This window comes from Scatophagus argus, chromosome 18, assembly GCF_020382885.2.
Source record: "Scatophagus argus isolate fScaArg1 chromosome 18, fScaArg1.pri, whole genome shotgun sequence".
Lineage (NCBI taxonomy): Eukaryota > Metazoa > Chordata > Actinopteri > Scatophagidae > Scatophagus > Scatophagus argus.
Window position 1 is genome coordinate 3,218,050 of NC_058510.1, and position 121,896 is coordinate 3,339,945.

At 43.1% G+C, this 121,896-nt stretch overlaps 1 protein-coding gene across 2 annotated transcripts; it reads left to right on the forward strand.

Moving 5' to 3' along the window:
- Window positions 1-40,746: 40,746 nt before the first annotated feature.
- On the forward strand, window positions 40,747-121,067 carry zfhx4 (zinc finger homeobox 4). 2 transcript variants are annotated; one of them, XM_046370698.1, is made up of 12 exons: window positions 40,747-41,130; window positions 61,336-63,880; window positions 64,279-64,491; window positions 64,983-65,277; window positions 67,011-67,552; window positions 82,218-82,452; window positions 101,893-101,991; window positions 108,222-108,355; window positions 109,543-109,743; window positions 110,292-110,412; window positions 110,604-115,991; window positions 116,507-121,067. In XM_046370698.1, exons 2-12 carry the CDS (start codon window positions 61,382-61,384, stop codon window positions 118,084-118,086), a joined length of 11,307 nt encoding a protein of 3,768 aa, XP_046226654.1. In that variant the 5' UTR covers window positions 40,747-41,130; window positions 61,336-61,381; the 3' UTR covers window positions 118,087-121,067. The 2 variants fall into 2 exon arrangements, with proteins under 2 accessions (XP_046226654.1, XP_046226655.1); XM_046370699.1 differs by lacking the exon at window positions 40,747-41,130 and adding an exon at window positions 49,935-50,673.
- Window positions 121,068-121,896: the final 829 nt, after the last annotated feature.

The window sequence follows — 121,896 nt, forward strand, 5'->3', positions numbered from 1 at the left end:
CAGGAGTTATATTTTAGAGAGTGGGGCATAGATGAGATATTCAGCCTTGCTGTGGGATTTTGACATATTTACAAAAAAAAAGGCGACATCCCCTGAAATACACACATAGACCCACACTTGAGGAAATGAAAGAAACAGAGGCTCAAGCTGGGGCCTCACAAGGCCTTTAGATATGTCGCCAGATCTGGTTTAGCTGAAATCTTAAGTACACGGTCTTTTCAGTACATTGCAATTCATGTATTGATATTTGAACACGTACACTTCTTCTGATCCTTTGTGTCCAAACAGATCAAATCTATCTGAAAGCAACAAATCACCTTGGTTTTCTGACAAAGACAATCTCTTTTTCTGGTATATGAGAAGTTATTTCTAGTGAGCAGTCAACACATTCAGAAATTTGGTCCAATATCATTTACCATAATTGCAAGCCCTGTATTAATATTGCCCTTATAGCTGTGTAGTTATTTGTTTGATGCAAGTGCAATATTTTACTAGCTTTAGCCTTTGCATTATTCTCAAGATTACCATTCAGAATCTGGCAAGATCCTACCATTGATTACCTTCAAGTGGCACCTCAATACAAATCGTTAACAAGGGACTTGGGCTTCTTCTGAGCAGGATTAATTGATCTTATAAGAATGTTTAGAGAAACAATGATGTGTGATTGGGTGGGTGCACAGCAAAGTTCTAAAACAATGCACTTTCTTTACCTTTCCAGGCATCTTTGAAGATCTATACTCCTGCGATAAGCGTAACGGTGACGTTAAGAGACGTCATTACACTTAGCATTTATAATCAGATAGTTGATGACATTGCCCTGGTTTTGACTGTCAGGATGGTAGTTACTTGACCTGGCCTGTGTGAAAATGTCACCTGAAAAAAGGAAACAAAAACCGCTTCAATACAATGACAAAAAAGAGTGATGAGACCTTCTTCTGATTATTATAGGAATTTCACATTTTGACTGGAGTAGATATGGTGAATATATATATATATATATATATATATATATATTACAGAAATACAGGAAAACTAACTGCTGTACAGTTGTTTGTCAGGCTGGTAATAGATCTGGAAAATGTTAGAGAACAGCTTCACACCACATCTTGTGAGCTGTGGGGTTGAAAGGTTCACCGCTGTTGAAGCGGCCGCACTGCGTTTTAATGTGGGACTGATGGAACACATTTGTATTTCACACACATGTGCATTTAGATCTGCGAGGATTGATTCATGTAACTTTTCAGCATCATGTGTACTTTATTACAGACAAACCTTAAAAATATCATTGATGAAGGCGAAAAACTAAATAGTAAATGTAAGCATTTTAGAGATGCATTTAATTCCATGGCTAATATAACATACAGTAGATATGAAAGTTTGCCCTGTCAGTCCATGTGGACACCAAATGCCATTAGCTTGAACTCAAACTATGCATGGACGGTCCCAGAGCAAAGTATACAATTTTAATAACATCCTCTAACCTTGAACCACAGCCCACTGGTTTCATAATGAGAATCCATAAATTGCTATTTTGTTTCTTTGTGGGGTTTTTTTTTAATTTCTCTTAATATATCTTTGTACATTTATTTACAATACTGAATTAACTTTCTGGTTTATTTATTCACTTTTACCTCTCTCTGTGTGTGTTGCTGGTACGCTCTGCTGCTGATCTCTGATCATCTGCCAGTCCATCTGTTTCACCGTCATGTGAAGAACCTAAGCTCAGATCCGCATGTCTAGTTGGTGAGGGCCACTGTCTCTGTGGAGATATCAGCAGTGTAATCTGCAGGAGGTACATGTACCTCATCCTAGTTACCATCATCAGGCCCAGCAGGATATGACACGGGCCCAGCAGGAAGGAATATAGTGATTAGAGTTGGGCAGGGTTCTAAAAAGGCCATTACACTGGGAAATGATTAGGAATGTTTCATTAGCTAATTCTATCTTAATTGTATCTATCTATCTATCCGTCTATCTATCTGTCTGTCTATCTATTGCAAAATAGTATTCCTTCTCTAATGCACACATTTTCACAAATAATTCATTCCATCTCTGTATTGGTTGAGAATATTTACACTGGAAATCAAATTCTGTTGTTGTTTGTGGCACAGGCATGAATAAAAACATGAGGGTGATTTTCCGAGGCAGAATAATGTGCCATTGGCGCCTTTTCCTCTGGAGTTGCATTGCCCTAAAATGAGGCCGGTCAGATGGGGAGTGATGGCGTTCCATGATGGTATTATACGATTGCTACCTACCCGCACGCTTCCTTCACCCTCTCCCGCGCTCCCTCTCTCTTTCCCTGTATCCCTCCTGCCTCGTTTCAGCTTCACCCCACTGTCCAAATGCTAAAACCGGCCATTTTGGATCCGCATCGCTGTCACTCCATTATGATGGGAGCAGGGAAGCGTGCATGCACATGTGCAAAGATCACAAATGTGTATGGGGTAAATGCATACGTGGCCACACACTGACATTGTTTCACAATGGCAAAATCCCCCGAAAAAATATCTAACATTGTGAAATCAGTTTGAGATTGAAAGATATTGTAGCTTCTATATACAGAAAGGCCTTTGGGCTTATAGCCGTTTTAAATGTCAGTATACAGCACAGCTGGAAGGGAACATGGTATACCGTGAATCCACAGATCTATTTATGTAATCATGCTGGTAGTCTACATAGAAGAAATACATATGAGAGCACTATAAATAAATCCTTTGACTAGACTACTGGCACCATAGCTGTAATAAATACATAATTTAAGCAGTGTTCACTATCCAAATTATGTGTTGCACTCTCCCTTTGCATGGTTTGCAGTTGGTTCTGTTGTCCTTGAAACGTGTCAGAATGACTTTCATTAGTCTGTAAGCCATCAGCGTGTCTCACCGAGCTTTCAGCATTCCTCCAACCCGCACTTTGGCCATTATAGTGATTCTAATTCTTATTCTGTCTTTGAATAGGCAGCACATCTGAGCCAGACTGTTCATTTATCCGAGCTGAAGATTTCTATTGAATGCAACAACGAGCCTAAGCAAAGTAATGTTCATAGCAGGAACTTGATCCTCAGATGATGGCTGTGTTAAGATGGCAGATAGGGAGAGAAATCCTCCCCAGCGGTGCCTTCATGTTTGATATGCGGTCCCTCCTCACATATGACTCCATCTATGAATATTTCACACGTTTGTTTATATTTACACACACATTTTTATTAGAGGGAATTATGTCTTGGAAATGTCAAGGTTAATTTCCTGGTAAGGATAGAGAGTAAGACAGGGGACCAAGGCCTGCAACAAGGAGGGGAATGTGGAGGATTTGAAACCGTGTGTGTGTGTGAGAGAGAGCGAGAGAGTGAGTCACTTGGTGGGTGCTGTGTTAAACAAAAAGAAAGAGAAGGACAGTAGCCCATGTAGGAAGAATAGAAATACTTTTATTATTCACATATCTGTGTCATAACAAGCAGTATAGGGGAGAAGAGAAGCAGTGAAAGATGCAGGAAAAGGATGTGCAGCCAGAGTGCACTCTGTGGATAGTTTCATCCATTTCAGCTCAGGCTACATACCTGTCAGAAAAACAAGAGGAGCAACAGTAAAGACAGAAGGCAAAAATATATATTATTATTGCCAAGCCTGATTTTCATCTGCTGTTGAGACACAGATTATTAACATGCAGGATGTGTAAAAGATAATGCAGTCATTTCAGTGAAATCATGAATGAACAAAACTGTATGCAGTTGTCACGATAAACACCCCCGTCAGACAAGTTTTACCATACAGTCATGACAGTGAAAGTTTAGTCACCTCAGAACTGAAAAATGAGAAAAAGGTGAGCGGTATAAAATAGCTGGTATTCAGTCAAAAACAAAATATCACTGTACCTTGACGTGCACAAACAAAACAATAAAGTGCATGTCACTGTTTCATTCTGCGCCCCTGCCTTCTCTCTTCCTTCCATCCAATTTACCCTTTTTCTTTCTGTTTGGTGAGACATTTTCCCCTCTGCTACAAAGCCAACGTCATGTTCAGAGCTTTTCTACATAAGTGTTTCATGTCACTCCTTTTCCCCTAAAACACACTTGCCTATTCTGTGTGTTCTTTGTCTTATATTTGGGTTTGAGAGTGGATAGGTAACATTAAAGAGCTATCACTTTCTCTCTCTGTCATTCCCTTCCTTCATACACCATTTGATCTGAAGCCAGATATGGCTTTTAGATGTAGATGCGGACACACACATGGAATACGTGCACGCAGACACATGCACCAGCACAAACAATTTGCACACACTATCCGACTGACAGATAAACAGTTTGAGGGAACACACGTACACGCACATTCAAACATGTGCAAAAACACACCTTTATCTCGCAAGGCTTTTATTTTGTGTATTTCCTCATAGCCAAACATCAAAAGGCGAATGCCATCTCACATCACAGAGGCAAACAACAATATTACAATCCGTGGTACTCCTCGGTGCCATTTTCTAATGCCCCACCCTTGACAACTTGTGGAATGGGCTGAAGGAACGGAGGATTCAAACAAACAGACATGAATACACAACAAATACCACCTACAGCCAATAAAATATGCATGGCAGAGGACGACTACCTTTAAACTGACTACTGTCAGAATTAATAACATGCACAAAAACACAACGACTGTCTTCCACAGGTGTTTGTCTCTGTGTCTTCATATTCTGCTCTACCCATGTTCTATTTTTGCACTTACTTGTGCGTGCGTGTTTGAGCTCTCAGATGTAGCACTGCTCAGTGTCAGAACGCATGAGGAGCTCAGACTATTAGACGAATTGCACAAAAAAAAAATCTGTATTTTGTTTTCCATATTCTTCTTTGTTTTTACAGTTTTTAACAACCTTGCACAATATCTTAAACTACAGCAACTTCTTCACATGACATAAATCATTTCAACAGCTGAACAGAATTAAGGCCACTCCACGGATTTCTCCCGACGTTCAAGTACAAAATGTTCTGAAAGTCAAAATTAATGTGCTCGGATTTTAAGAATGTGCCCGTCAGGAAAAACCTTGATATGTTAGATCCCAATAACTCATCTTTTCTTTTACTCCTGCCTTTTGTTCACTCTCTTTCTGATCTGTAATTGAAAAAGCATTCCATTTTTATTTTTCACTGCTATCCAAAGGCTAAATCCAAAACACCAGCCAAGAGGTTAGCCTGGTCACCTGGCACCCACAGGCACTCTCCTTCTCTGTTTAACACACACACACACACACACACACACACACACACACACACACACACACACACTCACATGCACTCACACACTCACACACACCTTGCTGCTGTGCTTCAATAAACTGTAAATTCCTCCTCTGCGCCCACCGTACCCAAGCTAACCCTTTAAAAGTCACCCGCCTCCACCTTGTAATGCATGAACACACACACACACACACACACACACACACACACACACACACAAATACATACATACTTATCCACAGTCGCACACAACAGACAAGCCCAAACACACAAAAAAACAATGTGGCTTAGTGGATGGTATCAAATTTAGTGGCCACGGGGATCTGGCTGGGGTCGTAAATCTATATCTAACATGTGAGAAAATCTCTACATGAATATCTGGAGACACAGAGGGAGAGAGAGAGAGAGAGAGAGACGGAGAGACAGACAGCAGGATACAGAGAGAGAGGGAGACAAAGAAAAAGGAGGCAAAGTAAGAGTGTTGTAGAAGGAAGGGGAGCCACAGACAAATAGCATCAGTGGGAGACAGGAAGCTGAGCGAGGTATAGAAAGGCATAAACAAAAAAAATGCAAAGACTGTAGAAAAACTGAGAGGGAGAGTGGGCGACAAAGCACAGCGGAGGAGAGAATAGATAAGTAAGAGAGATAAAGATAACCCGGCAGAGGGAGAAATAGAAAGACAGACGGAGCAAGAGAGTCACAGACAGAGAATATGACAGTGTGAGATATTTGGGCGGAGAGACCAAGCGAGGAAGAGAAGGAGGGCTGAGTGAGAGCCAGAGACAGACAAACAGACAGACAGACAGACAGAGTGAGAGAGATACATGACCCCTCTCTCTCTAACAATGGCTCTTCATGTGGTGCCCAGCTTAGCAGGCGAGCCGCTGGAATCAGGAATGTGGAATGTGGGATTTCAGGCTTGGAAGTGATAGCTACTGTCTGTGTGTAATATTTAGGGCCGACACAGGGAGCCTCTGGCACGCCATGAAACACATGGACGGCACTGCTTTTTCTGCTGCAAGTCGCCTTATGTCTCGCATGCGTGTGTGTGTACGTATGCATGTGCAAAAAAGTGCTGAAACATTTGAGCAAAGAGGTCGACATATGTACAACACTGAGAATAATTTCCATGTTCAAAAAAAAACCCAACAAAAAACCCCTCGCTACGCTTTTCTTCTCACTGAATTGTCTCTAATGTCGTTTTATTTGTATCAGTTAAAAGATAGTTTTTACTGAAGTAAAAGTAGCAACACCGCAATGTAAAAATACGCAAATACACAAGTGAAGTCAAATCCTGCGTTCAAAATTTTGCTAAAGTAAAAACATTAATAAGAATATTAAAAATTAAAGCACTAATTATGCATCACAGCCCTTTTTAGAGTGTTATATTATTATATATCATTTTAAATGTATTTTTTAATAAGAATTATGGAAGTTTTACATGAAACAGCATTTTAATGAGTCTGGTTTGTCTGTTATTGCTGCTAATTAATAATAAAGGTTTATTCATTCGTCATATGTTTTCTATACAATGTAACAGTAGCCATGAAATATATGAAAGTATATTTGGATCAGTATTATTGAGTAAATATACTCTTTGCGCTGGTGTTCTTTGAAGATGTCCCAACTCAGTTCCACAAATAAGAAGTCGAGCAACACGTTGTTCAGGTAGAGAAAGTTGCAGGTATACACACACGTACTGTATGTTGTTATTCTTTGTCTCACACTTTCTGTCTCTCTCACACACAGAGCACACACACACACACACACACACACACACACACTGGTCCTAACACAGGAGACAGTTGTTGCTGGCCGCCCCAATGCCTGTCATGGCTGTTAGGCCAAATCCCATGAATTATGGCTCTTCCAGATGTAAGAGATTTCTAAGCTGCCTCCAACGGCCTGCGGTCTGTGGTGAGAGAGAGAGAGAGAGACAGGAAAACAGGGAGAGAGAGAGAGAGACAGGAAAACAGAAAGAGAAAGAGAGAGAGAGATTTGGGTTTATGCAGTGTCATCCAAAAATCCATTTTCCTTTCTCTATCCCTCATCTTTATTATCTGTATTCTATCAGCAGAAAAACTGAAGTCATTACTTCCAATTACCTTCGGACAAAAATATTATTTTACTCATCACACATTTGAAATTTCTCTTGAATATGTGACTTGCGTCGGCAAGAAAGAGTGACTACCTGGCACCCAGCTCATATTCTTTAAGAGAGGGCTGGAAATTGAATATTTTTGGAGGAATATTTATTTTCCAGTTGAACGGTGGTGTTGGTATGAAATCATGACACATTCTACATTTTCCCATTTTTCATTTATGACCTGTTGGTGATTTTATCTTTATTTCTGCATGTAAAATCATTTCACATATACAGTACTACAGCAGTGCAACCACGGCATTTGCATTTGTATAATCATTATTAGTTGTCACATTGATTATCAGAAAATATTTAATGGTCATCGTGTATATCTTGAAAACTACTAGTTGCTGCAGGATTCCTGACACATTGATCATTTTGTCTGACTGGTGCATTAGAGTAATTTTCCTACACGCATGTCAACACTTAAAATTCAACCCCCATCCTTCTCGTACTTCGTTTGGTCTCCTCTCACTCTTTCTCTCATTAGTACTTCGTAACCAGACAGTTTATTTGAAATTATGAAAGCATTACACTCTCTGATGTAGCAGTTTAAAAATCAATAGCTGAAACCCTAGCCGCCTCACTTAAGCCCTCTCCTATGGCAAAGGGGATGTCTCTTTCTCCCTCTCTCTTAAATGGTAATTTCATTTGCAGTCACTAAGACCTCACCGATAATTACCAATGCCCTGAGAGAGAAAGGAGAGTGAAAGAGAGAGGGGAGAGATGGGAGACAGGAGAGGGTAAAGAGGAGAGATGGATTAAGAAAGGAGAGTGAATGCCAGTCATTAGAAAAGCTTTCCTCTCTCCTTCCTTTGATCAGAGTTAAGAACACATTGCCTTCGCTCTATCGCTCCCTGACACCAACCTCTGAAAAGAAAAGATGGAGCACAGGAGGGGGAGAAGAGGAGGTGAGTGAAGAGAAGACCGACAAAAAAATGATCCCTGAAGTCTTAAATAGCAGGCCTTAATTTTGACATTGAACCCTCTCTGTTCTTGGGTTACACCGGGGCCGTCCATTTTCAGAGGGCTCCACCATCCATTTTTTCCCCCTCTCGTCTTCATCTCTCAAATGAACTAATCAGAAAGAGGAATATGAAGTGTCCTGCAGGATCCATTTCTCTAGAAGCATATGGCAATGATTGATGGGGGACAACTTTGACTTTCTCAGGTCATCCTCCTTGCACACATCTGGGAGCATGCAATAATTCTCTTAATTTTAGAGCCCGTCTCGTCCTTCTGCTCCTTCTTTTTTTATCCCACTTTTTTTTCAAAGAACTTCTATTTCACTTTGGCAAAAAAATAAAAAGATTCTCCTCTCAGCCTGTCCCTTCTCCTTCTATCTCACTCTCTCAAGGCTAACACCACCAGTCATTTTGGCTGAAATAAAGGTACTGTAGAGGTTGCCAGATGTTTGTAAGGACTGTTGGGGCAATCCCTTTGTTTTTTCTGTTTTTTTTATGGCTCCCATGATTTTTCCTTCTTGCTTAAAAAAAGCCTTAAGAACCACTTATGTCATATAGCTATGGTAACTGGATTTACCATGTGTGTAATGCTAGTTGATATTTCATCATGACAAATACTGTAAAAGAGCCACAAGGAATATGAGTTACCTATGTTTATTGCTTTTGAATGGATTTCAGTCTGACAGCAGCTTCTTTTACAAAAACAAAAAAGCAGCACATGTTGAGATTTATGCACATCCAGTTCAGACGGAGGAGAATCAAAAGGATATTTGTTCTGTTTCAGTTTTGTTTGGTTGCTCCATTATTTCAAAGATAAATGAAAAGGAATGAAACTAAAGTGACTTATTATTCAAAGCCATTTGAAATTCCAACAAGCTTTAACTTTTCAGTGTGTTATGAGAGACAGAGGAGGGAGAGAGACAACCATCTCAAACCTCCCCGACAGCAACTGGGCTTGTTAGCTGTGCATTGAAATCATCTTTGACTTCTGGTTTACAATAACACGAAGGAACTTCAACCACTAAATGCTTTCGGGAAACCCACCCGTCCTCCTCCTGCCATGTGATGATCCCACCTCTGAAATATTCAGCACCATTAACATTCCGATGGGTATCATCCCCTTTCAGACGCAATTCGCTCTGCTCTTCAGACCTGTGGGCCAAGGCAGGGAGAGGCCTGGAGCAGATGCTATCTGCTCTCATTCTTCACCAGATCTGTCCTTCTCAAAACGCACACTTAGGAGGTTATATTTTGTGAGGAGGAAATGATACACTGACTTGTGACAGGATCTTTGGGAAAAAAAAAAAATATAATTACCTTAAATATCAACATGTTTGTTATAGAACATGATTTTCTTTAAATGTAGGTGTTAGAATATTTGAATTTAGTTCCAGTAATAACCCAGTCAAGGAGATTTACATTTAATTTAATTGCAGGTAGTTTTAATTGTATTTTCACTTAAGTATGTTTAAGCTTGCTTTAATTTTGCTGTTCAGATAGTGTTCTGTTATCTTTAAATACGCAGCCATTAAAAACTTCCGTCAGTGTTATTGGCCAATGAAGCTGAAATGTGTTTGATCTTAATTGCTAATGATGTGACGATGTGGGTAAATTGTTTTGCCAATCAGACCTCATGTTCTCGCCTATACTTACAGCTGCTTTTATGTTATATCTGTCTTGGTGTGTGTGTGTGTGTGTGTGTGTGTGATGCCTCTAATCATGTGCGATCATGTGTGAGACAGAGCACTACACTTTGAGCACAATTAGCCAGGCATTTAGGCATCTTAATTGGTGACATTCGATCTCAGGCCCTCGCTGATGAACCACTTAGCAGCAGACTTATGGATTAGCACCCGGCGCAGCTCTTTCTTCACAGATGTAACTAACAGCTCAGGAATTAGTGCTCTTAACTCTGCCTTACAAATGAAGACAGCTGTATTGACTAGCATGGAAAACTACTTTCTCTTCCAGTTTGCTTTTGCAAGTCTCCTCCTCCTCCTCAAGTCTTAACCCAGCCCTCTCTTCATCATCTCACATCATGTGTTTTCTCTTCTTATCAACTCAAGCAAGCTTTTGTTTAGATTTTGCTCTCCCCTGGACGATTACCACCGCCGTGCTGGCAGCGGGCCCCTCAGATTTGGCCATGACAGTATTTGGCGTTTTGTTGTCATGGTGCTGAAGCTGTCTCAGTTGTCTGGGCAACATGTGCCGGGGCTCATGGGAGCCTCATAAATGTCATGTATCGATGGAACCGCTCGGAAGAGCAGGAAGTCCTTGCCAAAAAGAAGATAGATAGAGCGCCACTGGTGTTGCGGATGCCATGTTGCATTAAATCATGTCTGTGCACACTAAAGCAGACATACATGTGCACATTTGTACAGATGTGCATGCAACCATGCATACAAATATGCTGGCACTTGCCAACATTTATGCTTGTAAACAGGGAGGGGCGCATGCAGCGATCGCCAACAAAAAACACAGATATTACAGATGTGTGGACAACGTTTATTCTTGTGCTCCCCTTTTGTAATGTTGAAGGATCCGATTCAGCAGCAGCCACCCCACCCTCTGTAGGTGTGTCACATTTTTGCCACACGTTCTCCTCCTCAGGTCACTGCCATGTGCCTGGACCTACTGAGCACAGAAGGTTTAAACAGGAGAGACAGCACTTGTCTGTTAGATTAGTGTGTCCCCGACGTCACATGCCTTCGCCTGCACACGTCACGGCTTGTCTGGAGGTGCCTGTCGAGGTTCATTAGAAAATACCAAGATTTAAGGAACAGAGAAATTTTGTCAAAAGGTGGACAAAAACCTCAGAGTTGCATGCAATGTGTTTTCACTGAATGTGGGAACATATATTTGATTTGACATTGCATGCTGTATATATTCTGGTATGAAAATAGGTTAGGTTTTTTTCCTCTCCTTTATCAATAAAAACGCCTCTTGAATTTTCCTGTCAGATCAGAAATAAATATTCCTGACCCCACATCATTATTATTCAACACAAAACACATATTCTAACCAACAAAGCAACTCCAGGCCGAGGCGAGGGCCAGCCGGCATTTCAAACGCCCCTGAGATTCCAGATATTCTAATACCGTGGGACCTCCTCTCATATTTATTGTGGGAATCAGAATTTATGATGAGTAAATTGGGCTTCTTCATCTGTGTGCTGGGGGGGTTGCAACATGCGGCCGAGATGGCTTGACTTATTGATTACAGGGAGCAGTATGCCCCATTTCAAAGGGAAGGAGAGCCCCCGCCACGCAACTTCTGAGAATTAATTTGCCCGGCATGGGCCTTCATGAGAAACACATGTCCATACACACACAGGAACGCAAGCACAGACACAAACAGGCACACAAAACCAAGGCCTGCAGGTAAAAGAATCACACTCAAATAAAAAGAAAAAAAAAAACAGCTGCATGCAACCCTCTCCAACACTCACCCCCAAAACACACACACATACGCACACATATGAGACCAGTTTTTGCAGTGCTCCAGGTGACAAGACAAGGCCATTCTGTTGTAACCAAAGACTGTGATCATACTTGCTGGTATTGGCATACACACACTCAGGCATCTGAAACATTCTCCCAATGTCTGACAAAAATAAAAATAAAAAGAAACCTGGAAAGTTACACATTTTAGAATTTTTTTTTTTTCAGTTCGATCTCATTTGTAGCTTTGTATGGTATACACCTTAAAAGCTTCACTAAGTCTGTCTTTCAAATGAGAAATCTTTGAAACCTCTTTTATTATTATTATCATTATCCATATTTTAAATTCAGAGTATTTTTCGGGGAATTGATGAATTATATAAAAAAAACAAAAACGAATGAAACAAACTGTGTGAGTGAAAAGTATTTTGAAAGTCTATTTCGGCCTTTCAGCTTTTCACATAAAACAACATTCACTGACAGTGTAACTGTATGACTCTGTCACGGCTCCATCCAAAGTGTTTCTCCAGATCGAGCCACAGCTGAACCATCAGTGGTTCATCCCTGGCATTGTCCACTGGATCACCCTCTGCACTCAGACACCAGCTCCTATTTCACCAGCAGCACCCGCGCTAATTTATCATCATGGTCATGACAGACAACACATCTGTGTGTGAATGGATTGAGTCAGGAAAGAGGGAAGTGAAGGAGGGACAAGAGTGAGAGCAGAGAGGGGGGCAAAAAGAGGGTAGGAGGAAATATGGTAGCAAGGAGGATTCAGATAGCGCAATCGGCGTGGCTTTTTAAGGGTCATATTTTGTTTGAAGGGCCCCATCCTACCCTTCGCTCGACCTCTCTCTATCCCTCCTGCCTCCTCCCTCATAACACACTGTCAGCTAACCCCCTCGGCAACTGGACAGCTCATTGTCTCAGGCTATCTTATATTACAGCCCATATACTGCAGGTATGATATGGAAAAGCATTAAAGAGCTTAAGGAGTGAATTGACTGTCGACCTGAAGAGGTTTACGTTGCCATATAAAACCGTAGCTTCACAGCCTACGAAAGGGCAAGCTTGTGTTGACCACGTTCTCAACGTAGGTTCTGGACAAAAGCCATGAGCATTTTGTTTTAAACAAAATGCTCATTTATTTATGTTATAAATACTGCTTGAATGAAGAGGGCGTGTTTGTCAGTGTGGCCAACCCGAGCAGGCGTTCTGGTGATGGGCTTGACAGACAGATAGGTGGAAATACGGACGCGTATCTTGTGTTCACATATGCGTGTTCATATTCATGCAGTATTTGTGTGTGTTTGTGCGTACATGCATGCATACATGTCCAGGGAGCAGGTGTGCGCGTACATGTGTTCTCATGTGTGTGTTCAAGCAAGCATATCTGTTTACTTTTGCTCTCCAAAACCCACTCACATTTGAATGCAGGAGACAGGACACATCTCCCTGCTCTGTGAGCCGCTAGACAGCTCAGTCAGAATATTTTAGTGTACACACACACACACACACACACACACACACGCCTCCCTGGGGTACCCCATATGCTGCGCCTGGGGAGTGCAAAATGGAACTTTTTAAAAGCCAAAAACACTTCTCCCGAACAAACTAGTCTGCTTAATAATACCACACCCGTGTTTCTCTCTCCTCTGTCATGACAGGCCGTCATTATCTACAAGGGGTGGGTGTTTGGGTTGCTTTTTAGGGAAAGGTCGTGGTTGTTGTTTTGGTGTCTGAAAGCCTTACTACATGACGGATGGCAAATAGACTATAAACTATTTGGAATCTATGCATCAACAAATACATTCTGGTATGGAAATGAAAAAAAGAAGGAGTTTGGGAATTGTGGATTTAGCGAGAGGGTACTGGGACTCGCAAACTCCTGAGACGTTCCATTGACTGAATTGCTTATTTTGGACCTACAGCACATGCTGCAATATTTTGATGTGCATTACACTGAGAAATCAAAAAAACATGTTGTTGAGCTTTTTTTATATACTGCATGAGAGCAGCTAAAGCAGCTAAGGTCTTTTTTTTTGGCAGTTGAGGTAAATGAACTTATGTACACACACACACACACACACACACACACAAAAACAAACACACAGACTCCTGGCACACAACCAGTGTGTATACAGACAAACACACATGCACCTTCTGCTCTTATGAAGATAAATATGGCAAGGGGTAGATTTTCACCCGCACCCGCTGAAAGGGACACACACATTCATCTTTGCTGTATTTGGTGTTTTGGGGTGTGAATGTGTGTGTGTGTGTTTGTTGGTGGGGGGGGGCATATTGGGGATACAGCAGCAAGGGTGTGTGCACCTCACTGCCTTTTCAATGTATGGAAATGTATGTGCATTTTTAAAGTAGGGGGGCTAAATTTATTTCTCCTCCCCCCGTGTACCCTTCGCCCCTTCCTCTCTCTCCACACCTCATTCCCGAAGCTGATAGACCTATGGATGCATGATAGATGGGGAGGGAGAGAGAGATGGAGGGGGTCTCTGCATGGACGCATACATGCATGCATGGATGTATATACACCCCACTCCCCCTGTCCTCTCAAACACACGCTATAAAGACACACGGCACATACACACACACATGCAAACACACACCTTTGAATGCAGGATTCATGCGCATACCAAACGTAATCCATAGTTTTACATAATGGGGAGGAGGAAAGGGGGGAGGCGAACCAGCTTCTGTAGCTGGGTGATAAAGATAATATGAATCATCTGACTCTTTCTCTTTCTCTGTGTATGTATACACATCCACCTAGGGAGATGCTGATATGCTATAGGGGAATATAATGAGATATGGAGAAGGTCCCCCCTGATCGTCAAGAACACATGTGGGTCATATGTGTGCTTTGTGCAATTTTCACATTGTATAAGGATTATGGTTCACGGTATGCAGAGATTTAAGGAAATTGCTCCAAGTGCAAGTCATATGTGTGTGTGGAAAGGCAAAGCTATTGCACTATTTGCATGTATTGCATAAAAGCATTGGCACTGGGAATGCACAATTGAGTGCACTGTTTTGATATGCAGTTGATGGATTTTCTTTGAATAATAGTATGTATATACTGGGAAGAAGGAGTTTGTTTGTCGCTGGAATAAATTAAGCAAAAAGTATGCAACACACTCCATCCAAACAAAAAGAGAAAGTCACTGTTAATTATTCAGAGAAAGTTAATTTTTCTGAATATAATTAAAGGCATTTAACCATCAGGGACAGAGTGAGATCAAAGATGTATATTTGATGTCATGCAGATAGCATTTTTAAATTAGCAAACCCTCTTAACTTTATAATTATCTTTGGTGTGAGAACTGAGGCAGGAAGTTCTTTTGTGTTAATTCTGGGGCTGAAATAGTCTCCGAAGAATTAGATGAAAATTAATTAGAAATAATTGCAGATAGACTGCAGATTGCATTTACAATGCAAATAAATCTTAGCAGAGCAGAACTTAAGTTTCCTTTTTGCCAGTATTATTCTGTAATAAGAGTAAAAAAGGAGACTATTTTTTTTTTTCAAAAACATAAACTTTACATGATATTTTAAAGCTATTTTTAGAACATGCTATCCTAATTGGATAAATCCTAATTAAACAGTTTATTTCTCTACCTTTATTTCAGTGTACAATATGACAATATTTCTCTTTATTATTTTTTGTTTTTTTGTTTGTTGGATGTGTGTGTCACTTGTTCCCTCCTCTCCTCATGTTTCTGCTGAAGCTGACAAACACAGTAATGTCCAGATATATCAAGAAAGAGAAATAGAAAGAAGGATAGTGTGTGTGTGTGTGCGCGTGTGTGACAGAGAGAGAGAAAGGTTGAATTCTATCTCCAGGTATCAGTGGCCCCATGAAAAAAAATAGAATTGTTTCCTCCATATTAGGAATCAAAGCTAAGCCCCATGTTATTGTGTCCACCATTTTGGTTGCAGCCGACAGACCTTGAGGGAGCAGGTGCACCGGGATGAGTGTGTAGATGTCCCTACATTTTATTTATTAATTTTCTTTTTTCTTTTTTTTTTTACCTTGTCATTGAACGTGTGTGTATTTGTGTGACATTCACATACACGTGTTTAGTTTTATCATGTAGTGAATATGCGTGAGTGTGTCCATGTGTGCGGCTGGTGCACAAGCATGTACGCCTGCAGGTGTCCGTGCCTTGTGCATTTATAGTCCCAGGGAACTGTTGACCTCAACCTCCACCCCCCGCACAACCACACTGTGTGTTTCTAGAGGAGCCTTGAACTTGACCGCAGAGGGAGAGGGGTGACGGGACTTCAGCTGAGGCTTAAAACAAACCACTCTGATGGACAACAAAGACAAGAAGGGGAGGGACGGGAGGGAGGTGAGGGCGGCTCAAGTCGGGGGATGCATAAAGGTTGAGATTCAAGGGGGAAGGTCCCCAGGGTGCACGTGTGTTTGAGCTGGTGTGTCCATATGTAGTTTATCTGGTCTCAGTCCTCCCTGCTCTTTTTCGTTACTTTTTTATTAATATCCAACTTCATCAGACAGATGAAAGTTACATTTTATGCTAAATTTTCTTTGTAATTGCTGCTTCTTTTTTTCTACAAGGGTTTTTATAGTAGGTCAAACAGCAATAAAACAGGTTCACATCAGCAACATGTGTGTGCTAAGATATGCATACTTAATGTGCTGGGTGTCCATGCATATGAAATGTGTTTAAATGTCTGTGTGCAAAATATGAGCTAAAATAAGAACTAACACTTCCAAAATTGTGTGAGCACAGTGTAAAGAAAACACACACTAGAGTACTGCTGAATGAAAAAAGTGAAGTGACACTAGCAGTCCAAATAGATGTGGTAAAGATGAGTTTAAATAAGAAGCTGCAGGAGAAGATGAAAGGAGTCGGACAAATGGGCTGGAGGAAGATGGAGAGGAGGAAGAGAGGAGAAAGTTGGAAAGGAAGAGGAGAATGAAGAGGAGGAGGGTATTAGGAAGGATGAGGGTTGATGCAGAGGAAGGGAGGCAGGAGAGTGGGAGGAGGAGAAAAGGTGTGGGAGGAGGTGAAGAACAGCAAGAGTAGAGGATGAGGCTGAAGGGAGAACAGGTGGGGGTGATGGTGGGGTTGGGAGTGGGGGGGTTGAAAGAGGTCAGGGTGCATAGCGTCTTTTGGCGAGGAAAATGAAGGCACGCGCGTGTGTGTGCAAGTGTGTGTGTCTTCCTAATTGTGAGGAGAAGGTGAGGGGTGAGGTCTGGGCACGCTCCTCGCGAAAACAGAAGATAGAGATGGACAGTGAGAAGCAGCACTGGACTGCACGTGTGTGTACGTGAGCACATGTGCATGCATCTGTGTCTGCGTACTTGCTCTGTGTGTGTGTGTGTGTGCCCGCAACCACGAGTGTGTGTTTTAATAGCCACAGTCAGAGAGCCTCTGTCAGACGGTCAGCTAATTGGCCATCTTACAAGTACAGAGGAGGCTGCTCGCAAATTGGCAAAAAGGGCAACTGGCTTCAATCTGATACCAAACTCCTTTCTGTCACGATGCTGTCCATTAAACAACAGCTTAAGTCAGGGAAATGGAACAAAAATAAAGAAAAACAGAATACAAAACAGGGGGAAAATAGTGGCGTAATTGTGCTTTGGAGACTCGTGTTGTTGCGCTTGACCCGTGTGTAGCGAGACAACGGGGATCATACCAGATTTAGTGTAAATAAAAATTTGGGGGAAATGTTGGTAACTCATTGAATTGGTGTGTTTTTATAGTTGTGTGTGTGTGTGTTTCTCTGTTGCAGAAGCCTCATGTATTTTAATCCATGTAAAGTCCCAACTGGGTTCCAATTAGGAACAGGTTTCCTAACGCCCTGAGGGGAATCTGATAATTATGCTGTTGACTGTGGTTGTGATTTAGGGAGTTTGTGAATGTGTGTGTCTGTGTGTGTGTGTGTGTGTGTTTTCAGGGGGACTAACAAAGTGTATGATATTCTTTTTTATCTTTCTGTAATGTCTACAATGCTGACGTTGTTAGCTGTATCAAATGATTCCTCATAATTAGACACGATACAGAGATTCAGATCCTCTTATCTCAGATGTTTATCATGAGTAGTGAGCCCAACACACACACACACACACACACACACAAACACTTGTATATGAGCTCAAAGGCACAACAGGCCAATGTAGTTGAGTGTAGTTGTTTCTGAACATTTTTGGGCCTTGTCTATTAAACGTGTATTCAAGTGCTTGTGTGTGTGTGGTTATAGAGGGACTGTATGGTGGGTGGTAGTCTGCTCCTTTTTTATCTTTCCGTGATGTTTACTCTGCTGATGGGGTTGGCTGTACCAACTGATTCTCAGTAATTGGGCTTGATGCAGAGATTCCAGTCTTCTTATCTCAGTTGTTTACATACTGCTTTAGGTGTGAAATATAAGCACGAAGGAACAGCAGTCACATTCATACAGTTTATAAATATAGATGTACAGTATCTGAGAATCCAGCTCTGTCTAATAATACATGTGTGCAATAAGTATTGTGAGTGTGACAGGTAAGCTGTGCCCTAATGCTCTAAGACTCCACCGCCCGCCGTCTAACCTTGAAGCGAGAGAGTGACGCTGATGTAGTGGACAGTGCACCCCTCACATCTAAACCTAAATGTTGAAAAATGTCCCCTCAGATAAAATGGATGACCCGACTGTAGAACCCATCAGTATAAATGCATTGTTTTGCAAGGCTGAGCTGACAAGAAAATCCAAGGAATTGTTGAGAGTTCTCTGTACGGCTTTCTGCAATTTGAAAAGACTGCCGTAGCGGCAAAAAGCCATGTTTATTTTCAGCACTGCAGTGTTTTGGGGATGCGAGGGCCCTCCTCACTGTGTATTCATGAACTCTTATTGTGGTTGCCACAATTTCCATATCGTGTTGGAGTGAAAAAGAAAAAGGAAAAAAGAAAAAAAAACTCACAGAGGGGAACTGAAAACCAGACATTTACAGCGTTTTTCTTAATCCGTACAGATGGACATGCTGGGGTGTGTACATATCGCAGTAAACTGTTGTAGACTTATTCATATCAGAGGAGTTTCTGGGAGGGGGCATGGGGGTTAAAATCCAACTCCAATTTACAAATCTGAGATAATTTTCACACTCGCCTCTGAAGATTTTTACATAGAAATGAAGGGTTGAGGGGGGCACAAGGAATCTTTTGAGACTGCAAAACAGCATAATTGTTTTGCTATCCAATCGGGTGTTATACTACACATAATATATGGTTATTTCATACAGCCTCCAGACTGCCAAGATGTTTTCAATTTGGCACAGCCCTGCGATCATGATATCACAGAGAAAAGAGAGAGAGAGAGAGAGAGAGAGCTTCCAGTCTGGGATGGCCAGAGCAGTAAGAGGGCGATCATTTTGCCAAACTCAAAGGCTTTTTTTCCTCCCTCTCCCTCTCCCTCTCTCTCTCTCTGGGACGAATAATTCCACAGTTGCTGAGGCACTGAAAAAGCAATCTGCGGAATACCCCAGGGTCATGTCTGTGGCCGGATGATTTGTGTGAAATGTCATACATTAAATATAAGTTTAACATTCAGCACGGTGCACTGTAAAACTGCCCTGTCGTTGCCACAGTCCGCCATTTCCCTCAGTGCAGGGAGGGTTCAGGTTCAGGCAAGCGGTCACAAAGGAGTTGGACACACAAATACACGCACAGTCATGGACCTACACACACACACACACACACACACATACACACATGCATACACACCACCCCCTGTGTCTGCCCAATCTTAGGAGTGGGGGGCGGTAGACGACGGGGAGCTGTGAGGCCATTCGATCCACAGCTGCATTTCATTTACGAATGCGAGAGCACTAACTTTTTTCTTCAAAAATATATCTATATAATTTTTTTTTTTTTTTTTTCAATTTCATCTTGTATTTTTTTTCCCCAAGAAGATTTTGGGGCTGGACAGGCATTGAGAATAAAGAAAGAAGCGGGGAGAGAGGTAGACAGACAGATGGACAGAGAGACGGACAGTTTGTCTAGAGGCAGGTGTTGAATTCACGCCCAGGCAGAGAGATGAGAAAGTACGAGAGGAGGTGAGGAAAGAAAAAAGGGTTGTAACTAATTCATAAAGTTTCAGGAAAAATAGCAGCCACTGAGAGAGGAAGAGAGAGAGGAGAAGTGAGAGAGACAGAGGAAAAAGGTGTCTCCAGGGACTTCAGTGAAGCAGTCATCCCAGAGAGAGAGAGACAGAGAGGAGATTCTGTCCATCCTAGCAGATGAGAAAGAAATGACAGAGAGGCTACAAAGGATGTCATCCGCCAGATGGACAACTGATGAGTTTTCTCCCTTTTCTGAGGATTTTTTTTTCCTCGTGGCTTGTTTGTTTGTGCTCAGCCTGTGCCTCTGGAAAGTTTCTGTCTGAATGACTACAATAAGATCATGTGTTTGATATGTAGAGGAAAAATGTGGATATTTCAGAAATGTGAAATTCATTGAAGATGACCAACTCTGGGGATGATCAAAGGGCAAAACATTGGGTGTTTTGAGTGCAGAAAGTATAAAACGCTATATCAGGCCTGATTAAGTTGTGCCAGCCTCATTTGATATTGTTCATGAATATAATTATGTACCTCTGTGCTTTTCAAAATATTCTTATCTACTTGGTCAGTTCAATTTAGTTTTTCGCCTGGTGGTGTTTGACAACATTTGCATCTAAAAAAATCCATGCACCCTTTCTACAAATTCTGCTTATTATTGCCATGAAAGAGCTTACCACCAGATTTATCAATTTCACCTTGAAGGTGTTGTACTCGCCAGTGCATTTGTAAGCAAGTCGGAACTCTTTGAAGACAAACACAGTATCATACAATCTGTGGCCCCCCTTTCCTGCGCTTCTCCTCCCTTTCCATTCCCCACTTCAAAGCAGAAAGGCTTAGATGAAGGTTTGGAAAGAAATGGAAAACAAATTGTTCATTTGTATCTGGGAGGAGACCAGACAAATTCTCTCTGCAGTCTCTCTTTAAAGGCGCTGCGGTAAAGTTATCGTAAGGTGCAGGAGTGCCAGAAAGAAGCGAGGCCCTGGCAATTGCTGTTTTAAAATCTCAGACAGGCAATCAAATGTGTAAATGAGAGCGAAGCTCAACTCAATGATCACCTTCAGGATGAATCTGCAGAGATATTAAATGCATACACCTGACTGAGAGAGAGAGAATGTTTTGCACTGCTCTGTAGAAGAAGGGCTGAATTGTGTTATTTACACTGCAGTAGGTAAGACCTTTATCAGTTACTGGGATTTTTACTTTTTATATATTAAAGCATCATTTATTAGAAAGGCTGAAGTGCTGCATCACTGAAGGTAGAGGAGAAGTACACTTGAGAATAATTTTAGGTCATGAATTAGTTAGTAATAATTAATTAGTTGGTCTTTTCTTGGTGTTCGTATGAGTCTAATTAAATAAAATCTGAAATAATAATAAACTGAAAACAGAAATGTGCCCAAGTGCTTACACAACCACAAGATGATGAATCCATGTCAAAAGAGACAAATGATACAAGGTGTGGGCTGACATGACTAATTAGACTTACCTGCTAAGCAGCAACAACAACAAACAAACTCTGCTTGACTTCAAGGAAACAGGCCACATGTGGTTCAATAGATTTGTTATATTAAAGAATGTAGGAAGACAGCATGCATGTCAGTCTGCCTTAAGGTGACACTAACCCCAAATTCAAACAATCTAAAAGATGAAAAAGAAAATGCTGCATGCTTAAAGTCACCTCTGCACCAATTTATCATGTCAGTGTTTGACTGATGAGGTGAAGGACTGTGCAGTGCAACAGAATGGTAACTCGCACTCCTTGGTATTACTGGCCTCCATCCCAGCACCAATGCAGGGTATCTGGGGAATTTACACCCTTAGGTTTGGTGTAAACTGGGACTGAATACCAGAGTCAGTGCTGCACTGTAGGCTGAAGTGTAGTTTGTATGACTGTATCTCTACATACAATGCATCCCAGTCCACCCATAGGGCTGAGGATGAGGCACTCCATACCATAAAGGTATATCACAGTAATTCATATATGTTTTGAGCTTCAGACCTATGATAAGGAGAATAAGTTGATGGGAGAAGCCCAGACTGTGGCTCCTTGGCCATTATCCACAGGCAGGCAAATCAAGCCAGCAAATCAGGAACAATGGAGCCCTCAAAGAGCAGAGTGGGGATCAAAGCAGCACTAACTGGCCATTGCAATCCAATTGAAATGTTCACTTTGCATCTCTCCAAAGGTAATGGATGTGGAGAGTGGGAGGTGAGAAGAAAGGGCTGCCCGCTCGCGTTTGACGTAAAATTATGGAAGGTAAGAAGAGAGAAAAGGAGAAAAAAAATGCTCGTGACAGGCCTGGCCTTCTCAAGTCATCTACTGTAGAAGCTTCATAATGTCCCTTGGTTATTTTGACTTTGAATTTGCGAAGACCAATTTTTTCACCCCCTTTTTTTCTTCCTTTGAACCTTCCAATGGTAACATTATGATGATATATGAGATGCTACACTAAGGCCCTTGTGCATGAGGAGCAGGATTGAGGAAGGCTATTTCTTAAAGTGTCCTCTCTCTCTCTCTCTCTCTCTCTCTCTCTCTCTCTCTCTCTCTGTCTCTCCCTCTCTTTGTCTCCCCCATCACTTCCTCTCTCCATCTTTCCATCTCTCCATTTGAATGTGTTGATCACCTGGGGAGATGCTGCATTAATGCTGACGCCCAGTAAAAAGCAGAATCTTCTCTTTATTTATCTGCACTAAAATTCCTCCCAATCTTTCCAGCACATTTCACTCAATCACGCAACTCAGGCCGTTCCATTAGCCACACAGGGGCGTTTTACCTCATTGAGCACAACACGCCCGGCACTTCTATGAATATAGATTCCCCTAAATTATGTATAATGGGAGTGCTCAGATTTTTAGCATTTTTACTAAGAGGGTTTGAGGCTGTATGAGTTGTTTCTGCTGCTTTTTGAGTGCATCTTGAAATCTGCAGTGCATGTAAAAGACCAGGGATGTTGTAGTTGCTTCCTTTGAGTATGTACATTGCAAATGGAGCAACGTGGATGTGCATGATCATCTGAAGTTGCCAGCAGGTCAGAACAGAGTTCACTGAAGGTATGTTTCTGTCTGATGGATGAAAGGTTAAATATAAATACATAGATCCTATCAGAGAAGTCTTCTTCACGGTTTATTCCTTGCATTTTCTGACAAATTTGAATTTTCTAAACAATTCCTCTAAGGTATTAAATCACATGTAGATGGTGATATGACTTATGCTTAGACTAATTATATATTTATGCAGTGTCTCAGTAGCCCCAAGTTGGACCTACCTCAACGGATATTGCAAGGCCTAGAAAGTGAATCTGATTTCTTGTTGTGCAAAACATTTTCTGATCTGAGTGTGAGCAGTGTGACTAATTGGATGGTAAGTAATTTTAATTCACATGTTGGCAGTTGGTGTCCATGTTGCTCAGCGGGAGGGAGGGACACAGCTGAGGAGTATCAACAAACAGGCCAGCAATTCTATAATCAGAACAAAATCAACATCCTCATTACTGACTCCAAGCTGCTGCCTACATCAAAAAAAAGGGGGGGGGGGGCTTCAAAACTCTCCTGTTTTCAGCGAGTGATTATGTTTAGTGTCAGGCCAGACATATCAACTTTTTTGTTTCTGTCCAGCATACTCAGAATACTAACGACCTAGCAGGGGGATAAAGTTAGAGATATTTTAATCTGTTTCATATTTTGGCTGTTTATTTTATGTAGCTCTGTAATAATGTCAACATCCCTCAGAAGATTTTTTTCAGTAAGTAAAAACATTCCAATTAAAATATGTGGTAATTGTTTTCATGGTGCAGGATGTGGAACCGTAGATACATAATACAATATTTTTAAACAAGTCTGACATGTTTTCCTTCTATGCTCATGAGCATGGCTACGCAATTTATCACTGTGTTCAAAACGTCTTCCTGCACTCTTTTCATCGCTTGTTTTCAATTGCTTCGTTGCATCCCCTCCAAAGTGAGCGAAGGAGGATGTGGACGCAGGCATTCTTGGATGGCTAACATTGAGACATATTCCTGTCTTAGCCATCACTGTTTTTAGACAGAGGAAAAGTTAGCAGTAGTTTGAGTAATGGACATACAGTTTCCATGTGCGGAGCATACAGCTCGGTCACATTCTGCAGTTTAAAATAGCCTTTGTCCTCATCCTCACAAACAGCCAGAGCAATGGCTGCTTTTCCATTGTCCATTTTTATTGGCTGCAACATTGTTTAAGTTTTTTACTTTAGGTTACTGTGATTACATAGCTTAGCACCAATAGCAATTACGCAGAGTTCACTGTGCCCTCTGACCTCTTACCACTGAGCTACATGTGGTTGGAACCTTGTAAATGCTGACAAATTGTTGACTTTTTTCTAGATGTGGATTTATTCCGTTCATGTTTAAAATGTCGAGATTCTTAATTATATGCGTAGTCCAGCAGAAACAGAGCCATTCTGGTCCAGCTCTTGTTCCACTGCTGCAAATGCAACCACGCTGCCATTTGTCATCAGATCTGACCAACCAGCAGAGATGGATCAGAGCTGGACCTCACGCAGCTCGGCCATACTAGCAGCACTCACACAGCTGCTGATCACAGTGCACGCATGCCGTAATATATTCTATAATATCACATGACTGTGCATTTTATTTGCCTGCGGGCTCGGCAGCATCGAGCTGAAAAGTAAAGGCCAATAGGTTGAAGGTTTCCAGGGCCTTCTGCATGTTTCATGAACATCGCACCCACGACACCTATTGGAATTAGGCTGTGAGAATTCAGACATATGTTGGAAATCTTTTTAGAAATGATTCTCAGCAGACGAGTGGCAGAGAGGCTGTCAGGTCGAACTGGGCCTCTGACGTCGGCTGTCCCTGTTTTTAGAGTGTAATGGACATGTCGCCCCTGAGGAAAGGCTGGCTGCTTGGGTCATTGTGCCCTTGAGCACATGACACACACATCTCCGATGTGACAGAGCATGCAAAAACATACAGACGCCATGGCAACTGAAGCTGTGTGTGTGCGTATTGATCCGATGTGTTTTCTAAACTGTATTATTGACCTAAATGTTGTTTCTAACATCTAATATGTTCTTGCTGAGATGTAATTTTATAAAGAATTTAGAAACACTTGTTAGTTTCACTTACGAAATTGTCGGCTGATCGAAATTTATTGCCACGATTCAGATGGATTGTTCTCATAAAACCTGATGTTGCATTGAGGGAGCCAAATATAGTAAATGTTCCAGTAACTGTACGACGCCTCAGCACACACATATGCACACCCACACCCACACCCGCCCGCCCACACGCGCATATAAACATACGACAAACACTTTCACGTATACAGACACACACGCACTAACACTTGTTATTGATCCACAGTTTAGCTCATGCCAGCAGGTAGTCCAACTCACCGGTTATTCTGAGGAATTGCTTTTAGTAGCTTCACACACACACACACACACTACATGATTGTTTCCAGTGGTTAAATCTACACAATTTGTGCACAACCAACTCTTAAGACACCATCACCTCCTCTTCACAGATCAAGGGCTTTGTTTGTCGATACCACGCACACACACACACTTGCAGCCTCATAACTGAACCGTGTTTTAAACCGTGAGAGTATCAAGTTGAATACTCTTGCATAGTTAGAATAAAATCCTTTATCCTGTCCTCTCATCCCCCCCATCCTCCTCTAAATACCGCTTTCTCTCCTTCTCTGTCATAGTCATGCTTTTTGAATTCTCTTTACAGGAGATAACACAGTTTGGAGTGTAAAGGATAAGGGATTAAAGCATTGTGTGTGAGTCTGTATGAATGATTTGGGCGTGCTCGTGTGCATGTGTATGATATGTTTGTTGTGATCCCAAACGGCCGGGGCCCTGCCTCTACCGCTGTGTCACTTTTTTGAATCTAATTTGAAAACAAGTAAAAGGAACACAAAGTTCAGTTCGTAAAAGCCAACGTTTGGTACAATGGAATGTTTCTCATTAAAGTCAATCAGCCAGTAGACAACAAAAGGACCTTTCATTGAAGAATATGAAGTGAAAATAAAAAACAGGTCACTGCTTTAGCTGGCACTGCTCCTCTTGTAATATGTTATGTGTGCAGCCTCCTCCTCCTCTCCCAAAATCGGCCTCTCTTGTTTGAAACGGATCGAATTAAGATGTTCAAGGATATTTTTCCTTTTTTCCTCCTTTCTTGTTTTTTTTTTTTTTTTTTTTTTGCTCCTTCCCGCTCTTCTGAAAGGTCATAAGTCTAATGTAATTATAGCACATAACTGCGGTAAGGGAAACACATGCCAGGAGATGATATGAACATACAAGCTGTAAACTGCAACTTTCTCTTCGCTAAGCAGAATGTTGCTTTTTTATGACTGAATCAATAGCTTTAACTAAGGCTTGTAAAGCAGCCCAGTTAGAGACTTTATTTAGGCTTACCTCTGCCTGACCCCCTTAAACTCCGCCTTGACTTTCCCTGCATGAGAACAGCAGGAAACCTTGCATAAGAACCAGGAAGCATTACATACTGTATATATAAAACTGGCCTAATGTGCTGCATTTTCAAATGCACATTTATTGAATTTATCTTGATGTATATACTGTTTCTTGATATGATTATGCTCCAAACTAGGAGTGGATGCTCTTTTCCACTTCCACATTTTAAAACTATTCAAACTGTATGTGATGTGTCATTTAAAATTTTATTAACAAGATAGGCATTTAAGATTTCCTAAGTGTTAAATGCAAAGTAATACAAAACTGATTAAAACTAGTTTTGCACACAAGTTTCATTATAATCTGATGGGTTGTAAGGCAGTTTTGCAGCCCTATTATGTATTAAAACATTCCAAAGTCAATGGAATAGTGGAGCAAACTGAGGGGGGGAAGTAAAGATATGTAGTTAGACAAAAGAAAAGTTAGAAAAGATGCAGAAGAACGCCAGAGAGCACAGGAATGAGGAGACAGCTGAGAGCCCACAGTAGGTTGTGGGAAAGTTCTCACCCTACAGAATGAAATTATTTTCAAATTTACTCGATGCGTTTCACATGGGTTGAATCCGAGCCAACCCTGCCTCTCTGTGGGAGGCTCTCTGTGGGCCACGATGGCTGAGCTAGCATTACCACTAGCAAGCTAATCTACTAGCATGTTTGCTGCCTACTGCCTCCTACTGACAACGCAAGACATGGCTGCAAAATCATCAAATAGACCACACTTGTGTCTGTGTGTGTGTGGCTGAGTGACTTTTTAATCTCAAAAGATGTCACAGTGGATTTGTGTTTGTTGGGCAACAGAGGAATTTGATGGAAAATTTGGTGAAAGAAAAAAAATTATAAATACATTTTGTATTTTTGAAAACCCAAATAGCTAATGTTTAATTTGTTTTCATGAATATTCATGATGGATAGGATGTATTTTAGTGGGAGGCTGAATTGCCACAAGGACTTAAGTTAATTTCTCTCATAATGTCAATTATTATTATATTTTTGTATCTTTTGAATCAGAATTTGTCATGACTTAATATTTAAAAAAATTAACTTGAAAATTAACTTCCTACAAATTTTTCAAAAGCTTTTGTCATTTCACTGCAGTACAAGCAGACAAGCTCGAAGGACACCTACCTGCTGCTGGCTCTTTTGTCATGTGGCCCTCACCCTGCAGGTCGTAATGGTCCATCAAGACCCTGAGGCTCTGCTCATACAGCAGAGCTCCACAGTGTCGGCAAGACTGACAGACCTCCCGGACGTCCACGCTGTATATCTGCTAAAAGTTAACTACACCACTTTGCTCTTCTTTCTCTTTCCCTCATCCTATCCTTCACTCTGTCACAGCTTTCCATCTGCGCTTCTGTCCTCATCCGTCACTCCGTTCTGCCCAACAACACTGACAAACAAAGCATCGTACTGTGTAGTGTTTTCTTCAGAAGTCTGAGGAAGGCTTAAAATTAGGTAATGGCTTTCATCAAAACACATCAATAATCATTTTGGGTGAACACCCCTTTAGCCTCCCATCCCCAACCCTTGACTTCAGTATCACCTGTCTGACTGAGTAATTTCATGTCTTGAGATCTTATTTGGATCTCTTGTGCTTGCTGAGGTTGGCTGTAATTATTTCCACAGCCAAGACAAAAATCAGGGAAAAAGAAAAGCTAAACTTGTGATGATTATAATATTCAGCATATTGACTAAACAACAAAGAAACAGGTGTGTGTGTGTGTGTGTCTGTGTGTCTGTGTGTAGGAGGATGGAGGTGGCGGTGTGAGCATGCTCTCTCTGCTATTTGCTCGACTGGTAATCAGCCAAACACGCTACAAGTCTCCTGCTATGATTTGCCCCCCGGTGTGTCTCCAGTCTGTGAGTAAGTTAGTGTTTTCTCTATGCCAATGTGTGCATGTATTTATGTGGTATATATACAGTATATAAGTCTACTGCTGTCAGTGTGTGTGCATGGGACTATATCTGGATATTAGTGTACTGTATGTCCACATGTGTGTGTGTGTGTGTGTGTGTGTGTGTGTGTGAATCTCAGAATTTATATTTGTTTCCTGTGCCTTCCCCCTGCTGAGGGCTATACCCTGACTGAGGTTTACAGCTTGTGTGTGCGCATGTGTGTGTGTGTGTGTGTGTGTGTGTGCGTAGTCCTACGTGCTCAAAGATGTGTGTATGTGTCGGATGGGAATACAACTCCGAGGACATTTAATCTAGGGAGAATTTCACGCTAGTTAGTGGTTGTCATCAAACGTTTCTAGCGTAAAATACTGCAGCGATCTTTTATTGGCGGATGTTCGGGACAAATTCACTGTCAGACCCCTGAGTGCCCCGCTGTCCTCCAAAGTGTGTATGTGTGTGAGAGAGAGGGAGGAAGAAAGAAGACAACACTAATGATAGAAAAAGTTTGTTGTCTCAATCAGATGCTTTTCTGCTCTCACACACAGATCTGAACCCGAGCTTAGGGGAAAACCGATCCAGGATATCTACAGTCGTATGTGTTCACTTAGCAAGCCACAGCTGCTAGCACCATTACGATGATTTCCTGTGTGTCTATCTGCCCCCTCAACACACACACACACACACATCTAAGGGTCCTGTCCAAATGGGCTTTAGCAGGACACATATTTTACACCCGCTTGAGTCTCTCTAATGTTCAGGTGCTTCTCTGTAAAATGTAACCCAGGCTTTCTTCTAATGCGTATCACAGAGAGAAAAATCCCTGCACGACGAAAACAAGGGAAGAAACTCATAACCTTAGCTTTAAACGTGTGAGTAATAGCTTTTGTTGTATCTCTTTATTAAAAGCTTTCGGTATTTAAGCGGGCAGAGAAAAACAAAGGACACATTTGTTGAGTGGAATAATCCTCCCTGTTTTTAAGACGACTCCAAAGCCTTCAAATTTGAGCCTTAATGTTTCGACAAGCTGTTCAATCAGTTGTTTTTTGAGGACATCGCAAATGGCAGGCTGTCTCTGAAATACGTTTGCTTGTTTTACCTGACCCACTTTCCCTTCACTGTGTGTGTGTGTGTGTGTGTGTATGTGCGTGCGTGCGTGTGTGTGTGTGTGCGTGTTTGTCTGCGTGAGCGCTGTCCCTCTTTGCTCAGAAGGTTGTAAATGTAATCTTAGACACATGTTACTTCGGCTGATGTTTTTCAGATTGATGTCAGTTGCGATTAGCATATCTCCTGCCAAGACACAGGAGTGCTCTTTAGAGCCTGGCCTCATACACACTCGCTCACACACACACGTATGCAAACCATTGGGTAAACATAGCTCAGCTGCCATTTTGAATGATTGCACAATGATTATTTGATGCACTGATTTATTTTGAACGCAGCCTGTAAGTAAACTGAGGCAGGAAAAGATGAGAAATCTGACTGACAAGCTCTAAAATAAAATTCTACTCAAAGACCGTCTCATGACACCCATTTCCCAGCAACATGTTATTACATCCTGGCCCCCAAAAAACACATTTTAACATTCCCGGCCTCCAACTTTAATGTCACCCTGTGTGTTTCTTTAAATGCCATCTGGCGAGTGCAGCCATGTAAATGCAGCTGTGACCAACGCGCTCCGAAACTGTTTCATTTACATTCATCTTGTGCTTGGGAATGGAGAATTCCTCCTCCAATGTAAGACAGCGGGGGAACGGCGCAAAACGAATTTCTCGCCATCTCTGGAGAGCAAACGATATGGGGATTCAGAACACACTCTTCAGACAATGGAACGGGTGGGGGCGTGGGGGGTCTTATTTTCCTTCTCTCACCCCTCTTTCCCCGTCTCTCTCCACACCTCCCTGACCCTGCTTCCCCTCAACCTGCCCAGCAGAGTTTGAGAGTCGTACGTGTAGCACCAACAGCGGTTGGGGGAGGATTGGAGAGAGAGAGAGAAAGAGAGGCACAGAAAGAAAGTCAGATAAAAGTAGTGAAAAGAAAGGGGAAGGCAGAGAGCGGGTGTGAAGAAACAACAACTGAGTGACTGACCAAATACCCAGCGACAGAACGAGTGAGGAAGACAGACGCAGAGAGGGAAAGAGAAGGGGGGCAGAGAGAAGATGAGAATATATATGCGGTGGCCAGTGTTGTGAGACAAGGCAGGTTGCTGTCACTTTAAAAATGACTGTAATAAAAGTGACCGTCGGAAGATGGATCTGGTGATTTTGGCTTGCTAATCAGTCATCTGTGAAGAGGACCACAGCCCAGATTCAGCGGCCGCCTGACACCTTTTGATTGATGCCTGCGCCCGATAAAAAAGGCCCATTAACTGTCCTCCTATTAAACTGGGTGAAATGGCAAAAAAATACTCCTCTCTCCCATTCTGTTCCTCTAATATCGCTCTTTCTTTTAAACCCCCTATCCTTTTATATTTTCTGCCCTTTTTTTGTTTTCTCACTTGCCTCTTTATGCTGTTAAGGTGGTCTGTTCTTCTTATAACTGAGATAGTAGGAGAGATGTTATTCAGCGAGGCCTGCTTGTGTTTGCGTGTGTATACTTGTTCACATTTGCACCGGATGTCACACACTGTACTCGAGTATAGTCCTCACACTCAAATCAATAGATCAATAGATGGTGAGAACCCACCAGCCAAGCTTCAGCTGGTGCCACCTGTGTCACAGATTCTTGTTAAGCATGTAAATGAGCCTGAATAATCAAAGTGCGTGACTCCAAGCCTTCTTTTAGCCTCGTGACATGCGTCAGAAGAAAATAATGACCCCGCAGCTGAATCTCATATCTCCTCATCTCTCCCTCACTCTCTTAGACACACACTCTCTCTCTCTCTCACACACACACACACACACACACACAAAGATTGCCTGCAATAATAATAACCCCACAGACGACAGCTTCAGCCCCCTCCCTCCCATCCCCTCATCCCCACCTCACCCCCCCCACATACAATCAAACAAAGCCTCTCTCTTACCTTGCGCATGACCAATCCTTCCATCTCTCCCTTTTTTCCTCCACCATCCTATCTATGCATGCTCTTCCCTTTCTGTAAACCCAACCACACCTAACAGCAACACCTTGCACTCTCCCGACCATCCCACAGCCTGCAGCGCGGCACTCACACCCCCAATAAATACAGCCCTGGTCTGCCGTTTTCCCATCTATCCCTTTTTCTCTGCCCCAGTCTCTTTCCCCTCTCTCTCCCTCTCTCTCTCCCTTTCTCTCTCCCTCTGTCTTTCCCCTCTCCCCTCGCTCCTGGCTGGTGCTGGTGAAATATCAGGGCAAACGGATTCCAGCTTTTTTCTCTGGCTCAGAGGGGTTGTTCTGTGCGATTTGGCCCTGGGGTGCATTTCAGCGCTTCTGATGTGAGAGAAGGGGGCGAGGGGGGGGGGGGGGGGCGATGGAGAGAAAGAGAAAGGAAGCGAGAAAGAGAGAGAGGGAGAGAAGACACTGCCAGGGTTTATCTTTCCTTTCCAAGGGGCAGTCCGCGGTTTTAGAAAGACGGACTTTTGACCGGCATTGAACCAGCAACTCGAGGTGTGCATGCTCTTCGTAGCTTGCAAGAGGCCTTGAGGTGATCTCCATACATAATCAGGACAATCCACCTCCATGACAGGTGCGCGGCCATCTTGGAATCTCTCTGAGGCAGTGGACTTGAGCAGAGTGTCCGTGCGCTGGTGTATGTACGGAAAAGATGAGAAACGACTGCAGCGCAGCAGTGTTATTGCTTTAAGTAAACTGACAGGTGTTCAAATCAAATGTTTCCATTTTGCACTGTATATTTTTTCATCAGAAAACCAGACTACCTGCTATTTTGATTTAATTTTATTTTTCCACTGAGTTGCAACAGGACACCTGTGTAAAGAAAATAACATATGCTTGAAAAATTTGCCTGTATTTTTCATTTAGGTCTCTGAAATTTCTGAAACTGAAAGATTTCATTATTTCCTTTGGTGGAGCACAAAAATTGAATATTCGTCAGAACGAACTGGACGGATTTTAGGGTCCTTTAGATTATTCTTTCAATATTTATCCACTTGAACAATGAAGTAAAAATGTGTCTGGTATTTTTAGTTTTCAGACCAGTCGTCCTCATAATTCATTTTTTCAAAGCACATAATTTTGCAGAAGAAATTCATTTTGGAATTTCCACAGCTGATTGTGTTCCACCTTCTCTTTTGTGTGCCCATGCACAAGTGTAGTTTGCACAACTTCATGCATGTGTGTGTGTACGTGTGTACGTGTGTGCGTGTGTGTGTGTGTGTTTATGTTTCCTAATCTCACATCTCACTGTGGGGCGTTCTAAAAGGATTTGTCATTCTCAGCTCAGTTGGGCTGATTGTGAATTAAATGTATTTTTAGGCACCTTTTTTCCGTCCCTTTGTGAACCCAGTTAGAATTGAGGTCAGGACACACAAACAGACACACACACACACAAATGCATGCACCATCTCAGAGAAAGACACATAGCTTTCAGAACAAATCACTGTTGAACTACCCTGTGTGGAATGATTCTGACATTTTGTTTGGGAGAAATAGCATTTAATTGAAGGGGGAGGGCGATACGGATGGCAGTTATGCAACCAAGGGAAAATGTCTACATTTTAACCCAAATTGAAAACATAACAGAGTTTGTATTTGTGTGTGTGTGTGTGTGTGTGTGTGTATTGAGAGGCTGCTTACACTGTTTGACTGTTGTCCACAGTTTGTGTGCTTGTTTGATTTGTTTGATTATGAATTAGTTCAAGTTGCGGGGTTCATTCCACACAAACAACATTTACTTTGCGTTAAAAGACAAAGTATTTGTGTATCTGTCTGTCTTGGCTGTAATTTGAAGGAATGAAATTCACGTGTGATGACGAAGTGCAAAGCTCTCACATTTCCACATATTCACGTAGCTTTCTTTTTTTATCATTTCATTTTGTACATTTTCTTTCCTCAAAACTTAACAAGCCATTAATAACAGACATTGTAAATTAATTTATTTATTTTTTAATATCCAATTTTACTCATTCAGTGAAGTTTCACGAGCTTTTAACATAATTACTGGCCTCTTCATTTTTATTTCTAAAAAATATATATATAGTTAAAAATCATGTTAAATCTCCACGGGGAAAGGCATCTGTCTTCTGCCTCTAACACAGCAAGGTCAGAGGTCAGGCTCACTAACAGAACGGGCATCTAGAGCTGGAGGGAACTCGGTATTTTGCTCAATGACACTTCGGCACGGTAGTTTTTGCCGCAATAACTGCTTGAACCCCGGTCATCCGGCTTAATGATGGTCACAAGGAAAGGAGATTGAAGGGCCCTCATAAGGACTCCTCTAATGCAGTGAAGAAGCCAACAAGCATCTTTCAGGGTCACTGCACACCTCAAAAAATGACGCCTCTCTCTTTCTCCCTCCTTCTCTTTCTTTCTTTATTCTCTCTTTCGCTCCAAGCGTTGCCAATTTGTCTGAGCTGCATCCGCTAATCCGTGCGCATTTGCGCATTGGTCATTGCGCCTCCGGTTGACTTGGTTGGCTTGATAGATGATGGCGTCCAGGCAGGAGACTGACTGGCTGTACAAGCTCACAGCTGACAGCAGTGTGGGGTGGTAACGCTTTGCTTTGTGACGCGCTGCAGCACGAACGAGCGGTGAAAAGAATGTCCGCACAAACATCTTTTATGCCCAAATATGACAATTATTAATTAAGACAATTACTAAGACATTTTATTAGCATGTGGAATTAAATAATTTGTAATTATGTTATAGCCTCACATTAAGTAGAAGATTTATTAGAAATAAGGATTAAAATAAGATTATTAAAATATATTTCTTTTCGGAAAACGCTTATTTACAGGAAGAAATTTTTGTAGCAGCAACGTCACAAATACAGGCCTGCAGCCCAGCAGTAGTGAGCTACAGTAATGTTACTGTTAAGTCATGGATACATTACTTTCTGGGTAGAGCAGCAGTGGCCACGAGACGCGCCTGACGTTTCCCCCCGGTTGTGGAGATGTCAATCTGTTGCCATAGAACTGACTTCTCGGTACTGACCGGGTTATTTGCCGTGTTAGGATGGCCCACTGAGCGTCAGAGGAAAGTAAGGGGGGAAGGGGGCAATGGATGGATGGGTGGATGGACGGTGGGGTGGGCAGGTGGAGGGGTGACAGTCCCCAAGAGAGAGGAAGAGGGGCGGGGAGGGGTCTCCTGGAGAGGACCTCTCTGACCACTAAATTGACATGTTCAAGCTCCCGGGCTGTCATGAAGAAAGCGCTTTAATAAGACATGTGACAACATACAGTACAGCAGTCTTACTTTCATGAGGCCAATTAAATAGCAGGCCTTCTGTTAGACTTCACATTGCATTTTTATTGCTCTAATTTGATTTATATTTTATTGTAATTAATTTATTTTACCGCCATATGTTATTGTCATCATCATTATTATTTATTCCCTCCGATTTTGCATTTTTTTTCTTTTATCAGTGTGTCATATTTGTTTTTGTTTGTATTCTTGCAATAAATATGCACATTTTAGCTAAACCGCTGACAGTTTTTTCCCGTTATTCCGATGAACATTTCTGACTCTGTCAATGAATTCCCTCTTCGTCAGTCCTGAGCGTGCAGGTGCTGTTGTCCCCAGCTTTACACGCCCAAAAGTGTGTGTGTGGATCTGAGTGATAATCGATAGAATTTGGCGTCGCACGGGGCTGGACGCTGGTAGGTGTGTGATGTGCGCCGGGACATCACGAACAGGCCGTTTTGGGGGACTTTTTATTCTTTTGTCCATATATGGAGGACACTCACCGGACGCGTGTCTATTAAAGAGGGATCAACAATGAAAAAGATCGGAGGACCAAAGGGCCAAGTGGGAGGAGGGCAGCGGGGCGAGGTGAGACTGAATGGAAACAGCAGTGCTATTGGTGGTGTGTGTTGTGTGAGTGCGATGCACATGGAGAGTGGAGAGGGTGTGTGTGTGTGTGTTCGTGTGTGCGCGCGCACTTTTACAGTGTTGATTTCCTGTCGCGAGCGACCGAAATGCGGGCGACGACGTCTGCCAAGTCACCCTTCTCCTCCCTCTCCTCCTCTCTTCTGTCTGTTCTTCTTCTACTCCTCCTTCTTGCTTGCCACAACACTTGTTCCTCCTCGGGAGGAATATCACGGCAGCCCCTGCCCCGCCTGCATCTGGGTAAAGACTTTACAGTCAGAGGCCATCGATTGCTCTTATCAAATAAACAGAGTGGCACCAGCGGCTGCACGGACCCACCACCCTGCACCTTCACCCCATCCTCCTTCCCCTGTCTCCTAATCTTATGTCCCCAGCACCACCACCACCCCCTTTTCCACCCCACCTCTTCCCCTGCTCGAGAGCCCTGGCAGCTGTGGTCCCGTGTAAATTTTGCATGATTGGCATCTCCTTATTTTACCCCCCTCCCTCCCGTCTTCCCCCCATCTCCCCTCTGCCTGCCCCCATCCCCCTGTTTCTTACCCCCCTTCATATCATGTTGCATATTAATGCACAGTTTATGCAATAGCTCATCTGACAGTGCGCTATCATGTCCAAGCCTTTCCCTGGGAATTTGCATACCTGATTATAGTGCCTGAAGTGCTTGATTGTTCCCGGGGCAGGTTATGTGATGCTGAAATGTGATAGTTGACGTGGAGACAGGGGGGTGCTGGTGGGGGAGGTGCTGAAACGGTTCCCCTTGACCCTTGAAATGCTACGTAATCCCGTGTGGCCCCGTTTGATTAGGGCATTTTTCTGTCTAATTGTTGTCATCAGGACTTGCACTATCATTGCGCATCTGGAAGCACTTTGACATCTAAGTCAGTGGTGCCCAAAAGCGGGGTTCAAGAATCCTCAAAGGTCTGCGAAGGCCACGCAGGGGTTCCTCCCCCGGCAGGACGGAGAATTGTTTAATTTCACTGTGATTTCATTAACCTGAAATTATTCCAATTAGAGAACATATGTCTGAACAAAGGGTTCAGTTGTATCGCCATTAGCGCCACACTTGCAGCAAGTTCACAATTTATTTCGAGATCAATAACAACAAAAAACCCTTATTGGCAGTCTCAGGGACAAAATCCAATTAATTTGGGACCCTTGGCATAAGGTGTGTCCATCTGGGGGTCCTTGACATGAAAATGTTGGAGAATCCCTGATCTAAGTAACTGAGGCAAAGGTCTGCATTGACAGTCTTTGTTCCTTTTTTTCCTCTTCTCTGCTTTTTTCTCCCTCTCTCGGTGTCTCTCTATCCTCTCTCCCCCTCTCTCTCTCTTTCTCCCTCGGTCTCTCTCTCTTTAAAAGGGAGCGGAAGAGAGGGCTGATACCGGTCTCATGTTGCGTATGGATTTTCGTTTATATAATCGATTGAAATGTCCCAATACATTGATTTTGGGTTCAGTGTTTTACAAACAAGCGTTTATGGGTCTCGATTTTATGTTAGGGATGATTCCAGTGTGACACCGACACGCAAGGAAGTCGGAGTTGTGGATTTTTAAATAAACGATCTAAATACAAACGAATAAATATCTATTGTTTCATGTATAAAAAATATAAAAACTGACACGGGATGGGGAAGGCAAGAAGGGAAACATGGTGGAAAAGACACAATATTGTGCTGCCTTTCTCCTTAATCAAATAAAGTGGTGTAAAACACACACATACACACACACTCACACACACATACAAAAGCATTTCCTTCCCTCTGAATTTCTCCTTGAATTATATGCCATCACTAGTGTGTGTGATTGCGGAATATTAAATTAAAGTGGGATAAGTCCGCACCGAGGCGGGCTGCGTCCAATCCGCAACTCATTTCCCCTGTTGTAGCACCGCATCACTGCGCTCCTCTCTTTTCAATGACAATGTGCCAAATCTGGGCATTTTGAAAACACTTTCCATATGCTATTATCGGATCGCTACTGAGCAAGAGAAAGACAGAAAAGAAGAAAAACGGAATGTTTTATACCAAAGGTACCGAGAGGCAACATTTTTATTTATCTTCTCTTTCAATGGCTTGTTTTACTTTATGCTTTTTGGGGGAATTTAAAGGAGGTAAGAGGAGATAAATTTAAAGTTTTTCATAACGATTGCATATTTAAGGAGCGTTGTTGGATGGCTTCAGGGCTGAGTGTGTCAACGTCGAGAGAGTTCATGTTTAGCATATATGCGCACAAACTTCATTTTATTTAACTGTTTTACTACGTTTTCCTCATTTATTAAGACTAAATTGTGCAGTGCTTTGTCAGCAAACGAGTTGATGAACCGTCTTTTATTCCTCTGACAGTGATTTCGCTGAAAGCACAGGAGTAATTTTACCTTTTGGATTTATTTGCATTTAATTGATTTTACCACTTCGACACAGGTGACAACTGACAAGTGACTTTTGCGCGTGGAGGATTTCTGTGTGTCAGTTTTTTTTGTTTGTTTGTTTAATGTGGGCAAAATACAGTTTTAATTGTTGCTCATATTTTGAAAGAAAGATCTTAATTTTGACTTAATTATTCTGGCGTGAGTGGCCACATCTTGTATTGGTGTGATGCGTTGAAAGAGTTACACTTAAGTTCTTATTGTCTGTTTTATAGGCCTTTATAAAGGTTGTTTGTGCGTGTGTTTGCTGGACGAGAGTTGGCCAGTGGGTCACTGTGGCAGGTTGCAGGTCAGAGCTGAGGGCTTTTGCGTGTTTTTCTGTGTGTCCTGATGAGGCAGAGGGGTCAGCCATGCAACCCCACGAGGGCGCCGACGCGTAGGACAAACAAGGGGTGTCTGTACGCCCAGAAAACACTGACCAGGTGACTGCTTTTAGAAGACATCAAGACGGGCTACAGAGATGACAAAAATATTCTAAGAATAATTAGAACAGATAACACAAATCCAGGTTTTTAATTTGATCTCAGAGAATGTGGACCAACACTGGTCCCTTCCTTGGGCATTTCCCAGCATGTCAAGCCTTCATGGTAATATCTCCGGACCATTCAAAGTTATTGATCTCCTGAGGAGGCATACGATCACTGTGAGTGTTCAATGCTGGACCTTTCAGTAGATGCATTAGAAAATAAAACGAAAGCAATGCCTTTAAGGTTTGACAATTACACTGTAATTAAAAGAGTTTAATTTCAGTCTTCCTGGTCGATGTTTCGGGCGACGCCACAAAAAATTTCTTGGTAATTTATTTGCTTTAGAACACACAAATACTCCAACACTCTCGCGCGCACACGAACACACACATCCACACACACACACACAAGTAGGCACACACCGACACCAGAGCGGAGTTTACTGATAAAAATCTATAATTAATTGAGGATGCTGCTGATATGGAAATGGGGCGAAATATTAGTTAACGCGGTCTATTGTCAAGCGGTCCTCCGGAGAAAGAGCATCGTCTGCAGGGAGAGAGGGAGGGTGGAGACCGGGGGGGATTTACAAAACGCAGGAGGTTAAGATAAGCGACAGCCTGTATCACTTCTCTAAATCCGCTTTGTAGCTACTTTCTCTTTTTCCTCATCGAAAACAACTAAAATAACAAACGGAGCTCCGCTGAAAATGTCAACGGCGCGCACAAATTTAATCTCTAGAAAGTGGAGAGTGAGCAAATCCTTCCACAGAAACGAAGATGCTCGTATTAAAAAAAGCAAAAATCACGCTGGTTTATCTACAAAAGTCCTCCGTGTAGGCGTACAAAGTCGCAAATGAGAAATAGGTCCTCTCCGTGCAGCTTTGGGAAGCTGGACGCACGGCCCCGGTGGACTTTTTGCCCGTCCGCTGCAGCAGCGGGCAGACTCGGTTCTCCAAGCCGTCTGTGAGCGACGCCTCCCAAGGCTGACAGGCTAGAAAGCCCCCCTGGAGGACAGGCAGGCAGCTGCAGCAGCAGTAGCGGCAGCAGCAGGAGCCTTGGATCCGGGTGAAAAGTGACGCCTCTGTTCCTCACCTCGACCCACCCACCCTCTTTGTCTGAAACCTCTCTAAACCCAGAATAAACAGCCTCGGGTCGGGTCGGGCTCGGATCTCTTGGCTTCTTAAGGATCCAGTTGGTATGGGTGCAGTCCAGTCAATGTGGCTGCAAAGTAGACCTAGTAGTTCACTTGCCAGCAGCAGCCTTATCATCACATCCCAAGCCCCGACTCATGCAGTTCAATTCACCCCCAGCTTCGATTTTTTCCATGAAGGCGAACAAGATCTCTTGATTTTCTCCCCGATTGAGACTGTGTAAAGTCTTCCTTTTGCCCAAAAGCCACTATTAAGAAACCGGGGGGGAAACACACAGTAAACTGCTTGCATTGAAAGGATATAGGGCCAACAGACCGATGCACTTTGTAAAGGCACTAAATATAAACGCCAGTGAATGGAGCTTTGAATAGAGAGGGGGATTTTTGTGTGACCCTGTATTGGATTTTGCAGTTTGGCTCTACTGAACCCACACGGGGCCTCAGCGGTCCCGAAAGGGCAGTGATGACTTTCCAACATGTGGTGGATTACTGTGATGCATCGTGGCTTTGATTTTTGAAGTCTGAATGTTTATGTGTCCCATATTTGCAACACATCATATTGAGTGTCCTCGCTCTCAAGAAAAACCGAGTGTATCTGAGATGCATTTGCACTCTAAGAGGCCAAAACTGTGCGCTCGTGTGTCGCGTTAATTACTTCACGTGTGTGACTGCATTTTGTGCTTTTGGACATAAATGTTGTGACCTATAAAAATGTATTCTACACATATGTGCAGGTCCGTTTTGATGCGCGGCACAAGACGGTTGCGTGGTTTTGATTCTCTTCCTGAGGTGTTTTTTAATACGGTTTTGTATGCACATTCGTGATTAAAAGCGTTATTTGCATATTTAAGCTCTCTCATTCATTTCCACAAATTGTTCTAAACATCACAGAAACTCACACAAGTATTTTTTATATTAGAACATTTCCTGAAATCCACAAAGACGGCTCGTTCTGTATGCCTGTCTTGGTAGAAGTAATTCACCTGTAGTCTCATAATCAGTCAGATTCAGCTGATGTATTTACACAAATGAGCATCGTGGAGAGAGCAAAAAATAGTCATCTTAGATTTGTTCATTCAGAAATAAAGGAAAAGTGTGCTGGAGCACGCTGCGCTTCCGTACAGAAATCTTCGTTTGCAAAACTTGTTTTTATAGACAAAGATGACTTCTGAGTACTTGTAAGCAATTTTAAGTCCAGTCTGTTTGGGGTGCAGGAAGCGGTTGTCCATTGTTCTACATGTGATTTGGCCCTTAGAGGGAGAGCATACAAAAGGATTTTTTCTGCGCGCAAAGACCTGTGCGGCCGCCAGGGCTCCGTGTGCGCGTCATTTGCAATGTGGAGACTGTTGATCAACTCACTAATTACACTTCTCTCCTCTCTCTCCCTCCCTCTCCGTCTCTCTTTTGCTCCCTCCCTCCCTCCTCTCTCTCTCTCATTCGCCCTCTCTCTCTCTCTGTCTCTCTACCCATTCCCAGAGTGCATATCGGGAAATAGACACACAAAGACATGCGCACTCAACTTAATCAGCCATTTTTTTAAACAGGGCTAAAACGATAATAATTAGCAGAATAAAGACATATCGGATTTTCATTTCCTTTCCTCCGTTTCCCGACCCCCGTCCACAAGAGAAACTGCGAGGCAGCCCGTCGACACGTCGTTTCACCGCCACCGGAACCAAAATAAGGGATAGCTCTCTAAACGCTTGACATTTGTGGTTTTACCCCTTTTCCCAATATAAAGTTGGAGGATTATTGTAATTTTCCCTGTTTTTCCATGTTTTGATTGTCCAATTACGCAAGCCGCTGGATGTGACTGTTTTCTAAATCCAAGAGCAAAGAGAGAAGCGGAGGTGACGGCTTTGGAGGGGGAAGAAAGTAAGTTTTTTCCTTTCCACCTCTCCCTTTAACTTTTATTGAGTAGTTTGGGCTGTGTGTTAAATTTAGGGGTCGGCTATCGATTGTTTATCTTCGCTGGTCGATCTTTGACATCGGGGCTGTTTGGATAACAGGTGCTGGATGTTTTTTAGTCCAGCATAAAGGCGGATATCGTGATGTTAGTGCAACTCCGGCGCTTTGGCTACAATAAAACGAGCGACTGACAGGGTCGGAGGCGTTCTTACGCATGTGTCCGTGCTGTTAGAGTAGGATATCACCTCCAGACCTGCCTTTTGCAAAGTTTATGCGATTCTTACATAGATTGTGTGGTGGACGGATACACTGAGCACTCCACGTCAGATCTAACGAGCCGAGCCGAGCGTTTCCCCCCGTTTGTGGCTTTGCAGTGCGGATGTGGTGCTGCCTTTCCAGGAGTCCGATCCCTCGGACATGTCCGCTCTGAGCTTGTTTCTAGTGGAGGGGTCCGGCTTGCTGTATTCTCCCACTTCCCGACTCCGTTTTCAGTCTCTGATCACCAGATATTTCATTTAAAGAGATAATCTGGACGCACCTCAGCGCTCAAAGCCAGTTTTAAACACGTCGGATTCATGCACCTTCCAGGCACTCACGGCCGAAGTGACACGATCAGTCTCCCGACACGATCCCCTTTCGTGTGCACAAGTGTGTATATGTTTGAAATAGTCTTAGTTATAGGCTGCCCGATTATTACACTGATCATTACTAAAGCAACGTGCGTTTGCCGATCGCAGTCCATGCATCGTTACCTGCTGCTGCGCTTTTAAAGTAGTCTCACTTTACCGAGGCGTGGGTGGCTGCGTCGCCCAGGAGGGAGACCGATCGTTGGGATACTGATAGCACGGCGAGTCCCTTCAGAGCCAGCCAAATCCTGGGTCTCCTGCTTTTCTTTGGCACTGGCATTTGAAAGACCAGGCTGTATCCAGATCTCTACTGTTATATACTGATATGAACACAATTTTTAAATTTCGCCTTCCACCCAGTGTACAACTTCCATTTCCACCCTCGCTCCCCATCCGCGTCGGTGCGTTTTCAATCTCCCCATGCAAATTGTCCCTCTCCTAATTCCACCATCTTCAACATCTTCTTTAAGTTGTTGATTACTGATGTTGTGTGTATTAATTTGGAGGAGACGGAGCGGCAGATGTTGAGGTTCTCGGGTATTTTTGCGCCCTGATGTCTTTTTTTCCGGGGGGGGTGGGGGGGGGTGTAGGTTCATAGACTTGGCTCGGATTGGGACGCGACAGTGACAGGGGGGACATCGATCGCACGGGAGGGGGAAAAAACAAAACAAAACATCAGGGCCAAAGGGGGCCAGTCAGCCTGCAACCCGGGTATGTAACGGTGTAGTGCGTGCGTGGAGAGACTGTACGCTCCAGCGGTGTGTAGGGTAGGCGACCTTTTTGCAGGACTCTGTTTATACACGGCTCTTCTGGCTTTTTCATATGGATTTCAGAGCGTATTTGTCCCCGAAAATAGAGGCTTTCAAAGTAGTTTTGCAAAACCACGTATACTTTAAAAAATTATTGGGATTATTGAATGCGTTCAGGTTTTTACACACAGTGTGTAAGCCTCCTTTTTAATCAAAATGCGAAATTTTCTGTACAATCTCAAACAGCAAATAAGAATCGTTATCTTTGCCTTGTTAATAGAAATTTAACAAATTGATAATAATAATTATTATTATTACAATCATTATTATTATAATTACTATTTTGAAGGCGTAGGGTGATACTGAACTTTAAAAGGTAAATTTAACAAAAATGATTTGTGTTTTTTATCAATTAAATTCTAACTTAAATCGGCTCAGTTTTATAGATCGATCAGCTGTGATAACACTGATGTTATTTGGACAGGATGGATCTTCACTCATAGTCAGACGTTTTAATTGCATCTGCATAAAATGCTACGTTTCATTACGCAAATACAGCCAAGGCCCAATAATTAGAAAAAAAATCCGAATTGTGAAATTCTGAAAAGACATGATCCTGTCTAATTGCAGTGAATTTCATCACTTAATGATGGTATTGTCTCACTCTATAAAAACAGACTCTCTGTGTTATTTTTCTTGTCTTGCAAATGAGAGAATTTTTGAGGTTCATGTTAGCAGAAGCCCAGGCCACTTGTTTTTGTTTTTCTGTGCGTGGTGTCTTGGTGCTATCAAAGGCTGCTTGTATATATCTCTGCATGTTAGTTAAGCAGCTTGTAACGTTCATTTTACCCATAGCAGTGGAGGGGAGGGATGAAAAAAAACATATAATGTGAGAGATGGGCAGACAGCCCTGGGAGGACAATAGCTGTTGGCTTGAAAATGCTTCTTGATTATTAAAAGCTAATGCATTTTCAGCATTGCAGCCTTCATTAAGGGTGCGGATCGGGGGGGGGGGGGCAGAGGGATGTGAGGGTACTGGGAGGAGGAGAGGATGGGAGAAGGAGACAGAGACAGGGGCTGAGTCTGTCCTATAACTCCTGGGCCCAAGACACATGCAGCTAGAAGATTGGCTCGGGCCTCTCCTAGGGGTCGACAATGTGTCATTTCCACCCGGCTAGATTGCCCTCTGCCTATCTGATATTAATGTGCAAATCAATATTTCAGGGATTAAATTTCCCTTCTTCATTTTTTATGGTTTCTACCTCAATAAGTCTCCCGTCTAATAGAGGAGGCTGGATGATTTAGAAGCCTTTGCTGCAGAAAGAGAGGGGGAGAGAGAAAGAAATAGAGAGGAGCTTTGCAACAAGGCTATCGCTGCATTTTAATGTTCTTCTTCGTGGATCCCCCATAGGCCCTTAGTAAGGAGGGCTATATCGCTGCTTTACAGTGTAAAGACAGCCAATTTGGCTAAAAAGGCAGAAAGGGAAAATATGAGTCCGGTTGAATACTTAAGACGCTGTGGTAATCCGAGTAGCAGGTATTAGTGAAGAGGAGCTCCCCCCCTCTGTAAGACACACACACACACACACACAACCACATCCAAACCTGCATTACCAGCCGTCACGCTTGGGCGAACAGCGTAGCTTACTACACATTGGGCTGCTATAACAATATATATTTTTCTTCTTCTCTTGCTCCTCCACTTTTTCGGCTTTTTTGCATACAAGCACGTTGACATCCATTGGAGAGATTTACTCTCCTGTGTAATAACATCTGGCGTATGTGTGCGATACAAATGAATCACTCTGACACAATGACCTGTGTATGATTATTGGGGAAGGGAGGAGCGTATTACCATAGTCATAATGCTGCATCTCATTGAGAGTCAACTAAATGAGCTTGGGCCCTTTGACTCCCCATAGACATTCATTAGGGGACAGAGCACACAGAGGCGTCTGTCTGCCAGTAGGTGTGTGTCTGTGCATGTGTGTTTATTTAATCCTCCTTCCTGTACCATCTGGTGCGTGTGTACGTGCGTGTCCGGCAGCAGCACAGTGTGAATTTCGTCCCTCTACCCCCCTGTTTTAACATACCCTCGATAGGGAGAGTGTCAGCGAGTGAAAACACGAAAAGAGAGGGAGAAAGAGACAGGGGAAGAGGCACAAAGAGCTCTAATTGTAGCAGGACCGCTTGGCTTCCTCCCTGATTCACGGCCATTACGATGTGAAAAGCACAACCGCCTGTCGTCCATAATCAAAACGGCAGGCCTACACGCACTCTCACATCCATACACGCATACTCGCTGGGGGCAATCATGTAGATTTTTTTTGTCTCCTATCTACAGATTGAATAAATGCTGTCATTCTGGTCATCAGCTTTGAGCAGATTCAGTACTGAACATATCTGACATTTACCTCACCTAAATGATGGGAGGTTGAATTTACAATGTAAAACATTCTTCATTTTAAGCTTTCCAACCATGAGCAGTGTGATTACATTTGTAGCCAAAGACATCCACAGAAACAATGTTTTGCAGCTACTGTATTTGACTTGGATGGGCCGAGTTGCCCTTTTTCAGATTTCTCTCTTTTATAAGGTTTTAAGGTTTTTCATAGATAGTGTTTTATGCAACATGTGTTATGCAACTTTTCAAGCAGTAGTTTTTGATGCAAAGAGCTATTGAACAGCTGAACATTTTGGCTAAAAGGTGTGATAATCTCTAAGGTTATGTGGTGTGTGTGTGTGGGTTGTTGTGTGTGAGGGGTGACGGTCTGCAGTCATAGAGTCATGGTCTTCTGGCTCGGCGAGGCCTGTAGGGGGAGAAGCTAAGAAGTCCGCAGCAGCTAAGCATTATGTCTCAGATAGGGGGGCTTCCTTTGTCAGCCCTGGGGCACCACCGCTAACACACACTTTCTCTCTATCACACACACTGAGCGGAGGCGGAGGAGGGTTAAAGACTTGGAACGAGATCAAGCCCCTCCATAGCTCCCGGGGAGGGTGCTTGTGAATATGCGAGTTTTAGTGTAATTAGCACTTAATTATATTAACATATGCAAATTGTCAGGCGGCGAGCTTGTACTGCCGGTGGGTATCGGCTGAGATACAAGTGACTCCATTGTACCACCACGGCAGAAAAGAGAATAATGGGTGTGTGTAAGGCAGCCAGCCAGCCAGCCCCCTGTGCTAGCACATAGCCAGCTAGCTCATTTAAGTCTCTGGCTGGCCGCTTTGCCAAATTTCATTAGTCGTCATGACGACCTGGCTAATTGTGCTGACTAATGTCTCCTGATCTGTCATCAGTTGGGGTGGGTGTACAATCCCCCCCCCCCCAAAAAAAACAAAAAAATGCGAGGGGTAGAAGGAGAGGCCCAACTGTCCAGATAAAGCCAGCACACAATGACTCCTATTTACACACGTTCCGTCTGCACGAGCATTTGCATATTCAAAAATACTCTGCCATCTTTCCTTGTCTGCTCAGTGTGTGTGTTTGCATGTGCAGCACTGGCAAGGTTGTGCGCATGTGGCGGCAATGTGTCAGAGGGGACGACAACAAGCCAGTTGTGTGCCGTGTGTCCGTCACTCTGTGTGTGTTACATGTGTAGCACACTGCCGTCTGTGAAGCGAGACCGGGCCTGTGAGACCCGTGTGGCCATGTGTAACGACATAGCTGAATTTGTTTTTGATTATTGTACAAGTCTGAGATTCTGGCAAAGGAAAGCTTGGGCCTAAATGACAGGGACAAGGAGTTGTGCCTTTGAAACTTGCAGCCCTTCTTTTACTATCCAAATATCTAATTACAACACATCTTTATAGCCACCCCCTACCGAGCAGCAGGACTTTCTTTTTTAAGAGGGAGGGTGGACAAACATTTAATTTTCTGTGCTTCCCGCTAGCCAAAGGTGGATAGAGATTGGGCCTAGTTGGTGCTACTAGTACTTGCATGCTAATCCTGTTTTTTGACAGGAACGTAAACTGATATAATTGCTTTTCAGAGGCAGGAACGGCGGTTTATACAAGTGTGAAAGCACGGGAAAAGGGATTAGCATTATTTTGCATAATGCTGGGCAGGCGCTGAATGGGGCATTGAACGCTTGACTGGGTGACAGAGATGAAAGAGAGATGAAATGCTCTACCCCTTGTCTCTCTCTCCCACCCTCTCGTCCCTCTCTCCCCTCCGGTCCCTGTGTCTCTGGCCGGTAGAGGACTGTGTGTGCTGGAGAGGACCCCGGAAACACCATACTGGTGTTTTTGACTGTTTGCTTGGATGCCAGCAGATGGAAGCCGTCATGTGAGGCAATATGTATGATAATAGAGTAACTGTGGAGACTGGTTAACTCCAGGCATCCTAAGCCTCCATGTATATAGTAAACTACATCCCTAAAGCACTGGAGTGTGCAATTATGTAGTGGATGGATGTGGCTCAGGTAGCATTTACATGGAAGGAAGGGAGCGGCTTTCATGGATCAAATCAAGCTACACTGTTCTTACATTTTCCTTTATTGAAATGTTTGCTGAGGATTTGGTGGGATATCGTCTGAGTAGGGGGAAATGTAGAATTGCAAGGTAGGTGTGTTTTATGTGAACGCCTGCGTGTGTGTGTGTGAGCTGTGCTGGTAGAGGTAGGAGGGGGCACAAGGGTGGTGACGCAGCTTAAAATTGCCACCATGACTTCCACATGACCCGACTCGACTTCGTGAGTAATTTATGATCAACCGTCATCATTGCTATTGCATCTGGCGTATGGAAATGATCCACGGTCGAGGGAGGGGCGTGAGGGTTGAGTAGTGGAGAACATGAACGCCACAAAGGCCGGTGTGGCCTGTTTTTGTTGTCTCTCATTGGACAGGATCCTCTTTCTTTGACCTTTTGCACGCCTTCCCTCGTCTTTCATATGCTAATGCCGGCCAGACCCGAGGAGGAAACGTGCTGGAACCGAGCGGAGGAGGACAAAGACTCCCTCTCTCTTTCTCTGCCTCCTTTCCACGCTTATATCTTCTCTTTTCTTGCCTCTTCCCCTCTCAACAACTTGACAGACTTTGGCATGAAAGGGAGTGAGTCCTTAGCGGATGGGAAAGGTGGGGATGGTGTGTTTGCTGTGACCTGCACCACCTGTGAGGATCAAGTGCGCTGCAGTGATCCTTGGTTATGTGTATGTGGAGTGTTATTTTGAGTGGCCCTTGTAATGTGTGTTGCAGATCGGTAATCGTTTGAGCCGTGCTACCTGTTATAGCTCAGGCCGAGTTGGTTGAGGAGTGATTTGCTGCTTTTCCAGTGAACCAAGTCGAGTTGTCATACAGGCTCCGTATTTCTCCCTGCCTCTCTGAGCTCTGCCAACTCTATCTTCTTCCAACCAGTACAGTACTGTCTCTGGCGGGGTAAAAGGATACTAATATAGTTACTACAAGCCTCTCCTAACATAATACTACACCAGTGCACCACTGTTGAGCATGACGTGGGTTCAGGGCTCTTTTTGCTCTGTTATGGGAAGGGGGCATGTTATCTGTAGGAAATGTAATTTTTGTCCTCATTGAAATCGTTCATTATTGAGAGCGGTTATCTAAATGTTTTTGTTGCTGTTGGTCCCACGCCAGTCAGGATTGCGTTACCCTCTCTCTCTCTCTCTCTCTCTCTCTCTCTCTCTCTCTCTCTTGCCAGGCCTTCATCAGTCTCTTAAGGGAAAATAGAAAGAGGGGGATTTTTCTCTTCCCTCTGTGCTCCGTCCCGTTCTCAGGCTCTCCTGCCTATTTTGCATCGGCCATCTCATACAGGATATTAGCCATGGAAAAACATGGGTCTGGGTATTTCATTTGGAATAATATGTTTATTCTTTTCATTTCAAAGTGGAAGTGGGGGGATTTCGCAGGGTGGGGAAAGAACAATCGGAGCCGTGTGTTCGAGGACTTTTTCTGTTTGATCCGAGGTCCTGCGGGCCCTGGGGGTGGCTAAGATTCTCGGGTTTAGGTGAAATAAAATGGGCTGTTGGGGAAAAAACAGAGTCCTCTTGTTTTCTCATATTGTCTCACTGACTTCTATTCTCTGCGTATCTCTGTTGGTGTCTCTGTCTCATGTTTTCTGTTGCTTTCTGTCTCATCTTTCACTTGCATCTTTGGATGCTCTTTTATTTCTGTGGCTGGCAGTAGGGAGGCGAGAGCTGCGATTGGACCATTCGAATTCAAAAAGTAACTCCCTCCTCTTTTCTGTACATATGTAACTTTTCTCATTATATTTCTGTAGATTGGAGTAGACCTGAAGCTGCAGTTACCTTTCAGACTGTGACATTGCTTGCCCTCTGTGCTCCTTGATGCAGTCACTATGAAGGACTCTTGTTTAACCCCTCAAGTCCATTTGAGTGCCTCAGTGTCCTCATCTTACACAATCTACAAAACATTTAGCAGGCTTTTGTTTTACAAAGGTTTGTCCCTCTTGTACTTACCAACAAAATAATGCACAGTACAAGAGGTTGTATGCCACATTTTATTGATTGCTCTTAGAAGTATTTTCATAGCTGTAAAAACTGGCAAAATCAAAACCAGAAAAAAATGCACAACTACCTCATTCAAAGAGAAGTTTAAAAGACAGGCGCTGAGACAGGAAATGGAGAAAAAAAGTTGATGAATGACTAAGTTTCTCCAGGTTTGAGAAAAGATACACCACAATAGCACAAGACGTCTCATGACAAATGATGCGTTCTCTCCCTCGTTGGCCAAAGACAAAGGTGGGGATTGAAAAGGCAGAGAGCACAGTCACAGGACATACGCTCATTAACAGACCTTAAGGGAAAATAGAGAAATAAGGGAGAGTGATGCTGTATATCTGTGGAAATTTTCTTCTCCTATATTATTTGTATGCGTGTCAGCATCTGTATGTGCCTGAGTATGCATGTATGTCTTGTATGCAACATGATTGGCACAGTATTCCTAAAGGCAAAAGCATGTGGATATCAAGGCCATTTGCAGGCCTCGTCAGGGAATAAGTAGCTAATTAATTATGCATGACTTGTGGGCTTAAACAAACAGCGTAATAAGAGATGAGATGAATTTACGAAAGAATTAAACCCTAGTTGCATGGAGACCCTCTCAGTTATTGCTATTATTATTGTTATTAAATCTCACAATTCTTTTACTCAGTTGCAACAGCATGAAAACTTGCATACAATTTCAAAGATTTAAAATGCTCACTCACCTGGCCACAGTAAATATGAATATCTTTCTGGTCTGTTTTGTAACTACAAATATATGAATGCTGTAAAAAAAAAACCAAAAAAAAAAAAAAAAAAAACTTTCTTTTTCAGTGTAGGTCTGATCTAATACAGACAGGCAAGCATGTGTCTCCACAACTCCCCTGAGGAGACTCCAGCCAACACGATCCCTCTCAGACCCTGTGTCTTTTTTCTTTCTTTTTTTTTCCTGGCCTGGCACCAGCCATGGAATAATCTTTAATTATTTGCTTTAAAAAAATAAAATAAAATAAGCCTTTTTTTCTGTGTAGTGCAGTAAAGAAGAAGAGCAGAGCAGACGCAGGAATGTTCTTGTATATGAAATTGTAGGTATTAACAGGGCCGTTTTTGTCAGCGGTTTCACTGATGTATCAGCTCTCTGCCCCTAGACTAAATAAAGAGGGGAGCTTTGCCGTTGTTTCATCCCAGCTTAGATGAGCAGATATAGGAGGACTTTGGTGGAATTGTTGAAAAAGCAAATTCTGGCTGAAGAATGGACCTCTTCCTTAACACAATACCTAAACAAGTGTCAAGATTTGGTGATGGATGGTCCCATGTTCTTTTTTTGGCTCGTCAGACACTCCTTATATCTTTCTACAATATTGTAAAAGTAACGGCAGAAAGCACAGATTGATTGCTTACCCTTTCAGGATATATGTTATGTATAATTTAAAAGATAAGGTGCGTACAGCATCTGTTTGAATGTGGCTTTGCTTTTCAAGTCTGCGGGTGCATGTCTGTTTGAGAGAGAGAGAGAAAAAAGAGGGAGAGGGAGAAATATTGCTGACTCTGGTCTTCAGCTGCCTTGTCATTGACCTCCACGGTCCCATGGTTGTCACATTAAGGGCAATGCAACACACACACATACAGCCACATACAGAGAATTAACACAAGCAAGAGACCTTCATTTCATTCAACAGTAAGTACACAGTGAGGAGTTTCTTTATGATTGTTTTTTCATCTTACACCTTAGATTTTAATGTTGTTGTGTCAGTGTTATATCTAATAGTGGTTATTTCCTGCAGCGAACAGTAGGGTAATGGGTCTATTTCATCTCGGTTCTCTCTCAGCAGGCTGGCCGTGGATTTGCGTTTATTTATTTGTTTATTTGATAAAGGAATATTGTGGCGCTAATCTAAAACCACGCTAATTACATCTGACAGTTGTTTGTTTGTAGTGAAATCCAATTAAAATGTACACTTTTCAACTCCATTGCTCATCCCCCCTGTTCTCTTTCTTCCCTCCCACGGTAACCAGAAAAAAGCCCATGATGGCATAAATAACAACTGTGCTTTCCTTGTGGTTTTTGTGAGAAGAGGGCAAACTCGCAACAGCTGTCAGAAAAAGGGGGTTTGTTTAAAAAGCAAATGGCTTTGGTCTAAAGTTCATTTGGAGACCTCTCTAATTAAATAGAGAGCCAAAAGCTTAAGTTAATTAGTAATTCACTGGGTCCAGAAATTAGACCTGTCACGAGCATTTGAGCTTTTGGAAAAGCCAAAAGGTATGTCTGCGCTTGTGTTTTGTGTGTTTTTCTTTCCTCAAATCCCTGATGCCTGCTCCCATCTCTGTACACAAGTGTGCCTAAATGTGTGTTCATCTGTGCTTTTTCTTATGCAAGGCCTGCACATTTTTCCTGTTGAAATGCTCGAGACATTAATGGTCTTTTTGTGGCATGTTAGAGAAGTGCTCGGGAGATGTTTAAGTGAGGGGCACATAGCTTGTGGCGTCAGTCAGGATACCTGCCCTATGATTATGTTTATGAAGATAATAACAGGGCTAGGGTCCCGCAGAGTACTGTCTTCAGAAAACAGCAGGGGTTTGAACTTTAAACTTTATTGTTACCCCTGTAAAAGAACTGGAAGGTTAGAATGTCCGAGAAATGTCTGTACAATTAGCAAGGTGTCTCTGTGTCCTGACTGTTAGCTGTAAAAGCAGATCTTCTTCTCTTCTCTTCTCTTCTCTTCTCTTCTCTTCTCTTCTCTTCTCTTCTCTTCTCTTCTCTTCTCTTCTCACACAGCAGAGAGACAAGATGTCCCTACCTGTTCAGACCATACAGAGTAATAATTAGCATTTAAGACAGTCAGCAACTGCATTGCTGTGGTACAATGTGTTGACTAATATGTACCATCCTATCACTAGCTTTATTGCTGACATGATTTTTTTTTTTTGGGTCACTTGATACTGATAGACGTCTTTCACCAAATAGGGAAGTTTGACTTTTTTTTTTTTTTTTTTCCTTTTCCTAAAAAGGAATGAACTTTAGGCAACATGTAGCTGGAGTTGCTCCATTAGTTTGAAGTGCTTAATAATAGGTTCCAAAATATCAGCAGGACTTACTACTCTTGCAAAACTTATTTCAGCGCTGTAAAAGAACTTCATTTTTTTTTTTATTTCAGACTGCTGTGCTTATGATGAGGCAAATACTTTCAGAATATATAAGGCTACTTTTGAGTTTAAGTAAAAATAAAGTTACATATACAGATTGTTTCACAAGTGTCCCAGTTATCATAGATTAATATAAGCGAAGAATCTGAGGCTCATGGTAGTTGATACAGTATAACCAGCCGTTTATATTTGCCAGGTGGATGTGAAATGCCTGCGTCAGAGACTGTGCTCTGTGTCTGTCTGTGAGTGTGTGCTATCCTTGACTGACGTGGACAATGTTTACTTAACCTCTTCTGCGCTGCACTACCACGGCCTTGTCAATTTAAGTGTGTGTGTGTGTGTGTGTGAGAGAGAGAGAGAGAGAAAGAGTCCAGCAATGGTAGCTTTCATTTTTCATGTTCCCAGCAGTATTTTTTCTAAACAAACCTGCTGAGAAGCAGAGTGAGAGAAAGAGAGGGGCCTGAATCAACACAAATGAGTGATATTTGTTATTTTTTTCCTGGGTGGTATATAATTGTGTGCATCTACACACCCCAACAGAAAAAACACCCATTTTAGAGACTAGATTTTTTTGCAGGCTTTGTATTTAGCAGGATTATTAATTTCACTTGGCAAATAATCCCACCCTGCCACCCCCTTCACCTTGCTATGTTTTTTCAAAGAGGAGGTGTGTGTGTGTGTGTGTGTGTGTGTGTATGGTCTCATGCTTTTGCCTCATCCAAAGGATAAGGCAGTGATTTATGTAACATCTAAGCCCTTTCATATTGTGTATGTTGTACCTTACACGAGCATGATGAGCAGGCTAGATTAATATTTATTTAGCACAGGCAAATCAAGGATTAAGCAGTCATCATTTTAGCACTAATCCATGTCTCTGCAGAGACAAAGAAAGGCAGATTGTTAAACACATAACGCCGCAAAACCACAATTAGTTGGTGACTTGCATTCGTCAGCTGTGTAGGAAAAGAGCCGAACAGTAGATGTGCACACATGTGCAACAAGACACAAGCACACACAGAGTGTTGCTTGTGCTTAACCATCCCTTGCATACTTACCTATTGTTGTCACTGTTTGTCTGCCTCTCCCTACCTTTCAACTCCTCATTCTCACCCTCCTTCTCTTTTCAAAGGAACCCCTCATTGAAATTAGCGTTGGTTTGTCTGATTCACTCATCTGACGTAAATATGTCTCATGATCTTTCCACTGTCCGAACACACATGCACACACACACACACACACACACACACACAGGCTGACACACATGCAAGAGCAATGAATACTTCTTTCTTAGCCCCAACCACGTGGGAGTAGGACAGTTTGCTTACACTGTGTGAGTCTTTGGGTGTGTGTGTCAATGTGTGTGTTACTTGGGAGTCTGTAAATAAAATTACATTCTTTACTAATTGAGTTAAACTGCTTTACTGGAGATGTGGCAAAAGAAGATGAAAGCACCCCTGTGTATGTTTTGCATTTGTATGTTGTGCGTGTGTGTGAATTTGAGTGTGCAGGGTGGTAATCTGGTTAGCTTGAAGCATCTCAGGTGGTAACCAACAGCAGGAGTGTGCGTGTGTATCACTGCTGGTTAGTTCTGTCCTCAAGCTTCAGCCCATGCAAAGTGTCAAACTTAGCTTTGCATAACAGATAATCAAGAGCTGGAGTTAGAATGAAAAAAAAATAAAACAGCAACATGTGTATGAGTGCATTTGTGTGTGTGTGTGTGTGTGTGTGTGTGTCGACAACCCCTCACATAGAGAGCAACAACAAGGAACAGCAAAGGGGCCAAAAAGAGCACTGGAGAGCTGTTGCACTTTAGTGAGGGGTGATTTGGGAGGGCAGTGGGGGTGGAGGGGGGGTCAGAACCAGATGTGAAGGTGATTGAGAGAAAATGAAAAGGAGAGAGATAAATAAAAAGAATGAACAGACAAGTCGTGCTGCGATAGAGAAAGACGGGGAGAAGCACAGAGTGAGAGAATGCCATCCTCAGTTCCCCTTTGCCCTCCTTCCTCTCTCTCACCCAGCCACTGAATGTTAATTCTCCACCCCCCCTCGCCAACATGCACACACACACACATCATCATCACCCCCCCCCCCCCCTCCCCACTATCCGTCCCCATGGACACTGGTGCATTGTTTGTGGCAGTGCTTCTATTCTTTCAAACTTAATTACCTTCTTGCCTTTTGTGGCGTCGGGGGCTGGAAGTTTTGCTCTGTGGCAGTGGAGGTCGTCACACATTCTTTGGCAGTGCATTCCCTTAATCTGGGTGGGGTGGGGGGGGGGCTGGAGTAGACGTGGGGGGGTCACAGAGCGAGGGGAAGAGTCTAGAGAGTGGAGCTTCTAAGGTGGTTATAGTACCCCCCTGTGCACGTGTACGCACGCGTGCACGGTCATAATAGTCAGGGCATAGGCTGCCCTTTGTTTGTGTGGTTCATTTCCAATCAACCCTAATTAACTAGAGAGTGTTTCCAGATTGCCGGCAAAAGAAAAATCCCCACTTTTTTTCTCTCTCTCTTCGGTCTTTGCTGTTTTGAGTTCGAAGAAGGGAAGTTAAAAAAAAATGGAAGCATTAGCTATGTAGATTGGCTTTGCCTTTGATGCTGGAAAAATCTTTAGCAAGGGCAGTAAGTGGTGACTGCAACCCGGCAGTGTCTGGCTGTTTATTTTCATGTTTCAGTTTGAGTTTAGTTTGAAATATTGCCTCTTCAAAGGCGTGAGACTTACGCATATATTTAGACTGGACTGTGTAAGCCCAAAGTCCATTTGTAAAAATGTTAAATCCAGTCAGAGCTGCCTTTAATCCATTAAACTTTGTCTCTGTGAAACTGTACAAGCAGCAGATAAACACTGACACTGGCCTCGGATGCACATCCAAAGAATCATAAAGAAAAGCTACTTAACAGAAATGAAGTAAACTGGCTTCTAAACTCAACAGGACATCCTGGAGTCTGTGAGGTGTTTGCCTCCAAGCAGTGACTGTAGGATATGAAAGATGTTTTCACCTTGTCCTGATTGGACTTAGGATAGGGGCTTGTGTAACCTGATCCAAAATCAGATTTTTGGACCCATCTGTGGCTTGAGTGATGTGACTCTTTTGTTGCTCTTAGAGAGAAGAAAAGACAAACATGGCCCCTGGCTTTGCTGTTTGTTTTCCCCTGGTCAGCAAGTTTGTTTTTGCGTACTTGAGTATTTTTGTTTCCTATGACACACACCTTGATGATAATTTTCATGTTACTTTGAATTTTTTTTCCTCTAACAATGAAATATCAGGTAAGGACCTGAGGGCAGTTGGGTGTATGTTACCTGAGCAACCACTGAGATCAATTTACTTGTCATCAACCTGAGAGACAGAACCCGCATACCTACTCAAGGAAAAAAAAAACACCGCTTCCGTCCTCTTACGTTTCTTCTCATTATCCTGACCCCCCCTCCCCTCCCCCTCAATTCTTTTGCCTCGTTCTCCAATCTGAGATCATTGCTCATGTAGGCGGATTTTTTTTTTTATTTGTTAAAAGACATTTTTGTGGAGTAGGTAATTTGTCAAACAAAATTCCTGTGCTAAATTGAGTGGCGTGCTTGCTTCAGGTGTCTAGGCTGCGCCTTGCAATAATGATAAGGTGTCTTTTGGTAATGAAGGCCTTTGCTCACGAGGGAGACACGGGGACGAGGACAAGCGGACAGAGAAGGGTGTGGGGGGCATTTGGGAGATCTACTGCATCTAGCATCTAATATTACACCTCCAGGCAACAAACAAGGGCTTCATGAAAACCCTTTGTGGGGTTAAGAAGTAAAGAAGACAAAAACGCCCTCCCCCTCTCATCCTTTTGCAATTTTCTCCCTGTGTCCTTTCTTTTAAGACTTTAAACAGAGAGCATTAGGCCCTCTTCTGTGATTGTGTGCACATGTGCATATGTGTTTGTGCGTGCACATATCAGCGCTCTTTGATGGCTGACAAAGCCCCTCTCGCATTGTGAGGAAGGAGATAATTCCCTTCCTCCTTCATCCACTTCGTTTTTCATCCCTCCGTTTCTGCATGGAAACAAATAAACAGGTCTAATTAGACCGGAGTAGGCCTATTCATGGCACTGACAGTGGGAGATGGATGCAGGGGCTTTCACAACGCCCTTCGCCTTTGTCTTTGGCTAACGCTTGGTGACATTTTGATAGAAGATTTGGTGTTGGACTGAGAGGCCACATGCCGAGAGAGGCATGACCTTTTCGGAGACCTCAAGGAATGGACATATAGCCATAGTCTCATGCTGTCTTCTGACTTTGTTGTCTGCCTTTGCTCGCTTTCATGGGTCACCTTAAATATTCAGTCTGGATTTAATTTCACCAGTTATTAGCTGTGCTCACAGGTGTACCCAAACAGTTTGACTAGTAGAGGGAAAATAAACAGTTTAGAATGACCACATCTAAAAGCACAGATCGGCTTAATTCCAGTGTTTACAGAACTTCTAAATATTCACAGCAGTATTATCAGCACCGTCAGACCCTGCATTAAAATATTGGACAGTTAGTAATGAAGAATTTGAACCCAACAGATCCCACTGTAAACAAAGACGACAGTGTGGAGACACTGCAATTACAGGTTTGCCATTTAACAGGCTGCATTTCTGGCTAATGTGTGAGAGGCTGACAGGAAGACAAAAGCAGGAGGAGACTCTGACATCACCACCGACTCGGTCCGTCATGTCTGCCCTGGGGACATGTTGCTGGAACACTTCATGTGTTATCAATACATTTATTACAACTGCTTAGAATTAACATGGATCCTGACAAATGCAGTTTTGGTGTGGCTTTCAAGCCGCGCATTCGTATTTGAAGAATAGTCTTTGATGATCACCATGTCCTCTCTCTGGTTTCTGTGAGATACAGAATCCAACTTATATCTAAGTGCTTTGGGAATAACTGGAGTCAGAGAGAGGAAGAGAGGGGAAAAAGGTTGGGAAAAATGGAAAAAAGTAGAGAAATCCCCCTCTTTAGACTGCCTCTCTGTGAGCTACTGAAAAGCAGATGGAGGGATGGGGGTGGGGGGGGGCTTTTAGTCCCCTTCTCCCATCAGAACTAGCAGTGTCCAAACCAGGCATTCCTCAGCTATTATTTGCCTCTCACTGGATCTGATCTGCCACTTTAATTACCTTAGTGTATGTGTGTGTATATGTGTGTGTGTGTGTGTGTGTGTGTGTGTGTGTGAGAGAGAGAGAGAGAGAGAGAGAGAGCCTGTGTCCATGTGCATGCACGTGAAAGCAAGGGGACATGCTTAATTAAAAAACAGAGGTAGGAGCGGCTCAGGCCATCGCTTTTGTTCTTCTGTTAAAGGACGAGAACTGTTTGTGCAGTGTGGAAAAACCTGGGCTTCATTGTTACTTTCTCTCTCTCTCTCTCTCCCCCTCTTTCTCTGTATCTGTCTATCGCTCTCCCTCAAATGAAAGTAGTCTGGTTGGTTAGCAGAGCGAAGGGGAGAAGGAGCAAGGTTTCTTAGCTAGCAGTAACACGATCTGCCTTAAAAGACGCAGTAGTGGGCACTACTGCTGTGAAAGGTGCAAAGCCTGGGGAATGGAGCAAGACTCGTGAGACAAAATGTCAGATAATCAAGTTTTGTTTGGCTTATACACTTTTTTAATATTGATCTCTGCACATCCAAAGATGTCTGTGTCCAAAAAGATAGAACAGGAAAATATATTCATCTGATGGCAAGACCAGACATCTCATTACTTTCCTGTCCAACTATGTTAATTAACACATGCTGAATGGATCAGGACGACTACAAACGCCTACACTGGGCTGCTGCACCACATTGCTCTTTCAAAAGAGAGGACCGGCCAAGCTAAGACTTGAGCTTAACTTAAGATCGGGCATTTGGTCTGCTAAAAAGCAAAAGACGGATCAACTTTTGTGTCCCCACATGAGGATCAGTTATAAAACGACACTTGAGCGCACTCACAGAAGCTCTGTTCATACTGTGTGCTATATTTTTATCTCTGCACACTAGTGCTAAACAATCAACTTATGGTTATGGTTGCTATACTTGTACTTTGTGTTTATCTGGTTTTCCGAGCCATTTTCCTTAAATAGTAATGAAAAGAAATGCGAAAAAAACCCCCACTTTGCTTTTCTGTGCTCTCTTGGTGGCACAATTGATGTGTTCAATAAGGGATGACAAAATAATGGACAGTAAGGTTATTGTTGGCAGGCAGAACACATGTAAACGGCTGCTAACTTGTTAGCGTCCGGGGTGATATGTCAGTGCCAAGTGCTTAACACATTGGCTTATCCGTAAGACATAATTCCATACTTAAAGTGTTAGGAGATGCATAATTCATAAACCACAGTGTTTTATGTCCGAGCTACAATTCAAAGGGGTTGCTCCCCAATGAAATAAGCAGTGAAATGACACCTCTGACAAGTAGTAAATCCTGTCGTATGTGTCGCATTAGCTCTCAAACCCACTGCTTTTGAACAGCTTTACCCTCAATCACATTTAGCACAAGCCTTGGTAAGAGGGACACTGGTGCAAAAATGAAATATGTATGTTTGACTACAAGAACAAGCCCAGTATGTTGTTTTGGCGCACGGCGAGCATAATGGATGATTTATGGTTAAAAGCTGAATGAGCTGCAATTTAAATGGATGCGGAAAAGCTTTTGTTTTATATATATTTCCTCTACTGCCAAATTCATTCACACAGGAAGCGTAGCTAAATCTATATACATATCTAAAATTATAACACAAAATTGTGACCAAACAGGCTCAGTGTGTGTTAATATTATGCATTCTTGCTGTATGACACATATTTGGCCAGTTTTATTTTCTTGCTTGTTAAGCATGCGAAGGTAATTGCTATGAATGTCTTTGCAATTACTAGTATGAGTTAACATGGAGACGGGTGAGTTTGTGTTGTTTGCGTGTAAGGGTGTATGTACATTGAGTACCGTAGTTGTTATCTCCAGGATCTGTGCCTTGGGCTAAAAATTACTTTAAAATGTCATAATACCACAAAGGCTGGGTGTAGTTTACTGGTTTGGGACAGATCACAATACTAATATATATATGCTATCTATATGCTATACGTGTGTATACCACACACTGAAATGTTTTATACTCATTATGTTTTTAAAATGTGAAAAATTAACAGTATTTGCCCTAGAACTATGCTTTACCCAACTGCACATGCCTGTTCTTAGGTGATTTTTGCCATGTACATGTCACACAACTGCCTCTCGCCTTTCCCCACACCCATGCTGAACAGATAAGCACTAAAATTCATTTTCTGCTCCTTATGAATTTTTTCTTTAATCTCCCAAATAGAGATAGGGAGAAACTGAGTGAGACACAGAGACAGAAAACATAATTTCTCTTTTAATCTATCACTAGTCTCCATGGAATCATCTCTGGGATATGTCAGATTAGACATGATTATAGCGCGTGCACACACACGCACCCGCAAACATACTCGTACACATGTTTGATTTCATTCCTCACGCTTTTCTGTCCCTCCCACTGGCTTTGTTTAGCCCTGGATTGTTGCGGATTAATCCTCTAATTGCTTTGTAGCTTTGTTGTGAGAGAGAGGGGGAGTGTAGAAAAAGAGGGAGAATTAAGCAGCAGGTGGATTGGGTTAAAGGTTAACATGGCTCTTTAAAGCTTTCTTTTAATGCCAGCTCATTTACACGCAAGCATCTGAAAGGCGCTGGTACTGTATCAAGTGAAAAAACACTGCCATGGCCAACTAGTTCTCATTTGTTGCATTTAGCTGAGCAAGAAAGCAGTTTTCTTTTAAGTAGCAATGAAGCTTCAGGTCTCAAGCTTTCTCTCTGTTCTTCTTTTGCTCCCCTTACGGCTTTTTCTCAGTAGTTTCCTTCTTGTTCTCTTTAGGTGATGAGAAGTTATGCCTGTGATTACAAAATGAAATGACTGTGGGATTCTGTGTGTGTTTGTGGGCTTAGGAGACCTTTTCACTATGCTGTGTGCACGGGTTTGTGTGTCCCTTTGCATTTGTGCCTTGTTGTGAAAAGCCAAGAGTTTGAAGTAGTGAGGGGTTGAGAGATGGGCAGCCGCCCAGGATTGATAACATCTCACTGGTATTCCAAACATCATTCCTCATGGAAACTCATTCTCTCTCTCTCTCTTTCTCCATTCGTTATTTCTGCTGTATAGAAATTCATTTGAAACGCCATTAATGTAAAAAACAAATATTTTATTTCCTGATTTATTCCTGCATCTGCAACCTCATATAGAAAATATGCCAACAGACAATATTCTGTCTTTGACCATGTTCAAGCATGGTCACACACAGCTGCATGACAATATACAGTTTCTTTCCTTGTCCACGCAGTCATTCCTTCATGGTATTAATAGGTCCACAAAGAGTCTAAGTCATTCCTTCGGGGCATTAATAGGTTAATAGCTGGTGCCTAATTAGCAACTCCTGACCGGTAAGAACATGCCAAGACTGATTTAGCCAGTGATTGCAGACTCCTCTTGCTCCAGTTGACTTTTCCTCTTACTAACTTTATATATATACACACATACATATATGATATAACAGATGTTACCTTTTGCATTTTTTGAGAGTATACAGCAGCAGATTCTAGCCTGACATAACAATTTTTTAACACAGCATTAGCACACAGGACAAAACACAGACGGAACTGCTTCCAGCTTCCAGTATTGCACAGTGGTATTTCGATCAAAGAGCCTGTTTACTCGACAATTGGGTTATTCCTTTAAACTTCCCTACTGCCGGCTGCTATGGTAGCTGCTTCATTCATTTATACCTAATTTCCCCAATTTCCAAGTTCTGGTCCCTGGGGCCAATAAGAAACAAAACTTTTCTTCGAGGATTGGTTGTGGCAAGCAATCTCAGTCTGCCAGTTACAAGACAAAGATGCAAGTGGGAGCAGTTAATACTGGGTTTCTCCTCTTTTCAAAAGTTGTCATTGTTTTAGCTGCTTAATGCTGTTCATATTTCTGATCGTTGTTTGACAAACAGGCAGGTAATTATCTTTTTTTTTTTTGATTGTTGTTGTTGCGGTGCACATCGGTGCACAGATTATTAAAACCATCATTCTACAATCTACACAACACTCAGTGTCATCCAAATGAAGTTACTTACTTAGAATAAAGTTAGAATTAGCAAACATTATCGGCTGTTTATTAAATCTGTTGTCCTTTTTTTCTGTCCTTTTCCCAACTCAGGTCCCTGTTAGGCTGGATGAGATGAGATCCCTATGTAGTGGGCATCATGGCAACTTGTGACTCTCCCCCTATGGTGCCATCACGGCAGCAAGAACATGGTGGCCAGAGGCTGGACACTGCTGCTGAGGACAACTCTGTCGTCGCCATGGAGACCAGCGTCGCCAACAGCAACAATGCCACCAACAACAACCAGTCGTTGCCTGCCACCATTGGAGAGCCAGAGAATGGCCTTGGAGAGCCCACTGTGAGCCCGCTGAGGTCTAATGCTACCCCCACCACTGTCAGTGCAACCACCGACCCTGTAACTGAACAGAGTCGGAGAGAAAGCTTTACTACCGGTAACAAAGGGAGTGTTACCGGGACTTTACCAGGAGTAGGAGGAGGAGCAGCTTTGGGTTCGGACTGTTCTGCCCCTGCCACGTCTCCCGTGGCGCCGGCAAAGGAGATCCCCTGCAACGAATGTTCTAGTACCTTCTCCAGTTTACAAAAATACATGGAGCACCACTGCCCCAACGCCCGCCTGCCTACCACTGGAGGACACGAGGAGGGTGAGGACGTTGAAGGGATGGTAGGGGAGGAGAGTGAAGATGAAGGAGAGCATGAAGTGGGTGCTGCAGAAGTGGGGGAAATGAATAGTGAAATGGAGATGGATGACGATAGTGACGTGGAGAACCTGTGCAGCGAGATCATCTACCAGCCCGATGGCTCTGCCTTCATTGTGGAGGACTCCAAAGAGCAGCGTGGCAACCAGGGGGGGCTCTCTGGATCTCTCCAATTCAGGGGCCTGCTGTCCCCCCAAACCTTCCCCAATGCCCAGGTCAGCAGTGGTCAGAGTGGCCTGAGCCCAGGGGGGGAGCGGTTGGAGCAGCCCGCTGCACCCATGTCCTTCTATCCCCAGATCATCAACACCTTCCACATCGCCTCATCCCTGGGGAGTAAATCCCTAGCGACCGACCACCCCTCCTTCCAAAATACCTCAGCTGGAGGGCTGGCGGGCGCTGGTCCCGTGTTGCACAGTTTCCGTGTCTATGACCTCCGCCACAAGAATGACAAAGACTATCTAACGGCGGATGGTGCAGCCAAAAACTCCTGTGTGTCCAAAGATGTCCCCAACAATGTGGACTTGTCCAAGTTTGAGGGCTGTGTGGCCGATGGGCGGCGGAAGCCTGTGCTGATGTGTTTCCTGTGCAAGCTGTCTTTTGGCTACAGCCGCTCCTTCGTGACACATGCTGTCCATGACCACCGTATGACCCTGAATGATCCGGAGCAGAAGCTGCTGAGCAACAAGCAAGTCTCCGCCATCATCCAGGGCATCGGCAAGGACAAAGAACCTCTTATAAGCTTTCTGGAACCAAAAAAATCCCCCAACTCTGGGCTACCCCACTTTCCCACACCTGCCAACTTCCTAGGGCCAGACACGGGGCTGCGCGGTTTGTGGAATGCTTTCCACAACAACGGGGAGAACGCAGATTCCCTTCAGGCAGGTTTTGCCTTCTTGAAGGGCAGTGCCAGCAGCTCCTCCAATGACCAAACCCCCAGAACCCAAACAATGCCAAAGGCTGAGACCAACCCAAACCTCGGGGGAGGGGCTGGTGCGCACAGAACCCCAACTGGGAGTTCTGCTGCTGCTGCCACTGGTGGCAACATGGAAGGTCGGAACTCTGCTAGTGACTGCAAGGGCCACATTAGGGACACATGCACTTTGCAACCCAATGGGCCAGACTTGAGCCAGTACCCACCCATCAAGCGGGAACCCAGTTCAATGGGAGGAGAAAGTCCAGAGCAGGATGAGGATGCTTACTCCAATGGTGGTGGAGTAGAAATGGAGGCAGATGAGGAGGAGGAACAGGTCATGACTATGGCGATGACAGGCCAGCGGGCCGACAGCACCAGTAGCAAAGATTTCCCTCTCTTAAACCAAAGTATTTCCCCCCTTTCCAACAGTGTGCTTAAGTTTAACAGTGACAGCAAAGGCCCTACATCCACCTCCTCTTCCTCCCTGCCTGTGTGTGAGAAGCTGGAGATGGAGAAGAGCCGTCTGTCCACTGCCCTGGCAGCTGCCAGAGAGCGGGAGAGCAGCAGCGACTCGACCAGTGAAGCCCTGGCAGGACGGGATGGGTCTTCACCATCCTCCCACCCCCTTGACATGATAATGGTGCGCAGAGATGATGAGAGTCCTGGACCACTGCATCAACACACAGGAAATCCCAGTACACCTGGAACTCCAGGGACACCTGGCACTCCTGGTCCTGGTGAAGGGTCGCCAGGTAGTGGTGTGGAGTGCCCAAAGTGTGACACAGTCTTGGGATCGTCCCGGTCGCTGGGAGGGCATATGACGATGATGCACTCACGTAACTCCTGCAAAACGCTGAAGTGTCCCAAGTGTAACTGGCACTACAAGTACCAGCAAACACTGGACGCCCACATGAAGGAGAAACATCCAGAGTCTGGTGGATCATGTGTGTACTGCCGCACAGGACAGCCTCATCCTCGTTTAGCCAGAGGAGAAAGCTATACTTGTGGATACAAGCCTTTCCGCTGTGAGGTCTGTCCATCTAATTTTTCATCTCTATGGATTTATATTTTCTCTCTTTTTTACTCTTTAAAGTTTACAAATTAAAATAATGCTCTTGTTTTTTTAACTACATTTAGTAATCACTGGGTGCAGTCAGTTTTAAGCTGACCTGACAAGTTCTGGCAGCCTCTAGAGCAGGACACCTTTACAAAAATCAGTGTCAGAAGGGAGGAAGAGGGAGATACATGTGTTTGTCTTTCTCTTTTTATTCAGACTTTCGTAAAAAAAAGATTGAAGTGCTTATCTCAAATGACTGACAAAACAAAAATAATAATTCAAAACTAAATCACTCATTGGATTTCAGCTAGTTTTGTTATAAATGTATAACATATGTATCGTGCATCACAGGATTCATTCTTGCCTTTTAGGTATGCAACTACTCAACCACCACCAAAGGCAACCTTAGCATCCACATGCAGTCGGACAAGCATCTTAACAATGTACAAACACTCCAGAACGGTGGCAGCGAGGCACAATACAACCACAACCACGCAAACCCCGTGTCTAGTGCCAGCCTTGGTGGAGGTTGTGGTGCACCCTCACCATCAAAGCCCAAACAGAAGCCCACTTGGCGCTGTGAGGTAATGAAACAGAGCATCATTGCAGCTCTGTGGTAGCAACATACCAATTTGTTTGTTTCTATGTGTACACAATGAGCCATTTATTTGTTTCTGCGTCACTACCTCTATTATTTTTCCTGGCCACATCATTTGACCTCTGGCCATTGTAAAACAGAATTTCTCATACATTCTTACATTATCCTGTTATCAAGTATTGTAGAAACCTTAAAAAATCATCGAAGTTCACAAAGGTTTCCACAAAAGTGGGGAGAGTGCTGATTTTATTTCACTGATTAGGTTTTATGATTTGGTGTATTTGCTTCTCCTGCTGTCAATTCTCAATTCGAACATCATGTAAATGTAAAATGACCATATATTTTGGTGAAAAAACATAAAAATGAATTATAATTTAATTTGAAGTGCAAAGCAGTGCATTGATGATATTGATTAAAAAATCCCAGGAAGAACAAATACCATTAAACATTTGATTTGTCTCACCTTGCTTTGTACAGGTGTGTGACTATGAGACCAATGTGGCACGGAACTTGCGAATCCATATGACCAGTGAGAAACACATGCACAACATGATGCTGCTGCAGCAGAACATGAAGCAGATCCAACACAGCCTCCATCTGGGCCTGGCCCCGGCCGAGGCAGAGCTTTACCAGTACTACCTGGCTCAAAACATGGGCCTGGCGGGTGTAAAACTGGAGAGCCCAGCCGGCAGCAGTGGCCCAGACACCCAGATGATGCTTAACCCCTTCCAGCTAGATCCTGCAACTGCAGCTGCTCTTGGATCTGGTCTCGGTGAGCGTAACTGTGTGTACTGTAACTGAAAATGAAACGCAGGGACACACCTGTTTGACAAGTTTCACATGTTAATTAATTAATACGCAAAAGAAGTGCTGAGCAAAACCTTTTAATATTATTTACCTGCTGTTTTCTTGTGCTCATCTTTCATTTGGTCAGTTTTATCTGTGTTGTCTGTATCTATATCTGATCCCACCTGGTTAATGTTTTTTATCTCTGTGCCTTTCCTGTGTTACTCTTCATTATTCTACCTGCCTTCTCACCTCCTTTTTCCTGCTCCCATCCTTTTTACCTTGCCCCTCTTTGCTGCACCCCCTTCTCTCTTTCTCTTCCCTTCTTATCTCTGCTCTCATATTGTCCCTCTGTCATTGTCTCCTTTCTTTGACCCCTCTCACTGATTAAAAAATGATTATGAGACGCCACATGAGAATTATTCTTAATCTTTCATTTGTAATTTTCTTAAGTCAGCTTAATCCCCCCCCCGATACACACACACACACACACACACACACACACACCACCCCACCTTCGCTCACCCTGGAGGGAACATACACATGTGCACACACATGCACACTTACACACACTCTCACACAGCAGGAAGCGGATTCCCGTAGGAGTGAGAGAGATTTAACAATGACCCTGCAGTGTTACACACCCACTCCCTCCTCTAGTGTGGAGGTCACAGCCCAGCCAGCAGATGTACTCTCAGTGAATTACACTGATAACACACAGCTCCCCATAGTGAGCGCAGCTGTACATAGGTGTGGATGGTGTGAGCAGGATATTTGTATATGCGAACAGTCACTCATATGCACACAAATGCATGTATGGATGAAGGATGAATGTACATGCCGACATGCATATGCACAATGGAAGATTTACATCTTCTAAATTCCTGGTCACATTTTGCATTCTCATTTAAGTTAAAGTGTCTTCTTTTGTAGTACCAGCACGCACATAAGCACACTGAAACACACATTTAGTTTTCCACTAATTTTGGAGATTGTCTTTAAAGTATATTAAAAACATAACTGGGGTACTGTGTAGCTGTTAAACTCTCTGTGCTCCACACACCATGTTGAGATATTATCTGAAAAAAGACATGATCAACTTTAGTAACATGCACAGAGAGGGACAATGAGGGATCAAACAAAAGAGTTAATTACATTTGTATGAATGGCAGATCTGCTTTTTGTCCAAGAGTGGGCGGGCAGAAGAAAGGGAACACAAGTGTAATGCATTGATCAACCTTTCAAATATATGTGTAGATGTGAGAAAAGCCTGGAGGCCTAAAACCGTTGTCGCACTATTGCTGAGAACAGTAATTAAAGCTACCTGATGAGCGAGTTAGCAAGTTGAAAAGGATGATTGTAATTGATCCTGATTCAATCCTATTAGGGTTTTTTATAGACAAGACTTTGTAAGGAGCCAAGTCCTCTGTGAGGCTTTATTTTATCAAATCCTTTTGTGTGAGAGAGGCATACATAGAGGACTCACTTCTCTCTCTTTACACTTAATTTCATTAAGAGTCTTTTCTCTTTGCTTTGCCCCTCCTATTTACGCCATCCTTTCATTGTCATCTGGGCTCTGTCTTTCTGTCATACCTCTTTGTTTTTAAACGCTGTTCTTCTTGCTGTGCATACTGCCTGCCTTCTATATATGTAATCCTTATGAAAGCCCCACCTTTTTCTTTGCTGTCTAACCTGGGTTCTCACTCATTTCCTCCTTAGTTAATAGTGACCTATCAGCTGAGTTACGTCTTGCCAGTGGTCAACTGATGGCAGACGACCTTTCCCTGGTGTCCTCCGGTGGAATGGGGGGCATGTCCTCATCAGATCCCTCCCTTTCTTCCTTGTCGCCACCTATCAACGACCCCTTGCTGCGCCTCTACCAGTGCGCTGTTTGCAACTGCTACTCCACGGACAGCCTGGAGGCTCTCAACGCCCACGTCAATGCTGAGCGCTCTTTGCCTGAAGAGGAGTGGCGGTGCGTGGTGGGCGACGTCTACCAGTGCAAGCTCTGTAGCTACAACACGCAGCTTAAGGCCAACTTTCAGCTGCACTGCAAGACAGACAAGCACATGCAGAAGCACCAGCTGGTGGCCCACATCAAGGAAGGAGGCAAGGCCAACCAGTGGAGATTAAAGTGTGTGGCCATTGGCAACCCGGTGCACCTCAAGTGCAACGCCTGTGACTACTACAGCAACAGCGTGGATAAACTGAGGCTACACGCCACCAACCAGAGGCATGAAGCTGTCATCCGCCTCTACAAGGTAAAAACTTTTTTGCCATGTTGTGAATGTCCTGCAAAAGCAAAAGTTCTATAAGCTCAATTTTTGTCCTAACTGGGGAAAAAAAAGAATTAAATATTTTTGCAGGACATTGACATTATATTGTATAGCATACACCACAATAATTATGTATTTGCATTATTACTTGGGGAACACCACTTATTTTCTGTTGAGATTCAGAAAAGAAGCACACATGTTTTTGTTTAGAAAGAATTTCCTCCATCCTCTTAACTTCAGTGTCACATGGATATAAAGTTCCCATGAGAATGGAATGACAGAGATGGAAAAGGTCACTGTGAGAGTAACCAGGATGATTTTCATCAGATATGGGTATATGTCCTGCTTATGACCAGCTGGCACTACTGTTACTGTTAGTTACACACAAGTCACGTACTATCAGCGAGTTTCAGATGTTTCAAAGTTTTGATTATCTTCAGCTGTCTTTCCAGCTTTTTCTTTCCAGCTGTAAAGCATTCTGGAATAATTCAACAATTTATTTTCATAATAAGGGTTCAAAGTCATATTAACAACTTAGTTATGATACGATAGGCTGCACTACATTTACCTTTTGGTTTATGGTCCCCACATGATGCACAGATATACACTTAAGAGCTTAGAAAAATAAACACTGAAAGTATACATGTGTATGTATTTTATTTAATACATTTCATAAAACATGTTTCCAGAAACAGTGTGCCCTCCTGTAGACACACTGTTCATCAGATTTGGGATTATTTGCTCATGACTCATCAAAGGGTTAGCATACTTGCTGCCAAACAGAGTGGTGAACTCACACAGGAGTCACTCATTAAACTCGTCACAATCTGGGCAATAAACGGTTTCTGCAAAGAAGTTCCAATACGACCATTATTTGGCATGTCTCTCCTCTACAATATACATAAGGTGATTTAGGTTGTCAGACGTCTCCTTAAGCTTAATAGGATGCTGTTACATTTCCCAGGCCTTGACCTACAGGACAGAATCAAGTGCATTACATTAATGAGGAATTCTTTACTACTGTTAGCAACATTTGGCAGTGGGAAGTGTTTGTGTATGCTGTGCCTTAATGGTAGGGACAACAGTTAGAGGATTTAAAACAAAGGTTATATTGATGTTCCTTAAGTAGAATATACAGCTACTATTTAATTTATATACTCATTTAACCGCTTGTGTATTTTAATAAGAATACTTTGTCACAATTGTTTATTCTTATTCTCAAAGTGCAGGGTTTTTTTATTCGTAGTTTAGTTTTTAGTTCATATAGAAAACTCAGATGAGATACAATTTCATACATTTTAACCTGCAGCATTACATTATGAAAGGAGTCCTACTCCACTGACCCACCAGACTCGAGTCATTCCTCTGAATCGTTTTTCTGAAAGTGGTTTCTGCATTGTGCTGTAACCCTGAAGGAATTCTATTTGGAAATATGTGACCAATTCTTACATGAAGTTCTGGGGCTTGAGTGGATTAAGCACACTGGCATTCTTAGGGTTATTTAAAACAGTCATAGTTGACTGAGACAGGATGTACATATTGACACAATGATGTGCTTAGAGTTTGGCAAAGGCTGAACTTGGCATGAGATGAGTTGGAGATGTCCATCCTCAGAGATTGTTAAATAATTACATTAAAATATCTTAGATTCATAAATTCTTAACAAAAGTGCTGCTTACACTTTGGTCAACATTAGCTGAGGTCCTAATCTACAGGATCAGTTTGATCAGCCTGTGCTAATCACGATATCCTTAATACCAGAGGAAAGCTTTAGCATAAGTGTGTGTGTCTTTGGGTATGCGTGTGTGCATGCATTTTAGATTGTTTAGCTACTTTTGATGACCACATTATATTGATTTAATAGGAGGCCAATTAGGTTACCCAGGCTTCACTGACAGCCATCTAATTATGCAAAGAAAGATATTTATATCAGCTGTGATTAAATGTGCAAACCCAAGAAGCACAATCACAATATAAACGGAACAGAAATTAAACAGAGAGGCTTGTTTTCACATGTTCCTGACACGCTCAAACACCAGCTTCGCCAAGGCAAGTGAGGGTCATCCCAGTGTCCCCTCTGTGTACCCATACACCTATGTACCTCATCCACCCAACCACCCACCCACCCAACTACCCCACAGGCCTCAACAAATGTGTTCTACAGATGACGCTTTTAATGCCTCTGGCAGAAATCCCACTATTTTACCCTTGGACATGTGGTAGTAAAGCTGAGAGAGGGGAGCAAAAGCATAGAGCGGCAGGGCAAAAGCAGAGGGGAAAAAAATCATTTCTTTATTTGACCAGAAAAACACCTCTCCTTTTATGTATTGGCAGAGGTGAAAAGCACATGGGGATGGAGGTAGCTTGGCTGGGCGCATAAAAGATCCGAGTGTTGACGACTTTACCATCTGGTTTTTTGGAAACAGAGAATATCTTTATGGCATGGGAAACCATTTGAAGATACAAACAAAAAGCATATTCAAAAGATTTTATGGCTGCTTTGTAGCAGCAATGGAGTACTTCTAAAGGGAATCGAGAGTTTAAAAGTGTTTTTTTTTTCCAGACTTTGAAACAGCAATAGGGAAATGACATTAGCAGCACATGGACATCAAGTCATCTGGCGTCCAGGGCACAGCAGGTGGCGCAGGAAATCGTAGGCCTTATATGGAAAAAGCGGAGGTCTACGCCTCACTGCTTATTGGACAGGAAGTGTAAGAAATTTGATTGGCCCCAGTTCGTTTTAATGAGAATACTGCAGCACAGGGTGTTTTTCCACATCGTCATTTGTGAAACAGAAAAGCCTCACTTCAGTATTATCTCAGCTGTCAAGTGCAAATCTGCCTCCCTTAGAAACACTGTAAATGACAAAATGGAAGATGTTTTCATGTAGCGTCTGTATGCTAGCCGCCTGTGAGGTAAGCTCTGTAATAAACGCTGCAGTAGCGTAGCATGTCCATAGCTGGCCTGGCTCGTGTTTGACTTAACGTTGAATATGATGATGTATGGCTTCATTATGATTTTTCATAACAAACACTGGCCTTAATGCACAGGCAGACAGGAGTAAATCTGTCAGTGCCATTCACAAGTGCTGCTGGGCTTAGTAGGGGGTTTAGTTTGTAGTGACCGTGTGTTTGTGTGTGTGTGTCCCCACAGAGCTTTGAGGTTAAGATCTGGGCTGTGCTGGCCCCTGGGTCATTAGGAGTTGAGAATGTTCATGGTCAATGTGGCATGGTCAAGGACCACACACACATGTACAGACACACTCTGTGTCTCACAGGCCAGGGCACCTGTTTCTCAGATGGCTGTCCGAATAAATCTTAAACAGTCCTCAGCCACCACTGCCACCCCACCCCTGTCTGACCGTCCGTCTGTCTGTCTGTCTGTCTGTCTGTCCAGCTTTCCATCATAATTCAAGCGGAAATGGACGTCGGGGGTCCACTGAAAATTTCCATATCTCTGTTTTTCATTTTGTTACTTTTTCCCCCTTCCTTCTCTGCCCTCATGCTCTCCCTTGAACTCAGAATCTGAGACTTTCTAACTTTGTTTTATGACAGAGGGAGGGGCCAGGACATTTAGATGGAGTACTTTGTTAGTGGGACATACAGAAAACAAGAGCAGAGATGGAAAGTGTCTCTTTCTGACACCGTCTCGCACTCTTTCACCCCCTCTGTTTTACCCACTCTCTTTGTTTTGTCTCCAACTCCCTCTTTCTCTCTCTCTCTCTCTTTCTATCTCTCCCCTGGGGAGCTGCGGATAGGCCATCTCATTACCCATGATCCTCTTGGCAACACCATGGCTGGGAAATGAGCGGTGGGGGAATTAAAAGTGGGGAGTGATGGGAGGGAGGGATGGAAGGAACCGAAGAAGAAGGAGAAGAAGGGAAGCTGGATTTGTAGACGACTCTCATATTTTCTTATTTTGATCATCTGCTTAGTGTTTTTTGTTTATTTTCATCAACATGTTTTTTTCTTCCTCTGTCCTCTCTCCCTCACATTTAATTCTCTTCCATCTCCCTCAGATGAGGATTGTCGTGCTTATGCATCTGTGATATTAAGTCTGCTGCTGTGCCTTAGCTATTAGCAAGGGTCAACCCTGCCCACTCTCATTTGAAAATCAAATGGCCCTATATATATGCAGCCCAAATTATTGGACTGTCATTTGGACCTGTGTGATGGGGAAGTGGACAGGAGATTGACTCCCATAGATTTGCATAAAAAGCCATTGTACAAGTCCCCGGAATAGAAAAGAGACTGGATCTATTTCAAATGCATGGCACCATTTATCACACACACACACACACACACTCACTCACTTTCACACAAATTCATGTCTAATGTAAAGCCACAAGGAATGGCATTACATACATTCGTAGATGTACTTCCACACACAATTGTAGTCTTGGTGCCATTTTCCACTTGAGCCCATGTCCGCTTTTTTTGAGACACAGGCTCTTGATCACTGCGTCCTTGTCTCACACTTGCAGACAGGCTTAAAGACTTGCTATTCTCTTCAAAAAGGAATGTTCACAGACACTTCACTCTAGATGCTACTTGAGTGCAAGATACAGATATTCATGTTCTGTCATGGAGACGGATGATGGAGCCTGCTGCTGTCGAGAGTTCAGTGCTGTAAACCTGAATAGACGAACAAATTCACTTCAGTGTTTTTGCAAGAAAGGTTCTCCCTCTCTCTCTTTCTCTCTCTCTTTTTCTCTCTCCCTCTCCCTCTCCTTCTCTCTCTCTCTCTCTCTCTCTCTCTCTCTCTCTCTCTGGGGCAAAGAGACGCCGGTTAGTAGATTATTCAAATCGTCTCCTCTTTCACCTGCATGGGGGTTACAATGGAAATCTTTCAGAGGTCTGGGGGTGGTGAAGTGGGGGACGAAGGGTGGCGGCTAATTAAAGCATAAAAGCAGGTGTGTCCATGTGTGTGTTCGTGTATGTTTGTGTGTACGTTGTCGCTTTGTGTGTTTGACAGAAAGGTTTCAGTGGACACCCACCCCCTTCTTCCTAATAATCCTCATAGATATTAATAAGAATTTCACCCGTTTTCCCTCCTCGCCTTAACCAGATGGTCGGCAAAGCATTTGTGAGAGTGTGTGTGTGTGCGTGTGTGTGCGTGTGCAGTACCCAGCTTTGGTCCAGCTTCTGACTGACACTCCTATGTAAAGTTTAATTACCCCAGCCAGCTTCCCCCTCCTCTTCCTCTCTACTTCTCATCTCTCCAGTGAATTCATCGAGGCCTGTAGACTCTGACGCCTTTTTTTTCTTCCTTTAGCAAAGGTGTGTTTTTCTGTAAGACAAAGAAAAAGACAGAGATGGTTTTCCCATATTAATGGCCAGATGTAATCCTCTTCATAATCATCCCCACTCTTCTCTGAGCTGTGGGTCATTCGGGCCGGGCCTGGGCCAAGCCATTTGTGCATGTGCAGGGGACTGTGAAGCAGATCAGGACTGACAGGTATGGGAACGATAGCAGAAAGGGGGGGGTTTGTCATCGTCCCCCTCCCGACTCATCTGAGCCCTCCCATCCGAATACACACTTCTCTCCTCCTCCTTCCATCCTTACGTCCTCTACTCACACACTTGTGTTCCTCCTCCTCTATATTTTCCATCTGCAAATCCTGTGCATTATTTTCTCCTGGGTGTTTTTCAAACAAAAAAAGTAATAATCAGAGATCCTGCATGATCTTAGATGTGATCTCTCGAGGCACGTTGCCTTCACCGCCTTGAATTGATCAGAGCCGCTCAGATCACATGACAGATAAATATTTTTTGGTTAAGCACATTAGTGTTATTTTTGTGTGTCTAAGTTGTATGATAGTTGTTTAAAAAAAAATCTCAGTCTCTTCATACTGTGTGTGTCAATTAGGTACAAGCACTTGTTCTATTCTTGAAGTCATCTGACATCTTACATCAGCTTCAGAATCGTATTTAGATAGCACAGTCACACTTTTTCCCCTCTCATGAAGCTATCAGGATATTGATATGGACAAAGTTGAACTGAAATACTCCTCAACGCCCTTACAAATCAATAATCAATCGACTGGAGGTAATTGTGCCTCCCTTGGAACGGTCCCAAGTCTCTCTCTCGCCTCTCTGTCTCGCTTTCTCTCCTTCTCACACTCTCCGTCATTATCAGCATGTGGTCCAGTATTCAGCATTTCAACATTCCAGCTGTAATTGATTTTAACCATTAGGTGCTCAGTGAATAGATAAGTAGTGGGAGATATTCGATTATACGGTGAAAGAGAGAGACAGGGATGAAAAGAGAGCGAGAGGGAGGGAGAAGGATTGAGGGATGTTGTGGTAGAGCTGGAGAAAGAGGAACTGACCTGTCCTGCTGTCTATCCGTCTCCACCACTGGTCTTCCATCCTTGCAGTGGCACAATACCGCTGACCTCCTGTGAGTTCAAGCAGCTTAGTTTCTGCGAGGTAATCCCTAATGCTTTGAAATAGACCTGATAGAAAGCCCACTTACTTGTTTGGGATTAATGTGGTTGCGTGGTGGGGGGGGGGTCTCCAGAGTTTTCAGCACATTTAGTTAAATTAACCCATTGGAATTATCATGTTCAACACTAATTGTGGACCTTTAAAAGCATGTTGCACTTCATCGGCAGACAGATGGGAGGCTTGCATTTAACATCTTTCTATAATATCGGTCGCTGTGCATTAATACGCCGCCCTTCCCTGTTGTTTATGTTTGGATTTACTATGCTGGTGGTCAGAGTGCTATTATTCCTTTCAGCGGTTGCCCATCCCCTACAGAGGCCATTTTGAATCTGAGTACAGCTGAGGGTGGTATTGCTTTCCCACTGTTTTCTGAAGATATAAGTCTGATTTTCACTCTATCCTTTCTCCTTGTTTCCTCATTTTGGCAGGAGTGTAGGTTAGGACTAGGGGTAGGGGCGGATGGGGGGGTGGGTGGCTGGTGGGGGAACAAAGGCAAACATTTGAGTAATCTTCAAAGAGCCCATTGGTATGTTGAGTGGACGCTGGTATGCGGACTGCGGCTGAGGCTTTTTCAGGGGAAAACAATATCCTTCCTTTAGACGGCCGGGGGCCTGGGCAAACACTACTAACCAGGCAACTCTGCCCAGTGCTGCCTCTGCTATCAGCTTACCCCCTCTCCTCCAACCCCCCGGCTCACAGAGAAAATGGTAGGGTCCTCTATGTTGCCGGAACAGCACAGAGCTCATCATTATAGGTTTATGGGGGTAGACAGAACGACAATCCCAGGCTGTCGAATGTGTGGTTGACTGAGTTTCTGTGACGTGTCAGACACTGTTATCTGTAAGTGCGCCCTGTGATACACAGTCACTATTTAAATGTTTGCGTTTTGATACAGAGAAGTAAAGCAGACAAAAAAGAGAAAGGCGCACACTGAAATTGGCCGCCTTCTATAAAGAGGGAGGGATCAAGTGTACCATCTTGTAGGTTAACTGCAAGGCATTTGATTTCCTGTGGCAATATGCAAAACGGCGCTGCTGAAGAGGTGCTTTCATTGTGCTCTCCCTGGCAGAGGTACCACTCCAACAGGCGCTCACACACACACACACACACACACACACTCTTATGCATAGCGTGTACACACAACAAGGCGCATTGTCACATTGTTTCCTTGGAGTAAGGGCCTGTGCTTGAAATATTTAGTGTTAGGAAGTGGATTCTGTAACATCTTATATGATCTTGGCTTGTATTTAAAGTTAGAGGCAAATGAAGCAGGTCATGCAGGCAGTGACACAGCTCTCAGCAGAAAGAAGCACACAGTCTGCCATTTTGTGACAGTTTCAAAATGAACTCTCTTTGTCCAGTAATCACTAGCCATTTTCTCACGAGGATCCACCCCAGGGATAATTTCTCCCATTTCTCTGTCATTAAGAGGGTCTGGTATTAGGCTTGTGTTTTGTTCCCTGTACCTTTTGTTTTGTGCTAAGTGAAACCATGCGACAGGGTAAGGGCTAACTGGAAAACAATACTCCCCTTCACAGGCTCAGGAATGTGTAATTAGTGATTTGAACCCGACTACGCTAGTCTAGATTCTTCCCTATCATTCTCTCTCTCTCACTCCGTCTTGTTCTTTTGTTTTCTCTGTCATAGATTCTCACTCTGTTCGCCTCTCAATCTGTCGGTTAAATTCTCCCACTGTATGTCATTCCCTTTGTCTAACTGGCTCTAATAGACATTTTTCAGCGAGTCTGCATTATGAACAGAGCAAAGAAAAACAAACTTGGCAAAAATCGCTGCTCCTCTCGGCACCAAAATGATTTTCCCTTCTCTTCCCTTTCACTTGTAGTTAAATATAACAACATCACTGTAGTACAAACCTCTTTGATGGTACCAGCAAATAAGATGAAGCCAGAGATTTTCAACCCCTTTATTTTTGTTTTTCTCCTCGTCTTTCATAGATCCTGTCAATTAGGCCTTCCCTTGATTTCCCAAAAGCATCTTTGCATGTTGGGAAAAATGGAAAATGATGAACCCTACCCAAAAGCATGTTAGTATTTCAGCAATATCCCTCCCCTTGCACAGCACTGGAGAAAGAAAATCCCACGAGCATGTTAGCATTTCGATGATCTTGATCTCAGCATTTTGTGATCTCTGTCTCATTGTGAGCTGATGGAAAAGATAATCTCAGCTGCAGTATGGTTTAGGGGAACGGGGAGGTCTGGTCAGTCTCACCTGGTGGCGATGGAGACAAGCGGGGGCTTTTAGACCCTAATGGGCTAAGGTCAGGATGGCTAATAGGGAGTAAGTGGCCGAGCCATGCTGTCTAAATCTAATGCTAATGTAAATACTGATCCATTTTCGAGGGGGGAGAGGAGGTGAGCTGGCTTTCAAGACACCTAACACACATGCATGGATGAGTAAGAGAGATTTGGCTTGGTTTCTCTGTCTCCTAGAATCTGTTATTCCCAACTGCTCAGTCAGTTCAATGTAAAATCAACTGTACTCAGAGAATGATAATTCCTACACATTCATAAGGCTAAGACCGGAGGATATGTTTCATGTTGTCAGTCAGGACAGTTGTTTTTTTTGTTGTTTTTTTTTAATTCCTTGTTTCTTTGCTGTGGTATGCATAACTTGTGCGAGTCTGTGTGTGCCTGGGTAAAAGAGAGAGTAAGGAAACAGAGTCAGAATGGATTTTTCCAAGATAGGGTTCAGAGGTCAGGAAGCTGTGAACTTTTGATTGACCTTTGCCCCATACGTCAGATACACTTACGTCACTACCACAAGTGTGTATGTGTGTGAGTGTGAGGCTGTGTCCATGTGTGGGAGTGAGAAAAATGGAAGGCAAGACTATTAACTGAACTTTAGAGTTACATTACATACCAGGTTCTCACAAAACCCTATCACTATTGCTTCCTCATTTTTTTTTATTCTCCTGACAAATAGCAAAGCGGAAGAAATGAAGAGGGGGAAAAAAGAGGGAAAGAACAAGTTGAAGGGGGAGAGAGGCAGCATAGAAATGGAGACGAATGGCACAGAGCTTACATGAAAGACTCAAGTGTGACAATTCATTTATTTGGCTAATATGAAGGATGCTTATTATTATTATTATTAGATGACCTAAGTTAAGCTTGCAAGGGCCCTGCACCTCGCGGACAGGCTGTCGAGCTGTCGTCTTATTTGACTGCCAGCATGCACGGCTGAGAGAAACAGTAGAGGCAGCTTGGATCCAGGAAATATTCTTCTTAGCATTTATGAAAGTGAGAGCCTTGGTAGTACAGAAAGGAAAGACAACCATCTGGGAAGAAAAAAAGGTTGGTTTGTTGGGGCAGGCGGGGTGTTCCAGGATTGTTTTGCGTCTCTAGCAACTTTAGATCACACACAGTGGCCTTGCAGGAGTGAGCGAGACGAGCATATAATGTGCTGTGTGTGTATGCGTGAATATGCAAGGTGCGCTCAGCAGTTTTTGTATGCGGCTTCTATTTGCATATTTGTTTTTGTGTGAGTGTATGTGTGCAGCACTGAATCTGTGTCTCTACACGCTATATTTGCAGTTCTTTTTTATCTATGGAAGCAAGGTGGCACATACCTGGGCCCTCAGCATCCCCTTTCAGCCGTGCAGTCTGCCAGCGAATCCATTGGCAGTGATCTTACGTTACATCTATGTCTTGGGGGCTGAGCGGCGGTTAGCAGTAACATGTGTTAGGGAGGTGGTAGCACTGATGGAATTCTACACTTGGCAGCCTTCCAGGCAGCACTGGTATGTGTTTAAAATACTTTCAAGGAACAAAACATGCTTTTGTTATTTGCTGGGCCAAGTGGGGCTGTTTTTGTCTCCGATGGCCCCCCGGAGGCCCAGGGGATAGCACTGGAAGCTGGTGACGTTCCAAAAGGAAGGTATACACAACAACAAGGTCCCCGCTCCACCTAAAAGAACACTGATGAGTGAAGATAAAGAGGTTTTCATTTTCAAAACGTGTGGGATGCACATTAGCATGCGTGCACGTACTCTCAGCGGATACGAAAAGGAAAACAGAATGTATGTACTCATTCTTTACATGTAAAACGTGCACACACACACATGCACACACATACACATACACTGGTTATTAAGACATAACCGCAGTAGTGGAGGGTTCTTAATTCTGCATGTGTTCATTAGCTGCCTGGTTCTGCACTTAATGACAGGAAATGTCATGTTTGTACTGAATTCTCTATTTTTTCATTGGGTTTACGGAGCAAAATGAAAACTCTGCTGCTTTGGGCTGCTTTCAAAATATTTCTGTCATGTTACCAGTGTGCACACACACAATCACAGGCAAATACACAAAGAATGCAGCGAATTATAGACCGACACCAAAACACACTTGTGAGGTGAAATGAAAAAATGTGGAGTCAAAATTTCTTAAGCAGAAAAACCTCACACACATACAGTAAGAGGAAAAGCACACTGAAATCACACACACATGTACATGCACAGAGAGATAAAAGACATTGTGAGAAGATGTCTTTTGCCTTGGCTTATTAAGAATTCAGTTAATGAGGCAGCTTTGTCACCACAGATAGAACAAATGAATATGAGATAGCAGTGCTGCTCCCCTCCCCACAAACCCAGGGCGCGAGTGGAGGGGAGGTGTGTGCGCGTCTGTTTATGTGTGTGTGAGAAAGGTGTTTTGTAAACATCTCATTCTGCATAATGAATGCAGTTCTCTGTCATCGTTACCCCCACACACACACACACACAGACACACACACACACGCAAGCAGCAGCAAACCACTACACAAGGGAGCTTCCCTTACCTGTCAAATTGCCTCTCCTCCCCTCACCTCATACAAGTCCCTGTGTGTGTGTGCGCGTGCGTGTGTGTGTGTGCGTGCGTGTGTGTGTGTGTGTGCGTGTGTGTTTTTGACAGGTAAACAGGAAGTCCCGAGTGTCGTAATTTGCATTCTGTGTTGATGGGGGTGTGTTTGGGTACCTCCTCCACCATCCAGAGACGTCTGTGCCATGTTTAGGTCCACCCAGGGAGTACTGTTTGGCTGATTTTGATTGGCCCACAGGGAGCGTTAGCTTATTTGGTTGTTTGCCAAACACTAATCCCCGACAATTAACCACCAGGCACTCTGGAGAGGTGCCATATTGACAGGGATGGTCCTTTATGCCATTCTTCACAGACACTCATATGCCACAAGTGTATGTACAACACACATATACACACACAAATCAGCCGCAGCATAAATTAAATACACATTTTAAAGCAGACACACATGGTGCAAACCCAGCAGCAGGAACAGTGTGTTTGTGTGTTTGAATATGCATTACACAGCCCACGCCTGGCAGGAGTCAAAGTGCTCCTTTAAAAGTTCATAAATCATGGATGTTCTGGCCTGTGATCACCAGACCGCCTGCATTTCATGCCTGCAGTGTGCCAGAGAGCGACAGACAGCCCTCTAGTTTAGGTCTTAAACAAACCCTCTGGAATGTGCTGATGGGGAGAGAATTAATATTAGGCCTAAACCTATCTGGCAGTCCAGTTCAACCCTGAGTATATCATCCAGGGCCTCTCAGCCCAAGCCTCATATCCTAAAAACAAATAGAATATAAGTTAAGACACTGAAGGGTGTGAAGCATTTTAGGCCACTGCTGATTTATATGAAAATTTGAATTTCAAACCAGTGCAATTACCTTAATGGTCATTAGGAGCCGCTGGAAACTATCAAGGATGATTCCAGGGAATGCACATCTTTCCTGATGAGACTATCGTGCTTTTCTTTCTCTGCCTGGTAAATGAATATGTTCGCATATCAAACACACCTTTTGCCACATTTTACAGTGTCTTTTTCTTCTGTGGCAGGTGTTAATGTAATACTGAAGGTTGTCACTGCAGGAAAGAAAGGCCTTGTTTTATTATTAGTTTTTCATTCATTTCAAAGTAGGCTCCATTGAGTGAATGGGGATGTTTGTAAGCATAGGAGCTGTTGCACTGGATGTGTAAGATACATCATGAATGTGGAAGGACCAGCACAAGCCGATCGGTCCATCTATCTCGCCTTAGGTAGTCCAGATGGCCCTCTCCTGAGCAGTTTTTCCAGCTGCTCCTGGGGGATTCTGAGGCATTCCCAAAGCCAGATGAGATATATAATCCCTCCAGTTTATTCTGGGTCTACCGCGGGGTCTCCTATCAGTTGGATGTGCCCAAAAACCAGGAGGCAATTAGTTTACATTTCAGTGAAAAGACATGAACTCAAACCTTTGTGCACGTCACACGCATTTGTGTGTGGTGTGCGTGTCATGTATGTGTGTTTGCTTCCATGAGCACGCACGCATGTGTGTGTGGTTTCAGTGAGGCTGAGCAGCCCAGTTCTCCTGCGAGGCAGGGAGGGGGAGAAAGAAAAGAAGCAAAGAAAGAGAGAGAGAGAAGGAGCGAGGGAGGCCTCTTTTCACAGAGAAACAAAGATAGCTGTAATTAATGGCCCTGAGCTCTGGACTAGGGGAGCTTTCTTCTGACAACTCTGACTTAATTAAAACTTAAGACTTCTGAAAGGGCCTCTGACTGTGAGGGGACGTCCCACCGTCTCGTGAGAAAAACCTCGTAAGATTTCCTGCAAAAGAAAGAAAGAGGGAGAGACAGAGAGAAAAGATGTGTTAGCGGCTGTAGCTATGTTGCTAATCCCTGTTTGTCAAAGGAGGAAGAGAGAAAGAGGTGGGGTGAACGGGGGGTTAGAACTCACACACCTGCAGCTAACTGTGTACCCCACCCCCATTCCTCCCACCACACACACACACACACACACACACACACATTTTTCTCTTTTCTTCTTGCTCCATATAACATGATGCAACAGTACTCAGGATACAGTGTTATCTCGCTAACTTTTTATATGCTTCAAGAATGCTTCAAGAATGAAACATCTTGCCATAGGAGCCATGAGAGACAGGGTTAAAACACACACACACACACACACACACACACACAACGTTATGTGTAATTTATGCACAGAAGCCTGCACCTGTTTCTCACATGGCTGTATGACTAAATCTTAACAAAGCATAAACCAGCCTTCATGAGCCACCTCTGTGTCTTTCTCTTTGCTTTGCTCGCCTTTCCTCTCTGTCTTTCTCTCACTCTCTCACTCCCTTCCCTTCCCTCCCCTCCCTCCCCCCCCCTCCCCCCTCCACAGAGGATCAGATAATAAAAGCTTGGCCTGCTCTTTTGTTTTTGTGCATTGTTCATTAGCCCGGCAGCAACAACAGAGGCACACTTGATATGCTTGGCTTGACTGGGTTGTATGGGAGCAGGGCAAGGTGGGATGGGGGCTGTGCGTCCGTGCGTGTCTGTGTGTGTGTCTCAGCGCGCATGCACACGCCGAGGTAGGGGGTAGCTCTGCATGGCTGCAGTGCCATTAAAGAGGCAACTGGAAATTAAGGGCTTGCAACTGACAGCACACGCTGAATGAGAAGCCCTGCAGCTGCTAACAATGAGGAGAGGTGGACAATGTTCGTGTTAAAGACAGAACTGGTGTTCTGAACTCAACCTCTGTCTGACTTTTTGTGTGTTTTTAATCCTCAAGTCACCAAAAACATGTCCAGTTAATATGGAAAGTGTTATGTCTCAGCATAAACACAATTTATCAGAACTCCATGTGTTATGTGTTAATAATTTCCTTGAAATGATTAAACAAAATTGTCTTTGTCACTAGGATTTAATCATTGCAATCAATTGTAGGTTTTTGTACCAACGTCCACTTGCACTACTGTGACTCTGCAATAAAGTGAAAATAAAAGCGGTCTAATACCAAGCATTGCTTCTGGCTTTTTTGCCTCATTAGTTTAAGTCACGCAGTCCAAAGAGTGAAGAACATCTACTGTAGAAAATAATGGGCCAAGTGACTGAGGTGTTACCCATTGACTTTCTGCTGGCTGCGAGATTTCTGGGTGTTGCAATTTTGGAACCAATCGGGAAATAGAAGGGAAGGCTTTTATAGCCATAAAGCATAAAAGACTGAGAACATGATTTTGCTGACAAGCGTCATTTATTCCGTTGAAACTGACCCAGATATCTTTGTGATATCAAAACCTTTGAAAACACTGCTATAATAAAAATGATTAAGGGAAACAAATGTAGCTGTGAGAAAAAGAACTTTTAACCACAGGATGCCCTAAAACACGAACACCACCTGACATCTTCTGTTCTTCTGTTCCACAGCACTTGCAGAAGCAGGACAGCACGTACAGCCCAGAGTCGTGCATCTACTACTGCACACTGTGTGACTACTCCACCAAGGCCCGCCTCAACCTAGTGCAGCACGCCCGCTCAGCTCGCCACCAGCAGAACGAAGGGCTGAGGAAACTCCAGCTGCACCAGCAAGGCCTGGGAGGGGACGAGGACGGACTGAGCCTCCACGAGCTGTTCCACGTCAAGGAGTGCCCTTCCAGCCAAGGTCTGTGCTTCTTTATCCCTGCTTTGTCTGTTTGCTTAAGTTGCTGTGACTTTTTGTTATTCTTAAGGCTATTTTTGGGATCATGTGTAATGCGTCATTTCCTTTTTTGTCACCTGTCTTTTTTGTGCAGTACACACACACAGACGCACACGCACACGCCCTGACCTTTTTTTTTTTTTTTTTTTTTTTTTTAATTCCCTATTTGCTTGTGTTTTTCCAACTTTTGAGTTTAGTTAAATGCTTATTCCAGTTGTGGCGGTCAGTCTTTTTAGTTTGAAGTCGGATCCATCTTTCTTTACTACTTACACTCCTCCCATCTCTTTTTCTCTTTTCTAGCAACGCTCTCTCTTTATTCTGTCAAACCTCCCTCCCTCCCTCTTTCCTTTGGCCTTCACATCCAGATCACGTCTCTCGATACAGACCCGTCCATTCCTCCTAATCTCTCCAAAATGAGCATACTGTTCCTATTAGGCTGCCGCGCTTATTTCTGCAACACACACACCCGTGCACCCGTCTCGTGCACAGGGACATCCCAGGCAGGCAAGCAGTCAGCTTATGAAATTTCACCTTGGGAGTATCTCATCGTGAAAAGGCCTGTACACACATACGTTAGTCACACACACACAGGCACGCACACACACACGTATGCTATGGCTACACAGTCTCTCCCTGGAGTGAGCTTTCATTTCCTTTCTCATGACCAAAGCAATTTGGCTTTCATTTAAGACTCTCCGTCCTGCCAGCAGCTAATAAGTGTAACAGAACTGTAAAACATTCAGAGAGACAAAAAAAAAAAAAAGATTAATCGTTTTTCTTTGAGTGGGGGTTGGATGGTTGGTGAGGGGTTGCAGGGTGTAAGGGGAGGGGGCTACGCTGTAATTTAAACCAGAAGACCAAGAGTCAGGGTCCATTATTTAGTCATCCCTATGTTAATGCTGCCGGGAGAAAATGAGCGCTTAACTTGTTTTTGCTTTGCTTGACCTGAAGGAGCGGGTGGGATAGGGTGGAGGTCTGGGGGGGGAGCAACACGTTTTGAATAGCATTCCAGCATAGCATTAGTCCATACATCCATCTGTGTGTGTGTGTGTCAGCACAAACGTGTGTGTATTTCAACATGAATCTGTGCTCCCCAAAGTGTCCTGTTTATACTGTACATGTACTCCCAAAACAGATGGGGGCCCAGCGCTTAGAAACACATGTGAATCCCAACACACACACACACACACGCATACACACACACATACACACACACGAACAGGAGAAGAACTCCCAATCCTGAAATGGAGACTGTTGCCGGTGTACGTTTGGTTTTAATTACACATGGATCAAAGTTTCGGTGAGATTTGGGGTGCAGCAGAAAAGCATGCTCAGATAAATCATTACCGTACATTTTCACATCTCTCCCTTCACCCCTTCACTCCGTCTCTCCTTTGTATCTCTCTCTCTCTCTCTCTCTCTCTCTCTCTCTCTCCTTTTTTGTCCTGCTTATTTCATCTCCCATTCTCTCCTGCTCCTGTCCATTTTTTCATCCAGAACACGAACATAGCTTCAAGGCCCACCTTCCCCCCCGACTCTCTTTTTTTTTTTACTTCTCAAACCAGTGAGCACAACCAGGTTTTAAACCTGTCAAAAGCAATATTCACCCACTGCACCTATTTCAAATGTTCCACTCTTAAAACACACCATATTTGTATCTCAGGCCCTCGTTTTATACCTTGGCTTTGATGCCACATGGTGAATTTCCATGAGGAAGTTAGTGCAAAGCTTGAGCGGACGCTGGCAGTGGCCAAAATGCTAAGCCCCTTTTTTTGGATGCCCTGCTTTTGCCCACTCTATATAATATTTTAGTGAATAACAATATTCTTTCACAAGGTACATGGTAAATATTTCAAAGGTATTTCCTTGAAGGCCATACACATTTGGCAGACGTAGGCAGTAAGAGTGTTTCAGCCCAGACTAAAACACTGAAAGTTAATGTAATAGATCAGGCTTGTATTCATGTTCTGTAGTTCTGCAGTCAAATAGAACATGTTGTTTTCTTTAGGGTAAATTTCTTTAGTTGTTTTCTATTTAGCTGAGCCCTTTGTGTTTTAGATTACACAACAACACATGTGGATATTACATGCTACAGTAGGTTATGTTATATGGAGAAAAAAAAGACATATTATAGGTGCTTTAGGCTCGAGTAGTGATAGATGATGTGAATGTTTTCAGTGGTAGAAAAGTCTCTGTAGTAGGCAACATTTCCAGCCAGTGTTGAGTTTAAGGACCCTTTATTTGTGTGTACGTGCATGTGTATGCATGCTGCTAGTTTTCTGGGCCTGCAACTCCTGACTCGAGCACTTTCTGTTCATTAGAGACCGGTATGAAAAAGATTAATTTAAGTGCTGACCGGTATCTTTCTCTTAAAGCCTGGGACCCTGGCACTGAGCCAGATAATTATAGGCCCATTTGGGAATAAGAGTTCTAATGCTCTGGACTTTATGTACATGTGAATGGCTTTCATTAAACAATTTTGATGCTGATTTTATGGCCTAATTAAGGATACAGTACTGCAGAGACGCACCGTAAGGGTATAGGTGTTCTGAACAAAGAGGAGAGTGTACAAGCAACACTTCGTCTGGACTGCATTGTGTGCATGTCAATGCATGTGTTTGCTGTACGTGTTTATTTGAGAACCTTTCACTCTTTGTTATCCTTTTGAGTCTGTAATTCCCCGAACTGGGGCCCAGTCGTGTCATCCTTTACACTGGGTAAACACCATTGTGAAGTGTGAGTGAAGCTTGTGTGTATGTGTCTGCTTATCTTCTTGTGCCTGTGTAATCACTGCCTCTCACTGACTGTGCAGCAAAAACTTTTTAACTATGATCTTTCAGCGGTGTCCTTCAGAGACAAAAAGCCCTCTGTGCCCACATTGCTGAGATAAATCGTCCCTCTCTGTGTACAATTAGAAGTGTTAAGGGAAATTGAGTTTATAAAAAATGCCAGTTTGCATCAGACGAGCAAGCATAAATGAATTGCCTCTCAACATGGAGGACATGGAGGCCATTTTGCTTTGAGGGTCGTCCAGAAGTTGTTAGAGAAATTAGATTTTTTTTTTTCTGCCCTTCTCCACTCTATAACTAAGTTACACATTGAATAGAGCTGTTTAGTAAAATGCAAGGAGAAAAAGAAAAATATGACAGATTGCAAGTCATGGGTATTCCATCATCTATTTTATGATTTGAAAAAAATTATTTAGCTGGATGTTTTGGAGGCATTAACAGTCTGTGACGTTTAGGTGTTGAACAGTGATTTTTCTCCATCTGATTTTCTCTGTTGCCACATCTATCCATAGCCATTTGTCCATTTGAAGAACACTGTTTGTGTACATGTGCAAGAGTGTGTTTTTCTATGAGTGTATCCTCGCCCATCAGCCCAGTGCTCCATCATGTATAAAGCTCCTCATAAGTCAGGCCAAGCAGAAACACTAGGGCCTTTTCTGCATACTTTACTTTCTGTCATTTTTTCCCCTTTAGTTCCCTCTGTCCCTCACAAAAAAAGAAAGGGAGATGGGATCTTATGGAGGTAATTATTTCTGAGAGCCTGGCCTGTCATCCATCCCTCCACCATCCCACCACCCACACATCTCCATCCCTCTATACCCTCCCCAGCTCACCGCCACCACCCAACATGCATTAAAGAGGGAGGGAGAGGACCCTCTTTGTCTGAGTCCCCCTTTTAAACAAAAGACCTCTTCTGACTTAGAGAGACCAACAACACTTTTATCGTGTGGGTGTGTATGTGTGAGTGTGCGCATGGGTGTGCGTGCGTGTACGTTTCCACAGCCTTTTGTTTTCTCTGAGTGATAAGGCTCTGGGACATTTTCAGTACTACTCAAATTAGCTGAGCTGTGCTAACCATTTACATAGCAGCTGCAGGCTAAAAACTGAGCCTAATGGACATTTATTGTTGCTATATGTGCTTGTATGTGAATATAGATGAGTGTGTGTGTGTGTAAGTATGATGGGCAGAGAGCACGTGTGCCGTCTCTCTTGTGTTCGAGTGCGCCGACATTCCTTGTTTTCAAATTAACCTGACCCAAACTGTACATGTCCGAACTGAGTCAAAGCACCAAAAATGATCGTTAAGTGTTAGAAAGGGTTTTGCCGTCTCCCGGTGAGCCTTTCCATGTGATGACACCGAGGCATCTTTTGAGGTATTAGGTTTTCCCTCTTCCCTCACTTTCACTCCTTCATCTTATACTTTTTTCCTGTGGGTGGTGGGGGTGGTTTCGCCATTCCAGCGGTTCTCTTCTTTTTTTTTTTTTTTTTTTTCAAGAAGGTCTCTCCTCAGACAGAAGTCTATTTCCAGGGTTTGTCTCAGTAATTTGTGGCCATTATATAAACAGTCACGGATGGCCGGAGGAGTGAGAGAAAGGATGCGACACACACCCAGATCTAGCTGACCGCGAGAGTCAGTGCAGTGGTGGCCATTTTCTTTTTCAAGTTTCAAGAGTGCAGTAGGTGAGAGCAGCTGACTGGCTCACCAAGGGACAATTTTGTCCGTTGTAGTTACCGTCTTGCACTTCTGTTGCATATGCCATCCGTCAGACGTATTAATCCATGAGATATCTGGGTTTGGAAAAGATGTTTAATAGGTTAAGGCAGCTAATTATATTGCATATTGATTTGCTTCCAAACAGCTTATTGCCTACAGTTAATAAATAATTTGTGACCTTTTCTTTCTCATGTGCCCTGAAACAGGAAGTTACTTACATAAAAGGTAAAGTCCACAGATTTCAGACAGGCGGGATCCATTTCTCGGATAATAAAAATGTAGAATGTTATTTTATGTGCCCTACATGAGTAAAATGCAGTTCCGCTGGAGAACTATTCTGATGAGAGTGATCTGATTTTGCCCGAGAGGATTTTTGTGAAGTATGTAGTTTTTTATTGCTGTACAATTAGTTGGAGACAATACGCTGCATTTTAAATCATTTGTCAAATCAAAATAAGACACATTCATATATGTATATTATTATGTTTTCGGCAAGTAGCAATTTACCCCAAATTTCCCAAAACCATATTCTCTATGGCTGAGGGAGTAAAAGATGTGGTCATTTTTTGAATAATTCCATCCAAGCGAATTATAATTACTTTGCGGTCTGTGTGTGCACATAGGGGGAAAAAAAGGGCAGCAGGCTGACTTGTGCCTCAGAAAAAAAATGAGTCTCGTTCACCATAAACTATTTTTGAAATGGTGTGTCGAGGCGGTATGGGCTCAGGCCGATTGTTTTTCTTTGAGTTGAGCAGCTCTTTGGTGGAGGGGTATTACCCGGGCTAAATTGTTCCCTCATGTTTTCCGCCAAGGTTCTGTGCCCACCACACTGACAGTTATAATTTGCAGAAATTGCGCTGATTATCTGAATTAGCATACCTGACCAATGCCACATTAGTCTTATTTACAATACAAAGCCGTGGGGCTATGAGGACGCATACTAAATATGACTTAACCCTTTGAAGAGGGGACTGGCGTCACAGGGCCAGGACGTCTTTCACGTCAGTGATATTACAAAGGGCTTACGGCCCCATTCCATATGGAACTGAAAGCCTCTCAAAGGTCCCGAAAAAGGAAGTAGTGAATGTAATGTCCAAGAAGCATATTGGAATCACAGGGTTATTGCATGTTTTCCCTTCCTCACAGTTTCTCTTGCTCCCATCTACTTTCTTTCCGTTTTTTCAGCCTACATCACTCCCCCTCACCCCTGCTCTTCTTTATTTTCTTTCCCCTCACCTCCATTCTTTTCTCTCCCCCAATCCCCTCATACACCCTCTGTCCATTGACTCTTAACCACAGATGGACAAAACAATGGGCCATGTCACACAGCATTAAGACAAACAATCCGGTGATGGGAGGAGGGCTGTGTGGAGCCGGAGCCACGGTAACCAGGCATTACGCTCGCTGGGTCCAAGCAGCCGCTAATCTCAGACCGCGATGATTCAATTCACAGATGGACATTTTAAGGCAGTCTATATTCACACACACTCACGCAGAGAAGAAAGCGCTAATGCTACTTTAGGAGGTAGTATTGTCAGGTAGAATTTCTGCCGTTTCTTGGAGCAGCAACAAATTCTTACCTTCTCCCTCACTCCTCCTCTCTGTTTCCTTTACCTCATTCATCAGTGGGAGGTATGGAATTGATAGGAGCTATTGATTACCTATAGTCAAGGCTAATCGTCGCTAACCGGAGGAAGCTTTGCAGCTGTAGCAGCTGTCAGTGGCTTGTCTTACGTGTATGTGTGTGACCCTCCAGCGGTTCAGTAGCAATAGCTTTCCAGTGTTTACTTACAGGAGACTAATGGTCTAAAAGCAAGACAGCACATGTAAAAAAAAAGGACCCTGCACATTGCTTCTCTTTCCAGATTAAGGGAAATGGCGTGTTGTGTCGGCCCAAAGAAACACTGAGAGACCTGCCAAGTTTCACCTCCCCACCTATGTGAATAAGACCCATCTCCCTCTCTCTCCTTTTCTTCATCTCCCTAATAGGAAATTTGAGCACACTGTGTGAGATTAAAGCAGAGAATCAATGCCTTGTGAGCAATAATTTCCAGACAAATCTCTTTCATCTTTTCTCTCCCTTTTTCTCCCCCCACGTTCTCTCGTTTTCTCTCCCACCTCCTAATGCTAACAGGGGGTCCCGTGTCATGACATCCCTTTCGCTTTTATCATGTTCTAATAACGCTCTGAAAATAGAGTGAGAACGAGGAATGTGACAGAGAGAGGAAAAAAGATGCTGCGGAAGAAAAAAGAACAAGAAATGGATAGACTGATAAAAATCCATTGAATGAGCCTGGGTCTTGATTTGTGCTTTGATGTGGATGTCTTTGTGCAAATTAGACAAATATGCCCGCTGCTTTAGTCATCTTGACGCTCTTCACAAGATGCCATCTCCCTTTGCCTTTTTTTTTTATGAGGATGGAAGGGGAAAAGGAAATAAAATGACTGACAGGTAATTTAAAAATATACCCTTTACAAAATTTGGGTGACTGAATAAGGAGACGAAAGCAAGATGAACAAGGTGTTGTTATGTGAAACTGCAGTGTGCAAAAGTAGCCTCTACAAGGTGGTTACATACATTAAAAACCAAAGGGAAGCTAAGCTATATACAGAAAAGACGCTGCTGTTTCTGCTTAACTGAGTCCACAAGGTGCTCTACCCATGATGGCACATGGAGCTAACGGGCAAGGATACACACACACACACACACACACACACACACAGACACACACACACACACACACACACACACACACACACACACACACATCTTGGCCAGGCCTTTGTTTCAAAAGCAGGTTAATGGGGAGTGAGGAAGAGGAGCATTGCAATTTTCTGCTCTTTAGGCGCCAGAGAATTCTCTCCAGTGTAAGAGAGACCAGACTCTCAGCGTAATAGGCATTTTACACCCTCATCACCCCTTACGCAGAAACACACACACACACACACACACACATATAAACATGAACACATACTCACCAGAAACGTGTGGGAGTGTAATAGGCGTTCTATGGTGTGTATTGCTGGTCCCCAGAGTGCCAGTAAGTGTTAGACATGCATGGAGTCTGCAATGAGACAATCAGCATGCTGAAATTGAAACCTTGTCTGAAGTCACACAGGAGAGGAAAGGAGAGAAGAGGAGAGGAAAGGAGAGGAAAGGAGAGGACAGGAGAGGACAGGAGAGGGGCAAGGAGAAGATCAAATAAAAAAGAGCTGAGGAAAGGCGATGGGAGCACAGATGGCAGGAGAGAAGAGGATGAGGAAGCAGAACAAGAAGAGAGGAGAGACGCCGGGAGAGGAAATAGGAACTGATGTTTGTTTAATTGCCTCATAAGTGATGACACAGATAATTATGTCTCAAAAAGAGATGCTTCTCTTAGGCAGAGCCAATGAGCAGCTGGATCTGTTTTGTGCGTGTGTGTCGCCCTGTCACTCCCTACAGCCCCATCAACTGTCGTCCCCCCCAGCTGCATCAAGTATAGGACACCATTAAAGCATTATGGTTTGTGTCATATCAGATCATTCAGCTTAATTAACAGAAACACACACGCACGCACACAGACACACACACACACAATAACATACACTCATCATTTGGAATCATTTTAATTACTCTGTAACATTGTGATTATTAATATCTCCGCTTCATATACCTGGGGATATGAAGACGAGAGTGTGTTCACCTATATTTCCGGCGCTGTGTTTTTGCAGGCGTGTGTGTCCATGTGTGTGTAAGCGATGCTCCCTTGACTTCATATCTAATTGTCTTTTTTAATGACAATATTCCACTGTGTGCCGGCTGTATGTAATGAGTCAGGGTGTGTCAAAGTGCAGGCCTGAGCTGTCTGCTTGAGTTAAGCTCTTCTCTACTGTAGAAGCCTCCAGCATACACACACACACACACACACACACACTATCAAAGAGACGGTATCAATGTGGGAGTTCCTGTATCTGACACTAGATTAAGAGGGGCAAGTGGAGGAACGTCGGAGAACTGCCCTGTTGCATTTGCAAGAAGGAAAAAGGACCGTCCTGTCTCTCTCTCTCTCTCACACACACACACACACACACACACACACACACACACACACACACACACACACACACAGGCATCCTGTGCTGTAAGTGAGCAGTAGCCTCCCTTGCATTATTCACAGTGGCCGAGTGATCGAAGCCTGGTTCAATAGCACTAAAGCGGCGCACGCTGGAGAGATTTGTCTTACAAAACCTTGACACACACACACAGGCACACATATGCTCTCACACACATTGATTTTTGGTGGTGGGAATCTCCCAGGCTTTGGACGAAAGGCAGGGACGTGAGAGGGGCTTCCCCTGCCAGAGCAACCCCCTGACAAACACACACACACACACACAGCGCAAAGGCGGGAAATACTGTAAGTATATCTTTAATTCCCTCAAAATGAGATTTTATGATGATGAGGTCCAGCGATAGCATGAATAAGAAAATGATAGAAAAAAAATGCAGATGGGAGACGAAGGATCTGCCTCTTAGATCTGATGGGGTTTCATTTACAGTAAGATGAGCTGATGGTAAAATATAAAGCAAGGAGGGGAAAAAGTCTAAGAGATCATATTTCTTTTTTGCTGACTCTCCTTTTTTGCGTTTTACCATCAGGGGGCTTTTTGCAAGCGAGGCAGAAAAAAAAATCACGCATTGCCTGATATGTCATATCTTTCCACTGCAATGTGCGTGTATTTTCACACAGGCGAGTTCAATTTGAAGCCGTCACTTGATTTGAATGGCGATTTTTTTATTTTTCTTTTCCCCAACACATCAGTGAGCTCATTCAGTTTTCCTAGTTTCTGGGGACAGAAACCCCCTCTGGCGTTTTTGACGTATTAACATGTATCGACAAGGCAGCACTCACATGCCTGTAAACACTGACTCACAAACGCACACGTACACACACCTCTGTCCCCTGAAGACATGTGATCAACCAGACCCAATCCCTTGTAATCATCTGGAACCCCCCGCACACACACACACACACAAGTATAGTTCCCCTTCAATCCTGGGTAATGGTTTGGGGCAGGGGGCTGAAGCGGTGGGCTTCTTTCCCTTAGCCCCAGTGTCTTAAGCTGCCATTGATTAAATGTTAACTGATATACTCGGCCCTGGCAATCTTGTTAGAGCTGGAGCAGGCAGGCAGCTAGACAGACAGTTTAGGACTCGTGCCCTCCTGATCAATAGCACAGATAAAGATTTCATCCATCAATGAGCTCCCAAAACAAAAGGTATCTGATACCTGATTAGGCCCGTAGGGACAAATACACACACAGGTTTGAGCATGAACACACACTCGCACACTGCCACATGGTTTCAAGCACACGGGGAGACAAACATACACGCTTGGATTACAATTAAATGCAGTGGGATATAAAAATCTGCATGTAAACATATATTTCACACACACCCACACACACACATTCCTTTCTCTGACTTATTTTGTCCAGAATAATACCTCCACCAACCCCATCTGAAGTCAATCAGTTGCACACCGAACAGTGTAATTACAACACATACACATACGCTCAGTCAAGTTTGCAGATAAGGCAGCTCTGACTTTTCCCGGATGAAGGTTAATTATCCCGTGTTAGTTCACTTAGGTGTGTGTGTTTGTTTGTGCATACAGGTGCATGTGCTTCTTTTCTCAGAAATGTATGTGTATGTGTGTATCCTCAAATGCACGTGTGCATTTAGATCCTCAGAGCTTGCCAAAGGCACCACAAAGCGGCTGAATCGATGTCAGGGTGACCACCACCGTTAAAGTGTATCAATAATGTTCCCCTATCTTCTTTCTCGTCTAACGTCACAGGACAGTTTGAAAGTCCAAGCCCAGCCACAATTAAGACTTAATTATAAATCAATACAAGGAGTCATTTGAATATTGATTTTTCCCTTTTCTTCAAATTGTTAACATATTCCCCACCCTGTCTACGCTTTCTTCTTCTTCTTCTTCTTTTTTTTTCTTTTGGTACAACTTTAAGAAGAATCAATACTTCCCCGTTCCAGTCATCAGGGAAGAGCTTTGGCATAATTGAAGCCAAAAACACAACAGGATATCTTCATGGGGTTCGATACCCAGAGGTGGTCAGGGGCTAAAAAATGTCAGAGCTTCTCAAATTCTGATGGCTTTTCAAATCCGGTTAATGATGCTTTGTGGCTCTTGAAGAGTGATCTCATTTTGGGGGATTTTGGGTGACATTTGTTGTCACAATGCCAAAATGCATTTCCATAATTTTCACGGCTGACATTTTCTTTGATACGACACAGTGTCAGAGCACGCTCCAAAAAATGATATCAATGCAACCTGCATTTCATTTGATTAAATATATCTTTGCTGCTTTATTTTCCTGCTTAACCATTTTGAGGGGCTGTGAGATTTTCAAGTGGTGTGTCAGGGGCCGGGAGTCTAATGCATGGAAACATGGAGCTTTCTGTTTTCTGACGGCTAGCAGAGATAAGGTAGAGATATGGCTCTAGCACTGGCTCAAATCTAAAACAGATCCTGCTGGGTTTGGGGTGGGGGGTGGGTGGGGGGTTAAGAAAGTGAAGGAAACGAGAAAGGGAGGGGTGGAGGTAGCAAGAAAAGGGGAATATTGTCAATCCTCTAAGTGTCTGGCGGTGTCTCTCTTTCTTTCTTTCTCTACCCCCACCCTCCCACCCCCCTCCCAGTAATCTGATTTATTTGAAGCATATGTGTGCTGCTCTGTCTTTGTCTGCTTCTATTAGGACCAGTGGGGGCCCATATGACATTGTTTAGCCAGTAATGAAATGGACATTTTTTGCATGTTTTTGAGAAAGTCAGAGGAAAGCCAACAGTCCTTATTTGTAATCATCTGTGAATACCATCTTTGGGGCAGTTGCCCCAGGTCTGTGTATTCATGTGTGTCTGTTGCATGTGAACATGCCCATGTATTACAGGTTCCATGTGGTCATTTTGGAGATGATTCTGAGCAACCTAATGAATATTTGGGCTTGAAGATATTTTTCTTTTTCTTCCGTGACTCTATTCTTCTCATGTTGAAGAGTCCTGCCATCCTCCCTAACCTCAACACATAATAAGAGCCTGATGATGCACACATTGTTGTTTTGCGCATTCCTCTATGGCAAAAGACGTGTCACATGGACTTATTGTCAGCATATGATACTGTTATGTACTAATGGCAGTGGTGCTCCAGACTTGTATGAAGCATCCATCAATAAGGAATGTTGTCATAGAAGAGCACTAAAAATGAGTTGAATTAATGGAAACCTAAAGTAAGTTTTTTTTCTCACAGTCCTTTTTTACGTGTAATTCCCATATTTGGTGTTATCATGACTAAGAATTATATATTGAAGGATAATATATTATATATTGAATGCAGCCTGTGCATAAGGCTTACTGCATTGTGAAATATCAGAAATGTGTAGCTATTCAAAATGAGGATAATTACGTCTGTTCTCTCTAGTCTCAAAATGTTATTCTTAAAATGAAAATGAATTGATGAAAACAACACAGTGATAAACAATACAAGTTTCCATTATCCTGTAACTGTATTTTTTTTTTATCTGTCCTTTCTATCTCCTTTAAATCTTTTCTTTGATTTCCATCCAGGATTACAGTCTTGTTTTTGGTGGCTCTGAAAGCAGATGGTTTTTATGCAGCTAAAAACGGGACAGTAGCCCAATAGGATAAAGATCTGTTTAAGCATTATCCATTTGGCCACTGCCCGTCACAGGCCTATTTTAAGCATAGACACACACACACACACACACACACACACACACACGGCCGTTCTCTTAAACCATGGCAGCCATTTTATTAGATTCCCCGATTCCCTGCCTCTTATTATTTCCCAGAAAATAAATAAACCTTGAATACATGACAAGGACCAGTCTGGTCAATTGGAAACTATATCTCTCCTGCTGGTATCTTTGTTTACCAGCGTAGAGATGGATGGACAGATAGATGGATAAATGGAGGCACTGAGGACCAAATAAGATAGATGTATGGATGGATAGCTGTGTGAAAAGATGTAAAAACAGATGGACAGATGGATAGATAGGTGGATAGATAAATGGATGGATAGGTGGACGGATGAATGCGGCAGGGAGATCTTGTTGGGCTGATAGAGTTGAGCAGGTATGCCGAGAAACAGCTGCTTTCTTCATTAGGTTCATCTATCGATCTTGGCCCCTTGCTGCGTGTGTGTGTGTGTGTGTGTGTGTTTTTGAGGGAGAGAGAGGGGAAAGACAGCAGCCTCTGTAGATAAGTGCTGGTAATAGAACAGAATGAATTCTTATCACAGAGATGGGAAGGCCATTAACCCTCAGCTCCTACTTCTCTCTCTCCGTCTCTGTCTCTGTCTGCTCCCACTCTCTCTTTCTCTCCCTCCCTCTATCCTCCGGTCTGGACCTGACAGGGTCACGTTGGCGAGCGTTTGTGATATTTCCACTATGTGTGCGATTCCCTGTGAGTGTGTGTGTGTGTGTGTGTGTGTTTTGCGGCTGTGCAGACTACGCCATCGGCCAGATGTTTATAATCAGGGGCTAGATAAATATTGGACCGCGGAATCATAAAAGACCAGGAAAAACAGAAAATGGAGAAAGAGATTCGGGGGGAGGGATGAAACAGAGGAGAGGAATCTTCTTTTCAAATTATTCCTAAATCCCTCAGTAAGCTTGCCGTGCCACCTCCTCAATTCACCTACTCAGCCTAAGGTGATTCAAACAGCCGAAATGCAATATGGCTGTTGTGTAAGATGCAGGTGTTTGTGTGTTGTGTGTGTATGCACACGTGTGGAGGTGTACAGTAGGTGTGCTAGCCCTTTGTATAAGGCCAGGTGTTGCGGCAGTGTTTTTTTCCACCGCTGAACCTTTTGAAGCCATATTTTTGTCCTGTGAAATCCTTTTGTATTTGCTATTAAAGAATCATTAACACCCCACTCATCACCTCCACCCCCCTACCCAGTGCTCACAGCACCAGAAATGAAACCCCTCTTAACACGAAACAACATTTTCTGTCTGCGCAGCAAGCAAGACATGCAAGCCTTTAATCTCGGCTATGTTTATTCATATGAGTTTCTTTTTTTTCTCTCCTTCTCTCTTTTTTCAAAAGAGTAATAGGTGTTTTGTTAGTCGCCTGCAAGACAGCGGTGTGGGCAATTTGAGCGAAAGAAAATACAATGAAGTGTCTCAGGAAGTCGTAATTGACAACAACAAAGCAAATTTGGAGCTGCTGATACAGGCGTTTTTTGCACAAAAGTCATTTTTTCAGCTTATTCTGTCAGTTCAACTTATTGACATTCACACCAGGAGCGTATTAAATGTGACAATCCTATTGTCTGGCTTTCAGAGTCGACCTGAAACAATAGATATATTTTCTTTTTTTTTTTGCTGGTGTAATAAGTTCTCATGTATTTTAAGCAATAAGCTGGTGGGTGTGGGTGGAATGGAGCGTGTGATGGAAACACGTGTGTTTGCTTGTGCTGGTGTGAGTCTGTTTACATGTTAGCATGTGGGCTGTGGACCTCTTGTGCATGAAATACATTGAACGCTGTGTGGCAGTAAACGTGTGTTATGTGCAGAGGCTTTTGTGTGTGTGAGCGAGTGCAGGTGTGCGTGCGTGCGTGTGTGTCAGTTATTCCCAGGCCCTGTGCAGGAGCTGTAGACCCCTCTCCGCTGGGTTGATGTTTAGTATTTTAGACATGCTACATTAACAACATCTGGTTAAGATCTAAATGCTTGTTAAACGCGCTGAAATTTTGGGGGGGAAGGTACAGGGAGAGCAAGGGGAGAGAGGGGGGATAAAGGGAGACTAGGGTAAATAAAGATTTGAGGGTGAGAGAACGGGAGGGAGGGAGATCAGTAAGTCTGTAAGGTTATTACCCTGGCAGTATTACCACTGGCCCTTGACTGTGTGTGTGTGTGTGTGTGTGTGTTTCTGTGTGTGTGCGTGCGTGTGCATGGCTGTGACTGTGGGATGGTGTAACATTTCAAAGCATTTCCCTGTAAAACCTAGGGGCCAAACTAGAGCCACGCGCGGCGCAGGAATGTGACATCACAGGGCCCCTGTTGCCTGTGCGCGCACACACACACACACACACACACACACGTGGTCTCACAAGGGACATGACCAGAGTTGTAAGAAGAAATCAACGTCAACATCATGGCTAAGTGGGGGAGACACAGCAGTCATGGGTGTTACGCAAAACATTAATGCTGCATTACTTCCACAGAGAGAACAGACGCAGCCATATCTAGTCTTTATTATTATTTTAGGGCAGGTAACATAACAGCATTGATATTATCGTAGCACGCAGTGTCCTCACAGCTATACACTATTAGTATCTCAGTCTAACATTTCTCAATATATTTCTCATGATATTTTCTTTGGCAGCAATTACCGTGTTAGTTGATGCTCCACTTTCATAGTGCCTATGATTTAAGACAAACAATAACACTGAAAAAGATTTTTTATTTTCTATTCTTTTTTTTGGTACTTCGTTACTCCTTTAATGAGCACCATCCCAGCCCTAAGGAAGCAAATTAGTGGCAGCTCGGTCCAGCTAATGAATTCAGCCATTTTGGAGCCTCTGTGTCCAGTTTCCCTGCGTGGCTTGGCTCTACAGCTGTGTGCTATACGACTGAGTCCTCCACCGGGCACATAATGACCCGGCATGGCGGTTATGGGCCCTTAGGGGGAGATGGGAAGGGGAGCGAGTGGTCTCAGAGCAGGTCATTATACAGCTAGAGGGCACACACACACACACACACACACACACACACACACACACACAGTGTGCTGACACTTTCAATACATCCCCCATTGCCTCCATCTCCCATATGTCTATTCCTCCCTTTTTTCTTTGCAAACATCTCTTTCTATTCATCTTTCCTATTCTCCTGCATCTGTTCATCCAAAACATATTTTTTTAGTTGTTATTTTTTAATTTTTGACTGTGATGTTTCCTGAGCAATTGTAAAATGTTTTTCTATTATTATCATTATTGTCTTCTAAGATCATATAAACTATATTCAGGGAGGTAATTGGTTACATAGGCTTCTAATTAATAGTTAAATCTAAAACCAGGCTGATTTGGCTGTGTCCCTGATCAGGAGTCACTTAATTATTCTTCCTCTCTAACGGTTAAATATAGGCTGGTGTTGGTTGCAGGGTAATCGGACCCAGGGTCTGTGGTTAGCTCAAGCTCACCGGCCGGCTTTAATGTTCCGACCGACCCACATCAAAGAGAGTCCCACCAGGCTGCCAAAATCACACACCCTCCACAGCCTGACCCACTCCGTGTGTGTGTGTGTGTGTGCGTGTGTGTGCAGAGGCTGTGGAAGTTGTCTGTGAAAGTTTTGCTCTCTGTGTCCTCTGGTAGCGATTAAGTTGATGGTTAAGAGTCCTGCCACAGAAACCCTTTCTCTCTCTCTCTCTCTCTCTCTCTCTCTCTCTCTCTCTCTTTCACACACACACACACACACACACACACACACACACACACTTGCACATGACAACTCACATGCAAACACATGCAGCCACTGTCTCGCTCACTTGATCAATGGCGCACATCCACACAAACACAATCCAACACGTGTGTGCACACAGTCGTACACGCACTCACGTACACACATGTGGTGTGTTACTGCCAGGGTCAGTCAGAGGGCAGACGCTGTGCTGATGTATTGAGAGAGCTCGTCTGGGAATGTCCTCAGTGTGGAAACACATTCGGCGTATGCACACGCACACACACACACACACACACACACACACACACACACCACAGATCTAACCGAACAGAAGAGGGAAGGAGTGAAGAAAAAACACTGATGAGGCCCAGATGATCACTTCTCCTTTCCTCTCTCTTTTTCTCTTTCTTCACCCCCTCTTCACCCTCAGTCCTCCCTCTCTCCCCCCTGTTCCTTGTCTCTCTCTTGTCTCTTTTGTCCTATATGGCTACAGGTAGACTGCCCCCTAGGGGTTAGTTAAGTTGGTGGTTCAGGATCAAGCATAGACTGTATCACGACCACTTTCACCAGAGCCTTGTTCCCCTTAGCTTGTTGTCTTTCATTAAGAAAAAGGAAGAGTTGAATTTGCTTTTATTGGTGAAGATGAAATGTACATCAGGGAGTATAAAACAAATTAACATTAAACTCATGAAGTTTATTTTAAGTGCAAAGAATAATAATTATTATGATCAAAATATGTGCTTCATAATGATCAGTTCTGTTTAAAGTCACAGGGAATAATATGAAAATAAATTTATTTGTGATCTAAATTAAAAGCTACTGATGAGTATTATTAATGTGATGATGTTACATTGTAATAGTTTAACATGTTTAATAATAAGAGGTTGTTTTCGGTCAAAGAGAAGGTAAATAATTTTTACATGTTTATAGAGTACAGGAGGAATGAAGGCAGACAATGACAAAGGAGATGAAAATTTGTCCTGACCTTGCAGTGTGTGAGATCTTTGAGAGCTTATTTTTTTCTCTCTGTATTTTTGTTTTGACCCTCACCGCTCCCCTTCTTTTCCCACTCTTCTGTGAAACATGCTCTTCGATTTGTGCCATTTGCTTTTCCTTGGCATTGAACAAAAGTCAAGTATAAAGAAAAGATAAACCAGTGAGGAAGACTTCCAAACCCTGCTACACACACACACACACACACACACACACATTTACACCAACACACACACATGCTTTCCCTCCTGTTTCCCTCTACATGAAGGTGGATTGAAATTAAAATACAAAGATGGACGCTGCAGCACCAGCAGTGAAAATTGCAATTTCTGCAGCCCGGGCTCTCTTGGCTGACAGGAGATATTTCATCCCCGATGTCACCAACGTATTAATAAAACATCAGGAGCAGAGTGCAGTCCCAGTCTCTCTCTCTCTCTCTCGCTTTCATACACACAAACACACACACCGACAAGGATGCACACCTTGAAATAGACTCTGTGTACACGTCCAACTGCAAAATGTGTACAGCAGTCACATGCTTGTGCAAATGCAAAAATACAACAGTCTTACAAGCACACTCGCACACAACCAGAATTTTCCTCCGCAAACACATGCCGGCATGTGCCATGAAAATTTCATGCTGTATATAATGTCCAGTTAATGTGTTGGCGCTTAAAGCAACGGCGCCAGCACTTGGTCTATGTGTCTGTCTGTGTCTTTGTGTGTGTGTGTGTGTGTGTGTGTGTGTGAGTGCAGCCTGCTGTATATGAAAGGGTTAATCATATCATGTTTCCGATGGGGGTTTTGCAGACCCCTTATGCTCGTCATACAATGGCCAAAGTGATTGTATGTAAATGCAGGCTGACCTCAGTGACCTCTTTGCCTGATTTCTATGAATATGACTCTCTGTGAGTGTGTGTGTGTGTGTGTGTGTGTGTGTGTGTGTGTGTGTGTGTGTTGTAAAATATGGTTATTAAGGCAGTGCAGGATTGATGAGCGCAGCTCTTTTACACACACTCACACATGCACACAGTTTCATTCTCTGGCAGAGTGAGGGGGTTTGTGGTGAAAGAGACCCCCCCCACACACATTTAGAAGACATGAAATTTTTAACGGTTTTGCTCAGTGTGTGTGTGTGTGTGTGTGAGAGAGAGAGTGAGTGAGTGAATATGATACCGCCTGTGTGCAAGTGTTTCTGTTTGATTTTGCATTTGTGTGTTCTACCCCGAGGTGGAGGAGGGTGTTAAATGTGTATGTGTGTATATATGTATGTGTGTGTGTGTGTGTGTGTGTGTGTGTGTGCGTGCGCATGCCTGGTTATCTGGCCTCTCTCAGACTGCTCAAAATTCATTACAAAGTGACATCAGCCCAGCCGGAGACAAATGATGGCTGGATGAAAGGGAGCGCTGGGGCTTGGCTGGGATTAGTGTTAGCTTGCGCTGGCGACACATATACACACATACACACTTGTACACACACACATACAGACATAGCACACACACACACACACACACACTTTAATCCACTGGCAGAACACTGCAGATACACAGAATTATCAAACAAGGGGCTGAACTCTCAGAGATGTGCAGGCTAATCTGCTAATAGTGCAGAGCTGCACATGTGTGTGTGGTTTGTGCGTCTGTGCATGTACTTCTTTTTTTTATGGTGGTATATGGAAACTTATAGACATCATATCTATATACAGTACAATAGTGAACATCTATACATTCTGTAAAAGTGATTTTATCTTTTACTTTTTTATTAGTTTGTCCTCACAGACTAGAATCTGTGTTACAGATTATATAATAATGTTAATATTGTTTTTTTTTTCCCGGTGCTTTCAGTAAAGTGGGATTTATGGCTTTTTCACACAATAGTGTTTTTACATTAAAATGTATTTATATTTTCTGTTTTTGTCTCTGCAGTAATATAACATTAGTTCAATCTGAAATAATAATTAGAATAGCAGGAGAAGAGCAGTAAAAAGATTCATAACACTGATAACATGTTTCATTTAAAAGGAAAGATTTGGACAAGCAAACATCATTATGCTTTGTCTTTAAATGTATTTTTTAAAAAGGTACCTTCTGTAGAGAGAGGCATATTTTGTTGTCACACATCCTCCCTGCTTTCAGGTCATGTATGTATTATGTTTCACCTACTAGATGTGGCACGCGGGGCTATTTTCAACAGAACATGTGTTCAAGTCACTAGAAGCATTATTTGCTGGTGAGATATACTGTACAGTCGGGTAAGGGGGTTTATGAGGATTAACGGAACATTTACAAGCTGTAGTATTTTCAGAATAATTCTAGTATGATATTTCAGTATATGATCAACCACGGGAGGTTTATGTGCCCCAGCCAGCATATACTGTTTCTTAGAGAGCATCATGGGTAATGTAGTTGTTTTCTGTGCTTTTTCAGAAGAGACTGCTGAGGACGGTGAAAGACCTCCTCGCTCTTCCTCTGGGCCTGGACACAACCTCACTGACCGAGACTTGACTGACAGCAGGAGAACTGATAGTAAGCGCACACACACACACACACACACACATGCACATACACACGCACACACATACACTCTTAAAAAAAAGGCACATATGAACTGTAACTTCTTTCCTTAGTTATCGCTCATCTCTCTGTGCTTCAGATAAGGTTCGAACATGTGTGTGTAACATGTGAATGCTGCTGACTAGCCTCCATGTGACCTGCTTTAATCGTTTCCATCTGACAGAAAGAGAAAAAGGGAACGAGAGAGACAGAGTGGGAAAGAAGAAGAGAGAAAAAAACAGAGAGAAAAGGAGAGGGATAAGTTGAGTGTTGTGGATATTACCAGGCAATGTCCAGGCCCCAGATTATTTTTTAATCAAATCAGTTTGCGTGCTTGTAATTTATAAGCGCCTTGCATTAATCTTTTCTCGTTCTTGTGCCCTCTCCGATGACATATTAATTTTTCATAAGCGCAGGATTAGATGGGGGGGCCTGTGTATATGTTTTTCTAATATTGCACCACATCCCTGCAACCCTTAAATTAGTTTTTTTTCCCTGCACCCTCCCTTCATTTTTCTCTCCTATTTTTTCCTTGACTCGAGCCATCCCTTAATTGTTGTCCAATCTGTGACCCTATCACCCAGCATTACCTCAGCTAGAAAAAGAGCACAAGATAGAAAGAACTGTTCATTCATTTTGTAAGAATGGCAATGTTGTAAGCAGGGAGGGGCAACAATCTGTACAAGACGGCTTGGCGTTTTTGTTATTTTGGGTGAGGTAGGGAGCACATAATGCCGCTGCTACAAGGCTGTGGTCGGGATAGCCCTGGCTTTGTTAGATTTGATTTACCCAAATAAGAATTCATATGGTCTTTTTATGTATGAGATGGAAATCCATGGCTGGGGATGAATATTGCATGAATATTGGGGTCTCTCTCCTCCTTTTTTCCCTCTGTCATTGCATGGGGTTCTCTCTCTCTCATTCTTTCTCCCTCTACTAATATCTCCTCTTCTTTTTCTCTCTTAACCCCCCACCCCCCACCCCTCACCTTCCAACTCTCAACCTCTATCTATCTTGAGCTCCCTCCCCACCTCCTCTTCCTAGCATGCCATACCTAGCTCCATAATGTGAGGCTCAATGAGGCAGAAGGAGAGCTGAGTGAGGCTGGGGCCTATTAGTTTAGCTAGTCATCTATCTTTCAGCTCTATCTCTCTGACAGGCCTGTCTGATGGACTGGCGGGGAACCACCATCCATGCATTTACCGCCGCATATTATCGCCAGCGTCATTTAACACCACAGCACGCATGCAAAAGAAGTGCTCCTTCCTACTTTAAAGCATGCTTACTTATGTGCATGTTCTCATGTGTAGTTTTATAGATGTCAGAAGAACAGCAGAAATGTATGCTTTTTTAGTTTTTTGGGGGGACTATTTTGTTCTAGGAAGGGGCTTGGATGGCCTCGAAAGTGCTAGTGGGTTTTTGGTGTTTTATTTTGCATTTGGATTGAAGGAGGTTTTAGAAAGTCAAATGCCAGAAAATGCAAAAGGCAGTCTGGTGTGTCAGTGTGTTGTTCTGCTATGGTTATCATCAGAGACAGGGCCTTGTTTTTCTCTTTTTCCAGCTTAAAGTAGTAAGATTTAGCATCTCCGTCCTCAGCTCCAAATCTCTGGCAAGCTTGAAATGTTTGTGTGTGTGTGTGTGTGTGTGTGTGTGTTTGTCCGCATTGAGATCTCCAGGGACAGGATTACAGTGTGACCAAGTGAGCAGCGGTTTGCGCACTTCATCTCCAAGACCAAGATCCTTTAAACAAAGAGGGGCAGATAGATGGGGTGGGGTGAGGGGGGTTGAGACAGCAATAGCTTTCCCCCTTGCTTCATTTACATTGTCTTTTATAATCCCATGTCACTTTAGATTAATTATAATCCATGTTACATTTTCCATGCAAATGTCCCCGATGTGGATTACTTCCAGATAGCTTTGTGCCGTGCGTGTAGATGGAACATGTCGCCACCATGGCTCAGGGGCCCACTTCTTATAAATAACCAACTAAACAAAGGCCCCGGCATGAAAATGAGGCAGCCTGAGGAAGCTATCTACCTGCTTCAAATTACCTAAGAAATTCACTGTGTTCCTACAGCCAAATATTTTGTATTAATTTCATCTACATTTTTTTGTACAGATTGGGTGGGGGATGGGGGTGCAAAATGGAACTGCATGCAAACAAGATCAGATGTTAAATATTGCATATTAGCTTTTTCACATTCTGAATATTTTCAGTCTTTATTTTTATTTGCATGCGTCTTGAAAATTTGCCTAGCTTGAGATGGGAGCTGTGGTAGGCTTTCTGTCTGAGAAACACAGATGAGATTAAAATATATTAAAGACATTAGCATGTTTAATTACAAGCCTGCAGCTATTCCTTTGTGCATGTATGTGTGTTTTCTGTGTAATGACAGCTTGTTGAGCGTCTCACACGATTTGTCAGATGTGACAAGGCCATGCTCATATTTATCTCTCATTAGAACACAAGCTGGAGATGGAAGAGAAAGCAGGGCTAGTCGTTAAAAAAACACAAACTACAAGACAGCTGTTGTTTAACAGCCTTTCTCCCTCTCTCTCCATATGACTATATTTCTCTCCATCTTACTCCTTCTCAGTCTCTCCTTCTGCATCCCTCCGGCTAGTTCTGGGCCTTCTGAGTGCTTCAGTGGGAGTTTGGGGTTCAGAGTGTGTAGCTGTAATGTTATCAGGTGACCGAGGGTCAGCCTAATGCGTAACCTCAGAGCAGTAGGCCAGTAAATCATGCTAGCTGGCCCTCCCTGGCCCATTTTGGCCAGCTCTCCCTCCTAGATTTACTGCTCCGTAACCTTAGCCAGTCTTCTAGGGCTCAGGACAGCTAAATTGAATACTAAATCCAAGCTGCCGCCACCCAGCCTGCTCCCTCTTAATTGACAGCCCCCCCCCCAACACACACACACACACTCTGCTCTGTGTTTGCGGGCTTTTTTTTATTTCATGAAATGAAATGTCAGGAATGGAATCTAATTGTTTTTCAGCTTGTAAAAGAAAGAAAAAAAGAGAAAAAGACTGCAATAGGTATGGTTTGATTGCTTTGAAAGCCTGCTCCGTGATGTAGTTTCTTTATATTTCATATGAAGTCATAGTTGGCGAGATATAAGGATTCAATGATATGCTTGTTTGTGTGAAAATCTCATTTGCTTGGTTCAGTTTGCACAAAATGTCTCACCCTTTCCGACACAAAAGGGCAGATTCTAAAATAGATCCACAGGAAAAGCATTCGCCATGATGGTATTGTTGCTCCTCCTGCCTTTTGAGGAACAATTTGGGACAGAAATATCCTGAGGTATTTGGAGCTATGGGCTGCTCTGTCTCTCTCTCTATCATTTTTTTCTTGTTCTTCCCTCTTTTTCTCTATATTTCTCTGTCTCTCCCACCCATTGCTCTGTACTTCTCTACATTTGAGCGCCCACTTGTGTATATATAAGTGTGTGTATATGCTGCTCCCTAAACACCATTGACAGTTGCAAATAAAGATGGGTGGTGAGTGTGCCGCTCTCTCCCCCTGCAATGCAAAAGGGGTTGAGTGTCATAAATCACCTTTTGATTTATCTAATCAAGCAAGGTCCTGCTGCATGCAGACATTTGTCATTGGTGTGTGTGTGAGGGGGGGCGTCAGGTTTATTCTGCCCCTCCGCTTCACTGGGCTGCAGCTGGTGGAGCCCACCTATGGATGGGGGGGGGGGAAAGGACACAGTCATTAGGCGTAGGTTGCAGACTCAGAGACAAAGGAAAATGAGAGAAGAGAGAGTCTCTTGCTCCTGCCTTGTTCTCAGTCCTGCTCTCCTCCATTATTTCTCTCTAACTATTTTAGCTATCCAACCGTTACTGAGGGCAAGAATATTAAGCTGGTAAAAAATAACAAAACTACAGACAGAGGGATATTTTGATTTTCTCTCATAAATTTAAAGTGTTTGGATTGTGCAAGCAATTGTATTTGTATGTGTTACAGGTGATTATATCCTTGGAGGACACTCTACAATTTTGAATGCAATTCTACGCTTCAAAACAACTTTATTATTCACTTGTAGGGCTTGCCATTTAAAGCTCCTAAGTGGCCATACAGAGAATTGCTCTCTCAACATTCAAGGTTAACCAACTGTTTTTCTTTGCGTGAGTGTCGCAAGTGTTGATGAAAGCACTAGGTCGAAGATGAATCTAAGCCAGAAGGACAGATCTCCATGTTGCACGTGCACATACACCCACGCGTGCTACACAACCATGCATTTACATTCAATATGACAGTAATCAATGGTGATCTGTGGGCTTTTTCCCCTGCCGCATTGTAAATGTTTTTGCGGGCCCTTGTCCGACAATCGCCTCATCTCCTTTCGCAGGGATGTAATTTAGTTGCAAATTGACTGGTGGAGGCAAAAATTGAAAGTTGGAATTAGAAATGGTCATAATAAATATGGGAGGCGGGGTAGAGGCTTTGGAAAGGTCAGGTGATATGACGGGTGCTTCCAGGATGGACCAGTCTGACCAATGGAGTGTCAGAGGCCTGTCATGAAGTGCATAATGCACACACATACATGCACATAGACACACACACAAGCCCTGCAGGGGCCATCACAAGCAGTGGAAGACGAGATTACCTTGCTGTTCTGAGCTGCAGAGCAATTCTCGGATGTTCTTGGAAATTCACATTGTGCCCTTGTGTTTTTTTCTTCTCTCTCTCTCTCTCTTACTTGCTTCCTTTCTTCCTCCCTCCCTCCCTCCCTCTCTCTCTTGTCACTTTCCTTGACAGGCCAATATTTCAGGCTCCAGATATAGGGGATTACAAATAAAATAAGTGGAACGCCTACTTAATGCAACAGAATTAAAATGCATGAACGGGTCGGAGGAATTGATATGCGCCCAATACAAACACGAGCCACAGAATAATATGAAATACAAAATGTTTTTTTTTCAACCCCCCTCTCCATGTATCAGTGCTTTGATTTCCCTTTTTTTTCCATTTGTGCATCTAGCGTGAAGCGTTGATTCGCAAGAGTGAGGCTCACATATTGCCTTGAGTGACCAGACGAGGGAAAGGGGTGGGGTGGGGGGGTGATGGCTTAGGGAGACAGGGAGGAAGCGAGCAAGGGAGGGGGGGAAGGAGGGAGGGAGAGTTGCTGTGTCTTTGTGTTGTGTCGACTGGGTGAATTGCAGTGGCAGAGTATAGCAGGGCCTGAACGGCCTGTATCTCAGGATGAGGCTAATGAAAGATTTATCAGCGGCTGCAGCATTTACTAAATACAACCAGAGGCTGATCTCTCCACATTGAGCCCTGCTGTTAACGTCACACACGCTTACATGCACACATACAAACAGACACACACAAGCAACGCTGCTACTGTACCAGCAGCCGTGACCAAGCCCTGAAAATTTAGCATCTTGTACAGACAGAGAAGTTGGTGAGGCAGCTGGGGAAATGTATATGAACTAATGAAGTGTATAATATTACCATAACACTTAATGTGTGTCGTGCTGTGATAATGAGCCTGCCTGAGTTTTCTCCATTTCACATGTCCTCAGGGCAGAAATGCATCACTGTATATGAACGTGAATAATAGGCCATGCTTGTATCCATGCTTATGTTGTCTTGGTGTCAAATCAGTTTTTTAATCATCGCCTATTTCCCAATGAATATTAATTTGGAAAACCTGTTTATGTTATTCTCTATATGTGTATTGATAGTCATTTGACCGTGTTGTGATCTAACACAGCCACAAAATGTCAGACATTTCAATTTATTCACTCATTTGTGTGAATTTTATGCTGATATGTTCTAGATTAATTTTCACTTTTCTCATACAATATGTATGTGGTCTATGGGATACTATATATCAGTGTGGCATGGAGCCCTGTTACACTCTTTCAACTCCTGTGTTTAATATGTCAATCTGCTCTAGTGCTCATTTCAAAAAGTTCCACTGGAAAAATGAAATCTATTATTTAGCCTTTAATCATTTTGTTATTTTGCTGTTTTGTTGAATTTTTAAATTAACAATGTTAATGTGAAGCCTTTTGTTCTAACATGGTATTTAATACAAAATATATCCAAACTTAGGTTTCACAAATGCAGACGCAGCTGCAAAAGCAGCAAAAGTAAATAATATCTGATTAGTTGATGAAAAACATTCATTTGTAGTGCCTCACATTCTGTCTCTGTCTCCACTCTGTCTCCCTCAACCATCGTCCAGGAGTGAACGCCATATCCAAAGAAGTTGCAGGACCGAATGCTATGGTTAAACATTCCCTCCTGCCAGATCGACAAATTGAAAGTCCACCCAAAAGGCCAAAGTCTACTGAGGGGAAGACCTCTGCCAGTGAGCAGGTAAAGGCTTGTAGGATATTGAAAGTAAACTGCAAGTTGTTCCACAGTGGCAATAATCTTGAAAGTGTTAATGGTGTAATTACTATTACAACTATCTGTAGGATATAGAACTTTGTGTGTAGGCTATCGACATAGACCAGCCACCTGACAATTTACATTCCAAATAAATTATTGCTTGTTAGACACAGAGCTAATGTGGCAGTTTCTCCTTCATAAGCATTAATGAATACTACAATACTGACTATTACTGTGGGATGAACTAATAGGAAGATACTTACAAACTGTAAGAAGGAGAAATGCTAAGCTATGCATTTAGCAATTGCTGGCGCCAGCTTTCTGTCAAAGGGTTAATCACAGTCCACCATTCCTTTCCTGACAGAACTTTTTAGCATCAAGCACAGAAGGCCAGTCTTTATGTTCTTAAGTGGAATACCTGCACTAGCCTCAAGCACCCCCCGCCCCCAAATTACACACACACACACACACACACACTCACACCCACCTTTTGCATCTCTTTAAATTATATGTGTTTTTAAATTAGATTATGAAGTATTAGCTCGTCTGGTTCTGGGCCCTGCAAGGAGGGAGGACTTAGTCATTTCAGAAATGGATTCTATTAAGACAGGTGGTGGAGAGGCAGCAATGTTCGGAGTACTCCCTGTAATGAGGGCAAGGCGTAGCCTGGGAGAGTATACACCTTTGTCATCTGTAATACCCTGATTAGAAATGCTGGCCAATCGTGTTTTCTGCTAATAAAATTGCATGAGTTGAGAGACTTAAGTGAATTACTTGAAGCAGGACTGATCTACATTTTTCTGCTAAGGTGGGCATGGGGATGAGTCTGGAGAGGTGAATGGGGTGGGTGTGGTGAAGAACAGGAAAGCGCTGTAACAATTAAATTTGATTTTTCAAAAATAAACTGTAGCTATTGTCACTTTTAACAGTGTAGGAGATACAATTCTTCATGTCTTGATCAAACCCTTGTTTATTTGCAAAAGTGCCTGGCAGTTTCTTTACTTGTCCAAACAGTGAACAGCCAGCTATGCTAATGACTAACAGAAGAAGTGATTTCTGCTTTTGGATTAATTTACAATGTACAGGATGTCCTTTTATTCTTTCTTTCTTAGATATCATTTCATTGTTTCCACTCCCAGCCAGTTACTTACTATACCAAAATTTTTTTATAGGTTCAACAGTGTCCTTATTGCAACTACAGCAGTAAAGATGCCAACCGCATGCAACTCCATGTGATGTCCCAGCATTCCATGCAGCCAGTGATCCGCTGCCCACTGTGTCAGGATGTCCTGAGCAACAAGATTCACCTGCAGCTGCATCTCACCCACCTTCACAGTGTGGCTCCTGACTGTGTGGAAAAGCTGATTTTGACTGTATGTAGAAGTAAAGATTGTGATTCAATTTTTCATATTCTTTTAAAAGGGAAAAAAAATGATAGAAAAGGTGATACTTAGCAGTTTCAGTGAATAACTAAAGATTTATTGTAATTGCAGAATGTGATGAACCGCTCTTTACTTCATTCATATGATTGTTGTTGCTGTCACTTAAATGTTTGTGAATTGACATCTAGAAATCTTCTTTCTTTTTGCCATTTTTGATAAGTGAATGCACAAAGTACATGGAAATGATTTTGTCAGAGCTATCCAGTGATCTCTCTTGTCTCTTGTGTAGTTAGGGCAAGGGTGTACTGAAATATTCCCTTGTAACTTTTCCCATGCATTCCCTTGAGATAATGCCGTAACTCGGATTTTTTTTGTCTTCTGAGAGGAGCAAATTCTGTCTTTTAAAGGAGATTCACTTTACAGAGAAGAAACATGTTGAAACATTTTATCAACATTTAGAAATATTGAGCATAGTATTTCAACTGTATGATCAATTTTAAATTGATATAATAATCCAAAAATTTCTTTGCTTGTGATAGGTTGTTGGACCTGATGCAGCAGCACCAAATAATATAATGCATCACCAAACTGGACAAGACAAAGGTCTGTCTTTAACGGATTCCTCTACCTCTCTTACTGATGGGTCAGGAAAGTCTCAAGGTGAGCAGAATTTGGTACTTGGATTATTTTCTTTGCGTTTCTCATTGTCCAAGTTATGATTCATTGTTAAATATGTTAATATATACATATATAATTATTTAGTTGTTTGTTTATTTCATTATTTGCCAATTAGCAAATGATAAGTAAATAATACAATGTATTGCATTTCAAATTGTATTTTCTGCTTTTAGGAAACATCTCAAAGGATGAGCTGACCACTCAAGACAAGAATGAAATGGACCTACAGGGTGAGGAACTGAAGCCCCCAAAGGAGGCCTCTGAGGCCCCAGGCTGGAAGAGAGCTAGTGGGATGGGACATGATAGCAAGTCCCCTGATACCCTGCAGGACCATCTCACTGAGCTCCAAAGGCTCCAGCAGCAACAACAGCAGCTCTCAGTATCTGATCGTCATGTCTACAAATATCGTTGCAATCACTGCAGCCTGGCCTTCAAGACAATGCAGAAGCTTCAGATACATTCCCAGTACCATGCCATTCGGGCAGCCACAATGTGCAGCCTTTGCCAGCGCAGCTTCAGGACATTCCTGGCCCTCAGGAAGCATCTGGAAAATGGACACCCTGAACTTAGTGAAGCTGAAGTGCAGCAACTCATAGGAAATCTCCCGCTCAATGGAGATATCACTGAGAGTGAGGCTAGGGCCTTGGAGGAAGCTCAGGCCTTTGAACATGAATTGGACAAAGATGATGAAATGGACCAGGAAGAGAAGCCCAGTCCCACAGGAAGCGATAGCAGCTCTCTGCTCGATGACATGGGAGCAGAACCAAAACGGACCCTACCGTTTAGAAAAGGGCCTAACTTTACAATGGAGAAATTTTTGGACCCTTCTCGGCCTTACAAGTGCACAGTATGTAAGGAGTCTTTCACACAGAAGAACATCCTGCTTGTTCACTATAATTCAGTTTCCCACCTGCATAAGCTGAAGAAGGTACTTCAAGAGGCATCAAGCCCAGTTCCACAAGAGACCAGCAACAGTATTGACAACAAACCATTCAAATGCAATATTTGCAATGTTGCCTACAGCCAAAGCTCAACTCTTGAAATTCACATGAGGTCAGTACTCCATCAGACCAAAGCCAGAACAGCCAAAACTGAAATGAGCAGCAGTAGCTCTGGCACCAGTGGTCCAGTGCCTGCAAAAAGCCCAGCCCCAAGCACACAAGGGAACAACAGCAACTCAGACACTGCGAGAAGTGGAACACCCTCTGCTAACAAAGAAAGCACTGTGGAATCCAAAGAAGCTAACAGCAGCAACAACACAAAGCAAACAACTACTGACCATGTTTCAGCACAGGCAAGCAGCCACCAGTCAGCACAGTCCTCAGCCCAACTGCAGCTGCAGCTTCAACATGAACTCCAGCAACAGGCTGCTTTCTTCCAGCCTCAGTTTCTTAATCCAGCTTTCTTTCCCCATTTCCCAATGACACCAGAAGCACTGCTGCAGTTTCAGCAGCCACAGTTCCTCTTCCCCTTCTACATCCCAGGAGCAGAGTTTAACCTTAGCCCAGAACTTGCGCTGCACTCAGCAGCAGCTTTTGGAATGCCTGGCCTTACTGGATCATTCCTAGAGGACCTGAAGCAGCAGATGCAACAGCAGCATCAGCTGCAGCAGGCACAGGCTCAGCAGCAGGCTCAACAGCAACAGCAGCAAGCCTCTCAGACACAGTCTCAAATTCAGCAGCAGAAAAATCAGACACTGCAGAACCACAAAACAAAAATGGAGTGCAGTACTGTATCAGCTTCAGAAATTCAGACATCACGAGAGGCAGATGACCACTTAGAAAAACAAGAAAACAGAGCAAAGATGGAAAATGCAGGTGATGCATTAAGTGATGGAGGAAAAGACAACAAAGATGGTAAAAAGTCAAAGTTCCCAGAACCATTGATTCCTCCTCCACGTATTGTTTCAGGAGCAAGGGGCAATGCAGCCAAAGCCCTGCTAGAAAACTTTGGATTTGAACTGGTCATCCAGTACAATGAAAACAGACAAAAAAACCAAAAGAAAAATAAAGATGGAGTTGACCAAATGGAAATGAACACCGATAAGCTTGAGTGTGGCATGTGTGGGAAACTCTTCTCCAATATGCTTATTCTCAAAAGCCACCAGGAACATGTGCACAGTCACTTTTTCCCATATGTGGAGCTGGAAAAGTTTGCCCAGCAATACAGAGAGGCCTATGACAAACTCTATCCAATAAACCCTGCTTCACCTGAGACTCCACCACCGCCTCCTCCTCCTCCGCCTCCGCCACCTTCTGCCCCAGCCCCAGTTACAGCTCCTCAACCCCCTCCACCATCAATGACCAAGCCCCAAACCCCAGTACCTTCCCCAGTTCCTGTCTCCCATCAGACCCCACACCAACCCACTCACCAGGCACCACCACCCCAGCCACCACCCCCTCCTCCACCACCTACTGCTCCTCCTGCACCTCCCCAAGTGCAGCTCCCTGTTCCCTTGGATTTGCCCCTTTTTCCACCTCTAATGATGCAGTCTGTCCAGCACCCAGGCCTGCCTCCACAGCTGGCCCTCCAGCTGCCCACTATGGATTCTCTTTCTACAGACCTTACACAGCTCTGCCAGCAACAATTGGGTATTGATCCAAACTTCCTCCGCCAGTCTCAGTTTAAGCGACCACGCACCCGTATTACAGATGACCAGCTTAAGATCCTTCGAGCCAACTTTGATATCAACAATTCTCCCAATGAAGAGCAAATTCAGGAGATGTCAGAGAAGTCTGGATTGCCCCAAAAAGTCATAAAGCACTGGTTCCGTAACACTCTCTTTAAAGAGAGGCAGAGGAGTAAAGACTCTCCCTATAATTTTAATATACCCCCCATTACTACATTGGATGATATTCGAATGGAACCCCAGCTCAGTGCACATGAACATTACAGAACAGATTCATCTAACCTCAACAAGAGGTCCTCCAGGACCAGATTCACTGATTACCAGTTAAGGATACTTCAAGATTTCTTTGACACTAATGCATATCCGAAGGATGATGAAATTGAGCAGCTTTCAACTGTGCTCAACTTACCGACTCGGGTCATTGTGGTGTGGTTCCAGAATGCCCGTCAGAAAGCTCGCAAGAGCTATGAAAACCAGGCAGATTCCAAGGACAATGAGAAAAAAGAGCTAACCAATGAGCGATACATCAGAACCAGTAACATGCAGTACCAATGTAAAAAGTGCAACATTGTCTTCCCACGTATCTTTGACCTTATTACTCACCAGAAGAAGCTGTGTTATAAGGATGAAGATGAGGAAGGTAATGATGAAAACATCTGTGATGAAGACGCAGATTACTTTGAGCCAGGTCCAGCAAAGATTTCCCAGGCACTTTTAGAGCATCCCAAACTGTCCCAGGGAACTGCCACCAATTCTGGCTCAAGCTCCCCTGTGATGGCCTCTCCTCGTGCCAACATGGGCAAAACTTCACCAAAGCCAGATGTTGCTCCTGAGTCTGAACCTAAACAAACTGAGACTGCCTCTTCACCAGTCATCAAGTCTCTACCAGAACCCAGACCATCTAAGGCTTGCACACCCCAGCCACCTCCACAGAAAGCTCCCCAGCCACAAATGTCAAGACCCCATTCCCAGCCACAGGCAGCTGCAGTGCCCTCAAGTCCCCTATCCTTGGCCCTTTCCTCACTCACTAACAGCCTTCCCCACCAGATGCTTCAGTATCAGTGTGACCAGTGTAAGATTGCATTCCCCACTGTGGAGCTATGGCAGGAGCACCAGCACATGCATTTCTTGGCTGCCCAAAACCAATTCCTTCACTCTCAGTTCCTTGAAAGACCTATTGATATGCCATATATGATATTTGACCCCAACAACCCTCTAATGGCTAGCCAGCTGTTATCTGGAGGCCTCTCCCAAATCCCCTCTCAGGGTAGCTCTGGTTTGGCCTCTGCTGCAGGCTCTGGAGCAATGAAGAGAAAACTGGATGACAAGGATGAAAATGCTACCGATAAAGATGGTGGAAACAGTAGTGAAGAGCAACACAGAGATAAACGTTTGAGAACCACCATCACACCAGAACAACTGGAGATTCTCTATGACAAATACCTACTTGACTCTAACCCAACAAGGAAGATGTTGGACCACATTGCACGAGAAGTTGGCTTGAAAAAGAGAGTTGTGCAAGTTTGGTTCCAAAATACTCGTGCACGAGAGAGAAAGGGGCAGTTTAGGGCTATAGGGCCCTCCCAGTCTCACAAGAAATGCCCATTTTGCAGAGCGCTTTTCAAGGCTAAATCTGCTCTAGATAGCCACATACGATCTAGGCACTGGCATGAGGCTAAACAGGCAGGCTTTAGCTTGCCACCAAGCCCAATGATGAATCAAGACAATGAAAGAGGTGAAAGCCCAAATAAATATAATTTTTTTGACTACCCACAGCTGCCTACCAAGACTGAGCCAAATGAGTATGAGTTGCCTGCTGCATCCTCAACTCCAGTAAAACCATCCGAGGCACAAGTAAAAAACTTCTTAAGCCCTTCATCCTTAAAAGCTGAAAACTGTGATGAAACTGAAGGGCCCAATATTAATTCAGCAGAAGCTTCATCTTATGATCTCAGTAAGATGGACTTCGATGAGACCTCATCAATTAACACAGCCATTAGCGATGCTACGACTGGAGATGAGGGCAATAACAATGAGGTTGAGAGCTTCACAGCCAATGGAGGGGACAAACTTAGTGACAATAGGAGTGGCCTGGCATCAAATTCTGATGGTGGCAATGAAAGGTTCCAGTTCAGCATGGTGAGCCCCGCCCTCAGCATCTCTGGAAAAGACAGTGATTCTTACTTTAATTCCCGAGATGATGAAATGGATGAAAACAATGACAGGAGTGAATCATCAAGCATAGCTGATCCCAGTTCCCCCAGTCCCTTTGGGGCCAGTAACCCCTTCAGCAAATCCGGAAAAGGTAGTAATGCTGGGGATAGACCAGGTCACAAACGATTCAGGACCCAGATGAGTAATCTGCAACTTAAAGTCCTCAAAGCCTGTTTTAGTGACTACCGCACTCCTACAATGCAAGAGTGTGAGATGCTGGGCAATGAGATTGGACTCCCCAAGCGTGTTGTCCAGGTATGGTTTCAGAATGCCCGTGCTAAAGAAAAGAAATTCAAGATTAACATTGGAAAGCCATTCATGATAAGTCAAGGTTCACCAGAGGGGCCCAGGCCTGAGTGTACTTTGTGTGGTGTAAAGTACACTGCCCGGATGTCCGTCCGAGACCACATCTTCTCCAAACAGCACATCACCAAAGTGCAAGAAACCCTGGGAAACCAGGTAGATAGAGAAAAGGACTACCTAGCACCAACCACTGTCCGTCAGCTGATGGCACAGCAGGAGCTGGACCGCATGAAAAAAGCTGGTGAGGGACTCGCTCTGCCTGGCCAGCAGCAACAGACTGCAGTGGACAACAGTAATGCACTTCATGGCCTCAGCCTACCTTCAGGCTACCCAGGTTTATCTGGCCTTCCACCAGTGCTACTTCCTGGGGTCAATGGGCCATCATCACTTCCTGTTTTCCCACCCAACACACCTGGTGAGTTAGTATGACAAACAGTGAAAAAAAATTGAATAGAATACAAGCTTTATGAACTAAGCTTTACCATGCACTATTTAATTCTAATATACTACTGTTTATTCTGTATCACAGTGGTGTTTGTCATAAGGTCTTATTTTTTAAAACTATTTTAAAATTCGAAATGGTGGGAGTTAGTGCATGCATAAAGTCATCATCAGAGTTGAACTGCTAATTGATAATTAAGAGATTTTTTTTTTCTTACAACAAATGTGTCTATATCGTTGATTTTATTTGTGTTGTTTGCTTTTCCCCTTATTGTAGGTTTGGTATATTTATATTATAATATATTGGCAGACTGAAATTATTCATAAAGCGCATGTAACAGTTTTGTTCCATAACAAAATCAAGAGATAAAGACTGAGCCAGTGACAAATTAAGCATCTTTATCTTGTCATAGAAACTAATTTCCATAATGATTTGGGGTTGAATATTTAAATATTGAATATTTCCATATTTATATACCACTGTTTCAGCTTTAGCGTCTCCCGGTGCTGGCATGCTTGGGTTCCCTACACCAGCCACCCCCTCTCCTGCCATGTCTCTCAGCACTACCCCAACCAAGACTCTTCTGCAGACTCCTCCTCCTCCTCCTCCACCACCTCCTCCTCCTCCTGTTCCCTCCACACCTTTGGCAGCAGTAAATCATACAGAGCAGCAAGGTAAAGAGAGAGAGAGAGACAGCAGCAAGAAACCAGGAGAAAAGCCACCTCAATTAAAGGTGAAGGACCGAGAGAACGAGAGCGGCTCACGCCCTGAGACCCCCAGCATGGCCAAGAAAAGGGAGAAACCATGTCCAACCCCAGGGAAACCAGGAAGTGAGACTCCACTCGATGCCACACAGCTTCAGGCGCTTCAGAACGCTCTTGCCACAGGTGATCCCAGCTCTTTCTTGGGAGGGCAGTTCTTGCCCTACTTTCTACCTGGATTTCCCAACTGCTTCTCTCCCCAACTTCCCAGAGGGGTCCAAACAGGTGGCTACTTCCCACCACTGTGTGGAATGGAGAGCCTGTTTCCGTATGGCCCAGCAGCAGTCCCACAAGCTGCCATGGCCGCTGGTCTCTCCCCAACTGCTTTCCTGCAGCAGTACCAGCAGTCCCTCCAGGATTCACTGCAGAAGCAACAGCAGCAGCAGCAGAAACAACAGCAGCAGCAGCAGAAACAACAGCAGCAGCAGCAGAAACAGCAGCAGCAGCAACAGAAGCCAACCCCTGTGAAGACACCCCAGAGCATACAGAGCACCACCGCCAACTCCTTCAAACCAAAAGAAGCTATAGATGCTAAGGATGACACCAACAAAGGCTCTTCAACAGAAAGCACAAAAGAAGAACCGAAAACAGATACCAAAAGTACCATGGATTTTCCTGACGCTTTTATTGTACCGTCCGTCAAGCATGAGTTTATATGCAGGAAGTGCCAGATGATTTTTGCTGACGAAGATTCAGTGGTGCGTCATCAGAAGTCCTTCTGTTACTTCGGACATCCTTTTACTGACCCGCAAGAGACAGTGCTTCGAAAGGCAGTGAGCAACTACACTTGTGTTGCCTGCAATGTGGTTGTTAATGGGAATGAAGCACTTGGCCAACACCTTCAGTCGAGCTTGCACAAAGAGAAAACAATCAAACAAGCAATGAGAAATGCCAAAGAGCATACTAGATTATTACCTCACTCTGTCTGCTCCCCTACTCCTAACACCACATCTACCTCGCAGTCTGCAGCTTCTTCTAATAACACCTTTCCTCATCTCTCTCACTTGTCCATGAAGTCCTGGCCAAATGTCCTGTTCCAGGCCACCACAGCCCGGAAAGCTGCTTCCTCCTCCCCGTCTGCCTCTCCTCCCCCCCCCCTCTCCTCACCTTCAACGGTTACCTCAACTTCCTGCAGCACCTCAGGGGTTCCAACTTCACTACCCACCGAGAGTTGTTCAGATGAGTCTGACAATGAGCTAAGCCAGAAGCTGGATGACTTAGATAACGCGTTGGAAGTCAAGGCTAAGCCGGCCTCTGGCCTAGACGCGAGCTTCAGTAGTATCAGAATGGATATGTTCAGTGTGTAGGAGTGACAAAAGGATCCCTTGCTTAAAGAAAAAAATAAGACTTTTTAAACTGCAGTTCCAAAGTTTCTCTTAACCCAAAAAATTACAGTACCAAATGATTGACTCAGGATTGTTTTTCCCATATTGATATGCTGGCAAGATATTGATTGATTTTTGTTATGGACAGAACTGTTGCAGATGCTTGACTGAGCTTATATTGTATACAAAAACATGGAGTAGGAAAAAATCTCACAGGCTCCCTTGGGGGGGCTTGTTTCAAGCCAAAAACTCTCACGATAGCAAATTGCACCTCAGCTGGATTGTTTTCCAAATGCTAGCATGTACTGTATGGGATGACGATCCAGAACCCTCAAAGAGAATCTCTCTTAGTTTAGATAGGTGTAATTCAGTAGCTTTAAATTCTCAGGTCAGAACATAACATTTCTCATTTGTTAAAGCAGCAATGAGCCTGGGTACACTTGGCTTATAACCAAAACATGTCAAGCTTTATCGGACGCATTTCCTTGATGTGTATAGAGTACCAAGAGACAATATTACTGTTACAGTGGACGATGTGCATATCCTTTTAGTTTTGCCCTACAAAGACAGTATGGTTTTGCCACTGAGGGAATTTAGAATGGTGAAGTAAATGTGTATGATGCCCCTGTGTTTGCCAGTTTGTATTACAACAAGCTGTATCTATTCCCCACCCCATTTTTTTCTTGTAGTATATACTAATCTGTGCCAACTCTTACCCTCTCACTTTTACCTCTGCTCACACCCTTTTCTGAAGAGGTAATAACTCTAGTTTTGATAGACTCTCTCGGATTATGTGAATATAACATTTTTCATTTGTGAATTGCTGTACTGTTACGGTACCTGCTTGTGTCTGGACTATAGTGCACTTATTTTTGTTTTTATTTGTCTTTTTATTATTGATTAGGCCATTTGTTAATTTAATAGATTTTTTTCTGTTTGTTTGTATGTATGTATGTATGTTTGTGTTTTAATTATTATTTGTGTCTATTGCAGCAGCATATTGGTCCATATTTGTTACAGGATTGATGCCTAACAATCTAGAGACCTATTTAACAATTGGTGCATCCATGAAAGCAGTACTGTATACTTGAAACTGTTAAGGTACAAGTTGGTCACAATGTTAAAAAAGGTATGATCATTTGCTATACCTTTGCAAATATGCTGCTTTAAAAGGGGGACAACAGCATTTTTGTTGTATAATTAAACATTTTCATGTACTTGTAGGACTTAAAACAGTGTTACACCTATACGCAGCCATTTAGTGCATAGGTTGACGTCCTCCCATCAATTCTCTGGGCACTTCTGATGATCTACAGTTAAAGTCAACATTTTCAATTTTTCCACATGTAGTGATTTCAACATTGCAAAGTATTACCTTACAAAGTTTTGCTGCTACTGTGTAATGTTATTTTGCTTGCCATAAGTTCTCTCAACTTTCTACCAGGCATAATACTGATCCATTAATTGCTTTGCTTTGCTATTTTTATTTTATATTATTTTGTTATTTTGCTGTGGAACTAAGAATGTGAAAGCTGTCAAAGGGTGTTCAATTTTTTACGAATCACTTTCTAGTTTGGTAATTGAAACCAATGTGATTCATTCCAAAGTAACAGAAGGCTATTTGTATGAAAGAAAAAGGCTTGTGAACAAAGAAAGCTAAGCTGTTGTACATATTCGTAGTTGGCTGTGCATGGTACAAATTTATTAATATGAAGAAATGCAAAAATGTATTGCTTTTGGTATTTCCTATTCTGAGATGAGCAAGTAGCATGTAATGCAACTGTTTGACAGGTTAAATCAAATCATGCTTAGTTATTGTTTCAAACAATGAAATCAAGTAACATTTCCTCTTCTGTTTTATTATTGTAAAGGTGTTTTTTTTTTTTTCAAAGTTTAAAAGCAAAATGTCAGTTTTTAATTTTCTGCGTGAGCTTTTTAAATGTCATTATTTGGATTTTTAGTATTTTAACATTTACTTTAATCCTGAAGACACTTTTCGATTGTGTTTCATAAGAGACATCCTGGCCTCCCAAGGTGCAATTCTGCCATTGTACAAACATGAGCGACTGTCCTGATTCCAAAGGCTTTCACAACTTGGGCTTTTTGCCTTTCCCCACTCTGTGGCTCAGCATTATAGGACTGAACTGTCAGCTAGCATCATGTGCTAAGATGTTAGCATCAGACAGGACGCTTTCCACACCAAGGACTGGTAAAAGCTAACAAACCAACAAAAAGGATGGTCCAACAATATAACTGTACATAGATATTGCAACTGCACAGCAGCCAAAAAGAAAAAAAAAAAGAACTTTTTAAAAAAAAAAATGGATGGATTGTGTCATGTTTATGGGGACAGCCTTCAAAAGGTTGGAATTGGAATTGTTCTTCTGGATGTCAAAGGGATTTTCATGGCGCAATCATATCCTACACAATATGTACTCTTCAACATCTGGGTTACATAGGAAATGCACCCTGAGGTTTTAATAAGAAGAAGCCCCTATGGCTAAAACTTTAAATAAACTAAACCAAAAATGTTATTGATGTTTTATATATAGAGAGTAGTCGCATTAGTTTTTGTTACTGTACTGTTTGAGGTCTCAACTGTACCGTATCACGGTAATAACATGGTTTTGAAACCTTTTTTTTATTTTGTCACAGACCTGTTGTCATAGTTGAAATGACGTTTATTGTAGATGGTATTTGAACAACTTCTGGAAATAGTTCATCAAGTATGTTTGTTGCTCATTGTTGTGATACATTAAAAACTGTATCTGCAAACCAGTTTGGTCTCATCAAATATTCTTTATTTCATGTTCACTCTTTCATGTTGTGGTTGGCTGGTTATGTCGTAATGAAGCATCACTGGCTTGTCTTTCACACATCTAATTCTTAACTTAAAGTTTGCACAAAGCAGAATCTCATGTTGTTATCCAGGATTTTCAATGCAGTGCTTAAAATTTCTATATCCATGAATGTTCTATTTATCTCTTCATATTACAATGTGATGTGCATGTATATAGTTTATATTGGCATATTATATTCCAAAGTTATATTGTGGTTTGATCTGAAAATGCTTAAATATCTTGACTAATGTAAAATATATGGGTGTTTGAAACAGTACACTGTAAAAGACTACTTTATTAGTGTCACTGAAATTACCGTTGAGTCTCTAGGTGAGCAAAGCATTTAGCGGGTAATACATTTTTCATTTCTGGGGTTTTTCAAATGTAATTTCAGTACTATACTTTCAATTAAGGCACATAATTTTTGAAAACAAGTATATTTATGTCATATTGTTAAAAAAAAATATATGTATTGTGTCCACATCCCTCTGATGATTGTCATTCCAGTCAACTGACAGACTAAAATTTGTCATATATAATGGGTATTTCCTGTCATTATGCTATTTGTGGTAATCTGACTCTAAGCAGATGTGGGGGGATTATGCTTGAAAGTGTCTGCTAATCTGGATCTGATCAGGTGCAGCCCTAGACCCCTCCCATTAAAAAGGAAATGTCCACAGTAATATATCACAGCCATGGATAAACAAGTATGCAACCACAACTGAAAACAAAGTACATGTTCTTTGCTGATCGCCTTATTACAGGTATGTCAAGCCAATGCTAAGGTCTTGAACAAAGTCCATACCATTGGTAACTGAGGCACAGCACCACATGTTTAACCTAGATTTTTTTTTATTATTATTTTATACACAGACATGATGAGAAGAGATGAGAAACCGTTTGGTGCTGCAGACTGTATTCTGCTTTTAAAATTATATTAGGAACCAAAATA

What these genes read in the sequence shown, in the direction of transcription:
- zfhx4 (XM_046370698.1), top strand. Translation starts at nt 61,382, where the DNA reads ATGGCAACTTGTGACTCTCCCCCTATGGTGCCATCACGGCAGCAAGAA. An exon ending in AGCCCACTTGGCGCTGTGAG is followed by an intron (nt 64,492 to 64,982) that starts GTAATGAAACAG and finishes TGCTTTGTACAG; the next exon opens with GTGTGTGACTATGAGACCAA. An exon ending in TGGAAAAGCTGATTTTGACT is followed by an intron (nt 109,744 to 110,291) that starts GTATGTAGAAGT and finishes TGCTTGTGATAG; the next exon opens with GTTGTTGGACCTGATGCAGC.